This window comes from Mustela nivalis, assembly GCF_964662115.1.
Source record: "Mustela nivalis genome assembly, chromosome: 2".
In the NCBI taxonomy this organism is placed as follows: Eukaryota; Metazoa; Chordata; class Mammalia; order Carnivora; family Mustelidae; genus Mustela; species Mustela nivalis.
Genome location: NC_139021.1, coordinates 92924285 through 93067367, shown reverse-complemented (window position 1 = coordinate 93067367; position 143083 = coordinate 92924285). Strand labels below are relative to the sequence as shown.

General features: G+C 44.7%; 3 protein-coding genes across 7 annotated transcripts; 1 reads left to right on the top strand and 2 right to left on the bottom strand.

The window, feature by feature from the left end:
• The first annotated feature begins 42884 nt into the window (after positions 1-42884).
• RAB4A (RAB4A, member RAS oncogene family) lies at positions 42885-90211 on the top strand. Of its 3 annotated transcripts, none has more exons than XM_082718896.1 (8): positions 42885-43287; positions 70006-70086; positions 72252-72366; positions 77151-77213; positions 78786-78940; positions 80157-80252; positions 84249-84383; positions 88551-90211. In XM_082718896.1, the coding sequence occupies exons 1-7, from the start codon at positions 43257-43259 to the stop codon at positions 84362-84364; spliced, it is 657 nt and encodes a 218-aa protein (XP_082575022.1). In that variant the 5' UTR covers positions 42885-43256; the 3' UTR covers positions 84365-84383; positions 88551-90211. The 3 variants fall into 3 exon arrangements, with proteins under 3 accessions (XP_082575022.1, XP_082575023.1, XP_082575024.1); XM_082718897.1 differs by having other exon boundaries at positions 42921-43287; positions 78824-78940; XM_082718898.1 differs by lacking the exons at positions 70006-70086; positions 72252-72366 and having other exon boundaries at positions 43072-43287; positions 78824-78940.
• Positions 90212-103406: 13195 nt separating this feature from the next.
• On the bottom strand, positions 103407-117446 carry LOC309857712 (uncharacterized protein). The gene is made up of 5 exons (XM_082718899.1): positions 117201-117446; positions 116910-117017; positions 113860-114043; positions 113402-113533; positions 103407-112417 (listed from the first exon to the last, which is right to left on the bottom strand). The coding sequence occupies exons 2-5, from the start codon at positions 116997-116999 to the stop codon at positions 112266-112268; spliced, it is 558 nt and encodes a 185-aa protein (XP_082575025.1). The 5' UTR covers positions 117000-117017; positions 117201-117446; the 3' UTR covers positions 103407-112265.
• Positions 117447-117542: 96 nt separating this feature from the next.
• Positions 117543-137836, bottom strand: CCSAP (centriole, cilia and spindle associated protein). Of its 3 annotated transcripts, XM_082718893.1 has the most exons (4): positions 137614-137836; positions 136773-137197; positions 122820-123088; positions 117543-121547 (listed from the first exon to the last, which is right to left on the bottom strand). In XM_082718893.1, the coding sequence occupies exons 2-4, from the start codon at positions 137155-137157 to the stop codon at positions 121371-121373; spliced, it is 831 nt and encodes a 276-aa protein (XP_082575019.1). In that variant the 5' UTR covers positions 137158-137197; positions 137614-137836; the 3' UTR covers positions 117543-121370. The 3 variants fall into 3 exon arrangements, with proteins under 3 accessions (XP_082575019.1, XP_082575020.1, XP_082575021.1); XM_082718894.1 differs by lacking the exon at positions 137614-137836 and having other exon boundaries at positions 136773-137266; XM_082718895.1 differs by lacking the exons at positions 136773-137197; positions 137614-137836 and adding an exon at positions 123885-124803.
• Between the last annotated feature and the right edge of the window lie 5247 nt (positions 137837-143083).

Here is a 143083-nt window from a genome sequence, read left to right as displayed (position 1 = left end):
CCTTCAGGGAGCCTCTAAAGGGGGGAGACCTCACAGGGGATCACATATGCCTGCAGGCAGATTTCCAGGAAGCCAACGAAACTCAGGCTTCAGCCAGAACCTGGGAAGGGTTAGCACAGTTGTGTTTCTGGAAAATTCTACAAAGTAAGATTATTTATATATTTTCCTTGAAAAAGACCACGGAAATTTTATAAGCTACCACCCTACGAAACTGTGTGTTTGCAATAGATAGATACAGATAGGTACGTGGACACATAGATATGATATATAATAAACAAGTATACGCCAATGAGTTATTTTAAGGAGAATCAAAATTTAAATTAAAATTATTTACATTTAGGTCTTTTTTTTTTTTTTAAGTGAGGAGTAAGGAACTATGGAGCTGATGGAAACATGACTATTAAAAACTTGCCTTGGAAAAGAAAAAAAAAACTGAATTTTTTGAGCAAAACTGCAGACCAAAAAAAAGTTCCTGTCCTTTTCCTTTTCGTTTTGTTTTGTTTTGTTTTGTTTTGTTGCAACATGACTGGATTCTTCCTAGTTTTCTGATCCAAAAATCACTTCTCTGGCTTTCTCTTCACCTGAGAGTATAAACCCATACTCTCAACGTGGTACAGAAATCTGCCGTCTTTTGCTGAAGGAGGAGAGGACAGAGCCCTGTGTCTGTCTGAGAAATAGTGTATAGTCAGAGCATGTCTCCTACCTCTTTTGGAATGTTACCATCATGGAATGAATGCTACTCAAGTCAGCTGTCTTCCTTCCTAAAATCATGTTTGCTTTGTCCTTTTATCTGATATGCAGCCTTATTCTAGAAAATAAAGGTCATTTTTCATCTTGCAAGCTGTCCCATTTCAAATAATCTCTTTATTTTTTTAATTTTTTCATTTCAAATATTCTCTTACTGGATAAATGATCAAGTGTTAATAAGTTGTTTTCCAACATTTCCATAAGAATTCAAAAAAAAAAAAAACTTGGTGTTAATCACTGTATTTTTTCCCCAGAAGAGTCTGTGGGACATAACAAGATATTCTCAATGCTCCTCTGTCTACACAGAGCTTGGGTCTACTACACCAGGTTGTGAAACCAGCAAGGTGGTGGGAACCCAGGCAAGAAAAGATTCTAAGGGGTTACACAGAAAGAACTCTCCATCCTGGGGTATCCTTAAAGCCATGTTGTTCCTCTCAAGAATCTCAAAGCTTGACATGACCCCAAGCCAAACAGGGCCTTTCCAGACTAGAGTTGAATCAGTTATTCCTGTCCAAACACACACCCTTGGTGTTCCAGCGCCAATAATCTGAGACTTGACAAGAAGGCATTCTGGTGGCTTCTGAGAAAGTGACCACTTACTCTACTTCTACAGAAAGATCTAAAACCTGAGGTACCAAAGGCAGCTATCACTTGCTGAACTATGCTAGGTTCTTGTCATATGTTCTGTCGTCTAACCCCCAAAATAAAATCCTGGAGGGTTATTATTTTAAAAAAGCATTTTTAACAGAACGGAACAAGTGTTGGTGAGGACTTTGAGAAAGTGGAACGCTTACGTACTGCTGGTAGGAATGTGAAATGGTGCGGTCACTGTGGAAAACAGTATCAGGATTTCTCAAAAAAATTAAAAATAGAATTACCATAGGACCTAGGAATTCCATTCCTGGGTGGACACGCAAATGGACTGAAAGCAGGGACTTGTACAGATATTTGTACCCTCATGTTCGCAGCAGCACGACTGACTGTAACCAAAGGTGGAAAGAACCCAAGTGTCCACTGATTGATGAACAGACAAGCAACACATATACATACACGGCACATTGTCTGGGCTTGAACGGAAGGGAATTCTGACGCGGGCTACAAACATGGATGAACTTTGAGGACACTATGCTAAGTGAAACAAGTCAGTCACAAAAGCACAAATATTGTATGATTCCACTTGTATGAGGTGCCCAGGGCAGTCAAATCCACAGAGATAGAAAGTAGAATAGTGGTTTTCAGGGCCTGGGAGGGGAGAGGGGAATGGGGAGTCATTTTTTAATGGGGAAAGGGTGTCAGTCTTGAAAGATGAAAAGAGTTCTGGAGACGGATGCTGGTGATGGTCACCCAAAAATGTGAATGGATTTAACAGTACTCTTGAAAATAATTAATGTGGTAAAGTTTATGTTTATTTTACCACAATAAAAATGAAATCCTGAAGTGCTATAATTTATAGCAACTGAACCACAAGACCACGCTGCAAGTAAGAGGCAGAACCAGATTCTCAGTGTGTAGATAGACTCCAAGGTCTGGGACCTAACCACCAGCATCCACCACTGGCCATCGACTGCTGACCTTCTACCAGCTGCCGTCTGCCATAGATCATCCCCTTGGGGTTGCTGGGGCGGGGAGAGCCAGAAAATCAGAAGCAAAAATAATGAAACATCCACCCTTGCTCTGGGAATCCGGGATCCCACATGGCTAAAAGATTTGACCTGGCCTTCCAATCATAGCTAATCATAATCAGACTCACCCTCTATTCCAAACCAGTTGTAAAGTGGCCACAAATTAATCATTGTCTTGCTCTATAACTTGAAATGGAATTTGAACACACAACTTACAAAACCAGAGTAAATTCTAAGGATTCCCTGATTTCTCAGACTGTAGGGTCATCCCTGTCACTCCAGCCCAGCCCTTCCAACCTGCATGTCTGTGCCAGCCCCTCGAGGGCCATGACAGGTGTCCAGGAGCAAACAACCAGAGGAAACAGAATTGTCCAAAAGCAACAGAAACACGACTTTCCATCCCCAGTGAAACAGAACCGACCCCAGGTTATCTTCAACTTGGTCACTGGGTCCCTGGTGACTTACTCCATTTACCTGGACGGAGCGGCAGTCCACACACACGTCTTGGTGTCAGTGGTTGAGATCCCCGTGCTCGCCCCACCTACACAACAGTCCCGCTTCTGTCTCCCCAGGTTCAGGATACAAACTTCTGAAGAAGGCAGGGGCCCGGGAGCCACATGTCTGTCAAGACGACCCCCTCCCCAGGGTCACAGGCACAAAGATAGCTAATTTAAACCATGCTCTTTAAAACCGAATGAAAGAGAGAAGCAGTCAAGTAGAGAACGTGGGTTAAGTAAACATTACAAAGCCTTCAAAACCAGAAGCCCAGAGGCACATTTTCTTTGGGGATAGGCCCGCTATTTGTTCTTCCTTTCAAGGGTGTAATGTTTATTTAACTGGAAAAGACAGCTTGATTTAATTGAGTGTGTGTGAGTGTGTGTGAGCGTGTGTGTGTGTGTGTGTGTGTGTGTGCATGGAAGGGAGGAAGAAAGGCTTCTATAGCTAGGCAGAATATCTGCTCTCTCTTGCAGAAACCGGCTACACTCAAAGGTCAATGACAACATGGACACAATCAGGGTTTCTAGAAAAGAAACGAAGGAAGAGAAGGAAGGGTATAAATGACCATAGTTGAATGCCTATTCTGACTGGGCAGATCTAGACCAAACATTTAGGCTTTAAACATTTTATGCACCAACCCACAGTGAGAAGCACATTTTATGGGAACCCAGTGTTCACACGTGGCACAGACACACACACATTTATCCATACATTTCACAAAAACAAAGCATGCCCGTGCTACATGGGAGGGATCCAGACATTCTCTAGGCCATTTTTTTATATTTAATTTTTTTAAGATTATTTATTTATTTATTTATTTATTTATTTGACAGAGAGAGAGATCACAAGTAGGCAGAGAGGCAGGCAGAGAGAGAGGGGGAAGCAGGCTCCCTGCTGAGCAGAGAGCCCGATGGGGGTCCCGATCCCAGGACTCTGAGATCATGACCTGAGCTGAAGGCAGAGGCTTTAACCTACTGAGCCACACAGGTGCCCCGATATTTAATTTTTAATGGAGGTCTAACATGCTATAACAAAGTACACAAATATCATACAGCTTGATGGATTTCTTTAGGACTCCTAAGTTTTTTTTTTTTTTTTAATATTTTATTGAGAGGTTTATTGAGATCTGATTTACATACCACAAAATTCACCCATTTCAAGTGTATGGCTCAATAGTTCTCAGTATATTTCCAGAGCTGTGCAACCTTTGTCATAGTCCAATTTTGGAACTTTTGCATTTTCATCAGCCCAAAGAAAAATCAATGTCTATTTTATTTTGGGTGTTGTTGTTTTTTTTTTTTTTATGCCAGTCACAGCCCACTGGTGGGTGACAACTGCAGATGACAAAACATATGTCAGAGGTTTTACTAAAATCTTTCCCTTACTCATCCCAGGAGTCCTGAAAGACTGGCACAGCTCTGGCCACGCAGCTGAAGGAGCAAAAAGCCGAGTGTCCCAGTAATTCCAAGCTTGCAGCACTCAAGCGATTGAGGCTGGGCGGGAGAGCGAGCCAGCCCCACACAGAACCCCCCATTGTGGGGAGACGCTGAGCTTAGTGACTCGTTGCACAAAACACATTACAGTCAGGACTGTTGCCAGAAAAACTGAATTCAAACCTCATCAATGCAGAACTCAGCACTGACATTCATAACCTGGGTGGGGCTGGGCTGAGCACGGCCAGAGCGGGATTGAGCAGATGAGTCTGAGAAGCAAACTAAGAACATAAGAAAAGCTTCGGGGGTCCTGCTGCCGTCAATTCTTCTAACCTGGAGCAGATGACCCGTGCTTCAGAGGCTGCAAACCATAAAAACCGTGTATCTATTTTTATAGCATGAAACTATTGTTATCAGTAGAACGGAGAGCAATTTCAATCAGAGATACATCAAAAAAATCCTACCGAACTACGGTTATACAGAATGTTGTGATTAACAGCAGACAAAGGTTCCCTGTCTTCTCTCTTAGCCCAACTCCTCAACCGGGGGGGGGGGGGGGGGAGTTTGTAGATGTCTGTGTGTTTGTGTGTAGGAGTGTGTATGCACATTTGTGTGTGTGTGTGTGCTTGTGTGTGTGAATATGTGTGTGTTGGGGGAAGGGCCGGGCTCAATTCTCACCTCCACCCAAAATGGGCTAGACGATGTAGATGGGAAGCAATAGGCAGACATTCCAGCCCAACGTGTCCCAAATTCTGTTGTGGCGGGAGGGGCTCAGCCAAACACTGAAGGGGAAGAAAACCCAGAGGGCCCAGGCTCTGGGTCTTGGGCAAAGCGAGCCTCCTCAGGTGACTGGATCCTTGAGGATCCTTGAGGCCGAGGGCCGGGGGACAAAAGAAGGACTCAGGGAATGGAGCAGATGCTGGCCAGCCTTCCACTATAGAATCAGTGCCACTGAATACGCTGATCTTCTTTATCGACCAGCTGGTTTGATGGGCAATGAAAGCGTGAAGGTCATCAGGGGAGGAAAGCACATAAAAATTTTACCTTCCAGGCCAGCCCCATCCTGCTCATAAGCAGAGTTTCTGCATCCATTCGACAAGCATTTCTTGAGCACCTTGTAAGTGGTCCCAACTGGGATAAAGAGCACGGAGCTGTTTCGTTTTTCCCTAGAAGCTGTTGGGCTGAAGCCTAGGACAGTGTCTAAGACAGAGGGTCCCCAGGAAAGCGCAGAAGCATGAGGGGAGCAGAGCTGTGGAGGCGGCCTCTGCCCAGAGCGGGGCTGACCGACTCACCAACGTTGAGTGTGGCTTAATCACACGTTTGCTCTAGGATGGGCTTGACATGTTTCCTGACTGGCTCCATCGCAAGAGGGCTCCCCCAGCAAAATGGGGGGCAGGGTTAAAGAGCACAGTGTGATCCTGTAAAACACAACAGAGCTACCCTTGGTAAGTTAGGGCCCCCCTCCCCTGGAGCACAGGACACTGCCACTGACAAGCAGTACAGAGTGGGGGGCCACCCCAAGTCCCCAGTCCCCTCAGATCCAGGTGCCGGTGCTGCCAGATCTCCCTAGGATATGTAGGTTCCTTTGAACTTTTCAAAGGTATGGACGAAAGCCTGGCTTTTTATGAGTTCTGCCGCAGGCAGAGGAAATGGCTGTGTGAGGAGATGGAAGCCAATTAGAGGCAAAGGTCCGCAAGCTGCTCTCCCCAGAGCTTGCCACAGCCTGTCTCGGCCCCGTGGCCAAGGCTCCACTGCCCTCCCTGCTCCTGAGGGCTGAGAGGCACACAGGGGGCTCCTGGATGGAGGTGGGAGGCCGTTCCAAGGCGTCTTCCCCTGGACTGAGTCCACCTTGGACCCCTCTCACCGCTGAAATCTGGAAGACAGTGGCTTGGCCCGGATCCCCCATTCATGAGGTGTTGTGGGAAATGCCCGAGGAAGGCCAATGTCAATTCTGGCCGTGGGAGGAAATGGCAGTTCTTTTTTCCTGTCTTCCCTGGTGCCCCTAGGGCCACAGAGCCCCCCTGTAAAGAGACGGCCCCACCCCGCCTCAAATTAGTGCCTTACTTGTAAGTCCCAAGAAGAGGCTGACCCCTCCTGGGACTAAGGGGTTCGCAGGGACACAGGACTTTGAGGACTAAAACAAGTCTGTCATTCTGCCCACAGGACTTTCAGCCCTCCACTAAGAGACCCAGAGTTTCTGACAGAAACGAAAGAAATCGATCCCTGAGGACAGAGAGCATGGATACCAGCCCTCTAGCTGCAGAACACACCAGCGTCGTCTGAGATTCAGAGGACAAGATGCGTGGAGACTTCCACACGGGCCCCAAACCACCTGGGTCAACCCCCAATCCAAGCTGAGCTGTGACCCTTAGAAGCCTGACCTCTTCTGACCCAATTGGGGCTGTGTCCCTCATGGCCAATGCCACCACCAGCAGGCTCTCAGTCCCCTGGAACAGCTCAGGTACCCAGGGATGGTGGGCCATAAAGAATGGTCTTTTGGGGGGCACCTGGGTGGCTCAGTGGGTTAAAGCCTCTGCCTTCAGCTCAGGTCATGATCCCAGGGTCCTGGGTTTGAGCCCCACATCAGGTTCTCTGCTCATCAAGGAGCCTGCTTCCTCCTCTCTCTCTCTGCCTGCTGCTCTGCCTACTTGTGATCTCTGTCAAATAAATAAAATTAAAAAAAAAAAAAAAAAGAAAGAAAGAAAAAGAAAAAGAATGGTCTTCTGGGGCTTTGTTCTTGCCAACATCCCGCATCCCTGGCAGGGTACCTGGAGTATGCAGAGCAGCTTGTGGTTCATTTTACCTTCCAAAGTGAGTAGGACCCCAGCGAGGTTTGTGAACTGTACCTAAAAAGGGAAGGGAAATAGGGCAGGGTTTCCCTTGGCCTTCGGAACCCTCTGCTTGGTCCTCCTCTCCTCCAGGCCCCCTGGACCGGTGGGATGAGCCGTCCCAGGCCTCAGATACAGACCAGCCGAAGAAAATGCTGCTGAAGGGCGAGAACGAGGAGGTGGTGGAGCCAGGAGGAAGAAGGATCCTGCGAACAGTGTGTGTGTGGTGGGGGGACTGAAGCAGCCTCACCGTTCACTGGGTGAGGACACCTTGTCTCCCCTAGAGGCCTCCGTGGCTCACATCTCTGTTAGCCACACAGGGACTCCTGCAGCAGCCCCAGGACGGCCGGTTGGCTTCTCCCTGTTTACAGAGAAAGACACTGCAGTAGGGGAGGTCCGGCCGGGCACCTGGTAACACAGCTAAGCAAGGTCATCATCGGGGCACGTCTGACTGTGGAGCTCACCCCGCTACTACCGACCGCTGTCTGTCCCGCACGCGCCTGTTTGGATACGTGCGCCGCGCATCTCCGCGCCAAGGTCGGCTCCTGGCTTCCCAAGGTCAAGACCCACAGGTACCGGCCTGGGGACTCCTTGGGAGAGGCCGGTGCCTGCCACAGGGCCCCGCGTGGGGCTCGGACGCGGCTGCGGAGCGCCCCCTGCCGGCCGTTCCGGGAGATCGCGCGGGGCGTGCGGACGGCAGCGCGCGCGGCGGGGACACCGCACAAAGAGACCGAGCGCGGCGGCCATGCGGGAGGGTGCGGGGAGTGCGGGGGGAGGGGAGCTGGGCCTTCCGGGGCCCGCTGGGGGCAGCGCCCTGCGCCCCGCTTCCCCGAGGAATGCTGAGAACTGCCCCTAAGATGCACGCGACCGTTCAGCTTCAGCGACCTCAGAGGCCGGGAGCATGTCGCCCCCGGGCCTAAAGTCAAACCCTGAAGAAAACCCGAGAAGCGAGCGCTCGGCTGAGAGGAAGCACGGGGACAGAAGCCGGCAGAGGCCCGGCAGATGCGGACGCGCCGGAGCCCTTCCTGTGCCCAGCCCTACTCCAGGAGCTTCGTCTTCACAGCCTCATTACTGGGGTCGTACTATTTTTATTAATTAGTTTGTTAACCAATTTCGATTAAGTTGTTCGGTTTTATTAATTATTTCCACCAGCTGTGGGAAATGGGGCACAGAGACGTAAAGTCATTTGTATGACGTCACACAGCCAGCAAGCAACAGAGCCAGGGTCTGGAGACAGAAAGCAAGAGGGACACCGAGCTTCCTTAAGGAACACATAATTCTGCCCTCCCGCATGGTGCAATGATAGTATCTCCAGGTGCTCCGTCTGTCCATTGTTCCTTCTTATTGTATCCCGAGGAGCAAACAAGCCAACCAGCAACAAAACATTTGGGAGTCCCAAAGTTAAGGCACTTCACTTCTGGCCACGGGAAAGAGGGAGCCCCACACACTCCCCTCCCAGAAGCGGACATTCTGCCCCTAGACGGTGAAAATATTCCCTCGCTCCCCGGGCTGAGCAGCCCGCAGAGAGAAGGGCAAGCTCAGGAAGCCTAGACTCCGCCAGCTGCCATCTAGTAAATCACCTTTCATGGTTTGTAAAAGGAATTTGGCCTTCCAGGGGAGAGAAGAGAGCAAATTGGCCGAGGTGCGGAGAGACATCTGAATCTTACTCCTCAGTTCTGGGGACTGAGTACAGAGCAGACTTCCCACTGTGCTTTCTGCTACCAGACGAGGCAGATGATGAGATGACATTGTGCCTACTTGCTTAACAGGACAGGTGAGCGAGGTTGAGGGGCAAAGTTGACTGCAACTGACCTCAGAGTGACTCTTGGTTCTTCCCTAAAATAGAACTGAAGAGGTCAAAGAGAAATAATGAGGCAGCTGGTGTCCACCACTGGGTGTTCTCACTTTACAAAGGGGCGTAAGAGACACCCCGAACCCCAGGTCTCCACCCTAGATAAAGGGAAGTGTTGATGGACTGGTGTGGAGGTGGGTGGACGGCTGCGGGGAATGAGTTCAGACTTTAAAACTAAAAACATCCCGGGGATCTTGGCAGGATCTTCGCTCCTCCATCTGCCTTTAGCCGACTTTCTGACAGTGTCCCCCAGTCTTGTGCAAGGACAGAGCTAAGCTTTTGGCAGCACGCTGGAGCCCAGATGTGCCAGGACGTTCTGTTAACAAAGCACAAAGGATAGAAGGAAGGAACAAACCATTCTTGTTCAGCAGGAGCTCCATTGTGTTTATCCAACGGGACAGAAAGACTCCCTCCTCACCACCACCGTCAAAGCCATATCCCTCCCAAGACCAGAGTGGGAGCCTCACCCCCAGAGCAAGGATCCAGAGGTTTCACTGTCAGGGAACAGAGCCTGCAGCTCTAGCGAAACTCAAAGGGTTCAGATCTGGCAGCTCAAGGGCTCAGATCTGGCAGCTCGGGGGAGAGCAGGCGCATATCCTACCCTCTCCAGAATCACTTCTTTCCACTTGTCTGAGCAGAGTGGGAAGGAGGGCCTCCGGAAACCAGCTGGAAGGGAGTTGGCTGAGCTCCGCTGTCACTGATTTATGAAGGCCTTTCAGGGCCAGAATGACACTATCCACTCTCAACCTACCTCCTGCTAAATTATATTCTCAGAGCTTTAAATCACGGTGACAGCCCTGCAGGAACTTTAACCAGTCATGGGCTTCCGGGGCCCTGCGGGCTGGCACGCTGTTCCCCTGCCCCCATAGTGGGCCCTGCACCGCACTCAACACCCCAACCTGCTCCATACCATACTCCCAGCCCCTGCTGCTCCCAGCTCTCTGCGCAGACAATCAGCAGAGCAGTGACTTTCTTTTCACTGACAGAGAAGCTCCTTCAACTGAAAAGAAATTACCATAGTCAAAAAAAAATATATATATATATATTGACATTATGACTCAGCCTTACCTGGTCTTACTGCTAAGCTTCAAAGTAAACACCTGCTACCGTCAGCAAAATAAATGTTACATTACTAAGATACCCAAGTTCTTTTTCTAAACAGAATTTACCACACCGCTGAAATCACGCTGGGTTAAAAGAGTTTTCCAATTGCCCAAAGCATCTGAGTGCCCGTCAATTCCACCCCACTTTTACTTTTTGTTTAAGATTTTATTTATTTATTTGACAGACAAAGACCACAAGTAGGCAGAGGCAGGCAGAGAGAGAAAGAGAGAGAGAGAGAGAGTGAAGCAGGCTCCCCGCTGAGCAGGGAGCCCAATGCAGGGCTCAATTCCAGGACCATGAGATCATGACCTGAGCCCAAGGCAGCGGCTTAACCAACTGAGCCACCCAGGCACTCCTCCACCCCATTTTAGATGCTAGACCAAACCTTTGAAGTCCACTGCCTCTTGCAAAAGTAATAATAATAGTAGCAGTAGCAGTAATAATAATGATAAAAACTACAGCACACTAGAAAGCCTTATTATTCTTGAGGACACCATAGTAGTAGCTTGCTCCACCATATGGTAACTATAGTCAAACGCACAAAAAACAAAACAGGTAGAAGCAGAAAGTAGTCAGGAAATGAAAACCAGGCTAGCTAGAAATCGGAGAAAGGCTTTAGGAAGCACTATGACAAGGAAAGGAGAAAGTTCCGGATGGTTTTGTCTCTGGGGTCAGAGCTACATCCCACCGCTGAAGTTAAGGTGAGTCTTTCATTCAGTGGTTGGACAGCCAACAAGCATTATTACGCACCCACGACTCATTTGTCATTGTGTTGGAACCAGAAGTCATCTCTGAGTCTATCCAAGCTCTGCTAGAGAAACAAATCCACCCTCATAAAGCAGAGTCATGCAGATTGCCTATGTGGCTTTCCCTGGATGGCTTCTTAGGACCGAGGGATTCTGTTTCTGGCACGCGGGATAGACAGTCATCTGTTCATTCACCTCAAGGGCAAAGCTTGGGAGCCAGTGATCTGGGCTGGGTCACTCTCCTCCTTGCTTTATGTACAGTGGGCTTTCACATCACTGCTCTCCCCCAAACTCCAAACAGGAAGTGAGGGTTGTGATTTACTTCAAAGGGTACCAGGTGGGGTGGGGAGGGGTGAAGAAGACTGCCTGAAAGCCAAGATGTAAAACGTGCTGTGCAAGGAACCCCATCATAAATACTGTGGTTGCCCCAGTGGAGTTTAACTTTCACTTTTGTTCTAATATGATCAAAGCAGTAGTAGCGGGAGGTCACATGGTTAAAAAAAAAAAAAAGCAGGGGGATCGGATTAGCTCTATTTGAATGTATATTCTAGGTGGGGTAAAACACATCTGAATCATTGACAACCCCAAAATGCTAATTATTCTATGAACTAGTGGAATTAGTAGGAGACACAGCATACCAAGAATAATTAAATGGCCCATGGCCGGTGATGTGGGAACTTAAGACTACGCAGAGGTTAGAGTGAGCAGGCACGGGCTTGGCCTTCTCGCTGTGGGGTCTGGGTCAGTTTTGGAGAGGGAAAGTCACCACAGTCAGTAAGCCCTATGAGCAAAGACATGAAGAAAGAGAACTCACCAGTTTCTGACGACAGCATGAATAACCCAGTAGATGAGAAAAATTCACTTAAGAGACAGCAGATGAGGTCAGATGAAGTTATCAATAAAATAGGGATCATTCTCTAAAACCCCACGAGGGGAATCAAGATCCTGGAATAACTATTTTGCAAAGACTAATCTGATATTAAATGTAGAAAGGATAGGAGAATAGAAAGAAGAAAGTAGAGAGAGGTTCTAGGAAGCTGTAATGCCACCTGGACCCGAAGCCCTGAGGATCTGGAGACAAGAAGGAGAGGGTAATGCAAGAGACATTTGCAGTCAGAAGAGGCAAGATTCAGTGTGTGACAATCTGGGCTACTGTAGAAGACAAGAAGAGAAGTAAACATGATGTGGAGATATTGAGCTTCTGTATTTCCAACTAATATGGTAGGAGTGGTCATCACAACTCCTCTAGCTGCTGTTATTGTTGGCATCCAAATTCTGCCTTCAAATCAGAGCCCAATCTTACAAGCAGACTCAACTCCAAAGCAGAACTTGGGGGCCACTGGGCCTCTCAGGAGGCTGTTTTCATGGGAATAAATGTCAAGTGTTCTAACAGAGACCAAAAATAATTAGGAGTTAAAGTAGACATCGCTCTCTCGCTCCTGTAATAGTGCACACACGTGAGAACCCAAGGCTTATATGGCAGCCTCATGTGTCTATGGCAAGGTTCTTCCTTTCCAGTCACTCTGGCATTCTTATAGTGTTGCCCTTGTCGGTGTTCTCCCAGATGTGTTGCTCTGTTTCCTCCAGGGTCTTCACAGCAAGATGGAGAAAGGGGTAGATGGAATCACACTCCTTCCCTTTAAGAACATGACCTAGAAGTTGCACAGCCCTTTGGCCACACCCAGGGGAAAGGAATCAAAATGAAAATCTAAAAGAAATAGAGTCTTGATCCTGGACAACTCAGATGAAAATCCTAATACTGTGAAAGAAGAAACAAATGGATATTGGGAATTCATGGGCAGTTACTGATATGCAAGCACTTCACTTAAAGCAATATGTCACACCTTTTTTGAGCAGTGTGGAAAGAGTGGCCTGAGAAAACAATGGTACCATTAACAGAAACAAGAGGAACAAGGAGAAAAACCAGCAAGGGAAATAAGATGATTAATTCACTTTGGAAAGTTTAATGAACACCCCAAGAAGCATTGGCTTGGGGCCATTTAGAGACCTGGCCCTGTAGCTCAAAGGAAAGGGAAGGGTTAGAAACCCCGGTGACAGCCATGACACAGAGACCAAGAATGCCTTCCAAAGAGACTGAGAGGATATGCCTTATTCAGGCTGTTCAGTGGGCTTCATTCACAGTACTGGATGTTCCTAGACAGCCTCCAAAAAGAAAGTTAAGTCCTACTCTCCACTGAGATTCCTTGTTCCAAATGGCACTGTGCTTAATCTTGGGAAGAAAAAGTATTCCTTTTTCCCTGTTGAGTCTGTTTTTGAACACTTGATGGACAATGACTTCTCCTTATTAAGCGAGTCAGTACCTTGTTGATGCCAGTCCCTCTCAGCCTGTGTGTGCCCACTGGTGGGAGGGAGGTAGCGAAGACAAGAAGGAAGTGCTGAGGATTTTCAAGGCACCTACTGTAAGCACAAGCTGCCTTTTTTTTTTTTGTAATCATTAGGATTTTTGAGCATCCTGAATTTTTCATCCTCTGTTGTTTAGCCGTCCATTTTCAAAGTGTTTGCATCAATAAATAGGATCAGGATCAAGTGGACTGGATGCTAACACCTTCACCTGGTGGCAGAGATGGATTCCCATCCAGTTCGCATGAAGTTGGCTCCAGAATACAAAAGGGGTCCCCTCTTCCAAGCTACTTAGCAAAGTTCTAACAAAACTGGGGAGCCAGCAGGCCAGCCATCTAGAAAACAGAGGTAAATGTGAAGGTCTGAAGGAATGTGCACAACGTGTGGCAAAAAAGAAAAAGAGAGAGTGTGAAAGAGAGACAGAATTCTAACTGACAAATCTGCCTAAGTCTCTCAAAATCACAACCGCAAGACCACCATTTTGTCTGATGATGCTCTGAGCACCAGAGGATCACATTTTATATTGATTTATGTTATATTTCTGTCCTGCAGCAAGATCAGGAAGGTCATACAGGTTTTTTGTTTTTTATTTTTTTTTAAGATTTTATTTATTTATTTGACGGAGAGAGAGATCACAAGTAGACAGCGGGGCTGGGGGGAAAGCAGGCCTCCTGCTGAGCAGAGCCGACATGGGCCTTGATCCCTGGACCCTGAGATCATGACCTGAGCCGAAGGCAGAGGTTTAACATCCTATATGGGGGTTAAACACCCCCATACAGGGTGTTTAGATTCATCTGGTGCACAGGGCAAACCAATAGCAAAATGAAATCAAGGCAGTACTCAAATGGTTTGGGTTTCTTGCCAACCAGCTAGGTATAGTTAGCAGATAAGTAAGGCAATACCTATTTTTAATAGCTTTCTGAACGAATGAGGCAAAAACACTAAAGAGGCACCTGATATCTTTGCCTCCAGCACAGAAGGAAACTAGTATTTACTGAGTGTGTATTACATGCTAGACACTTTACCTATGCTCTCTCGTTTACCATCCCACCAATCCTAAGAGGTGGATTTTGTTATTCCTACTCAATAGGTGGGGAACCCAAAACTCAGAGGTAAGTAACGTGCCCAAGGGCACACAGCTAATAAGCTGTATGGCCAGGCTATGAGCCCAAGTCAGTCTTTGTTTATAGATAGTACATAGAAGGGAGCAAATTAATCGTAAAGGAAATATGCCCAGAATTTTTTTATTAGAAAGTTTTGCATAAAATCTTAGAAAGTAGGGTGTTTCTACAAAATGCAGTGTCTATAGATTAGAGCAATTAAAATATCTATGTTAAAACTAAACTAAGTGAAAATGGACAAAGTGAAAATACAAATTATATGTGGCACCACACTAGCTTATTAAAAGAAATATGAAGCCTTCCAGGATAACTTTAACGTTAGAAGTCTGAAAATATCAAAAGTCAGTGGAAACTTAAAATACCTGGAACTCTCATCCACTGCTTGGTTAGAGTATACATTGGGGATTTTTGGAAAACTGTTAAATCTTATCTACGCCTGCGCTCAGACCCACAGTTCCACTCCTAGATAAACACCCAAGACAAACCGGTGCCCATGCCCTCCAAATACCTCAGCATTTCTAGCAGGTTTATTTGCTATAGCCAACAGCTGGAAACAACGCAAATGTCTGCTCTTAACAGATGGATATTTCCTGGTTTTAAGGCCTTCCGGGAGTCCCAGTAGTCTTACTGATCCAATTTCAGTCTCCATTCCTATCACTGTAAAAGCTCACAGCTCCGAACAGGCAAGGAAACCTCACCGCACGGGGTCCCCACTGGGAGTGACAGGAAACCACACAAATGTGTTGGCGATTCTAGACTTGAGGGCAGCCTGGGTCAGAGGATGAGAGAGTGAAGACAAGACTTGGGAGGTAGAGACAGAATTAATTACCCTGGGAAGGTTTGTGTGTGTTTACATTTCAAAGGGTAATAACCCTGGATCCATTCACTTCTGTTCCAAAGGGCTGTGACAGTCCAAAGACACCAGTATTGTGATTTAAAGAAGAAAAGCAGTCGATTCACAAAAGGGCTTGTAAACATGTAACCATGTACAAGCTCACCAGTACTCAAAAAAAAAAAAAAGAAAGAAAGAAAGAAAGAAAAAGAAAAATGTGACCAAACCTACTACCATGTTCTGTTTATCATTTTAGCAAAGAGTCTCTAAATTTTTTTAAAGATTTTATTTATTTATTTGACAGATCACAAGTAGGCAGAGAGGCAGACAGAGAGAGAGAGGGAAACAGGCTCCCTGATGAGCAGAGAGCCTGATGCAGGACTCGATCCCAGAACCCTGAGATTATGACCTGAGCTGAAGGCAGAGGCTTTAACCCACTGAGCCACCAAGGCACCCCTCTAATTTTTTTTTTATTTTTTTATAAACATATAATGTATCTTTAGCCCCAGGGGTACAGGTCTGTGAATCATCAGGTTTACACACTTCACAGCACTCACCACAGCACACACCCTCTAAATTTTTTTAATATCAAGTGTTGGTAAGGTAGAGGTAAGTTTTCTCACAAACTAGGGACAGAAGGTACTTTGAAAATAAGTTATTAAATGTCTTAACTCACGCACATGCTTTGTCCCCTTTTAGAACTATCCAAAAGAAAAATTTGTAGATCTATATGCTGATCACAAGTCTGAGGGCTTCATCACAGGGTGATTTTTGATAGAAAAGCCTAATAGTCCAATAGTAGAAGGTTGGTTAAATACATTATGGTATATATCCAGGCATTTTGAAATGCTGTAGGAAAATATTTAATGATATAAAAAATGTTCACATTATTTTTTTTTAAATATTTTATTTATTTATCGGGGGTGGGGGAGAGAGCCAGCACAGGTAGACAGAATGGCAGGCAGAAGCAGAGGGAGAAGCAGGCTCCCTGCTGAGCAAGGAGCCCAATGTAGGACTCAGTCCCAGGACGCTGGGATCATGACCCGAGCCAAAGGCAGCTGCTTAACCAACTGAGCCACCCAGGTATCCCAAATGTTCACATTATTAAATGAAGAACAGGCTATAAATGTTATGTGAAGCATAAGAATATATACACATTTATAGAGAAACTCTTGAAGTCTGTCTACCAGATCAGTGACAATAGGAATATTTAAATGTCCTTCCTTCTGCTTACTTACTCGTTCTAAGTTTTCTAAAATGAATTCTAATTACTACTGTATTAAAAGAAACAACAAACATCATTGTATTTAGTAATGTAAAAGAGTCAGCTGGGACCTAGATGCGGGCCTCGTGGTTCCCAGGCAGGATCACTGTCTCATCTACAGCTGCCCCCAGCCGCTGCCCTGGGGCAAAGAGCCAGCCCTTCCTCCTCCTGCCCACTGGGCTTCTCAGGCCTTGAAACCCACAGCAAGTCTCTGTGAGGGTGGAGGGGTCGAGAAGGTAGGGAGCTTCTGGTGCTCCTGGCAGTTGTGGGGAGGCATGATCCCACCAATATCTGCTGTCCGCCCTGCCAGTGCTCTCTGTACCACATTGGTCAGGTTTTTCAGTATAAATAGACCAGTTCACTATAGGTTACACAGGTATAAGGAAGCATCCACCTGATGACGACACACGACATTGTTTCACGAGAGTACGTTCCAAGTTCCAAACAACTGACTTACTAGAAGCTTTTGGCTCCTAACATACACATAAATTGGGAACTGCAAATTTACTGCTTTCAGTAACTCAGAATTGCTCAATCACAGCCAGAAACGAGGAAGCCTCCAAGAAGAGCTGCTCTCAGAGGTCCTCCTGCCAATGGGTGTCTCTTGCTAAAGCCCTCAGCAGGGCCCCATGATAGAAACTCAGAGCCTATAAAGATCCATGGCTGTATTACAATGGAATCAATGAGTGCTCGCTGACCCTTCAGTCCTCTGAGACTGGTGGACATAAGGGCCCATTTACTCTGCCCTAATCACCACCTTGTCAGAGACACTGGATGCAACAATGAAACCAACAATGAGACTCCATTGCAGCCATTGTCTCAGGAGACCCGTGCATTGACTGGCAAAACCATCCTAAAGTCAGCACCATAACAAGGAGCAGAGGGAACCTAGTTTGAGCTAAACTATGCTGTCAACACCGCCTCATTCTTGCAGAGCGGCAATATTTACCTCCAATTACTGGATCTCTGAAACCACCCTCCCACCTCCCTTGAGTGGCTCTTGCAGGAGAACTCGCCCACATAAAAACAAAGAACTTTTTCTTTTTTCCCCAAAGGAGGTAAATATGGAAATGAGGTGGACAGCAGTAGGAAAGTCAAAAGGGTAAGTGAAAGGAGATCTGTGCAGTGGGGTTCTCTGCCCACTGCAAGTGTTTGGCATGGCCTTATAAACTAGTCACTTAGATTTAATTTTTCCCGGTAACTGTTAGTTGACGGGTCAATACTTAAGATCTTAATCTCCTTAATTGTCTGATCATGAATAAACCTACACTGATCTATCATCATCCTAAGAAAACTCCATTCTATCAAAAGAGGGAAGGGAAAGGAGTTGTTATTTAGCCCTCGAAGAAAGAATCCCTGAGACCTCCTTTAAGGGTTAACATGTCTCCTACACCTGGTTTAGAATGGCTTTTTGAGATGAGAGAGCCCAGGTTAAACCAGGACCCTCTAACAGTCCTCTAGAATACAGGACCAGCAAACTATGACCCAAGGGCCTTTTTATAAATAAAGCTTTATTGAAACACAAACACCCTCCCTTGTTTTCTATTATCTATGGTTGCTTTTGTACTACAGAGATGAGTAGTTGCAACAGAAGCCATGTGGCCTGCAAAGTCTAAAATAGTTACTCTCTGGCCCTTCTCAGAAAAATTTGCCAACCCCTAGTCTAGACAGTGGAGAGCCACTGGAGCCCATCCTGTTGTCCAAACATGGCCCCCCAATAGATACCCCAACACCCACATCACAAAGCCATCCACTGCTTTTTGAGGAGAGATTGGGAGAGATTGGGAGGTAGGGAGTTTAGGGAGGAAAAAGTGAGAGAGAGGTAAATTTAAGATCTTCATAAAAAGAGAAGGCATCTCAAAAAATATATAAATTCATAAGAATATATAATTAAATGTACAAAATTATGAACCCAGTGTAAAGTTTTAGCTAGTGCCTAAGTCAGAGGACATCTGTTACAGCCATTAGGTATAATAAAAATTATAATAAGAATATAAACCTTATTAGAGTGACTTTCTTCTAGCAAGTTCAAAACACTTCCTTTTCATCTTTCATCTGCCTTCATAACTTTTATGAGAATTGTTGTTAGACTCACTTAACAGATGAGAAAACAGATTAAGTTGTAGCAAAACTGGATTTAAGGTCTCTTAACTTCATATGACCATATACCTTTTCATCTAGTAAGACTTTCTGTGAGTGAATGGAGGTGGGATTAATAATTACATTCAGACAACACGTGTGAAACAGAACTGTCCTAGAGACACGTTAATCCTCACTTTATTTGTTAAGATTTTATTCATTTATTCTTGAGAGAAAGAGAGAGCACTCGTGGGTTCACAAACAGAGGGAAGGGACAGAGGGAGAAGCAGACCCCCCACTGAGCAGGGGGTCCCAGGACCCCGGGATCATGACCTGAGCTGAAGGAAGACGCTTAGCCAATTTACCCACCTCGGTGGCCTAATTGTGACTTCAAAAACTGTGTTCCATGAGGTAACCAGAGGGTATTAAGAAGGGCACATGTTATGATGAGCACTGGATGTTACCTGCAACTAATGAATCATTGAACATTACATCAAAAACTAATGGTGTACTATATGGTGACTAAAGGAACATATTGATAAATAAATAAGTAATTGGTTAATTTAAGGTTCTTGGCTAAAAAACAACAACAACAACAACAACAACAACAACTATTCCAGAGATAGACTAGAATGAGAAAACTTCAGTTTATATGATTTTAAGCAAGCCAAATACCACCAAACTTATTTCTTAGAATTTTGGAATGTAGAAGACAGAGGTACAAGCCTAGAATCCTAGGAAGTAGTGTAGCTGTCCAGTTCCAGGCCTGGGAACACAAAGTGATTCACCCATGAGCCTGTCATTGGGCCTTCCAAAGCAGGAAGAAGATGAAGAGGGAAGGAAGTAATGGCAGAAAGGCAACACCTGTAGCCAAAAGCACTCTGAAACCCACAGGTAATCTTGACCTCCACAGAAGCCCAGGCCCAAAGCTGAAAGCCTTTATTCACAGGTGAGTGCGAGGAGTGGTGGCAACTGATTCTTCCACTCTTCTTGTGTGTTGGCTGAGAGATCTCAAAATGGTGGGAGGGAGAAGAGTGAGAGATATGGTGACATGTGGGTTAATATTTAAAAATATCTTGTTCTTTGGTTCACCTGGGTAGCTTAGCCAATTGAGTGGCTGACTCTTGATATCTGCTCAGGTCATGATCTTGGGGTCCTGGGATCAAGCCCCATGTTGGGCTCCTTGCTTGGCAGGGAGTCTGCTTAAGGATTCTTTCTCCTCTCCTTTCTCCCTCTCCTTCTGCCCCTCCTTCTGCTCATATGCTCTCTCTCTCTCTCTCTCTCAAATAAATAAATCTTTTTTAAAAAGTCTTGTTTTTTAATATATAATTTTTTATTATTTAAAGCAGGGTTCACAAACTAGAGCTCACAGGTCAAATCCTGCCTGCTGCCTGTGTTGGTAAACAAAGCGTACTGAAATGGTCGTGTTCATCACTTATTTACTATTTGCATTGTTATTGTGTTACTATGGCAGGGGTAGGCAGTTGCAATAGAGACTGTATGGTCCTCAAAATCTAAAATATTTACATTCTGGCTCTTTACACAAGAAGTTTACCAACCCTTGATCTAAAGCAAAAAAACTCCAAGGTATTATGGAGTTTATAACATATGTAGACATTAAATGGATGGTAACAATAACATCTAGGATGGGAGACAGAAATGGAAGTATACTATTGTATGGTTCTCACACCATGTGTACCAGACTGTGACAAGTTAAAGATGTATATTTTATACCCTAGAGTAATCACTAAAGAATAATAATAAAACAGGAACACCTGGTTGGCACATTTGGTTAAGTATTTGACTCTTGGTATCAGCTCAGGTCATGATCTTAGGGTTGTGAGATTGAGTCCCACATCAAACTCTGTGCTCAGCACAGAGTCTGCTTGAGAGCCTCTCTCCCTCTCTCTCTCTCTCTATACCCCTCCCACATGTGCTCTCTCTCTCTAAAATAAATAAATTTTTCATAATAATCATAATAATAATAAAACAAAGAGGTATAGCTAAAAAGCCAAGAGCAGAGATAAAGAGAACTCTAAGAAGTACTGAATCAATCCAAAAGAAGGCAAAAAAAAAAAAAAAAAAAAAAAAAAAAAGGAAAGAAGAAAGGATAGATGGAAGAACGGAAGAAATAGGTAAAAATTCAAGACAATAAACTGAATCCAACTGCGTCAAGAATTATATGAAAAAAGTGGGAGCAGAGGAGTAAGATGGTGTAGGAGGAGACCTAAGTATCATTCAGGTCTCAGGAGTTCAGCTAGATAGTTCTCAAAGCGTTCCGAACACCTGCAAACTCAACAGGAGATCAAAGAGAAGAAGAGCAGCAATTCTAGGAACAGAAAATTGACCACTGGAATATAGGACGTGTGGAGAAGTGAATCCGAGGTGACATACAGGAAGAGAGACTCGGGGGTAGGGACAGCTCTCAGCAAGCTGTGGAGTAGCAGAGCACAAAACCAGAACCTTTAGAAGTCTGCTCCAATGGGGCACGTCGCTCCAGAGGCTAAGCGGGGTAGTGGGGGGGAGTCCCCATCTGGACAGTGAGGTCTCAGGTCCCTCAGAGTCACAGAAAGAGCGGGGGTGTCTGAGTGTGGCAGAGCTCGCAGGTATAGGGGCCGGGAAGCTGGCTACAGAGACTGAGAGAGCTGAGGAGTGAGCTCTCGGCTGGGGGTTACCTTAAACTGTGATCTGCAGCACAGCCAAGCCACTGTTCTTCGAGCAGAGACCCTACAAGCGGCAGAATCAGGGAGACTCACCTTCCTCCCCCACAGGGAGTGGTGAAGGAATGAATGGCAGGAACCTGCTGGGTTTGGAGACTCCCAACGGGGCCACACGTGAGAGACAGAAACACTTGGTCAGGGGCCGGGTGATCTCAGAGTGTGGCCGGAGACCAGGGAGATGGGAGGGATTGACCACTTTTCTCCGAGGGCACACTGAGGAGCGGGGCCCTGAGCTCTCAGCTCCTCCAGGCTGGAGACTGGGTGGCCGCCATCTTCATTCCCGTCCTCCAAAGCAGTACAGAAAGCGTTCAGGGATCAAAAGCTCCCAAGAGCAAACCCAAGCAGATGACTTAGCCCAGCCCCTGGCAAGGGCAGTGCAATTCCACCTTGGGCAAAGACATTTGAGAATCACTTCAACAAGTCACTCCCCCAGAAGATCAGCAAGAACATCCAGCCAAGACCAAGTTTACTGATCAACAAGATGCGGAACTCCAGAGCAGGGAAAAGCAACTCATAGAATTCATGGCTTTTTCCCATGATTCTTTAGTCTTGCAAAGTTAAATTTTTTTAATTTTATTTTTTCTTATTCTGTTTTTTAATTTTTCCTCTTTCTTATATTAACCTATTTTAACTATTTTATCTTATCAATACCCTTTAAAAAATATTTTTTAATTTTCACTGTTACAGTCACATTCTATCCCATCATTGTATTTAACCTTATTTTCTGTATACATATAAGTTTTTCTTCCTTTAAAATTTTGTGATACAGTTTCTTCTAACAGATCAAAATATCCCCTAAATCTAGCATATGGCTTTATTCTAGTCTCCAGCCTGATTACATTCTCTTCTTTTTTTTTCTTTTATCAACCAACTTCTTATCTTACCAATTGCCTTTTTAGAATCTTTTTAAATTTTCACCTTTATAGTCATATTCTATCCCTTCATCGTGTTTACCCCTATTTTTGTATATATATAAGATTTTCTTTCTTTAAAATTTTAGGATACAGTTTCTTCTAACAGACTAAAATACACCCAAAATCAAGTATGTGGCTCTGTTCTATTTACCAGTCTAACTATATATATATATATATATATAGATAGATAGATAGAGATATAGATACCTATATAGATATAGAGGGGATGTAATGTACATCACGGTAACTACAGTTAACACTGCTCTATGATATAAAGGAAAGTTGTTAGAGAGTATATTCTGAAAGTACTCATCACAAAGACATAGGTTTTTTTTTCCTTTCTTACTATTTTATCCATATGAGATAATGAATATTAACTAAACCTCTCATGGTAATCATTTTATAATATATGTACATTAAGTTTGACCACTCAAATCTATACAGTGATGTATGTTAAGTATTTATCAATAAAATGCAAAAAAAAAAAGAAAAACATTACTTTATTACAAGTAGGTCAATTCTTTGAGAAGATATAACAAGGCCAAAGATATAACAGAGCTTGAAACAAAGCCCCTAATAACAGAGCTTGAAAACATGGAAAGCAAAAGCTGATAGAAAGGAAAAATAGACAAATACATCAAGACAAATGTGGGAGAATTTAACATTTTTCTCTTAGTAATTGATAGAATAAGGCAATAGAAAGTCAGCAAAAGATACAGAAGATTTCAACAACATTATCAACCTACTGGACCTAATTGACACAAAACACTCTACCTAAAAATAGCAGAATACGCATTCTTTTCAAGTGTGCATGAGACACTGACCAAGACAGACAACATCCTGGCTTATAAAACAGACCTCAATAAATTTAAAAGGATTAAAGTAATAGAAAGTGTATTTTTCTGACACAATAGAATCAAACTAAAAATCAACAGAGGAAAAAAAAATGATGATAGTCAATGTTGTCTAGAGTATAGTAAAACAGCATTCTCATATATTGTTAACAAGAGCAGAAATTAGCATAACCCTTCTGAACATTAATTTGGCTCCATGTACCAAGAACTTACAGTGTGTATCCTTTTAATCCACTAGTTCTATTTTTAGGAATTATGCTAAGGAAATAACTATAGATGTGGATAAAGATTTAAATATGAGAAGGTTCAACACAGTATTATTGTTAACAGCAAAAAAAAAAAAAAAAATGTGTGTAGGGGAAGGCAGAGATATCTTAAATGTCCAAGAATAGTAAATTAAATAAATTTTAATTTTGATGTAGTGATATAGTAGACTACTATGTAGTAACTTAAAATATTTTTATAGAAAAATACTAGCATGGGAAAATGTCCACCATAAAATATTAATGAGAAAAACAGTAAGTAGAGGCGTGCCTGTGTGGCTCAGTCAGTTAAGCATCTGCCTTGGCTCAGGTCCTGATCTCAGGTCCTGGGACAGAGCCCCAGGGCTCCCTGCTCAGCAGGGAGTCTGCTTTTCCCTCTCCCCCCCTCCCCCGCCCCATCTCCCACTCATACATACACATAGTTCTCTCTCTCTCTCTAATAAAAATCTTAATAATTTTTTTTCAAATAGAAAAAAAACAAGAAAAAAGTAGATTGTGAAACAGTATGTACAGAATATCCCAATAGCGTGTGTGTGTTTATGTAAAAAACTAAAGGACATATATCATAATGCTAACCTCAGTTATCTCTGATCATAGAATAATTGACAGCTGTAATTTGCTTCTTTGTGCTTCTCCTTTGTAAAATCCAAATTCCTTAGAACTCCTATGTATTGCTTTCAGAATCAGGAAAACAAGTTTTATTTAAGAAGCATTTTCTGTTATACTCAATTTGAAATACAACTTCTTTAAACTAAAGTCTATGGCTTCATTATTCAGGGTGCTTCTTTCTTTTTTGGTTGAATGAAACGAGTAACTGTCCCCAAATCTGCTAATAATAATACCTGTGGTAGAAGTGGGTAGGCAGTTAGAGAGGGGAAAAGAGAAAAAGAGCTTCTAAAAACAGAAGAGGTGCCAACAGTGCAGAGTGAGGGGAGGAAGAGTTTGAAAGCCACTTTAAGCCACTGAGAAAAGATACACACACACACACACACACACACACACACACACACACACAGGGGTTGGTGGAGACAGAAAAGTAGAGAGATGGAGACAAAGAGACAGAGAAAAAAACAGAAAGAACAAAGAGAGCACTTTGGAGAGCAGGTCTCAGTAAGCCTTTCCTCTTATGTGTTCATACCTCCCTCCAGCAGAGTCACCTTGTGGCACTGTGGGACTAGCGCGGCTCTGCCTCAGACATCCACCACACTTAACACTACCAGCAGAGTCCCTCCTTTAGGTTAAAGATGTACTTTACAGAGTGAGGAGTCTCTTTGTCCCTTTTAAAAATGGGAAGCACATTTGGACCAGTGAATTGATGAGCCCTCTGTATTTTTATGCAATTAATACATTAATGCAATTAATAAGAGACATTCAGTTATGAAAAAAAAATTGAGCAAGGCGGGTATCAGGATTCCTGGGCCTGAGAGAATCTATAGGAAGCTTACAATTCCCATAGCATTAGTTAACTTATGAGAAAGTTAGCTTAGAGGTATGAGGATTAGCCGATTTACAAGAAAAAGGGCAAATGGGAGAGAAGCAGGAATACGGCCAGGAGGATGGAGACTCTGACTGAAGTCTGTGGTAGCTTCAAAATATTTCCACAAAATCTTTGGGACTCCTCCCTTCAAAAGGTGGGGCTCAACTGCCCCCCTCTGGGGTGTGGGCGGGATGTAGTTACTTACTTCCAAAGAATAGAGTCAGGCAAAAATTGCAGTGTAGGATTTCAGAGAGCAGGTGCCCTTCCTCCCCACTCCCCTGGGTCTTTCTCTTTCCCTCCTCCTCGTACTGTCCCCTCTCACTCACCTTCGCTTGCTGAGACCGCAGCCAGCTGCCATGCTGTAAGGATAGTCAAGCAGTCTCCAGAGAGGCCCACATGGCAAGTCAACAGTCTCATGAGTGAGAGTTTTTAGAAGCCGCACTCCCATCCAGTCGAGCCTTCAGATGACTGCAGCCCTGGCCAAAAAAACAGACCTTGTGGGAGAACGTGAGCCAGCACCACCCCATGGGCCAGATTTCCAACCGTTGGAAACTAGGTGAGATCATATTCGTTGTTTCAAATTGCTACCTTCTGGGGTAAATTTTTGCACTGCCACATAGCTAAATACAAGGGAAAAGAGGGAGAAAACGTAAAGAGTGTGTAGGGACAGGACTATATGCTTTTAGCTTAATTTCAGATTCACTTCCTCCCCCAACCTCTCCCCAACCCCTGCAATATCTTTGCCTAAGGCAGAAGCTGAAGGGAAAAAGACATACAGTGATCTGATATGGGAAGGCTTAGAGAATGTGTCTCATAACACAACCACTAGTCCACCTGTTGGAAATATGAGCCAGGGTCCTAACATTTAAACCTGGGGGTGGGGTCATTTATTTATTCAACAGATATGTACTGAGCACATAGTACCCGGCACTGGGCTACCTACTGGTGACACAGGAAGGGGGAATATAGACACAGAGCCTGCCTTCGTGGCACTTACAGAATAGCATGTGAAAATTCGAGTCTCCTCCTGTGTCTGGTCCCAAATGTACCATGTCCCAAAGATGAGATAATGTTACAGGTTTCAGGATGGACGTCTCAACTGCTAGTGTTGCTTCATTCAAATAGGGCCCCACAGCAGTGGAAAGGCAAGCATGTTTTATTTTCTAGGTCAGAAGCCGATCACAGTGCCCTTTTTGGAGACAGAGACCCTTCCAAGGACTTAGTAGGAGAAAACTCACAGAAAAAACCAGCCCCCGCCTGTGGGTTACCTCTCTTCCCACCAGAGCACCCAAAGCACACACAGCCCCACCCATTTACCCCTGGATCTGAGACTCTCCCCAGCTCTGCTCAGATCTACACACCTATCACTGTGCATTTCAGGTCAAGGCACTACTGAGGACTGAAGATGAAATTGTACCTGAATGCCAGAAGTGAATCCAGCCAGTGAATTCCTTCTGCCTATCGGCCCCAGGAGGAGCATCAAGACAAGGCTTCGGTCTTGGTGAACAAAACCTGAGCAGCCTCTTTTGAAAAGACCACTTTGGTTCTCCCCCACCACCTCCCCTCCCGTTTGGACTTTGGCTTCCTACCACTTCATGTGTTCACTGTGCTCAAGACTGGATTTGCAGTATCTCTACTTATGGTGGTTGGTGATTCCCCATCGGGAAGCCACATGCCCTAGAGGAAGAAGGGCGACCAGGATTCCAGAGAACAATCTCAAGATTTCCTGAGAGCCCCGGAGGTGAGCAGACTGGAATGGAAGGTAGACTGCCGGCACCTTTCACATCCGTGTCTGGTTTGAGACCAGTTAGCATTGTTGTAAAGTCTCCGTACTGCAAACAACTACCTCACGGCTGTTTTGTATGGTAACAAAAGAGGAGGAGAACCTTTACTGTTGCTCCAGTAGGAGAATTTCTCTTTCTTTCTTAGTAGTGACAGCCACTGAGAGATACAGGGAGGGAATTCTCTGGTACATCTGTGACTTCCTCAAAATCTTCAGCATTCTGGGGACAGCTCATCCCACTTGTGCACAACCAGAGGATATTATCCGTAAGCCCTAGAAGTAACTGCAGGACACATGCAGGGCCTTCTGCTATCCCCCATTATGCTACCACAGAGCTTCCGAAAAACAAGCTCACTTGTCCTAATGTTGAGGAAAAATCTGTGTCCTAAAGATGGCCGACTGAGCCAGCAAGGGAGTCCCAGTCTCTGCCCCAGGGCTCTTCTGGGTTCTCCCTGACCCACTTCCCGCATGCACCCTCAGTACCTAGTATGTGGAAGTAGAAGAGTTAAAATTACCCCCCTTGCTTGTTCTTGGGGCTCAGATCTTTGGAGATCACTCTCCTATGAGCTCCATGGCATTAGATAAACCTCCTGTCCTCCAAGATCTCTGAGTGTCACTTGGTTCTTCCATCAGGATCCAGTCCAGGTTCCAGAACACTAACAGCCGTGACACCTTCACAAATACTACAGTCCGCATCCTCTACCCTTGTTCTTCAAGTGTCAAAAACTGCTTTAGGACCAGCTTCCATAGTCAGTGCATTTAGGTAATCGATATGATTTGTGAAGCCCATTGATTCCTGACAGTTCAGAGTTTATGAAGGGGAGTCAACAGATACTGTGCTAGGGTAGCTCTGAACAAGAGCCAAACTCTGAAGTAAATTGGAAATGGTGAGAGTGTAAGGCTCCCTAACTTCCATTTGTGAAGTAGGCAGAAGCCAAGCCCCAGGGTTGGGGGATAATGCTGTCCTCCTGTCCAAGCCACGAGGCTTCCCTTATAAGCAAGAGACTTCTCCACAGTGAAAATACTTACCCAGGCAAGTCGAGAAGCCAGACCCAAGAAACGGGAGCAGAAACTAAATGCTTTCTTACACTAAAGAGCATTGTTAAAGTTTTAGTCTATCCATTCCAAAAACAGAAAAAAATGTGGTGATTATCGATGTGGTAATGTTGGTTGGGCCATCGGAGCTGATGGCCAAGAAAGAATTCTTGAAATGTCTTTGGTGCAAAAAACCCGTAGGCAGAAAGCCCCCCCCCCCCCCAAGACTGTGAGGAGCGACTTATTATATGGGATGAAAGGAGGGGAGGTAAAGACCAGGGAAGTTTCCAAAAGGACTTTCATATGCTAAAGAAGACTCCCAGGATCCTGGAGGTTTAGCTACTGTCAAGCTAAGGTTGTTTTTCCCTCTAGCAAAGCATTAACAGTAAGACTGTTCGAAGTTTCCCAGAAGATTGGCTCCCTCAAATATTTGCTGGTGGGCTGCAAGGTTTAAGGAAATTTAATTTTATCTACATTTCTTTCTGCCATCGTTCCCCCACATTAATGATCAGCTCTGTGCCCAGCATTACTGGGTGCTGGGGCTGCCAAAAAATCACCTAGGCTTTCTGCCCTTGAGAAACTGGCCATCTGCTCACGATAAACAATACAGGACTACAAAAGCACCCCAAAGGATGGCTGCAACCACCTGCTTTGTAGAACAGTTGACTTTGGGGATGAATAGTGATGAAGTCCCAGAACCTAAGTCAGGTTCGGTGGGGTGAGGTTCGGAGCTGACGACTAAAGAAAGAATTCTTAAGACATCTTTGGTGCAAAATGGTGGTTTATTAAAGCACGGGGACAGGACCCGTGGGCAGGAAGAGCTGCTGCCCCAGGTTGTGAGGGTAGGCATGTTATATACCCCGCAGTTTGGGGGAGGTGGTGAAGGGATGGGAGATTTCAACAGAGTTTTCACATGTTAGGGAGGGCCTACAAGGTGCTGGGGGGGAGGCCTTGCCCTTATGGCCTAATCAATGTCGTCTTTAGGTCAGGCATTAACATCAAGATAATTGGGAGATTCTTGGTGGGGTATTATAATCCTGCTATCATTCACATTCCCTTCTACCTCAGTCTCCTCCAGTTTATGGTGGGAGGGAGACATTAGGGCTTCAGGAACTGAAAGACCAAAAGAACCCCCCTGGCTAGAAGTGCATTTTTATCCTGCTAACCAGCTAGTTTCTCTTCTGTACGAATGCTTGCTTTTTCACACGCGCGGGCTAACCGGCCAGTTCTGCTTCTGTAAGACTGCTTTGCTTTTTCGCGCACGCGGGCCCCCTGAACCAATCCGCTGGCGCCAAGTATGCCTGTTCAAACTGTCAACCAATCAGCTCAGCCCCACCCGAAACTTGTTTGTATCTGTCTATAAAAACCCTGCACCAACCCAGCTCTAGACCTCTCGGCGTTATCGGCAACGAGTGGCGCAGAGGTCCAGGTTCGAGCCTGCAATAAATGACCCTTGCTGCTTGGCTTTGACTCACGTCTCTGGTGGTCTTTTAAGGTGGGAGTAATACTCAGTTGGCATTTCAGAACTGAGAGTTATTTGCCTCTGGAAATTTGTGCTATTGATAAGGTAACCTCCCTGTTTAGGTCTCTAGGACATCTGTAGAGCAAGGGAGATTCCTGTTCTGCAGGATTGCGATCCCTGCAAGTTAACTATTTATCGTTTTATGGCAGTCAGGGGTGCCTGAGGAATGCTACACATATGTAGGGGAGCGAGTGAAGAGGGGGTGCAAGGCGCCAGCTTTTGCTTTGTCCTCAGCCAGCCTCCTGCTCCCTCATCAAGTAGGAGTTCGCCAGGAATCAGAAAGGGGAGCAAACCCACGGAGGGGTCAACAGGTGTAGCGTGTTAGGGGATTTGAGAGTAGAGTGACCAGAATATAATGGACTGTAATAAGGTTGGAAAGGAAAGGGCCAGATTATGAAAGCTTGTCTGTGCCATACTCAGAAGTTTATGGTCTTCCCTTTTTCAACAGTCTGGCATTTAGCCTGATCCTAAAATAAAGATCTTACCTGAAGCCTTGGTTCTAAGAGTCATCAGATCTCTTAAGGATTAAAAGCGTCTTTCTGGTTTCTTTTCTTTCGTTTTCCTTTTTCTTTTCTTTTCTTTCCTTTTTTTTTTAACCTTTAGTGAATACTTTCACCACCATAATTTCTTGTTCCCTTTTACCCTGACATGAAGTTGCTTAACAATGGAATAATTCAGTTCTTTTATTTCTCAATATTGCCCTTTTGAAGGTTTTAGGTTTTTAAAAATCTGAATACTTTGGCTGTTGTTATTTAGGGAAATCCGGAGGGCCCTCTGAGCTCGGCAGAGAGGTCAGCTTCCTGAGGACAAAAGAGGCTTGTTAGCTCTGATCCTGGGCCCCCCCATCAAGAGCCCTGGGAGCAAGAGAAAAATGCGGAGTCAGAAGCTGAGCTGAATTCTACGTTCACAGGAGGAGCTCTACCACACAGTATCCACAAAGTTTCCACAAACTCTCTCCCACAAAGCTGAGTATACAACCCCTCAATAAATGCTTGATAACCCCCATCTCCCTCTTTCTACTTGTTCCAGATGTTTTGTGGGGTTTTTTGTTTTTTCTGTTGTTGTTAGATTTTATTTATCCATTTGACACAGAGAGAGAGAGAGCACAAGCAGGGGGAGCAGCAGGCAGAGGGAGAGAGAGAAGCAGGCTCCCAGCCGAGCAAGGAGTCAGATATGGGACTCAATCCCAGGACCCTGGAATCACGACCCAAGCCAAAGGCAGCAGCTTAACCAACTGAGCCACCCAGGCGTCCCATTCCAGATGGTTTTTAATACCAGCAATACCTAAAGCCTCCAAATCTTACTTCCTTGACCCTGAGCTCTCTGGACTTGAGCATCTGCCTACCTACTCAACATTTCTCCTCTCAACTGACTAATCTTGATCCTTCTGGTGGGCAGATTGTATTTATTGAAGATGGGAACCACAGTACCGCCCATCCCATGCACTCTTCGGCAATGGCATGTTGACATGGCCCATGGAAGGCGGAGACCCGTATCCCCTCCCCTTGAAACTAGACGGATCTTTGTGACTCCCTCAAGCATGAGAGAATGGCAGAAATGAGGCTATGAGACTTCCTAAGGGGCCTGAAACTGTCACGCGCTACCACCTTGTTTTTGGAAGACTGGCTCTTGGAGCCCGGCCGCCATGCTGTGAGGAAGCCACCAGTCGCATGCAGCGGTGAGGCCGACAGTCCCAGCCAAGGGCCCAGCCAATAGGCAGCATCAACTTCTGCGGAACTGAAGAACCTCAGAGAGTTCCAGCCAGCAGCTGGGTGCCCAGCTAATACCACATGCACCCACCGAGCCTCCACAGAGCTCTGTCCCTATTCGTGAGAATTCACAAATCCAGTGGGCAGGTGGGACACACGGCAGGACAGTGAGCCTGACAGGGGGACGCTGCCTTTAGAGTCACAAAAGCCAGCGGGGCCTTAGACCCACCACATCTCATCTCTGAGATATTCCTTAGCTCCAAAACATCAAGAATAAAACTCACTCTTTGTGGGGTTCTTCTAGGGACTAGAAAGAATGTGGAAAGTGCCTGCCGCACAGAAGACACTCAGTATGTTGTTGATGTTGCTGTAACTAAAGGCACGTTGCTGTCAGTTTATGATCTGCTAATGAGTTTTTTATCCCGCAGGCAACAGGGGTCGTGGAAAATTTTAAACAGGAAGTTACACAATTAGGTTTGTGTTTGACAGAGATCTCTGTGGACCAGTGGTACTTGACCTTAGAACCTCTTGAAATTCTATTTAGGATAGTCTGTGTAATTGTATATGTGTGCTTCACTGCAGGGAGGGTCCCTGGCTCTTTTTAGAGCTTAAGGTCTGTGGCCCTGTAAAGGTCAAGAACCACTGCCGACAGAAGCAGCAGGCAGGGGCGGTGGGAGGAGTGAGGTGCTGGCACATCATGCAAACACTCAAGGTGACCGATGGAGAGGACCCCGTGGTGAGTAAAGACTGAGGCCTCCCTAGCTGGGAAGTGGGTTCCCCAGCCCCAGCCAACGTCTTGACTGTATCCTCATAAGAAAGATGCAGAGACACCCAGTTAAATTGCTCCAGATTCTTGGCCCACAGAGACTGTGTATAATAAATGTTCATAGTTTTAAGACAGTGAGTTTTGGGGTAATTTGTACCAGAGCAAGAATTTACTTGATATCTCTAATGTCTTCCAACTCCTTCCCTGGGCATCCCTGCCTTTGGCTCCTTTGAGAACTGAGTTTTCCTCTCTCACATTTCCACCCACACATGGGTCCTGGCCAGCGAAGTTCCAGGCCTCACTGTGCCACCACACGCCACCACCCCTTGGCCCCATGATAATGTCACATTTGCGCAGTGCTCTACAATGAACAAAATGCGCTTATGTATAGGATCAACTGTCCTCATGGGAACCTTGGGGGTAGGGGAACTCTCCCTTTGGCATGTTTCCACAGTGTAGTTAATGACCCTGTGGCGCAGAGGCACTGAAATGTTTCGTCCAAGGTCACACAGGTTGTAAGTGGTAGCTGGGACTTTGACTCAGAGTCCCAGACCCCTTGTGCATTTGTTCGCTCAGCCCATCCTAACAAAGTAGCACAACCTGAATGCCTTCCAACGGCAGGCATTCACTCTCTCACAGCCCTAGAGGCTGTAAGTGCCATGGCGAGGTGTCTGTGCCATGGCCCCCACATGCGAGCTTCGGCTGAGCCTGGCGATCTTGCACGTTCCTGGGCTTAGAGCGGCATCACTGAGACCTCTGCCTCCATCGCCCCATGGCCGCCTCTCCCCCCATGTCGGTCTCCTCATCTTATAAGGACACCAGTCCTATTGGATGAAAAGCCAACTCGACTGGCCTCATCTTCACTCACACCTTAATTACATCCACAAAGATCTGATTTTCAAATAAGGTCACGTTCACAGGTACCGACATACCTTCTGGGCGGGTGGCAGGAGTCACAGATTAGCCCACACCACTCTCATAAGTTACATTCTCGCCCAGTAGACAATCCAGAGAACCATCAGCCAGGGCCCAAACTAGCAATTCTTGGGATCGTCCTTGCCGCTGTGGTCTTGCTTCTCCAGAGCCCAGAATCCTGGCGAGTATGTCGAAGTGCCCACAAGGGGGCACCACTTGACCAGGAAAGTCACAAAAACACCTGCAGTCTTGCTAAATTCCTTAGTGAATTTGTTTCTTCAATTTATTAAATTAAGATCTTCACATTGGATAGCCTAGAGAGACTCAAGGGTTTCCTGATTTTCCAACAATGATTTCTGAACAGCATTGTTCTCATCGTGTAGCCGTGGAGCCGGAGCGGCCCTGTGCTGGGAGATTCTTGCAGAAGAGAGAAGTCACTCCTCAGAGTCCTTACCACAGGGCACCCTCTAGAGAGTCCAGAAGAGTTCGGCTACAGGGGCCAGGATCTCCCACTGGACCCAAGATTCGAGGGAAATCATGCATCAAAAAATAAGTTGAAGAGCATGGCCATCTTTCCAGCACTGGATCAACCTTCTCTCTCTCTCTCTTTCTCTCTCTCTCTCTCTCTGGTAATTTTCAATTCTCTGCAGAGCTGCCCAAGAAAAGTCTTTGTTGTTGGCCCCATCTCTCCATCCCTTCTTACGTTCAACAAGCTTGCTCCACAAGCCCATTGCATATTGGTTCCCAAAGAGTCCCTCAGTTTCCAAAACCACCTCTCCCACAAACAGAATTTCCATTTACCTAAGATCAGTAGTAAGGAAAGACCCCTCTTTACTCACACACAACATGAAAACACTTAAGCTGAAAAAAAAAAAAAAAAAAAAGAGGTTAGAAGGAAAACCCATAGAAACAGCCTCCGTAAAACAATCCCTATCTCCTACCCCAAGTGACTCTCCTGCTCCTTGGTATCCTGGCACATAGTCTTTACACAGCCTTAACATGGACTCACCTGAAATGGTTTAAATGTTCCATAGAGTCTCCATGGTCTTCTTTACTGTTCACAGGTGGTACCAGCATCCATCCATCCATCCATCCATCCATCCATCCAGTTAATTCCACAAACATTTTGCAGCATCTAAAATGTGCCTGCCCCTAGCGCAGGTGCTAGAGAGAGCATGGGGAAAAGAGTGTGAACAATGAAGGTCAAGTCTCTGCCCTCAGAGAGCTTAATTTCTAGCATCAGAGGCAAATTGCCTCATGAATATGGAACTATTGCTGGATTATGGGGGCAAGCAGAGGAAAAGAAAGAAAGAAACCAAGCAGATTGTGCTTTAAGAAGGATATCAACCATCTCAATAGAGGACAGAGGGAAAGTCCTTGAGTTAAGATGCTCCTTTAAAAAAGGTCAGAGAAGGCAGGAGAGATGGTGAGACCAGGGAAGAGGGAGCTTTGCAAAGCCTTCCTTCTCCACCAGCTTTTGGAGGCAGCTCTTGCTTGCTGAATGTTGGGTGCTTCCCAAGGCTCTGGCTGATGGGAGGAATGACGGATGACCCCTGAACAGCAAGTGTGGCTCACAAATATATATATGTATATATATCTGAAAATTTAGCCCATAGTATATCTCTAGCCCATCCCTATTTCTAAGTGGGTTAGTGTCCGAGAGAGATCTCAAGCACATGTCTTCATTACTCAGATGTAAAGATCCTGCCACTCACTACGTTTAAGTTTCCATGCAGGCTCTACTCCTCTCTGTTGCATTTTCCACAAGCAGCTGGAGCCTGGGTCTTTCAGCAAGACGACCCCTTACAGCTCACATCAGGGCTTCTCCGAAGGTGGGGACCTGCTGCCTTAGAAATACCTGTGGTGCTTGTTAAACAAGATAGATTCCTGGGCGCTGGTCCAGACTCATGAATCAGACCCTCCAGAGAGGGGATCCAGAAATCTGTTTCGCAAAGGTCCCCAGGTGTTCACATATGCTCTACAGTTTAAGAATCCGCAGGAGTCATCTGAAGTTAATGATGTACTATATGTTGGCTAATTAAGTTACAAAAATAAATAAATGAAAGAATATGCAGGAGTCTGCACCTCGTTTCTGAGGAGACACCGAGGTCTCTACCAATGTGAGTGAGGCATGATTGCTGTATGTTTAGGATTTGGGGGTGGGGGGACATTTGGGTGGTGAAAAACGTTAAAGGTTGAATTGTGTTTCCCTCTCAAAATTCATCCGTTGAAGTCCTAAACCCCCAGGATCTCAGAAAATGATCTCATTTGGAACTAGGGTGTAATTAATTAAGAAGTCATTAGCCAATATGACTGGCGTTCTGACTGAAAAGGGGACATTTGAACACAGGCGCACACACAGGGAGAACGCCATCTGGAGATGAAGGCGGAGGTCAGGGGGATACTTGTAGGAAGGCCAGGGATGACGAGCAAACCAGAAAACCAGCTTCCAGCAGAAGCTGTGGGGAGGCCCAGCACCGATGCACCCAGCACACAGCCCTCGGAAATGAACCACATGTGCCGACCCTTCAGTGGTGGGCTTCTAGCCTGCGGGATGGGGAGGCCACAAGTCTCTGTTTTTCAAGCCCCAAAGTCTGGTGTTTGGCGAATCAAGGTGGCGTGGCACATGCCTGCCAGCCGAGCCTCCACCACTTTGGGGCGATGGAGGGGAAGATCTGAAACCGCTCAGACCTAAAGTCTGGCTGCTGCAGAGTCACAGAGAGCACCAGTAAGCCCAGGCAGCACCTCCTCTTAGGTCTCATCAGTCTTCCAGTAAGAGGCACAGCCCACCCAGCTGACAAATGGAAATGGTGTTGACTCCTGTTCAGGCCCAGAGGAAGGGCTTGTGGCTTACACAAACATAAACACGGGAGATTAAAATGGGGAGAAGGACAGGTTGTCAGAAGTCTGGATGGTGGCTGTTCTGTGCAGTGGGAAAATCCCCACCAATCTCAGAGGACATATTATATTTTCCCCTGTGACATCAGTAATCCTCTATAAAGGTTCTTAAAAGTCCACCCAGAGGATGGCGCCTGGGGTCTCAGTCCGTTAAAGTTGGACTCCTGGTTTCCAATCAGGTCATGATCTCAGGGTCCTGGGGTTGGGCCTGCGCCAGGCCCTACAGTCAGAGCAGAATCCTCTTGAGATTCTCTCTCTCTGCTCCTTCCCCGTTCACGCTTTCTCTCTCTCTCTCTCTCTCTCTAAAAAAATAAAAAGTAAAATAAATTTTTAAAAAATCTTTTAAAAAAGTCAGCCCAGAGGTCATTTCAAAAGCGCATGAAAGAAGTTTGGGGGTGACATAAAGGTTCTATATCATGATTGTGTTGTTGTTTGTTACATGACTGTGTAAAATTTGTTAAAAATAATTTGTGTGGAATTGTACACTCAAAATTATTGGATTTACATATATAAAATTATATATATACATATATATAACAGGCATATAAAATTATACCTCAAATAAAGCTGATTAAAATTTTTAAAAATCAGCCCATAACAGAAAATTCTGGCTTAATGTATTTGCTGATCAGGAGGAAAACCCAAAAACAAAACCCAAAACCCAGTCATTTTGCAAACTATCTTTTTTAACAAGAAATCAGACTGAAAATAGGCCATTTGATTTGATTGCAGTTTAGAAAAAATAGAAAAATAAAACAAAGATAATTCTATGGTACTTTTATCAGAAAGTAGGAAGAAAACACAGTTGGTTAATCTGATCTCTAAAATGGGGTTAAAAGAAAAGAGGAGCCAGTAAGTCCTCTTCACTGAAATGCAGAATAAAAATTGAAAGGACTCAAAAAAAAAAAAAAAAATCCCTGAGTATAAATGTTGTTAAATGCGGAAATAAGCAGAGAAGCATTCCCATTAGAACAAAGAACATTTGTAATTTTCAAGTTACAAGTTACAACTTTCAAGTTAAAAGATGAAGGTGAGGAATTATCACATCACTAACAAATGTCTACTGCTCTGACCTCCACACTGCATACTGTTTGGTGGAACATTTGCAGCACATGCTTTTTGGATAAACAAAGTCCCTTTGCATTTAGAAATAAGTTCAAAGAGTTATGTTCAGTATTGGAGAATTGGATGTTACCTTCAGGGTTGTGTTCTAGCTTAGAACTAGCCTGAACTTATGCTTAATTTACAGAGGCGTTCAGGGAACTTTTGCTCCAGGAAACACATGCCCACTCCCATCTCCAGACTTACTTAGCATCATAGTGAAGTACAGAACCCTGGCTTGGAGGGTTAGAAAGCCCACCTCATAAGGTGAGAGTCCAGAGAAGTTACAGAAAGCACCCAGAATAGAACATGACCCCAAGGGCACTACGGTCTGTAGGTTCCCTTACATTGAACGGTTTGCACACTTCCATCTCGGAGGTTTTCTTCCTGCATTTTTTCTTATTACACATTATAGATGAATAGCAGATATGTTTCACTTAGTGTGGTTAAGCAGAAAAATCAGAGCATGGATATACATTGGCCCTGAGAACTGGGGCAAAATACGTAATATGCTTGGACCTTTGCTTCCTCGTCTACAAAATGGGATGATACCTACCTCATGAGTCTGTGGTAAGGACTATGTTGGACAATATTATATCTAAAGCACTTAGTGCTCTACCTAGTATTAAGTACTCAGTAAGTTACACAAGTATTAGATGATGCTTTAAATAGTTTTATTATAGCCTTTCTACAATTACATGGTAGAATTTAGAAGATCAGCATTTAAATTCCTTGTAAATCAACAAGTTTAAAATTAATTTCATCACACTAAAATAAATCTGTATTAAATCAAGAGCTGCTGAGTTTTATTTCAGTCATTTGCTCATTCAACAACTATTTAATTATTTAGGGTTTGGTAACACAAATACTATGTTAGGCATGAGGACAGAGCAGAGAGTAAGAGAGATACAACCCCTTCTCTTATAGAACTTATCATCTAGAGGGGAAGCAGACACTACTCTAATAAATCATCTATGTGTTAGGTGGCGGTAAATGCTTTGAGGGGGCCCCCAAAGTAGGGAGTGTATGAAATGCTAGGGGGAAGGGGAGGAGAAGGATCACTAGGTTATACCTGAAAGGTATAGAATATAAACAGAGAACATAAAGGCCATAAGGGCACAAACCACATAGAGATCTGGGACAAGAGCATTCCAGCAGAGGAAAAAGCACACACAAAGGCTCTAAGGCCAACATCTTCTTGATGTGCTCAAAAACAACAAGAAGGCCTACGTGATGGGAGCCAAGAGAATGGCGGTGGGGTGTGGAAGGAGAGAAGTCAGAGGGGAAGCAGACCATAGTACCCAGGGCCGGGAGAAGAATCCCCTCGAATTTTTACATCAACCCCCAGCACACACACAAGGTCCAGAAGAATCCCTAAATCCTTATATATTACATATACAATTAAACAAAGAAAACTTCTCAATGTCTGGCATCCAATCAAAAGTTACCTTGCATGTGAAGTAGGAAAATACTGCTCCCAGGAAGGAAAAAAGCCAATCAATGGAAACTGCCTCAGAAATTCCTCAGTTGAGGGGTGCCTGGGTGACTCAGTGGGTTAAGCCTCTACCTTCAGCTCAGGTCATGATCCCAGGTCCTGGGATCAAGTCCCGCATCGGGCTCTCTGCTGAGCAGAGCACCTGTTTCCCCCTCTCTCTCTGCCTGCCTCTCTGCCTATTTGTGATCTCTCTCTGTCAAATAAATAAATAAAATCTTTTTAAAAAAATTCCTCAGATGATAAAATGAGCAGAAAATGACATTAAAACCATGATTACAACATATTCTGTATGTGCGTGAAACTAAAGGAGAGAATGAGAATAAGTAGGGAATATGATATATGTATCTGCAAATTGAACTTCTAGAAATGAAATTACAATGTCTGAAAGGGAAAATACAATGGATGGGATTAAGAGATTAAATATTGCAGAAAATATCAGTGAATTTTAAAATATGACAGTAGAAATTATCTAATATGACACACAGGAAGGAAAAAAGACTGGCAAAAATGAACAGAGCATCAGTTAGCTGTGGGACAAATTCAAATGGGCTGATACACACGTAATGGAGTCACCAGAGAAGAAGAGAGGGAGGGGCAGAAAATATGTTGAAGAAATAATGGCTGACGAAGCAATCCAAATCTGAAAACAACAATAACTTTACAGACCAAAGAAGTTTAATGGAACATGAGGACAGGAAACACAAAGAAAACCACACCGAGGCACCTCACATCATATCATAACCGAAATCCATAAACCAGTAATAAAGGTAAAATCTTTTAAAAAGACATATATTTTAAGAAAACCAAAAAACTGTGTACAAAGGAATGAGGAATAGCCATAGATTTCTCATCAGGAATAATATAAGCCAGAAAACTTTATGTTAGAAGAAAAAAAAAGCTGCTCACTTAGAATTCTAAAGTTAAGAAAAATACTATTCAAGAACAGAAATGAAATAAAGGCATCTTTAGGTACATGAAGGCAGGAAGAATTCATTCCCAGCATACTGCCCTTCGAGATCAGCTAAGGGAATTACTTCTGGCAAAAAGGAAAGGATACCACATGGAACTGGAATGTGTATAAGGGACGGAGGCATCTTAGACATGGTATGTATGGGGGTAAATATAAAATACTTGCTTAAATCTATTTAAAGAGAATTTTCTGGAAAATATGGTATGTGTATATATACAGGGGAATTTTATTCATCCTTGAAAAGGAAGGAAATCACAAAAGAACAGATACGGTATGAGTCCATTCATATTAAGGTGCCTGGAACATCAAAATCATAGGGAGAGAAAGTAGGGTGGTGGTTGCAAGAGCTGGGAGGAAGGGGATTAGGGATTTGGTGTTTCATGGAGACAGCTGTAGGTTGCAAGAGGAAAAGATTCTGGAGATGGATGGTCGCACAACAATGAGAGCATGCTTAATGCCAATGAACTGTACACGCAAAGATGGTTGAGATGGTGAATTTCATGTGATACATATTTTACCACAATTGGCTGTTTAAAACAAAAATAACAACAGAGTAAGTATGTGGGGTGTACAAGACTTGCAGAAGTAGGACCTCCACTGCACGGTTCATGGGGAGGACAGAAGTAAAATGTTGTGAGGTTCTTACACTCTACATAAAATAGCACAGCACATACAGGTGGACCATGTGATAATTTAAAAACCTATACCATAAATCCTAAAGCAACCACTAAAATAACCCTACAAGAATTTTATTCCTAATCAGCAACAAAGAAAATACAACGGAATCGTAGAAAATGTCTGTCCCTAAAAAGGCCAAAAGTAGTGACACACCAGCAGAGGTGCACACCTACACCAAAAACTGTTTGTCTCCTTCAAATATGTACAACTATGTCAATTACACTTCAATGCAGTTATTTAAACTCAAACCTGAATAAGCTGTTTGGACAGATACAGAGTTCTCTGGTAGTCATCACATCTTTCCAAATATATCCTCTTCTCTTTTCCCTCTGGGATGTAACAATATAGCACTCTCTGTTCTCTTTGAAATCAGGTGTAGGCACATGACTTGCTTTGGCCCTTGAAACATAAACGGAAGTGATTCTACCCACTCCTGATGGGATTATCCTGGGCTAATGCATCATTGGTGCTGGTTTCTTCTCCTGCCCAAGTGAAGTTAGGAGCATGCGTTTCCATGAGACTTAGGTCAGCCTGGGTCTGTAGGTGCTTCCATGGAGCCCAGCACAAGTGGGGCAGGTGGTCTGAGAGGTGAACTTCATTGTGTTAGTCACGGGCATGTTGGGAGATCTTTGTTACTGCAGCTAATTTAGCCCATCCTCAACAAATATCCCCTAACAACAGACATGTCCAATCACAGAGGTGGTAGTTTCAGATGGCCTTGGAAAGCAAACTGGTCCAGTGGCCTCTGAGGTCTCTGCCAACCTGAAGAGCTGTATGTCACAGGTGTTACCAGCTTGGTGTTTAAAAAGATATCGCCACTCGGGGCACCTGGGTGCTCAATGGGTTAAGCCTCTGCCTTCAGCTCAGGTCAGAAACTCCCGGTCCTGGGATCGAGCCCCACATTGGGCTCTCTGCTCGGTGGGGATCCTGCTTCCCACCTCTCTCTGCCTGCTGCTCTGCCTACTTATGATCTCTCTGTGTCAAATAAATAAATTAAATCTTTTTTAAAAAATAAAAGGGTATTACCTTTTCAAGCCCCTACCTACCTGGGAAGAACTTAGCTCCTTCGCAAAGTAACACCTAGATATTTCTGAGTCCTCAAGGACTCAGACACAGTTGGCTTATGTTCTTCAACTCCAGCCACCAAGTAAAGTCACCATACCTCACAGACTGTGACCAGTGCTCTCCACCAAGTCTCACTCTCCCAAGGATGCCATGTCCTGTCATTCCCAATGCCACTGCTTTCTGGAACATCAAGGTCGTGCTGGATTCTCATCCCTAGGCATTTTTAAGCCTCCATCCACCCCCAGGGGACTGGACCACTGTTCGGGGTCCAACCCTATGCCTAGGAGTCTAGAAGTCTCCTCAGTCATTGTCCATTTGTGCCCATCTGTGTCCTGTCCCATGTGGTCCTCTACCAGTCCTGAGGAACAGGAATCTTTGGGAGGCTGGAAGCCCTCTGAGGTTCCTAGTGGGAATGTGCAGCACTGCCAGAGAAAAAAGGGGAAAGGACGAGAGACTTGCAGGACCTGCCATCCCAAGGACTGGGTAGGAGTGGATCTATTTTGGAAGAAATCCTTCTCCCTTCAACTCCTGTAGACAAATCTCCAAGGTGCTTATTAGGCTTTCGGAAACCTACTTTTACTCGGTCACAGAATTCCCCTAAAGAGAATGAAGACAATAACTGGAGAAAACACGAATTTTGCAACAAGTTTTCCTTTCACACAATCAATAGCACCTCAGCATCAAAGCGATCTCTGAGAATTTTTAGGATAAATTTATTTTCTCTCAAAGATCCCAGGTGACTAGGAGGCAAAGGCTCTTCCACCTTATTATTCAAAAAACTTAGCTCCTTCAAATCTCAGCTCAAGTATTTCCTTTTCCAGTTGTGATATCTGGCTTTTTCTTTGTAAACTAAATGATTTCTTTGGGCAGTTTTTCCAAAACAAAGAGTTTTCCAGAAAGGTCTCCGTAAGTCTTCATGGTCCACAGAATAGGAAACTGTTCTCAGCTTTGAATTAGCAGCTTAATTTTTATTTCTATCACTCTGTCCAGGTTTCAGAGATCTTGAGTCCGGTTTCAGTCAATAATCTGGTGATTTCCTTTCTTACCCACGGAAGCTTCAGGAAGGAAGAAAACGTAGATCTAAAGAATGGGATCCCTGTCTTTCTTTGGAAATAGTTTCAATCAGATTAGACTGCTGCACTCAGTAGTGTCAATTAAAACTAACAGGCAGAAACCCAAATAAAAAAGCAACAAAGTATCTGAGCCCGTTGAGCAAGAAACATACAAAATAATTCCGGGAAATTACAGTTCTCACAATATTTCAACATGGGGCCTTATCTGTTGTTTAGAAGCAAGGATATATTTATTTGCTATTTGGATCAGAAAGAATAAAATATAGAGGCAAATGGCCATTGGGGAAGAAGGGAAGACCTCAGTGAAGTGTGATGTCAATTTACGTGGAGGACGGAGCCAAATGGACAGGAAAAAAATGTATTTACTAGCACTTCACCACAGTCCAAGTTACTTAGGAGCTTAGCCAAGGCCTATTTTTAGTATTCTACTATATCTTTTGAATAAAGTTGGGTCTTAGGTGATACGATGTGGCCCTGACCAGGCTCAGGCCAAGCAAACTCCCAACCAAAATTCTCTTCCTAATGTTTCTCGCTGCATTTTCAGCAGAAGAGGATTCTGAAGACAGTTGTGCGCCTTAAATCAGAATCCCCAGCCATCGACTCCTAACCTTAGTTGAGGACCAAGGGATGCTTCCTGCTTATAAGCCAGATTCCCCTACACTGGGCCGCGGAGGGGCCAATATCTATGGGCTTTGGGGGACTCCCAGCACCTGCGCACCGTAAGCTTCCGACAGTTTTCTCCAGACACCAGCCCGGCCCTACAGGAGAGGGCCTGGCAGGTTGGGCTGAAAGCTCAGTTTCCCCGCAGGTCCGCCAGCCTCTCCAGCTGGGCACCTGGGGCTACTGCGTCCTAGTTACACGTTAACACGCTCTCTGATCACAAAGTAGTCCGTGGGAGGAAGTCTTTTCCTGCCCGGGAGCAGCCAAGGACGACGACCAAGTCTTTGCCGAAGAGGGCCGCTCCCGCAGGACTCCGTTCCCACTGCCCGCACTCTGCCACCTCCGCCCGAGAGCTAGACCCCGCAGTCCAAAGCTCGGTCACCCGCAAGCCTGCACGTCGCGGGCCCCTCCCCACCCCGGCCACCCGACCCTGGCCAGCCACGCCCCTCCGTCCGCGCCCCGAGTCCAGCCCCCGCCTCCCCGCGCGCCCCCCGCCCCGGGTCCCGCCTCCCCGCGCCTCGCACCGCTTGGGGCCGCGTGCGCACGCGCGACCACGGCGGGGGCCGGGCCTCGCGCCCCCTCTCCTCCTCCTCCGCCTCCCCCGTCATCCCCCCTCCTCCCCCCTCCTTCCCCCGTCCTCGTCCCGGCCCGGCGGGGGGGTGGAGGCCGTGCGCCTGCGCGGAGCCGGCAGTCCGGCAGGGCCGCAGCCGCGGGGTGGCCGGCCGTTGCCGTGGGGACCGCGGGCCCGTCCCTTCTCCGGTCCCCTGCCCCGCGCCGCCTCCTCCGAGACGCGGAGCACGACCCGGACCCTCCTCTCCCGCCAGCCCGAGCTGCCGCTGGCGACTGGGCGAGAGGCGGTGCCGCTCCCAAGATGTCGCAGACGGCCATGTCGGAGACCTACGGTAGGAGGCCGGCAGGGCGCGGCGGGCTGGGGCGCGCGGGGGCGCGCCGGTGCGCGCGGGCTCGGGGGGCTGGGGGCGCGGGGGCTGGGGACGCGGGCCGGGCTGAGTGTGGCACTGACGTGACCTGCTTTTTCAAGTTTCCTCCCGCCTTCCCTCTGCGCTCGCACCCGTGGGGTTTCCCCTTTCCTCGCCCTGTTTCCGTGGCTCGGGGTTTGGGAAGCCAGCTCCAGACTTTCCTCGGCGAGGTTGTGCCCGGCCAGAATGGGAAGGACTTAGGGCGACGCCTGCATTTCAGTGTGTTCCCCCAGTCTTCCAGCGTGACCTTTCCTGGTTTGGAATTCCTTTCTTTGCCCTGGGATTACAAGGAGAAGTGATCGATAGAAGTGATCGACCAATCCACGCCTTCCTTCGGAGACCTCTCGCCTCATTCACTGCTGTTTCTCAGTCGCTCCAGCTTTTAAGTCCTTTCTGGGTTGCATTACGGCTATTTATAAATGTGCCTTTTTGAAACCATAAACACCCTGGAAGCAGAGCCCTATCTGTTTAATCTTTTCTTCCCCTAAAACAGCCACCCCTGGAGGGGTCTCCACAAATAATTTTTGAGTAGTCGAAAGCCTTCCCAATTCATACACTGTGTTTTTGTTTTGTGGTGGTTTAGCCCTGCGTGGTAAGAACAAATACTACCCTACACGTCTCGTTTGCGTCAGGCTTGAGGACTCTCTAATCACTTGTTCAGATGTGTGCATTCTCAGATTAAGTCTTTGATTGGGAGCTTTACAATCCCAGGGAGAGGTTCGAGTTCAAAAGCGTGTACCTGATCTCGGATCACTTGTGCTGGCCTTGCTGTGCTCCTTTCACAAATAGGCGAGGAATGGCGTGATGGAGCTGGCAGGTGCTGGGAGGCGCTGTCCACACTGCGGGCCGCACAACAGGCGTGGTTCTCCTCTTGGAGCATGCAGTCTAGTGGGGGATACAGAGTTAAGGGCATCATGAACCTAAGAATGAGTAGTTAAAACTTCAGGCAGGAAGGAGTTCTGAAGGAGCGTGATTTGGGAAAGAATGTTAGAAGGAAATCTGACCCAGACTGGGGAGGTAGGAAGCAATTCTCATGGCTGAACAGCAGATACCCAGGCCCAGACAGCCACGGAAAGAAATGGAGTTCCAATAAGGGGAGCCGAAACAGTGGGACAAAGGTGAGGGTGTGGCAGAGAGGGCCTTTGGAACATTTCCATTTTTCTTCTAAGAGGGGTGAGGTCTCATTTGCTTCACCTTCAGCCCCTCCTGTGACTGTGCTTGCCCTGTTCTTGGTGCCATTGGGCATTACATCTGTTCCTAGAAGGCTTAGGAAACCCTCCAGGAAGTCGATGGCAGTTTTTCATGTTGTCATTGCTATACATGGAACTGTACATCTATGTTGTCTGGTTCTTCCTATAGAGAACCACAGTCAGAGAATTTGTAAAGAAAATACATTTCTCTAGCAATTTTCAGCTGTACTTTTGCTTTTCTTTATTTTCAAGTGCTCCTTACCCCACATTTTTTTTTTTTCTTTAACCTGGAGCCTTGGGAGGGGGGATGGAAAGTCTAAATAAGAAAACCAAGTGGGGATTATAAATTAGTAAGAAAGGACTGGAAGACTTTGGGAGATAAAGATTTTTCATTTATCTTATATGAAATAACCTTGATAAAATATCACACATCTCGGGGCGCCTGGGTGGCTCAGTGGATTAAGCCGCTGCCCTCGGCTCAGGTCATGATCTCAGGGTCCTGGGATCGAGTCCCACATCGGGCTCTCTGCTCAGCAGGGAGCCTGCTTCCTCCTCTCTCTGCCTGCCTCTCTGCCTACTTGTGATCTCTCTCTCTGTCAAATAAAATAAAATCTTTAAAAAAAAAATAAATATCACGCATCTCTACTTGACTTTAGACACAGTTAACTGAACTCTTGAACATCATGGATTGACTGATTAAATGATGATCCAAAGGCTTTTTTTTTTTTTTAAAGATTTTTATTTATTTATTTGACAAAGATCACAAGTAAGCAGAGAGGCAGGCAGAGGGGGGGGGGAACAGACTCCCCACTGAGCAGAGAGCCCTATGTGGGGCTCGATCCCAGGACCCTGAAATCATAACCTGAGCTGAAGGTGGAGGCTTTAACCCACTGAGCCACACATGTGCCCTGATCCAAAGGCTTCAATCAACAGTATTCCTTTTTTTTTTTTTAAGATTTTATTTATTCATTTGAGAGAGAGACAGTGAGAGAGAGAGCATGAGCGAGGAGAAGGTCAGAGGAAGAAGCAGACTCCCCATGGAGCTGGGAGCCCGATGCGGGACTCAATCCCGGGACTCCAGGATCATGACCTGTGCCGAAGGCAGTCATCCAACCAACTGAGCCACCCAGGCGTCCCCAATCAACAGTATTCTTATGTCATGATTCCTCCCAAGTACATTTTTACTTTTTTACTTGCAATTTTATCTTCTCCTCTAATAGAGGTAATTTAGAGGAAACTAATGGAATAGAGAATTAGTTTTAGAAACAGCAAATGTGGTAGTTGAAATTGCGGACCTAAAATAAAAATTTAAGAACCAACCAAAAGTCCTAAGGTGTCACCTTCACTTATCACTGACCATATTTGCACAGCATTGTTCCCCCAAAAGTAAAACAATCATTTGACTCTTAGATAGCTGGCAAACGAATGTGTGCCTAACCTTTAAACTCCTTTGTGCTCTAGGGTTATTTTTTTCTTCCAGAAAAGGAGGCTCTGTGTAGCTCAACAGGGATAGGATGAAAATTAAAGAGCCAGTGCTTACAGAGTACCATTTATGAGCTATATCTACCTGTTTTTTAGCATGTTAAGGCAATATTTCACCTTCCATAGACTGAGTAGCAGTCAACATTTTGTTGCCTTGAAACTATATAACCATATAATATTGAATATTGTATATAATATTGTAATACAAAATTGAAATCTTAGATAGGTTTCAGATTGAAATCCTGGATCTGAATATCTCTAAACTGAAACAGTGTTTCCCAAATATTGTTAGATTCACTGCACTCTTAAAGCCTTGCCAGTTAGTGTGGCTTAGAACTTCCTGAGGAACTCCAGCCATCTAAGACTTGGGAGGTCAGAAATTGGCCCTAAATAATTCCTGACACCAAGACTTTGAGACAGAATTAACAAGTTGAATAGGTAGTACCAAGCAATGATGGTCAGAAAGGTGCTAAAAAAATATAAGTGGTGCCACAAATGCTAGGGAAGAAGAAAGTAAGGGCTAAAGCGGTCTACCATTAGGAAAAATCTCTGCACTTTGGAGTTTATGCTTCCTATAGTGAATACAATTTGTGAAATAGGAACACAAATGGTGAGTCTTGGGCTGATTTTTATTACAATATAGTCTTAATATTTTTATTTTGTGCTTTATTTTGAAAGCACTATATTACAGTACTTACCACGTAATTTGGAGAAATAGCAAGAGATTTTCTTTTAGGAATACTTCATTGTTGATGGTTGTGGGTTGAATTGTATCCCCCCAAAAATATGTTCAGGTCCGAACGCCAGGTACCTGTGAATGTGATGTTATTTGGAAATAGGTGTAATGTAATCATGTTGAGATGAGGTCCTGTTGGGTTAGGGTAGGCCCTAATCCAAAGACTGGTATTCTTGTAAAATGAGAGAAATTTGGGCATAGACACATGCAGAGAGAATGTGATACAGAGATGCAGGCAGAGATCGGAGTAAATGCTATAAGCCAGAGATCACCAAGGATGGCTCGCCACCACCAGAAGCTAGGAAGAGGCAAGGAGGGATCCTTTCCTGGAGAAAGGATCTGGGAAAGCATGGACCTCCTGACATCTGATTTCAGACTTCCAGCCTCAGAACTGTTAGACAATAGGTTTCTCTCATTTTAAGCCTTCCGGTCTGTGGTATTTTGCTATAATGGCCCTAAGAAGCTAGTACATAGGCTTTGGTAGTTAGAATATGACTCATGGAGAATTTGGGGCTTAATAGGTGAGGCAGAGGAAGGAAGATATTTTGGGCAAAGGAAGTAACATCTCTAAAGTTACGTGGAACCAATAAAGTATTAAGTAACTTACTGTTAGAGAAATCGCCAAGATGGCCGTTACCTTAATTTCAGAAAAGACAGGGCGTGTAAACAAGATCAACAAAGAAAGCGTATAACATCAGGATAAAGAACATTTCTCTAAATTGAATGCATTTATTATGTTTAATGTTTGTGTTTTTCTTTGTCTCATTTGCTGAAAATGGATGAACATTTTAAGAACCAGAGTTTGGGGAACACTACAGCAGTGGTCTCAAACTGATGGGCCCCTGAGTCCTCTGGTATGTGAAGACACAGGTTCTGATTCAGTAGGTGTGGGGTGGATGAGGTCCTGCACCTGATCAGCTCCCAAGCCAGGCAGGTGCCGGATTGAGTATCAAGACCCTGTGCTATATAATGGCTCCAAGGCCATAGACGTTTGAAAATACTGTTCTTTAGAAAAGCAGAAGTTGCTGATATTTTTCATGGTCATTTGAACTATAAAGCCTATCAGTCCTTGCCTGTGAATGTCTTATTCCTAAATCTTTATTTCCAGTCATATCATTTACTCAAGCTTACTATCTTATATTCAGCTTCCTACCTAACTATTCCATTTGTATGGCCTGTGGTATCCTAACACAATGTGTCCCAACCCCAATTAATTACCCACCCCTATTCCCTTCTGTCTGTCCCATGTACCCATTTGCCTAAGAGAATTCTTCAGCATTCTGTGTCCTGAGTCCACTTGGTTTCTGTCTTTTAAACTGACCCCTTAACATAGAAGAGGCAAGGGAAGGTGAAGTTGGGGCCAGCTTAGTGGATTATAAGGCAAGAAGACCCATCATCCCAAGGTTCTTCACCACGGGGACTAGAGCAGTTGTCCTAGAGGTTTGCCTCTTGCGGCTGGAGGCCACGTAACTGTTGATAAACAGCATCTCCTGCCTGTGGGCAGGTACAGAGACAGACTCCTTGGGCAGGGATGAGTTCAGTGGGTTCTGGCAGGGGCATGTTGGAAGGGGCTAGGTAAAATTTATTTGGGGACCCAGACTGCTAACATATGCCATAGCTTCATAGGAATAACATAGTGATTTAAGTAAATGGTATTTCCAAAGCTTTTTGTGCTCCTTGGAAAATGGTTCTGTGTGAGCATCAAAGTGAACTTTACTTCTAAAAATAATAATGGTAACATCTTTACTGTGAGGGACCATGTCACCCACATTTTGGGGAAAGTATCTTGCGCTTTAGGCCCTTTGTATGGGATTAGCCATAATGGGATTCTCATGCAAGGTTCAGTACTGTACTGGTTGCTTTTATCATATGTAACCAGGCTGGTGTGTTGATGGTCTGTGCTCTGAATATTTCTTTGGAATGAGAAGAAAGCTGATGTTTCTTGAATTATTTCTTATAACCCATCCCCTAGAGACTGGTTAGGCTATTGGAATGGATTTTTTTCCCCCATTCCTGAGAACTCCATTAGGATACATGCCAGTGGAAACAGTTTGGGGAAAACACTCTGTCACTGCTTTCTCCGTCAGTATGATCTCGATAATGGATATGTTCTGTATATTTGAAGAATACTTTTTTGCTTCTCTGTAGCTGCGAATATAATTTAAAAGCTAAAATGACATGCAAGGTACTGTTATTTAAAGGATAGATAGAGTAAGGCAAAAGTAGAGAATAACCTACGGTGGCACTATAACACATAAATCAAATAAACACTGTGTAACTGCAAATTTCTTCCTTTGTAATCCCCCCATAAGCTTCCCAAACTACAATAAATTTACGTGGAGAGATTTGACCGATAGCAATACATCCCTGATAGCGAGGACTTTGACACCCGGAGAAAGAATGCTTTGTGGAGCAGCCATAGCCAAGAGCAACTCCTCCACTCAGAATGGTCAACCCTTGTGTGACAGTACTCAGTTTTGTCCGTCTTTGGATTCTTTCTATTTCTCTTGTGTGCTGCATCTTTGGCATTTAAGTCTTAAAAAGCAGCGAATGATATTTAGCTATGGGGGGAAGGGTAGAGTATTCATGAAGTCCTAATACATTATGAACGAGAAGATGTGTTTTAAGAAGGCGGTTTGTAATGTTTCAAATATGAATTTTTAATCATGTAGAAAAACATTGGGAACTTTAAAGCAAGGCCTCTCTCTCCCGTGTTATAATTTAAAATATTATTATATGTAATGTGCTCCCTTAGTTACTGTCCTGTTTCTCTTGTTCATTTGCTTATGCCTGTTATTAAAGGAGTCCTCAGAAAATAAATACTACATATTGGCACTGCCTGTGGGAACTTTGCATATCTTTTTATTTATTTATTTATTTATTTTTAACTAATCTCTACACTCAGTATGGGCCTTGAACCCACAACCCCAAGATCAAGAGTCACACGCTGTACTGACTGAATCAGTCAGGCATCCCGGGGACTTTGAATATCTGTTTTATAATTTGGTTAAATCTCAATTGTGACAAAGAAAATTTTTCTCTCAAAATGAGACCATAAGTTCTTTAAAGGCAGGGGACTGCTGAGGTGACTTTCTGTCCCTGGTGTGGTGAATGGCTCCCAGACACAGCCTTCAGAGACTGCTGAAAGCACCTTTGACTGGATTCCATTCGAGAGCAGCCTTTTTCCTCTACGGTACAGAATATGAAACAAAGACCATGTTAATAGAAAACCCAACTTTAAGACATAGTCTTCCTTTCATTATGGTAGAAGTCAAACAGTTTTTACATTGTGTATAATATAAATGCAACTAATTAAAACCCCTTCCACTGCCTTTTGCTTAGGTCATGTTCTTGGGGTGCTGAGGTAGAGCCCAGCAAGTGTCTGCTTCTCCTTCTCCTTCTGGCCTCTCTCTCTGCCTCTCACCTGGCTCGCTCTTTCTCTCTTTCTCTCTCAAACAAATAAATAAAATTTAAAAAGAAAAAAAAAGCCTTTTTCCATAGACCACTTTTGCTTGAATTGAAGAGGTCACACAATGCATCCTTTAAGAAACAGATTTCCCTTCTGAGGCTTGAACTCTGGAAGCAGTTCCCAGGGTGTGGGAGCAGAGAGCTGGAGGTCCTTCCCGGGCTTTCTGGAGTCACAGGGCTTGCGTGCTGCTGCCCCGTTGAGCGAACCCAAGGAGGGAACATGTTGATCAGTGGGGGGAGTTGGTCAACGGTGGAGGTGAACGAGCCAGGGAGGCAGGATTTGGTGTGTCCATCAGGCACATTGTGGAGAGACTGGCTTCTTGCTCAGTAGCCAGGGGGCTCTTAGGGGCAGACAGACCCCTCCTGTGGTGGTAGATGATTCAGGATCTGAATCCGTGGCCACTGAACACTCAAATGGCCGGTATTTGGTGGTACCCGAGTAACTAGCGGGGGATGAACTCCCCTCGCTCTAAATCCTTGCTTACCTAACAACCTTCTGATTGTAAATTGATTCTCTGTGACCAAAAAATAGAAGAATTTTTATAAAATTATGCTTAACAAGATTTCTGTTTACTAGATAATAGGTGATTAGCTTTTTTGATCATTTTATCAAGTGGAATGCTTTCCACTGCAGGGGGTAGAGAACCCAACTCAGTATGCCGTAAGTAATATGAAAAAGTTTTGTTTTGTTTTGTTTTGTTTTTCGAATAACTATAGATGAGGAGGTTTCAGGATTGGCTGATTCAGAAGCTCAGCTGTGTCAGCAAAAACCTAAGTGCTTCCCATGTCTGTCCTCTAGCTCTATTGGTGTCATTCCCCTTGGTGACAAAATAGCTGTTCCTTGTAATCTGTGTGTGCCTTCCCGTAGCCATGGACAAAAGGAGTTCTTTGCTGCATTTATGGAGTAATAGTCCTTCCTGTTCATCTAGTTGGGCCTCATGGGGTCAGGTGCCTACCCCTAGGCCAATTATGTGGCCAGGGTAACAAGTCGCACTGTTTAGCCTAAGCCTGTATGTATTTCTAACCAAGTCTCTGGCTCCAAATGACCGTAATTGGCTTAAAATAACCAAAGCCTGTCTCCAGTTTTGGGGTCACGTTCCCCTGTTACTTTGGCTCCTTGCGGGAGTAGCCATTAGGCAGATAACCTCTACTACAGCAGCATCTACCACAGTCTCCAAAAAATGCACAGTTTCAGCTGTTTGTTCTGGGTAGTGATCTTCCTGAAAATGATGGACCTAAGTGTTCCTTCACGCCCCTCTTCCTCCAGTGAGGAAGTAGGCAGAGAAAGCAGCCCAGCAGTTGAGAGAGCGTGGGCCTCCATCCGCCTTGGCTACGTGCACACACATCAGAGTCCCTTGTCTTAGAAAAACTGAAATTTCTCTTGTCATTTTATAGACACAATATACCTACAGGTGTTCTTAGTTCTTATTGTCTTTGTGAATGGACTAAAAACACGTGGTGTTTTGAAGACTGACAACCCTCTTCAGAGTCACTGTGACCATGATAATACTTTGGGGGCAAACAGAAGTTGGCTATTTGGCGACTGTCATTTTTCCGCTTTTCATATATTAGCACCTTAAGTAACTCGTCATAAATACGTATGTAATGTAGGATACTCTACCTTTTTGAGAATGAAGTCCATATTCTTTATATTCAGTTCTGTAGAGACATTCGTAAGTTGAGACATTGCTAAGGCTTTATTAGTAAAATTGATATTAAATTGTCTTTTGTTATTATGCACACAAGTTCCTTTCAATGTTTACACCTATAAAAGTTTGGTGAGTTAGAGTATTTTCTCTGGCATGTAGCATACAATAAAAAAATAAGAATTTTCCCTATTACATTGTCCCAAGAACAGCATTATTTCTGGCTGTTGCATGACTAAACAAGCTTTTAGAGTGTGGGCTGGTTGAAGAGTCTTCTGGTGTTAACCTCTGGCTCTGTTTCCCTGGTTATACCAGAAGTTGTTCCTCATTGAAAAGCTGTTGGTGTACAGAGGCTGAATTCTCTTACCTCTAGATGAAGGGTGACATTAGAGCAGTGTGTACACAGAGTGCTCTGTGGCGGTGTCTCTGATCCTTGCAACTGTGTGAGGTGGACACGGGCCCACTGATGGGTGAGGAACCTGAGAGGTCCAGTCCTGGAGCTGGGAGAGGTGGAACCAGAATCTGGACTCAGATCTGCCCTGCCTCGTGTGCCTGAGGGCAGTCGGGCTGTTACTCGGCTTCTCTGTCTTGTATAGAAATCTCCATAGAATCTAGGGTCAGTGGTGACCCAGAATAAACATTCCCATTGGATGTCATTGCTTTAGTGCATGCTCTGGACAAGCGTTGAACATTTAATATGAGTCAGACTTCTCTGAATTCAGCATGAAACTGGGACACAGGGAATAGCAGGGACTGAAGTGTGGCCCTCCAGACCAACGCGGAAAAACTTCACCGTCGATGAGGGACACTTTCCCAGATCCGTGTGATCTCTGTGTAATTGCAGATATTGTTGTAGAACTTGAGGCTTGCTTCATAGTCACAGTTCAGAAAGACAGCATTCTGTGTATGTATCCTCAAATAAAAAACTAACTGTTCAACTTGTCTCTTTTAATTACACTAGTTGGAGTGTTCTCTGAAACATTTCACAAACCACTTTTCCCTTTTTTTTTTTTTTAAGATTTTATTTATTTATTTGACAGAGAGAGAGACAGCGAGAGAGGGAACCCAAGCCAGGGGAGAGGGATCATGATCTTGATCATGGCTGAGCGGAAGGCGGACCCTTAACAATTGGGCTACCCAGGCACCCCACCACTTACCCTTCTTAATACAGTTTTATCCTCATGTATCAGAATCAAATGAAACATTGTACTCTTCAAAGTATCTAAACTTGTTTCTTGATGAAGGGTAATTGTTTTTATTAGGTTTCTTTGTTTCTCTGTACTGACCTGGCTACTGACTTCCTTTTTGGGACAGTTTTCCACTTCGGGAGCATTATTTCTTTTTTTATATGTTGTTATATCATGTGGAAAACAACTCCGAACTTGCAGTTGCCGTGCTCGGTGGCTCACCAGGCTCAGTCACCTGCTACCTCACCTGCATGCACACACCTGGCCCACAGCAGGTTTGATCCCGATGAGGCCTTCAGCAAAATTGCAGATGGTGTCCCTGACCTTGAGCAACGATCAGAGTCTTTGCTGCAAATGTGAAATCCACGGATGTCACCATTCCTCTCCTCTGGCATTTAATTCAGGCTCAAGCAGACCAGCAGAGGGCCAGAGTTAGGCTTTGCTGTTACTCCTGCCTACCTTTCCTTATTTTGCCTGACACCCTCCACAGGTCACGTGTTCCGCTGCTGCCCAACCCTTCTCCCTTCCCCAAGCCAGCACTTGGCCAAGTTTCACAGTGCAGCTCCTCTCTGACCAGTGTGCCAGAACATTTTTTTCTCTGAAGGGCCATCTTCTGTTGCTCTACTGGCTCCTTCTCTTTGCTGTTGCTTGATGACCTTGGGGTCATTCCGTATTCTGCAGCGTCACCTGGCGTAGGGCCTCACTCTCCACTCCCACTCCTCACTGCTCCTGGGTGACTGCCGTGTCCCTGCAGAGCAGTCAGAGCGCGGCTCAGTGCCCGGTTCCTAACTTCCTCCCTGCTGCCCGCGCTGGAGTTACTTCCCTGGCAGCTCACATGTCCCATTCCGCTCATTTCCACCCAGTCTTTCCTGGAGCTCCGGCCTCCTGGGCACCCCTATCCCCTCTGCCAGGTGATGAGCTGTCCCCTCTCCAAATAGGACACCATCGACCTTTCCTCCCACCCCTTCCTTCTCCATCCTTCAGCTGTACATGCTGCTTCCCAGCCTGCCTTGCCTGCTGCTGTATGGTCAGAGCTCTCTTTCAATTCAGTTCTGTGGATTAACCGTCTGCTTCCGAGGGACTCTCAGTAGTACTTAGCGATCCTCTTCCTTCCCTGGCCGTCCTGCCCTTTCTCTCCACCTGCTGTTTTAAACCTTCACTAATCTGTTCAAGCCCCTTTTCTCATGTCTGGTAGATGAGAGGGAGGGGGAACAGGCCCTGCTGGGGAACCACATCTCCTCACCTTCGCCTTCCCTGCTTCAACCCGGAAAGTGACTTAACCTCATGCTCTCCCTTGACCCTTCTCTTGTAGTAGCAGAGGCAAGGACGTCTCTCTTTGTGTCTGGGACCAGTCCCTGCCTCCTGCTTTGGCCCTCATCCCTCAAGTTTTCAGACTTATACCACCAACCATCCTTTCTTTTGCTCCTGGTAACTTCCAGTTTGCTTGCCTCACGCTCTGCAAGCCCCCTGAACACCCGTCTCTTTATCCCATCACAGCCAAGCTTCTGGGAAGGGCTGTCGTGCTTCTCAACTGCAGCACCATCTTCAGTCGCAGCCGACTGATTTTGCCTCTGCCTTAGGTGAGGCTGAGCTCGTGTGGGGTCCTGGGACTCGGACCTAGCGGACACTTGGCACCTCCGCCTTAGGACTGCTTCCCCACATCCCTACCGTGTTGGCTCACGGGCATTTTAAGTTCAATCTCTCTGAATCTGCAGTCATTATTTTGCCGTAAAATGGATTCCTCCTTCAGTGTTATCTCCCTTGCTGGTGTCACACACCAGCTGGAAACCACAGAGTCCTCTCAGATGACCCCACTGTCCCCGCGTGACACATTTCTTCTGCCAGGAAATGGAACGTGGACCGAATCCTGTGGTCAAGGCCACCCACCTCTGCCTCCTTTCCGACCTTTGGAAATCTGAAAAGCCAAACTGTTGTTTGTGGGAGAAACTAGGAAGGCAAAGGCCATCTTGTCTACTCGCTATGACGTCATTTTCTGGAAGATTCAAGGTCGTCATTGGCAATCAATTGCTGAACAAGTGTGCTGTGCTGTTAGAGTCACTTCCTGGCTCGTTTCCTGGTCAGTGGTTGCCTTTGCTCTCAGGACCTGGTTGTCATTGTGCCTGTGGCTCACTGTCCTCCTTGGTATATGCTTCTAATCGGCTGCAGTCTGGGAAGTTAGTGCTTCCTTAATGAATATAAAGACAAGTCAGTAATGAATGAGTTTTCTCCCAAAGACTGAAGCCTTTGGCTTTGTGTTTAGCTGTTTTGGTTGGCTTGGAGGCCGTTTGTTCCTGATCTGTATTTTGTCTGTGTTCCTGAATGGTCTGACCTTTTTTTTTCTCCTTTTGCTTCCATTTATTGTACCTTATTTAAGAAATCCTTCCCTTCCCCTTCAGATGATGAATGAACTTTCAAAATTTTGCCTTTTACACTTGCATTAATTTACCTGAAAACAATATTTGTGCATGTTTTCAGGTTGGGGTTCAACTTCATATTTATGCCCCACGTGGATACCCAAATGTCCAGCTGTTACTTACCAAATTCTCTGTTCTCTTCTCCCAGGCATTTGTGATACCTGATCAGTCATAAATAAGTAGGCTTGTTTCTGGGATCTCTACTCCATGGTCAGTGTCCATCTTTGCCTGAATGGTTGACTTAAATAGAAACCCATTTCTATATATTTGATAGCTTTCCCTATTAGCTCATTTAAATTTCTCATGGAAAATTAAAAGCACATTAATAGCATATATTCATTTCATTTTTTCTATTTTGGAATATGGTCATTCCCCCACCTTCTAGCTTAATTCATGCTGAGGAAACCCTCATCAGGTGACTGTAATTATCACAGATTGGAGTCAAATAACCTTTTTGTGATTTAGAGCCTTAAAGTTAATACCCATTATAATAAAACCACATCAAATTTGATGTAGGTAGACATAAGTATTTAACTAGTTTACATTAGGTTATCTTCTTGTATAATCTTTCTGTAATATGGCTGTTCACCTGCTCCTGTTAAACCCTTTTGTAGCTGTGAAGCCCTGCACACTTAACATATGAGACACATACTCTATATTTGATGTATGTGTCATTCAACTTCAAGCAAGGAAAGAGAAAAAGAAAGTCAAACTAAACAGATTATCAAAACAAAATAAATCAGTAAAATCAATGCACATTCTACTGTACCCACAGAGACGGGGGCATGAGGCCAGCAGACCTCAAATACCTGCTCTCTGAAGAGAGAGCATCAGGCTGTACCCCTGACCTCCAGCTTGAAGGCGAGTGCATGAGGCCCCCATCTCCTGGTGCTCAGCTACAAGGAGGTCTGTGAATTCCAGACCCCCTCGGAAAGAGGAGGGGTATCAGCTGCAAGTCTCATACAGTTGGCTTCTTCTCACTACAAGGAGGAATTCATTACCCATCGTGGTGCTTGGTTTTATCTGCATTAGCCAAACACAGATCTCTCCGCACAAAAAATAGCACACCGGACAGCTTGGCTGCTAACGCGTCCTTTTTCCTTCTTCTCCATTTCCTGCCTGGAGCCCACCCTGTGGTGCTTCCTCCAGGTTAGGACTGTCCGTAGTAGACTTATAGTCAGTGTTGGAGACTGTCTCCTCTTCTTTTATTTCTTATAAAGCTATTGATTTTGAGATAATTATAGACCCACATACAGGTTTAAGAAAAAAATACAGAGCTCTCCTGTGCCTGTTCCCTGATTCCCCCAGTGGTAACATCACACAAAACTCTCCTAAGAGACCACCACTGGGTATCCAGAGGGGGATACCACCGCCTCCGAAGATAACACCATATTGGTGTGGCCACAGCTGCAGAAACACACATTTCCGTCCCCACAGAGAGCTCTCCTGTAGCCCCAGGGTAGGCACATACTCCTCCTTCCTGGCAGCCATTACTGTGTTCTATATGTCTGTGATCTCGTCATTTCAGCAGTGTCCGTAAATGGAGTCATGCGTGGCATCATCTTTTGGGACTGACTGTTTCTCTGGGGATCCCTCCAGGTTACAGCATGTACCGTCAGTTCATGCCTTTTTCCTGCTCAGCAGGATTCCTTGGTTGGATTGAACGAGACTTTGTTCACCTGTTGAAGAGCATCTGGGTTGATTCCAGTTTGGGGCTCTTGTGACTAACACTACTATAAATGTTGGTGTACAGGGTTCTGTGTGAATATAAATCTTACTTTTTGTGGGCTAAATGCCTAGGAGGACAATTGCTGAGTCATATGGTAGTTGCGTGTTAAGTTTTTTAAGAAACTGAACTAATTTCCAAAAGTGTGTTCCACCGGCCGTGTGTGGGTGGTAGGATTTCTGAGCATCCTCGCCCTCATTTGCTGTTGCCACTGTTTTTGATTTGAGCCATTCTGGGAATTGTATAGTGATGCCTCATTATGGTTTTGATCTGCATTTGCCTGATTATTGGTTAATGGTGTTAGAAATACTTTCACATGCTTACTTGCCATTTGCCTATGTTTTTCAGCGAATCTCCTTCCATGTAGAAACCATTTTCCAGTTGGATTGTTTGAGTTTATCCTGTGGAGTTTTGAGAGGTTTTTTTTTTTGTTTATTTGTTTCTGTTTTTGTTTTAAGTATACAATCTAAATGCTAGTCCTTTGTTGGATATATTTTTTTTATTTATTTTTTATTTATTTTAAGCATAACAGTATTCATTATTTTTGCACCACACCCAGTGCTCCATGCAATCCGTACACTCTATAATACCCACCACCTGGTACCCCAACCTCCCACCCCCCCGCCACTTCAAACCCCTCAGATTGTTTTTCAGACTATGGACTCTGGATATATATATTTTTGGTCTTTCCTTCCTCTCTGTAGCTTATCTTTTCATTCTCCTAACAAAATTTTCTTAAAAAAAGATTTATTTGAGAGAGCGCGCGCGGGCGTGTGTGTGTGTGTGTGTGTACACAAGCAGGAGGTACAGAGGGAGAGGGAGAGAGAATCTCAGACAGACCTTACGCCCAGCACAGAGCCTGACATGGGGCTTGATCCAGTGACCCCAAGATCATGGCCTGAGCCAAAACTAAGAGTCAGATGCTGAGTTGACACTGCCACCAGATACCCCCAAAATTTTCTACAAAGCAAAAGTTTTCAATTTTGACAAAGTCCAATTTATACATTTTTCTTTCTCTGGCTTGTCTTTTGGAGTCAAGCCTAAGAACTCTTTGCTTTTCCATAGATACTAAAGATTTCCCCCAAAATTTTATAGTATAATGTTTTGCCTTTAAGTCTGTGACCTCTATTGATTTAATTTTGCATAAGGTATGAGACTCAAGTCATAGTGTCATTTTTTTCCCTTTATGGATATCCGGTTGCTTCCTCTTCATTTGTTGAGAAGGCTAAGTTTCTGGCATGGAATAGTTTTTGCAGTTTTTTTGTTTGTTTGTTTTTGTTTTGTTTTGTTTTGTTTTTTTAAGATCTCATTTATTTATTTGAGAGAGATCACAAACAGCGGGGAAGAGTAGAGTAAAACACAGGGCACCCAGCACAGGCCTTGATCCAAGGACCCTGGGATCATGACCTGAGCCAAAGGCAGACACTTAACCAACTGAACCAGCCAGGCATCCCTGGTTTTGCAGTTTTAAATTCTGTTGATGACTTAGTGTAGGTCTGCTTCTGGGTTCTCTGTTCTGCTCCATCGGTCTGTGTGTCTCCAAGTGTTGATACCATACAGACATCATTATTGCAGCTGCATAATGAGGTTCATTCAGATCAGGTGAAGTGATTCCTTAGCTATTCGGAGTTCTTTTGTCTTTCCATATAAACTGTAGGATAAGCTTGTCTATGCCACAGCCTTACCATAATGGTGATAAAAACTTCATAAACATGTCAGTTTGGGGAGAATTGACATCTTTACTGTGTCTAGTCTTCTAATCCTGGAACACAGTATATCTCTCCTTTATTTAGACTGTTTTTGTTGTTTTTTCCGCTCAGCATTGTATACTTACTAACATTGAAGTCCTTCATGTGTTTTGTTAGACTGACACCTAAGTAAATGTTTTTTTAAGATTTTATTTAAGGGAGAGAGAGCAGGCATGCTCCCACAAGCAGGGGGTGGGAGCAAAAGGAGAGGGAGAAGCAGGCTCCCAGCTGAGTAGAGAGCTCCACACAGGACTAGATCCTCGGATCCCAGGACCATGATCCAAGCCTAAGGCAGAGGCTTCACTTAGGTGCCACCTAAGTGTATTTTCTGAGTGATTGTGAGTGGCATTATATTTTTAATTTTGATGCCCACATGTATGTTGTTAGTATTAGAAATACAGTTGATTTTTATATTCTGTAATCTTGACCTTGAATTCATTTATGGGTTGTAGGAAATTTTTGGTTTGGTTTTGTTTTTTTGAGATTCCTTGAATTTTCTTGTATACAATCATATTACCTACTAATATAAACAGTTTTATTTCTTCCTTTTTGATCTGTGTGCTTTTGTTTCCTTTTCATGTCTTATTGCACTACCTGGAACTTACTGTGTGGTATTGAAAAATAGTGGTAAGAGCTGACATTCTTACTGTGTTCCTGATCTTAGGGGGAAGTAGTCTCATCATTAAGGATAAGGTTAGCTGTAGGAATTTTTAAATGCTCTTTATCAAGTTGAGGAAGTTGCCCTCTGTTCCCCCCCCCCCCCGCCCCCGGGAGTTTTATCACAAGCACGTGTTGACTTTTGTGAAATGCTTTTTCTGCACCAATCTGACTTCCCTTTTTTAGCCTATTAATACTGATTTTGAAATATTGAACTGGCCTTTCACCTCTGAAATAAAGCCCACTTGGTCATAGTGTATAATTGTATTTATAAATATAAATAATAGTGAATTCTATTTGTTAGTATTTTATTAAGTACTCAGAAATATTGTTCTATAGTCTATTTTGTTTCAATACTGTCATCTGGTTTTTGGTGTCAGTGTAATAATAAATATAAATATATATAAATAAAATTTTCAATATTTTTATGCTATGTAATATGCATATATGTAATATTTTACATAACTTAATATCTACTTAACACATACTTATATTAACATATTACTTGTATATAGTATGTGAAACATCTTTAATATGTCAAATATATAATGTTAAAATTTTTAAATAAACAAAAACATATAGTAAATTAGGTAATAATAAATACCAGCTTCTTAAAATGACTTGGGAAGGGTTCCCCCTTCTGTTTTCTCAAAGAGGTTGTATAGGATTGTGTTCTTTTTAAAATATTTGATATAATTCTCTAGTGAAACCATCTCAGCCTGAATATTTTTTGCGAGTTTTAAAACTAACAATTCAATTTTATTAATCACTGTAGGGCTCTTTAAATTTTGTCTGTTTTATGTTGAGTGAGCTGTGGTACTTTGTGTTTTCAAAGAATTGACCTGTCCCATCTAAGTTGTTAAACTAATGTATGTGGAATTGTTCATGTTAACCCCTTGGTTATTTTTTTGATGTCTGCAGGGTCTGCAATGATTGCTGTTTACTTCCTGAAATCAACTGTTTGTGTCTTCTTTCCTTTACTTTGTCAGTCTTATTGTATAAATGGATTAAAGGTAGCCTTCTATATTAGCCTCTATTTTGTTTTCTTCTTCACAGCAAGCTAGGACATTAGTTCAAAGTCTACCAGCACTACACTAAAATTCTTACACCCTAGGTTGCTTAAAATACAGCCCAAATAAGTAATATTTTTAGCAATTTTGGGACTTCCTGCTTTGCATACCCTGTGAAATTAACACTCACCATCTGCTAACCTTTGATAAACAAACTCAGGGGCTATTAAAGACCTCAAGCCGCTGGCTGTCCCCCAGGCTGCTGGGTGACATCGTGTGGACACATAAAGCCTCTCTCCAGACCCTTCTCCCTCAGAAGTCCCCTGCTGTTGTCCCCTTCTGGAAGCTCTCCTGCCATGAGGGATGTCCCCTCCAGTGCAGCCTGTCAGAGTGCTGCCCAAGGAAGTGGTGTGTGCCGTCTCCCAGCCATGTCTTTTTCCTGGCTCGGCCCCTAATTCCTTGAACTCGTAACAGTTTTACCAGAAGTTTATCAGTTTTATTGATCTTCTCAAGGAGCCAGCTTCTGTCTCATGGATTTTCTCTCTTGTTCTTCTATTTTCAGTTTCATTGATTTCTGTCCCTTTTTATTTCCTTCCTTCTGCTTGCTTTAAGTTTATCGTACTCTTCTTTTTCTAGGTTCTTGAGGTAGGAATGTAGATAATTGACTGACACTTTTTTCCTAATGTATGCATTTAGTGTTCTAAAAAGTTTCCGCTTAGCAGTGCTTTAGTTGTATCCCACAAATTTTGATGGGTTGTAATTTATTTTCTATTCAGCACAATATATTTGTTTGCTTTCCCAGGAGACTTCCTTAAATCATAGATTATTTAGGGGCTCCTGGGTGGCTCTGTCAGTTAAACCTCTGCCTTTGGCTCTGGTCGAAATCCCTGGATCGAGCCCCACATTGGTCTCCCTGCTCAGCGAGGAGTCTGCTTCTCCCTCCCCAACAGCCCCCCACCAACTCATGCTCTCTATCTTGCTCTGCTCTCCCTTGCTCTCAAATAAATAAAATCTTTTAAAAAAAAAAAGAGAGAGAGAGAGAAATCATAGATTATTTAGAAATATGTTGGTTAGTAGCCAAGTATTTGGAGATTTTCCTGTTGTCTTCATATTACTGATTTCTACTTTGATTACATTGTAGTTAAGAGAACACATTCTTGTGAGATTTCCATTCTTTTAAATTTGTTGGAGTTTGTTTTGTGGCCCAAGATATTGTCTAACTTGATAATGTGTCTCATGGGTCCTGGGAAAGAGTGTGTTCTGCTCTTGTTGGTGAAGTATTCTGTAAAACTCAGCTAGATCGCTTTGGTTTGCTATGATTTTTTCCTTCTGTATCCTGCTGATTTTTTCTCTAGTTCTCTCAGTTGTAGAGAGAAGGGTGTTGAGGTCTCCAACCATAATTGTGGATTCACCTGTTTCTCCTTTTAGTTCTGCCAGTTTTTGCTTGACATACACTTTATAGCTCTATTTTATTAATTTCAGGTGTGGATTCCTGTCTTGCTGGTGGATTTATTCCTTTATCATTATGTAATAATCCTTTTGGTCTCAGGCAATCTTCCTTGCTGTGAAGTCTGTTTTATCTGATAATAATAATGCTTTCCTTTGACTAATGTTTGCATGATACAGCTTTTTCCATCCTTTCACTTTCAGCCTGCCTGTGTCATTCTGATCGAAGGGAGTTTCTTGTTGACAGCATATAGTCATGTCATGATTTTTCATCTAATCTGCCAGTTTTCGTCTTTTAATTGGGATATTTATAGTTTCCATTTATTGTAATTATTGGTATATTAGGACTTATTTTTACCAGTTTTTAACCTGCCCTGTTTTTCATTTCTTTTTCCAGTGTTCCTGCAGTTTATGTGAACATTTTTAAGAATTCTGTTCACTTTATTTATATTTTTGAGAATATCTCTTTGTATAGGTTTTTTAAGGGTTGTTCTGTGTGTTACATTATAAATACATTTCACAGTCTATTGCTGTCATCATTTTCTCCATTTGAGGGACATATAAAAACCTTGCCTTCTTTTACATCTCTTTACTGTGTCCCACCTTTGATATAATTGTCTTAAATGTTTCCTCTCCTCATATTTAGAATCACATAACTGTTAATTCTTTTTGTTTAAACAGCCAAATCTAATTTAGAAAGCACAATAGGGGAAGAAGAAAAGTCTATTGTATTTATGCTTTTTTTTTTTAAGTTTTTATTTAAGTAATCCCTACACCCAACATGGGACTCAAACTCATGACCCAGAGATCAAGAGTTGCCTGCTCTTCTGACGGAGCCAGTTAGGCGCCCTTACTTAGATGTGTTTTTGTTTGCCGTGTTCTTCCTTCCTTCCTGACATTCTAGGTTCCTTTTATCATTCACTTTCTGTTCAGAGAACTTCTTTACCTCTTTTAAACATGCGTTTAGGATTGGTCTGTTATGGACAAATTCTGTTAGAGTCCCCCCAACCCCACCCTGCCCCCAAGAATGTCTTGATTCTCCCTCCATTCCAGACCATCATTTTTACTAGATACAAGGTTCTGGACAGAGAGTTCTCTGTCAGCCCTTGAAAAATGTGCCGCTTTCTTCTGGCCTCTGGTTTTTTGATGAAAAATCTGCTGTCACTTGAATTACTTTTTTTTTTCTCTGTAGGCAAGCCATCATTTTCTCTGGCCTGTCATTTTCTCTGGCTGCTTTCAAGGACTTTTCTTTGTCTTTAATTTTCAGAAGTTGAGTTATGATGTATGTTGGCATAGATTTATTTGGATTTGTCCTCAGCTTTTTGAATCTGGATTCCTGTCTGTTGCCAGATTTGGAAAGTTTTCAGCCATTGTTTCTTTGAGTATTTTTGCAACCTTATTCTCTTTTTCCTCTTCTTTCCTGACTCCAGTGATACAAATATTAGAGCTTTTTTTTTTTTTAATAGGATCAAGGGTTCCTGAGGCTCTATGTATACATATTCAGTCTGTTTTCTCTTAGTTGTTTAGATTGGATATTTTCTATCATTTTGTCATCCAGTTCACAGATTGTTTCCACTGTCCCTTCCATTTTGCTATATTTTTCAATTCTAAAAACACCATTTGGTTCTTTATATCTGTTATTTCTTTGATAAGATTTTCTCTTTGCCAAAGGTTTGTTTTTCATTTGTTTCAAGCATGTTTGTATTGTTGAAATATTTTTATATTTAAAACTCTTTTAAAAGATTTTAAGTTGCTTTAAAATTTTTGTCATCCATTTCTTTTTTCTTTAAGATTTTAAAGATTTTAAAGCTAGATGTGGGACTCAATCCCAGGACTCTGGGATCATGACCTGAGGTGAAGGCAGACACTTAACCGACTGTGCCACCCAAGTGTCCCTTGTCATGCATTTTTGATATTTGGGCATTGGAATCTATTATCTTTTTTTCTTTCAGTTTGAGACCTTGCTGGTTCTCAGTATGTTGAGTGATTTTTCCTTGAAGCCTGGACATTTTTTATATTATGTTATGAGACTTGAGATCTTTATTTAAATTTTTTATTTAACTGGTTTCCATTCTTGGGCACAACCTCGTTACTGCCAGGTGAAGGTAGAAGTGCATAGTCCGGGCTGGGCTTCTGTTGACCTGTGGGTGGAGGGAGTGCTCCTTGTTACTGCTCGGTGGGGCCCAGAGTGCCCATGTTCCACGTCTCCCACACCACCACCACCACCACCACAGGGGCTTGGGGTCTCTGCTGACACTGTGGGGAGGGCTGGGGGCGGCTCATGACCAGCTACTGGAAATGAAAGTCTTGGCTCTGTCCTGCTACACCACCCTGCCGTAATGAGGTCCTCCGGCTTCCCTGGGGGATGTCTAGGCTCCCCACTCAGCCTTTGCTGGTGTGGGTCAGGGTGGGGTCCCAGATTTTCCTGTGCTGCTTGGCTGCAGTAGAGCCGTTGATGTGTAAAAGTTTTTTCCTTGCTAGGCTGCCCTCACCTGGCTCTACGGCTACACACAACAGCTTTGGGGAGGGAGGTGGGTGGGGTGGGGCTTTTTAAGATCTTCACCCATTGCCATTTGCAGATTGCCAGCTTGTTCAGCTCCAGGTCTAGGGTATGTAAGGCGAAAGGAAAACCTGAAGAACTCACCCGTGTCCTTTCTCAGGCCCCAAGGTCCCTGGCCAGTCTGCCTTCTTTGCTACACTTTCAAAGTCTCCTTATGTTGCCTTTATATATATTGTCTAGTGTCTTAGGTTATACTGAGCGGGAAGAAGTATTTCTGTCTCAGCTTCTGGAAGCAGAGGTATACCTTGGCCTTGAGTATAATTTTTGTCCATTGCATTCTACATTAGAGAGTTTTTGGTTTTGTGCTCCTCCTCTCAACACTGTGATTATCTCACTGCCTTATTAGGATAAGGAACCTAATTTCCTTTGGGATAAGGAACCTAATTTCCTTAACAGGGAATTTTTCCGTTCTTCCTGATTGCCTTTATAGTCTTAGTTCTTCCATTTCACTATGATGATAATGTGTTTAGATGTGGAGTTATTCTTATTTATCCTTCTCATGGGTCACAGTTATTTTGGATCTGATAGTCCCTTTAATTTTAATTCTGTTGAAATTCTGAGGCATGATTTCTTTTAATGTTGGCTCTATACCGCATTCCCTATTTTCCTGTTCCCAAATACCAATTAGAACTGTATTGGACCTTTTCCTTTAATCCTCCATGTTGCTTAAACCCACACAGTTTCCTCTCCTCTCAACTCTTTGTTCGCCTTCTAGTAATTTTCTTCAGTCCCTATTCCAGTTAAATTTCTCATTTTTGCTGATTTCTTTTTTTTTTAAACCCATCCATTCACTATTTAATTTTAAAGACTGCAATTTTTATCTCTGGACACATTCTAGAAATCTACCTATTTTTTCATATTACTTTATTCTTATAAATTCGGTTCCTTTTTTATGGTATTTGTAATCTTGGGTAGACATTTGACCCATGAATGACACAGGCTTGAACTGTACATGTCCACTTCACATGAATTTTTTTTACAATATAGCAATGTAAATGTGTTTTCTCTTCATTATGATTTTCTTAGTAACATTGTTTATTAGCTTATTTATTGTGAGAATACAGTATATAATATATAACATAGCAAATAAGTATTACTCTACTTACGTTATCAGTCTAGAGTGGACTAGTAGTCAAGAGTGGACTGTTAGTAGTGAAGTACTTGGGGAGTCAAAGTTGTATGTGGGTTTTTCAGCTGCACAACATAGGATAGGGGGAGGGGAGTAGTGTCAGTGCCCCTAACCCCTATGTTGTTCAAGGATCACCTGTACTATTTTGGGTTCTTTTTTTTTTTTTTAAATCAAACTCTTGGAAGTGTAATCCGTCTGCAGGTGGTGGACTTGTGATGGATTGTTTCCTTGAGTGTCTTGTAATTTTATATTGTGAGCTCATCTTCAAGGAGCTGTAAATGTGAGAATTCCAATTCTTGGGTGGAGCACATGTCCTTCCAAAGTAATTCTTCCAGGCATCCTAGTCATGTCACTTTCATTCTTACTGTTGCTCAGTTCTTGGTTTGGAGGTTCATTGTGCACATGTTTATGTAAATTTGAATTTCAAACCCACCTGTCTTACCAGCGCCCATGATTAGTTTTCAAAGGGAAATGTTTTTCCCATTCATTAAAGAGGCCAGACAGAGTGAAAGAAATCTCCTCATCTCCCTGAGCTAGTGAATAGATGTTTTTCCTCCAGCCTACCCTTTCACTTCAGACCTAGTCTTGAGAAGAACTCAGAGTTAGCTCTCTACTCCCTCCTTCGCATGGGCACAAGCTCTTATGCTCTGTCCCATACACATTTTACACTCAATACTGACACATCTGGGCTCCTATTGCTTTTTTTCTGTTTCTTCTCTTTCCCAAGTATCTAGAATTTTCCTTTCTTTCCTAAAAGCTCAGCTATGCTTTTTTTATGTGTATTTTATCCAGCATTTCTAGATGTTTGACCCAAAAGGGTTTTGAAACAAAAAGATTTTCTACTAAAGTACGAATACTTACCTGTTTGAGCTACAAGATGTAGTGTATGAAGAATTTCATACACTATGAAAGGAGGGGCCCCTGGGTAGCTCAGTTGGTTAAGCATCTGACTCTTGGCTTCAGCTCAGGTCATGATCTCAGGGTTATGAGATCAACCCCCACATCAGGCTCTACACTAAGCAGCTGAGTCTGCTTAAGATTCTCCCCTCTCTGCCCCTCCCCCTGCTCTCTCAGATAAATAAATAAATCTTTTAAATATTGTTGGAGGAATTTTTAACATATGGAAACTACACGTCTTCCTTGTCTTTTGCCCAGCAAGGTGTAGTTCAGTGGATATGTTACTCTTTTGTCTGATAGAGCTTTGGTACAATCTAGATAACAGTTACCATAATAAAGTGTATTCAAGCCAAACTTCCAAAGCAGAAAATAACGGTGGAACAAGAACCAAGCCAAAGTCCATGTCTAGATATGTGAGTTTTGTTCCAAGATCACATAGATTTGTGACACTCATCTTTCTGTATACATACAAAACATAAGAAATATTTCCATTTGCATATAGAAATTCTTTTCATTCTTAGTATTTGCTGTTCACTACATATTGGCAGCATCTCTATTTGGCTCTCACCTTTTTCTGTTGACTCTTGAGCAACAAAGGGGTTAAGGGCACCAAACCTCTGCATAGTTGAAAACCTGCATATAAATTCTAACTCCCCAAAAACTTAACTCTTAATATTCTACTGTTGTCTGGAGCCTTACTGATAACAAAAACAATCACTTAACACATATTTCCGATGTATTATGTAACATATTTTTACAATAAAACATGCTAGAGAAAAGAAAATGCTATTAAGAAAATCACAAGGAGGTAGGCGCCTGGGTGGCTCAGTCGGTTAAGCGTCCCACTCTTGGTTAGCAGCTCAGGACATGATCTTATGGTTGTGGCACTGAGCCCTGAGTAGGGCTCTACCCCAATGTGGAGTCTGCTTCACCTTCTTTCTCCCTCCCCGTCTGTTCCTCCCTGCTTTTGCTTGCTTTCTCTCTCTCTCAAATAAATAAATAAAATCCTTAAAGATAGTCACAAGGCAGGAGAATGTGGGAGGCCCAGTCGGTAAAGTGTACAACTCTTGGTTTTGGCTCAGGTGTGAGCTCAGGGTCATGAGATCGAGCCCCCCATTGAGCTCCACACTCAGCACAGATTCTGCTTGAAATTCTGTCTTTCGCTCTCCCTCTGCCCCTTCCTGTGAGCACGCGCTTTCTCTCTCACACACAAATAAATAAATAAATCTTTTTTAAAAAAGAAAGAAAATTACAAGGAAGAGAAAATACAGGTGCAGTTCTGTCCTGTAAAAAATTCTCATGTATATGGAACCACGTAGTCATTCGAGGGCAACTTTACGATGTATTGGGCTTTATATTTTAAATAGAAAAAGATGTTGAACAAGACTGAGAAATTCCAGGGGCGCCTGGGTGGCTCAGTGGGTTAAGCCGCTGCCTTCGGCTCAGGTCATGATCTCAGGGTCCTGGGATCGAGTCCCGCGTCGGGCTCTCTGCTCAGCGGGGAGCCTGCTTCCCTCTCTCTCTCTCTCTCTCTGCCTGCCTCTCCATCTACTTGTGATTTCTCTCTGTCAAATGAATAAATAAAATCTTTAAAAAAAAAAAAAAAGACTGAGAAATTCCAGGACTTCCATTTTAACCTGGCAATCTTAACCTTTGATTTCTTAGGTTATAAAAGCTGTTCAGTGAACATGATTGATTTGCCATGTTTTGTTTCATGTGCCTGTGTAGTAAAATTACATGATTTGCCACTTGCCCCATTTTTAAGTCTACAGTTAATTTGTATTAAGGACATGCACGTTGTTGACAACCATTCTCCAGAACTTTTCCATCTTTCCACACTGACACTCATGTCCATTAAACAATACCTCCTCATTCCCCGCCTTCCCCCGGCACTGGCGGCCGCGATTCTACTTTCTGTCCCCGAATCTGACTAATCTAGGTACATTATATAAATGGAATCATACAGTGTTTCTCCTTTTGTGACTGGAATGTTTCCCTTAGCTAATGTCTTTGAGGGTCAACCTTGTTGTGACATGTGTCAGAATTTCCTCATTTTCAAGGCTGAGTAACATTCTAGTGTATGTTTATGCCATATTTTTTTTATCCATTTATCTATAAATGGGTTGCTTCTTTTTGGCTCCTGTGATCATGAATGTGGCATGCTTTAAAATCATGCGGTAAGAAGCGTAAAACCTGATATGGTTAAATGCTGACAATTCTGATATCATTGTCCTGTAGGTTTATTGCCTGTAACCATGGGAAAATCATGAGAGGCTAAATAGGCTCTGTCTCTGAGTGATACTGAATATAGTTCTGAAGAAACAGGGCTAGACTGAATGTCAGCAAAGAAATAGGTCATTTGAACTTACGTCAGGGAGAGAGGAGCCAGGGCCAGGAGAGCTTGGTCTGGGTTTGGAAAAGGTGTGTGGAGGTAACACTTTCACAGGTGCAAACCAGGGAACCGGGACAGACCAGGGCCTTCAGGGCCACAGAATGAGTCCAGCAGCGGGGTGTGGAGGGGATGGGGGGATTCGTGATGGTAGGATTCTGATCAAGGTGTGAGGGGTGGGGGAGGGCGTGGGTCCTCTGCAGCTCCTGGTCTCAGCAGAACTAAAGTTCTTTGCTAACAGAAGAAGCAAAATTAATCATTTAGGCCACGTGGGGCTACTGATGCTACATCATGCTAATTTAATTAAAATTTTACTGGAGAGTCTTCGTTTCCATTATATGGAAAATAATATTCCAAATTTTATATATTACTCTGTAAAGAAGAAAGGAAGAATTCTTTCCTCACTGAATGAGACAAATTTCCCACTTCAAATACGAACCCAAACTTGGCTTAAGCTGTCCTTCCCACAAGTTACAGATAAGGGAATAGAAGCAAGACCACAAAAAATCTTCAGGGGTGGGGGAAACATACCTGTTTTTAAAAAGAAGAAGGGAGTGGATTTCTCAAAGCCTAGAAGTTTCCCAGGGTTTTTCTTTTATACAGAAAACTCTTGAAATTTCTAGACTATTTTTATCACTGCTTATACATATTTCTTTGAATAGTGACTAGCAAAGGGACAGATTTTATTCACTACAAGAATAGTCTTCAAACTTCCGATATCAAAGGAAATTTTCCCAAGAGCGGAGTTCAGAAAACCACTGAGAGTTGGCATATGTGCCCAATACCAAAAAGGTGAAAAGATGAGTTGACATGTTTTTTGTTATGTTCACAGAACAGTTGCCTTTTTTCTGTTATATTAACAAGTAAGGTTTTGCTAACTTTTTTTGATCATAGTCTAAGGATACATTTGTAGCACATGTTTTAAAGTTATTTTTCATGATCTCTTTTTGTTTTTCAGATTTTTTGTTTAAGTTCTTGGTTATTGGAAATGCAGGAACTGGCAAGTCTTGCTTGCTTCATCAGTTTATAGAAAAAAAATGTAAGTGACAACAAATGGTCCGTGTTTCATGCATGTCTTCCCCTGAGAGTGCTCTCTTGCTCAAATTTGTTTATAGCCAAACTTCTGAACATTATTTCAAGAAAAAAGTTATAGTTTAAAAGTATATTAAAATCATATTAAAAGCTTATATTAAGCTTCTAGCAGTATGACTAAGTTTTTTATTAAGTTATTTCTGTTTTATGGTGGTTCATTGTTCAATATATTATCATACTGTACACTTTCCAGATACTCTAATACATTCCAGATATCAAAATACAACATGGTGAGGTGGAAGGCCACAGAGGACTTTCCTGCCCTGACAGGGAGCCGCCTAGGAAGCCCGAGTAGTACATTGTAGATAAGAGTCCTCTTGGGTCCTCGATGGCCTTGTACTATAGTGGAGGTGGTTATTGTCATCAGTTCTGTTTTGTAGGTTTAGGAAACAGGTTTAGAGCAGTTGGGTGTGTGCCCTTGGGAATGGACGCTAGAGTTGGTTAGACTCAAGTCTAGGTCTTTTGACCACAGACCCATCTTTTTGCCATTGACTTACACTGTTTTGGTAAGGGAAGCTGAATATTTTATTCCAAGGTAGTATCAAAGACTTGTAAGTTGAAAGACCCTTAAAATGAACAGTGCTTTTACAATCATGGGAAGAATTGTGGAGGATGACCTATTTCACAGCAGTCAGGTTGAAGACACAAAAAATAATTAATTTCACAGACTGCATGTGCACCTAAGTGGTGGTGGGTCACATGGGGAAACAGCAAAGGGAGCTTTGAAAAATACTATAGGAACATATTCTGCTACTTCGGTGTTCGTTGTCCAAGAGCTTGTTGGGACTTCTGTTTCGTGACACGGAGCCCGCACGGGCTAGTCACAGAGCCAATCCTCAGTGAATGTAACAAGTATTTCCTCATTGGGTGGTCCAGGTCTCTTCACGAGGTGCCAAGACTGCACTGTAGCATCTCAGAAAAAAGTGCCCCGAGGATGTTGGGCGCAGAACCCACCTGCCTGTCTTTGTGTCCCCTCCCTGTGGCGAGCTCTCCCTTGACAGTCCTCCCCAACTCCTCACCATGGCGACATGTGTGTTGGGTTAGTCTGCGTGGTCTATGCATGATGGGAAGGCCTCCACTTGATTGGTCCTGTGGCCGTACTGTAATCAGGACGCCCTTGGACTTCAGCCATCACCTTCTGATGCTTTTACTCTGAGGTTTCTCGATAGCTTGAATTCTAGAATGTCCACACTAGTTCCCCATCTTCTGGGACAGGCTGGTGTGGTCGGTATTAACTGGTCAGTCCCCCACCCCAGCCCCAGGAAACACTCAGCGCACCTCAAGTGGCATTGGTGATTTCTAACACACTTAGATTCTGCCCTGCGGTTAAGAAGTGTAGGTCAGTCATAGGCTGTATAGCTGTGTTATTAGTGATAACTTGGCTCTTCATCCCCCACAAGGACTTTTTTCACAGACAGTTCATCCTGGGCAGGTTTAGTGAGCTGCTCTGTTTGCCTGCCTCTCAGTAGAGACAGTATCGGCTTCTCCAACAAATTCATCCCAAATTACTGTCACACAACCTGCAAATTCATGGAAAGTCCATAGCTACGATGTGTTCAGAATTTTTGTTATTCGGCTTTGTTTTATTTTGTCTATCTTTTCCTCCTTTTCCTTTAATCTTTGGTGTTCATCAAGTTCCTTTTGGGGGCTACAGTCCTTTTCCTTCCCTTTTATTTCTTTGGAATAGTTATCCATTTAGGTAGTGGAGACAGTCACCACCTCAGTACTGACAGAGTCACACCTCAGTGACAGACCTGTCACTGGGCTGTCAGCCCTTCAGACTGGCCCCCGGTACTTTATGCCGTCTCCACGTGTGAGTGCCCTCGCAGCGGACAGGTGACTGTGACTGTCTGTGGCATGGCCACCTCCAGGCCTAGGCTTTACGATGGATGGTTCGCTCTAGGGGTTTTGTGAAAGAGCCTTATCATCTCCTCCAGAGTAGGAACTGTATGTGTATTCTGTGTGCTTCTTATCAGCTGACTACTAGAAAAACGAAAGGCTACAGTAAATTACATTTCCATTGACTTTAGCCCTTGATTTTGCTTGTTTAAATCTGTTAGTCTGTTTCTTTAATGTTCTCAAATTAAATATCTTGTTCTTTTTCTTTTTCAGTCAAAGATGACTCAAATCATACAATAGGAGTGGAATTTGGTTCAAAGATAATAAATGTTGGTGGTAAATATGTAAAGTTACAGATATGGGATACTGCAGGCCAAGAACGATTCAGGTAGCTTTCTCTCTAATGTAATAAAAATACTTGAAAATTGGATTTGAAATAACCAATTATAGTCTCTTTATGTATACATATATATAGTCTCCTCCTTCCCTGCACAGATTTCAGAAACTTCACCTCCAGAAGCTTTAAGACAAGCCAAAAGTCAAGTTTTCCCCATGCAGCATTGATTTACTAAAGAATGCATTAGAGTGTCTCGAGTGAATGCACTCTCCCGTAGAGGCTGATTTATTCTTTGGGACTAGTGAGTACATTAGAGGGTGTGGTATTGTGTACTCTACAGTATACTTTAGATTGAGATGAAGACAAAGTAATAGCACAGCAGTTTTTCTCTTCACTTTTACAGGAGAATTTTTAAAAACCTCTTTTGGCATTTTTGTTTTGTTTTATATTAAGTAGAGCATGTTCTGTTGGTTGATATGCATCCCACCAAATATTCTGTCTTGCACATTTACATTTTTGTTACACTACAGTCATAACCCAGATCGCTGCAGATGAGATTACATGTTTAATATTCTGTAACTACTGCAGCAGGGAAGTGGGTTAGTATTTTAGTTGTGGTTTTTGAACAGATACTCAAAGTCAAAACAGAACAGATAAGCAGTTTTAAAACTTAGTTAAGTAAAACTCACTCTTACTGGTAGCATTAAAGTCAGGTGTATATTGTATTTGAAATGGTCAATAATTGCTTCAAAAAATTTTAATCACAGTTATTCTTCTGGAACCACTGATTAAACACTGTGGATTCAAGCCAGACTTGATGTGTTTTCCCCCCAAACCCTTACTAAAATGACTATAAAACAATTGAAATGGCATTTACTTACAAAGACCTAGAAAGGGAGAGTACATAATGATGATGAAGCGATTTCCCCAAAAAAGAACCCAAATGTCAGTGATCCCGAATGGATGCTAAGTGCCTGAAAGCAGAGGGAGCTGCGTCTTCAGGGCCTGTCGTGGGGGAAGGGCGGCAAGCGGGGGCCACGTCCTCCTGCTGAGTCCCAGAAAAGGTCAGAATGTGGAAGCCTGGGGCGCTGCAGGAGGGAGGGTTAAAGTGCTTACATCTGCCTGTGTACGCACCCACAGGAGGAGAAGTTCAGTGTGAGTTGAAATAGGGTCAGGACTCGGAATTTCTAATGCCAGCAGAGGGCAGGGTTGAGGGAAGGACGAGAAAAAGGAAATTTGTGCAAGTTTGCGACCCCAAGCCTCTCCCCACTTCTTCCCAGTTGCTGGCATCCAGGTGTGTATGTGTTCTCAGGCAAGGTAAACGGTTTTTCTCTCCAGAGAAATGAATAGCTCCAGAGGAAAGGCCAAATATACAAACGTGTTGCCCCCCCCCAATAAAACAGCCTGCTCCCTGTAATTCTCCACCAAAGAAACGAGATCCCCGATGTACCAGGCCCACCTCACACCAAATACCTGAGTGGAGGGACAGTCCCAACCAGTATGTATCATGTGAAATTGTGGAGGACTCGGACGAACTGAAGATGCAAACAGATCCCAAGAGAAAAAGAAACAGTCCCACCGAAGGACTAGCAAGAGGAATGGCGTTACACTGTTCCACAGCAACTTGCCTAAACTCGAAGGCACGGAAGCCATGCCCTCCTAATTCCGCGTGGAAAACTCCTCTCCAGCAGAAACACCAAGCTTGGTCAGACTGTCCATTAAGGGTGAGAATTAGGGCAGAAGAGCTGTAGATACTCAAGAATAGGGGAAACAAAGGCCATCTTTTCACGTATTCTTAGAAATTACAGGAGGAGATACTTTGTCAACACAAGGAAGTAAACGCTGAAAGAGGAAGGTGAAGTCCAGCCAACCGGGGACCTGGCTGGGGAGGCGAGCGGGGACGGGGCCAGCGCAGCCGTCGGGCAAGGGTGCTGCCGACAGGAGGAGGAGGAGATGCAGGGAAGGGGCTGGGAGCATACGGGTAAGCTAGAGTCTCGTCAAAGCAGGAAGGCAGTAAGTCCTGAAGCTCATAAGTCAAATGTTTTCACAAGCGTCTTATAGAAAGATGGAAGCAAATACCAAGAAGACAAAACTAAGATCCATGAAAGTAGGGACATTTGTATTTTGTTGTTGTTGCTTCTGCAAAGCCCAGGGTAGAATGTAGCACATGGACGTTCACCATGTATTCCATTAATGACTGCATTTAGGAAATCAGTCAGATCTGAAGACGGTCTTGGGGAGTGGGGCTTCCGGGAAGAGTGCGGCAGGAGACTGCAGACTGCAACGTTGGGCCCGTTAGCAGTCTTTGCTTTTCAAACTTGGTGGCAGTATTACTTCTGGTTTAAACTACTTTGAGAAAATTAAATACCTCAGAAAAGTACTTTTCTTAAGCATTTAGCTTGTATACCTGAATAATTTGTCAGATGGCACGTGTCAAGGTGAGATAAATGATGGTGAAGTCAACGACTCAGCATGGGTGTAACTTAGTTTCTCTTGAGGAGAACTCTTACATACCTCTTTCTCTAGAAACCTGCTAGTTTCTAGAAACTAAGATAGAAAAAACGTTGCCTCTTCACCTATGTGGAAAAGAAGCCTCCCTCCAACTTGGAGAGGAAACCCCAGGAAGAACTCGCAATCCGGTCTTCCTCAATAGGCGCCTGTCTGCCATTTCTTAAAGCATATGCCCATCTGCAGAGCGGTCTAGAGGTGGAAAGGGGAAGCTTCAGGCTACCAGATAGGTAGCCTTTGGAGTTTAGGAGCTAAAAATACATTTAAAAATAGCTGCCGTTTTCAAAGTGTCGAAGCCGTAATGAGTCCTTCTGTTTATTTTTGATAAGGTCCCCAGTTCTCTTTTTACCCTGAAGGGAAGCATCACTCTGTGGTGCCCATTTTCTGACACCAGATGAGGGGGGCGGGGTTTCCCCTACCAGTTCTTCAGTTCTCTAGCGTCAAGTCTGTGGCCAACAATTCAGCTAGTTCTGACTCTCTGGAGTTAGCAGCAGGCCGCAGAGGCTAAGGGCGCCATCCCTCAGACCCGCTCCCACTTCATACACCAGTCACAGGCCCCATGACCCATCTCCCAGGCCCAGCAGTTTGTTAGAGTGACTCACAGAACTTAGGAAAGCGCCGTATTTACTGCTGCCGGATCATCATAAAGGGCAGAACCCAGGAGCAGCCAAATGGTAGAGCTGCACTGGGTGCTGCTGTGGGAGCTGAGTGCTGAGCTCCCAGGCCCTCTGTGGGCGCACTACCTTCCCTCCAAGTGTTCACGAAGCAGAAGCTTTCTGACCTCAATCATTTAGGGTTTCTTATGGAGGCTTCAGGAGGTAAACAGGACTGATTAAATCATTGCCCCTTGGAGACTGAACTCAGTCTCCAGCCCCTGAGCACCGGGAGCATTGTAGGTCTTGAGGAATTGGCTTGCTCAGGAGAGTGGACCGAGGGACACAAGTGGCAGTGGGGACATGCATGGTAGTGGGGCCACCAGGCACAGGTGACCGCAGGAGTCCAGCCGGAGACTCGGTGATTTGGATTATGATGGCACCAGTGAGGATGAAGTTGTTCGTGTGACAGAACCGACTCGTGGTTCCAGCATGGAGATGGGCAAAAAGAGGAGGCGAGGATAAAGGTGGAGCATTCTGGTGGTATAAACAGAAGGTTGGTGGTGCCCTCCTCCGCCCCAAACCAGGATGGACCTGCAGCCTGGGAACCAAAGGGTTCTGTCTTACAAATGTGACATGGGACATGTTCAGGAGGCAGTCATGGAGACAGTGGGGCAATGGCCAGATCTTTCAGAAGTAGTCTGGGCTGAAGAGGACATTGGAGTCAAGGTGTGAGGACGAAAGAGAATGCGGGACTGAGCCCCAGCACTGAGGAGCTCCGGTACAAACAAGGCAGGCCTGGAAGAGTGACCCAGAGCTTGAGGAGGAGAGCTGGCCGGTGAGAGAGGAGGCCGTTGTGGCTGCAGAGGTGGAGCGAGGAAGGTGTTCAGGGAAGGGTGAGGACCAAGAAATGCCGCTGGGCTCAGAGCTGCGGAGTAAGGGAGGCAGACACCAGAGAGGAGGGGAAGAGAGGGAAACAGTGGGCAAAAATGACTCTTCGGAGGACTTTGGATCCAGAGAAGAGCTCTGGAAGGACGGGGCTGCATATCTTCTTGTATTTTAAGATGGGAGGTATACCAGAGCACATTTTATGTTGCTAATGGGGGAAATATCTAATGAAGAGGGAGAGACTGATAATGCAGAGAAAGTGTTAGTGACACTAACCCGCAGGACCGGAGAACAGCTAAGATGCTCGGAGGCACTCTGTGGGGATAGGTAAGCTAGGTAAAGCCCTGTTTCCTTGGTAGTAAGCAGGGAGGGGCTGGAGGGAAGTACTGAGGGGCGGGGGTGGCTGTGGGTTCCTGGTTGGAAGATGAGCGTATTCCCATCGGAGGACTTCCCCTGGGAAAGAGTAGGGAGCAGCTGTGCAGGGGTCTGGGGGAGACTGGAACCCCAGAGGGAGCAGAGTAGGATGGCTGAGCGCTTAGTGGCCACCTAGCTCTCCAGAGTGCTTCTCCTCTCCCGCTAAGTTCAAAGATAACCTCAAGTTCTGTGGGAGAGCTTCATCTCCCTGTTCGAAAATGTCCTATTTGTCTCAGCCTAACGTCCCCACCTCCCCAGCATTTCTGTGACATGATTTCAGACAGAAGAGCCCCCTTACACTCAGATGTCTGAACCGTTTCTGTTTGAAGCAACATCCATCCCTATGTCGAGGTTTACCCAGAAACATGGGTGGTGGTGCTCAGTAGGAAGGGTCTCGATTGGCCAGAAGTCAAAGCAGTGTGATTCTTTCAGGTCTGTGACGAGAAGTTACTACAGAGGCGCCGCAGGAGCTCTCCTCGTCTATGACATCACCAGGTAATGCTCACTCCCCCGCGGGAGACACAGCTAGGGACTCTGCTCCCCGAGTCTCGTCTTCCCAAGGTGCACCTGCGTGTCGTATGTGTGCTGTGTGGCTGGGAATCTGGAATCCCCTCAGCCCTTTCGTTTGGGGTCTTAGAGGCGATGGAGGCAAGCCCTCCCCCTGCTCAGATTTCCCCCGTCAGGAAATCTGCGGGTGAGGTTCGAGATACATAAAGCATCCCTGGGGTGTGTGTATTTTAGCACAGTGCTTTGACATACTCCTCCAGGCTCGCAGGGGGGAAGCTCACACGTGGTCAGTTAGTAGAAGTAATGGACACTCATGAGCGTTGAGGACACAGGCTCTGCCCTGCGGCTGCCTGGGTTCAAGTCTCAGTTCCAGGTCAGTAGCTGTGTGATGTCCTCGGGCAAAGTTCTCTTGCTGTCTGGACTTCAGTTTTCCTGTTATATGCAGTCATGCTGATTGTGTTATACTCACGAGATTTTCTGGTTGTTAAATTGGTTAATGTGAAGCTCTCGGCACATGCTAAGAATCTGAGTGCGCTGTCCTATGTGTAGCTGCTACTCACATATCATGAATTAAATTAAAAATTCAGTTCCTTGGTCTCACTTGCCCCATCTCAGGTGCTCAGTGCCCACATGTGGCTGGTGGTGGCTGTATTGGATGGTACAGGTCATAGAACATTCTCATCCTTGCAGAAGTCCCAGCAGACAGCACCAGTCTCAGTGTTTGCTGACACCACCTGAAAAACAGCATCTCTGCCCTATTGTCTGGTGGCTGTCTGGGTAGGATCTTGCACAGCTAAGAGGGTCATCCTTGTGCTGTGACACACCCCCCGTCTGCATGTTCAGGATGAGGCACGCTGGCCGGGAGGTGGGCAGCTGCTGGCCCAGTCCCCCGGCACTTGCTCAGGTGGTGAAAGGCTCAGCCTGCTCACCAGTGAGGTCTTGAGGCTGTCTAGGGCGCCAGCAGGGCGCACGTATCCCTGGGTGTGTCTGAGCTGAAAACAGATCTCCTGGAGCTCGACAGACCTGGGCAAGCCCTGCCTCTGCCGCTGGCTGCCGTTGTGCCTTTGGGCAACTTAACTAAACTCTCTGGGTTCAGGTTTCTCCTGGAAAAGCGAGTTACAGTGTATGTCACAGAGCCCTTAGAAAGAATGTGATAAATCCTACAAAACAAAGTACCACCGCACTGCACAGAGCTGGTGACCAGCAGCGGTTGGCTCTCACGTCTTGCTTACCCATGTTGCACATAATGGCGCTTAGAGTTAAGAGCTCAGTAAATATTTGTACAATGAGTAAATGAATATCTTTTTCCTTTTGCACCTTGACTGGGCAAAAACAAACAGCAAAACCTCTGACTTGCGGTTTCATTTTTCTGGAAACAGAACAGTCCAGCCCCACTAGGTATGGTGTGTGGTTGGGCCTTCAGGCTTCCTGCGTTAAATTCAAGCTAGTTGGCGATACCCTGACATGTGCAAAAGTGGCGTGTGAGTAGTGTGAATGACTGGAAAGAGTTGCTGGTCTTATAAAATACATGTACTGTTTTCACAATCTTATATTACGCAGCCGAGAAACCTACAATGCGCTTACTAATTGGTTAACAGATGCCAGAATGCTAGCGAGTCAGAACATTGTGATCATCCTGTGTGGGAACAAGAAGGACCTGGATGCCGACCGTGAAGTTACTTTCTTAGAAGCTTCCAGATTCGCTCAAGAAAATGGCAAGTGACCCTTTACCTATACGACTGCTTTTCAAATGGGCAAATTTGGGGGTAATAACATTGCTTTGAATTTACATTATTGGAATTTTAAGATTAAATGGCACTCAAGAAAAGCGAAATTTCCTGGTGTTTTTAAGTGAAGTTAGGTGTCTTTAGCCTATTTTCACTGTATTGCATTCTGCCTACAGAAGTCATGATGTTGATAAAGACCAGTGTGCTAATACTCTGTAATGACTTTTTGGTCTGAGCACAGGCCTTGGTCAGAAGTGAAGTTTGTAATGATTTTTAAAGGCCCTAATCGCATGATGTCCTGTCCTATTTTCTAATATAATTTAGAGCTAAGTTGGTGGAATATTAGCTCTAAATAGAAGGGGAAAGCAGTGGCAGAAATACTGGGCTTTTGGGTTTTATTTTACTTCGATTAAATATAAGTCATTTGGTTATATGCCTTCAAAAATTCTCTGAATTTCCATGTAGAAAACCAGAGAATGACACATAAAATTAATGGTTGCTTATAGGTAACAGAATGATCAGAGTTCAGACATTTTAAAGAACTTTAATTTTTAGAACCAGTCAAGAATTAAAATACCCTAGTATTGACTTTCAGTTGGCCTCTAGGACTACCAAATTCTATTCTTACAAACTGACCGGTTTTACGCTAAGAAAATAAGCATGTGAGACGAACATGAGCTATCGTGAGTTTGTAAAGAAGCCATTTAGACGTCCAGAAGCCAGGAGAGCCCGCCTTGACACTGGGCTGGTGACCGCTCTGGTGGGTAAAAGAAGTATGAGTCCAGAGAGGACCTCTTCACCGTCAGGAGGACAAGCTGCAGTGTAGCCCCCCTCCACCCCCCACCCCCCCGTGTCAGTTGTATCTGTGGTGACATGAAGAGTTTTTGGAGACTCTGGTCTCCTGTCGACAACTGGGTGTCTCCAGGCAGCCTGCTTCCTCAGCGGGCCTCGGGCCGGCCCGGCATCCTCCACCGACGAGCGCCAGCACAAGACACCTGTCACTGCTGAGAGGGGCTTAGAATTCTGCTAACATTTAAAAAAATGTATTGACATTTACTGATGTTGTATTTACAGAATTACGTGGTTTTGAAGTAACAGAGTCCATTTGCCTGCTGTGGGAAGAGAATGCCCAGCAGGCCGTCGGGACTTGAGCTGTGGTCACCTTCTAAACGTAGCTTCACATTTTGTTTGCTGTCACTTCTAGAGCTGATGTTCTTGGAAACCAGTGCACTAACGGGGGAGAATGTGGAAGAGGCCTTTGTACAATGTGCAAGAAAAATACTTAACAAAATTGAATCAGGTAAAAGGCTTTCCATTAATAAACTTTTCTTCAGCATATTTTCCTCTTTAGCTCAACAGTACCACTTTTTAATTTTCCAGGAGTGATTTGGTCAAAGAGCACCCTCTCTACACCTGCCAACCTAAAATTGCCACTTACGGTCTTGAAGGTCTCGTCCACGTGGCTGAGGCAAAGACCCACCCCTTTTTCCCAGGGGCTTCCTTGCACCATTGGTGAAAGAGAATGGACAGGGTTTCCGCATGTGTTTGCTTTCAGAACCACGGCCTTTTGTGGGTCCATTGCTTAGAGGAGGAAGGTGGGGTTGTGGTCCACTCTCTGTCAACAGCTTGCTGGCCCTGCTGGGCAGTGGTCCCATGGTGTGATGGGGGACCACCTGGGTCAGATTGAGCGAGTTCTAGGTACACGCATGATGTGCATACTTCCAGCTTGGGCATCATGAATTTATTTCTCCAGCTAACTGAGTGCATGCCTCGGTTGTAACCTGTCTCATTATTGTTGTAATTGTTGCTTCGGTAAAAATAAATTTAAAATAACCCAAATTTAGACCATTACTATATAATTGTCATTTATTAAAGTTGAATTTTATTTAAATATTACTGAAATTATATGTGGACATTTACTTTTTAAGTGATTCCATCAAATATCTGAATGTCTGTTCTTTGTCAGGTGCTGGGATACAAAAATGATTTAATCATAATCCTTGTCCTCAAGAAACTGTCTTTCATGGGAGACATCAAAAAATAATTAAAATACAGTGTAGTGTGATGGATACAATAACTGAGGGGTACGTAGGATCCTGGGATACGTAGGATCCTGCCTAGCTAGGTCAGGGAGGTAGTGTCTGGGAGGGCTCCAGGAGGAGGGACAGCTGAGCTGAGCCTTTCACAATGTGAGGAAGGGTGAGCTGGCTAACGGAGTGGGGTACTCCCGCCGAGGGTACAGCATGATTTGAAAGTAACCGGAAAGAAAAGTCACTGGACCAGAGAGACTCCCATGGGAATGGCAGGTGAGAAGGTTGGAGAGAGGTGGCAGCCACACTAGTGATTCTCATCAAGGATCTGGAACTTCATCTTGTGGGTTACTGAGTCGTACCCTGGCTGTACACTAGAGTCTCCTGGGATGCTTGAAAATTCAGATCCCAGGCGCCATCTCTCAAGATCCCGAATAATTGGGCTGAAGTGTGGTCTAGGCATCAGCATTTCTAAAAGCCCTCTTATATGATTGATTCTAATGCTCATCCAGGATTAGGAACTGCTGCTGTAGAGGCCGGGAAGCTATTCAAGGATGTTAAGCAGCGAGCAGTGTGGTCAGGCTGAGACTTGAGGTAAATAAATCATGTATGTAGGTGGCCATGTTGAGGAAGGATTGAAAGGGCAGCACAATTAAGGCATTTTTGAGTAATCCATGTAAAAGGTGACTGATTAAAGCTTTGAGGAGGATGTGGAAGTAGAGACGAAGAAATATAGATGAATCAGAATTATTTTGGTAGTAGCATCATATGACTCGTGCTGAGTAGTAGGACAGGGCGGTCGATTTGGGGGTGAGGAGTGGTGAGGAGGTGGGTTAGGAAGGCATAAGGAGCCGGGGGTAACTAAATGTCACACGTGGGTGACTCGGTAAAGAGATGTCATTAAACCAGAGGGTAAGCAGGGTCAAGGGCATGTAGATGATTCTGTTCTGGACGTCTTCCCTTTGCAGTACCACTGGCACAAGCCCATGGAATGATCTCATAAGCTCTGGGGAGAAGTCTGGGCCAGCAGTATGCATTTGTCAACCATCAGTACATAGAGTAGTTGAAACTATGGAAGGAACAGGATCATCTGAGAGCAGTTGAGAGTGAGAAAAGCACTGATCAAAAGCAAGACCTTGGAGACCGAGAAATGGAGAAGAGGAGGAACCTACAAAAGAGGAGTAGGAAGTGGTCAGAGAGATGTTTGGAAAGAACCAGGGGAAAGTGTCTGTCATTTCAGCCAAAACAATGAGTCAAATACTTGTTCACTATCAAATGCAGTAGAGAACAGTCTCCTAAGCCAAGAACTAAGCTAGAAAAATACCTGCTGGGGTGGGCAATAGGAAGTCGTTGGGCTTCTTTATCAAGATCAATGCCAGTAGAATTAAGAAAATAGAAGACAGCAATTGAGGAACAAAGAGGAGGTGAGAAGGCAGAGTGAGTGTTGACTCTTCTCTGGAAGGAAAGTAGTGGTAGCGTAGGGTACCAAGGGTTAACTTAAAGAGGTTTTGGTAATGGAAGAATGTTAGTGTGTGTGAATGCCGAGAGAGAGAGAGAGAGAGAGAGAGAGAGAGAGAGACAGACAGACACAGAGAGAGAGAGACAGAGAGAGAAAGAAACAGGTGGAAGGAAAGGAGAGGAGATGACAGACAGCAGGATGCGGGGTGAGCTGCAGGGAGGGTGCGGGGGAGCTGCAGGGAAAGAGCGTCAAGGGCCCAGATGGAAAAGAGGGACCCTTCATCCTTCTGGATTTTCTTGGTCTGAAAATAAAGGATTTTTTTTTTACTAAATTTGGCAGAAAAACTGTTACTTTTAAAGACTCCATAACATTGTTATTAAAATTGGCTTGGCGTTGAGTATTATTAAGCTTAGCACCTGGTTTGATGTAATTACTTTGCTTCCTTAATACTGCATATGCAATCATCAAGGTAAAAAGATCATCAAAATCATAATTACATCTAGGTGAGAAAATATACAATGTAAGTTAAAATTTTTCAGCAGTACTTTAAATTTTCTGAATAGGCAGTACATTCACATGGTTCAAAAACCACTGTTTCCTCTTTTTTTTAAGACTTTATTGGTTAGAGAGAGCACACATGCACAGGAGGCACAGGAGGGGTGGGGGAGGAGAAAAGAGGGCGCCTTGCTGAGGGTGGAGCCCGACGTGGGGCTCAGTCTCACCACCCTGGAGTTGGGACGTGAGCCGAAATCACTTAACCAAAGGAGCTACTGAGACACCCCTCCTCCTCCTCTTTTTTTTTTTTTTTTACACAAAAGTTAGTGTACTATAAATTCTACGCCTTGCTGCTTCTGCTTACTGGACCTACGGATCATTACAAATGAACACATAGAGACTTCCGTACATGTACATGCGTATGCTGACGCACATATACACACGAGTGTGTGTAATGTTGGTTGTCTGTATTGCCATCATTTAACCAGTTTACTTTGGACGTTGGAGTATTGCCAACATTTTGCTGTCACAAATACTGCAGTAAATAATCTTTTACATATAATTTCCCCTGTGTGAAGGGTATGTAGAGGATGAGTTCCTGAAGTGGAATTGCCAGGTCAAAGAACGTGCATCTGGAACTTGGGTAGAGACTGTCAGATTCCCCCTAGCATGGGTTGTAGCAATTTATGAACCCACTACAACGAATGAAAGTGCTTCTTTCACCGAAGCCATGCCCACAGGGTGGTGCATTAACATACTTGGGTTCTTACCAGTCTGATAAGTAGGAAATGGTCTCTTTGTGGTTTAATTTTTAATTAATTTATCTTTGTATACATAATATATTCATATATTTCCAAATTCAAAAAATACAAAAGTGGATACAGTGGAAGTCTCCCTCCATTATAGCCCCTCTCTTGTCCCCGAGCCATCTAAAACCCCTTCTTGAAGTCAACTGTTATTCTCACTTTTTTTTTTTAAGATTTTATGTATTTATTTATTTATTTGAGAGAAATAGCAAGAGAGAGCAGGGAGCCTAGCAGAGGGCTCCATTCCCCAACCGCTGGGATCATGACATGAGCCAAAGGCTGACGTTTAACCAGCTGAACCACCCAGGCACCCCCCATTCTCATTCCTTCCAAAGATATTTTTGTGCCCATATAAGAAAACATATGTGTATATTTTTTGCTCATTATTCAGAACAACTGTTTATACACAGCATTCTGCACTTTTTTTTTTTTTTTTCACTTAACATATTCTTGGGGATCATGGAAACATGAAAGCTTTTTTTAAAGAAAACTTGTTTGGTACTCAGGTGAGCTGGACCCGGAAAGAATGGGCTCTGGTATTCAGTACGGGGATGCCGCCTTGAGACAGCTGCGGTCACCGCGTCGTGCACAGGCCCCAAGCGCTCAGGAATGTGGTTGTTAGAGAAGCACAGCGTATCCAGGTAGGTGCTCTTGTCACATCACCTCTGCTGGCCCTCTTACCGTAGACTCTGTCCACCGCTCTGGAGTCCTGCGCATGCTTAACTGTGAAGCTTCTCATTCCTCTTTGCAGCGTCGTTATGAACCTGAGAGGTGAGTGGGTAATTAAAAGTTAGATATTTCAGCAACAGTGGAATACACATGCTTCTCAAGCTCATGTGGAATGTGCAGCAAGATAGACCACATTCTGAGCTATAAAACCACAGTTTAACAAATTTAAAAGAACAGAAATTGTACAATGTCTTCTCCTGGACTACAGTGGCATGAAAGTAGAAGTCAGTAACAGAAAGATAACTGGAAAACCAAAAATATGTGGAGGTTAAACAACACACTTTTAAGTAACTCTTGGGTCGAAGGAGAAGTCTCAAGAAGAAATTAAAAACATTTTGAACTAAATGAAATTCAACTTATGAAAATGTGGGTGGAGGCTGTGTAAGCAGTGCCTAGAGAGAAATATAAAGCATTGAATGCATACTTAGAAAAGAAGAAAGATCTAAAATCAGTCATCTAAGTGTCTGCCATAGAAAACTAGAAAAACAAGAGCAAATTAAATCCAAAGTAGGCAGAAGAAATAAGAATTACAACAGAAATTAATGAAATTAATACCAGAAAGTCAATAGAGAAAAATCAGTAAAATCAAAGCTAATTCTTTGAAAAGATCAGTAAAATCAATAAGCCTATAACCAGACTAATTAAGAAAAGGGGGTTCATAAATTACTAATATCAAAAATGGGAGAGGGGACATCACTGCAGGTTTTATGGACATTAAAAGGACAATAAAGGAACACTATGAATTATTCTATACCCACAAACTGGATAACGTAGATGAACTAGACCAATTAATTAAAAGACATAATTTGCCAAAATTCAAGAAAAAATAGGCCACTTGAATAGGTCTACATCTATTAAAGAAGTTGAACCTGTGATTAATAATTTTCCAAAACAGAAAGTACCAGACCCAGATGGGTTCACTGGTGAATCCTACCAAACATTTAAGGAAGAAATTATACCATTTCTCTATAGTCTCTTTCACAAGAGAGAAACAGATGGAATGCTGCCTACCTCATTCTATGAGGCCAGTATTACCCTAATTTTGAAACCAAAGACATTAGAAGACAACTACAGACCAATATCTCTCATGAATATAAATGCAAAAATCCTCAATAAGATATTAGTAAATTAAATCAGCAATGTACAAAAAAAATTATAAACCACTTCCAAGTGAGATTTATTTTGGGTATGCAAGGCTGGCTCACCATTCCAAAACCCATCACATGAATGGGTTAAAGAAGAAAAATCATGATCCTGTGAAGAGAAACATCATTTGACAAAATCCAATACACATTCATGATGAAAATTCTCAGTAAACTAGGAATAGAGGGGAATTTCCTCAGCTTGGTAAAGGATATCGACAGAAAACTACCACTAACATCATTAAACCTGAAGCTTTCCCGTTATTGAAAGGAACAAGGCAAGGATGTTACCTCACTAGTCCTTTTCAACATTGTACTGGAAGTTCTAGCTAATGCAGAAGATGAGAAGAGGAAATGAAAGGAACACAGATAGGGAAGGAAGAAACTGTCTTTGTTCAGAGGTGACTTGGTTATCTATAATGTAGAAAATCTGAAAGAATCCATAGACTCCTGCCTAAGCAGTTACACAGCAAGGTCAGATTGCAGGATACAAAGTTAGTGTACAAAGCCAGTCACTTTCCTGTGTACCACTGATAAACAAGTACAGTTTGAAATCAATACTGTTTATATTAGCATTCAAAAAAGCGAATACTTAGGTATGATTCCTACAAAATATGTACAAGATCTATATGAGGAAGACCAAACTGATTCTATAGTTTATGGAGTAGCAAGAGACCCAAAGAGCCAAGACAGGATGGAAGAACAACGAAGTTGGAGGACTGTGGCTAATGGACTTCAAGACACTGTCCAGCTGTGGTCGTCAAGACCGTTTGGTATCGATGAAAATAAAAATAAGCAGATCAGTGGGACAGAATAGGGAGCGCAGAAATACATCCACATAAGTATAGTCACTTGATGAAGGAACACAGATAAGGCAATGGAGTGAAGATAGTCTTTTCCATAAAAGGCATTGGAACAACTGGCCATCTGCATTAAAAAAAAAAAATCTAGACACCTACCTTACACCCTTCACACAAATTAACTCAACATGGATCATAGACCCAAATGTAAAACATAAAACTCTTCAACTCCTATAAGATAACATAGGAAAGAAACCTAGAGGACCTTGAGTATGACAGTGACTTTTTCGAACCAACACCAAAGGCACTATCCATGGGAGACGTAATTGATAAGCTGATACAAGATTTCTGCTTTAAGAAAGACGAGGAGAGATAGAGAAGACAGGCCACAGACTGGGAAAAAATATTCCCAAGAGACATCTAATAAAGGATTATTATCCAAATAGACAAAGAACCCTTCCAACTTAATAAGAAAAATGACCAAACACTATAGCGGACGCCTCACCAAAGGAGGCATACACTGTAGACAGCGGCGAGTATATGAAGATACTGCAGGCATCGTCGTCGGGGACATGCAGATGAAAGCAACAGTGAGATACCACTACAATACACTGGAATGGCCAAAATACTAGACACGGACACCACCAGATGCTGGCAAGCATGTGGAGTGGTCGGAATGGTCACTCGTTGCTGGCGGGAGGGCGGAATGGTGCGGCCACCTTGGAAGACCATGGATCAGCTTCTCACAAAGTAAACACACTCTGTAAACATGACCCAGCAGGCTCACTGCTTCCATATTTACTGAAAGGAGGCGCAAACACCAAAATCTGGGGTGCCTGGCTGGCTCAGCTGGTAGAGCTGGTGACTCTAACTCTCAAGGTCATGAGTTCAAGCCCCATGTTGAGGATGGAGCCTGCTTAAAAAGAGAAAAGAAAACAAAACAAAAATCTGCACGTGGATGTTTATAGCAGCTTTATTCGTAATTACCAAAACTTAAAAACATCTCAGATGGTCTTCAGCAAATGGATAGACTAACCTGTGTACATCCAAGCAGTGCAGTTATTCGGTGCTAAGACGAAATGAGCTATCAAGCCATGAGAGAGTGGAGGACTGTGAGAGCACGTTACTAAGTGAATGACGCCATCTGGAGAAAAGGCTCCATCCTGCGTGGTCCCCACACTGACATTCTGGAAAAGATGAAACTGTGGCAGTAACAACTAGGTCAGTGGTTGTCAGGTTGAGGATGGGAGGAGTGAATAGGCAGAGCATGGACGATATTTGGGGCAGTGAAAATACCCTGCATAATACCGCGATGATAGACACTTGTCACTGTATATTTGTCCAGCATCTGGAGGAAACCACGGTGTAAATAATGGACTTCGGGTGACGATGACGACTGTGTGTTAGTGGAGCTCCATCAGTCCTAACAGACGGACCTCCCTGGTCTGGGATGTCGATAACGGGGGAGGCTCTGCACGTGTGTGGGCAGAGGCGTATGGGAAAATATAAAAATAAAAAATCTTCATAAGAAAAACACAAAATCATAAGAAAAAAATCCTAAAGCAACCACTAAAATAACAGGACAAAAAAAGTTTTGGCTAATGAGCGAACATAGGAATTTACATGGAGTAAACACAAAATTAAGCTAACTAATCAAAAAGAAGGCAGAAGAAGAAAATGAGTAAAGAACAGATCAAACAGGAAATGGTCGATTAAACTCTACCAATTAGAAAAGATGTTCTGCTTGAAAGAATTTAAGCTTTATAGGAAATCTTTAGGTTCTTGGTCAGAACGAAAGGATGAGTGTTAAGTGGAGGGAGTAATTGGGATAGAGATTTTTCTGCCTTTGTATCCATAAGGAGACTTTTGGGTAAGTTGAAGTCTAAATGTGTCTGTTGCTAAAATAGAAGGCTTATTTATTAAAACTTGCAGATGGAGATTTTACCTTTCTAAAGCTTTCTTTTTCCCATTTACCGCAGTGGACTTTTTTAATGTACCTACCACATTATCTAACAGGTTTAGGTAGGTTTAAGTGAAGTTGGAAGATACATTCACTGAGTCCCAATGGGACTTCAAGCTATGTTTGTCTGTACATTTTAGTTATGCATATTTCTAAATTGTTATTAATATATTTTAGGTGTTCATACAGTGGTACTTGGGACACAGTTGTTGGACCTTGAAGAAGTTTTTTTACCACCATCTTTTTCTACTTTATACAGAAGTAGATGTCTGTGCGAAGAAAAATGATCCGGGGTGTTACGCAAGCTTATAGATGTGGCACAGCAAATCAGATAGTAATAAATCTCATTAAATGGACGGTCCTGTGAGGTGTATACATGTATGTAAAGATTTTCTGCTCCATATTTCCCTTTCACTTTTGGTTGCAATCCTGTGTGCCGTATATATGCTCCAGCGAATCACGTCTCCACGGCATGGTATCTGACGTCGGGCATGGTAGAATGTTGCCCTAAGTGCAGTCAAAGATGTTGTTGTTCTTAATCATATGTTAGTGGTGAGGTGTCCTTGGGTCATCACGTCGGGTGTTGCGCACAGCTGGTTACATTTACGACCTGACACTCACAGACTCTGGCCTCGGTGGCCAGTGCAGCACTGACGTCACTCCGCCTGCCACCGTCCTCCAAGTGTTTCTGTCATCCGCCCTTGAAATGCTAGACCAGTAGTTACCCCCACACGGAGGTAAAATGAAACGTGGAGTGTTTCCATGAACTTTACACTGTCCAGTACTCTGCCGACTTTAAAGTATCTTCATCCAGACCAGTTCGGGAAGCATAGCCTGAGGGCCCGCTGTGTTTTAGGTGCCAGACTGGGAGATCCGTTCTGCTTTTGGCTGTTCGTAAGCGTGACGGATGGTGTAATCTGGGGCTGCTTCTGTGTTTCTGGTTTACTGCTCTTGATGGTCCCCTGCTGGAAGACATTGTTTGTTAACTGTGCTTTTCCTGGGATTCAGTGTATGATGTCACTGCCTCTTTTTTAAGTCTTTTATTGTTTCGTGTTTGTTTTAAGGAAATCCACTAAATCAAGTCAATATTAAAGGAATACCACTCATTAAGAAATTTCTGTATAGCTTTCGCTGAATACTTAAATGCCTTACTACGGTTATCAAGTTGACATGTTTTTAATTCACCTACGGTGTATTGAAGTATTATATATATTGTATTACAAAGACTTGTTCTGATATTTTAAAATGTCAATGCAAAAAGCATATAATAGAACTTTTCTTTAAAGTTGGAATACAGTGTTATTTAAGGCTAAAAGGTTAAAAAGCATTCTTCACCTTCAGTGTGTTCTTTCACTGTGACTTTTAGCTGCAGACTGGGAGATTTCATTGCCTTTCAGTTAGAAGCTGCCCACCGCTTTTGTTGTTTGACGGAGTCAACAGAGCACAGTGGCGCCACAGACTCTGGAAGGTGGATTTGGAGGAAAATAGTACGTATCTGTTTTAGGTACTTCCATTTTGCTTTTTTTTTTCCAATGCCATGGATATTTTCTTTTGAAAAGTCAGAATATGACGCAGACTCTGAGACTGAGCTACTCCGTGGACCGGGCTGGGAGAACATTGGATGCAGTGTCGCATTTATGACAGTTCCGTGGGCCGCTCGCGTCTGAGCCGCATTTTGCCTGGGACAGGAGCATGTCTGTTCTACACATCATTTATTCAAAAGCAGGAATTTTTTAAATGAATGTGAAGTTGGTTTATAAATGAGCCTATTCATGAAACCACAGGTACTGCATATAATTCCACATCCTCTGACCAATAAAAGTTGCTGGAGAACCAAACCATGGTGGTTCTTAATAAAGGCCTTCGGGAGAAATGGAGGAGGAGGAGAACTGAGTGTTGGCCGGTGGAGTGTCCTCCGCCAGTTCTCCGTTCTGCACAGATCCCAGCCCCTGGGTCCCAGGTTATCCACCCGGAGATAACGCAGCCGGCACAGGTCCGGGCATGGTCTGCCCTGCCCCTCCACACACGCACACTTCAGGCACAACGAGTGAGCAGGTACCTGTGCTTCCGACCATCTAGAAATCTGAGGTGCCCACGACCCCTTGCTTGGGTTTGATTCATCTGCTAGAATAGCTCATAGAACTGAGAAAAACCATTTACTTGCTAGAATGCTGATTCATCGCAAAGGTTACCAGCGAACCACCAGATGGAAAGATACATGGGGCCGGGGCTGGAAGGGTCCCGAGCCCAGGAGCCCCTGTGCCCCTGGAGTTTGGGGTGCACCAGCCTCCTAGTCAAGGATGTGTTCTTGTTCATCAGCCTGGAAACTCATCAAGCCCTGTTCCAGCCTGCCCCCCGTCCTTCCCAAGTTGAGGTCGTGGAGCTGAAAGTTCCAGGCCCTCCAATGATTTGGGCTTTCTCTGGTCACCAGTTTCCGCCTGAGGCTCAGGGGGCCACATCCTCAGTCGCCTCATTAGCATAAGCCCCAGCATGCTCAGCGGAACGCTTTGTGACTAACAGAACACAGCCCATCACAGGAAGTGTCAGGGGTTTTAGGAGCGCCGTGCCAGGAATCGGGAACAAAAAACAAATATAAAACATAATAAAAACAAACAAAAAAACAAATATATGTTATTATATTCTAGTCTAGTAAATGTTATGTATACATTTTCCACAACTTACGGCTTTCCAGGATACTCTTAATTCACATTTCTAGAAAAGTATTTTTTCAGTCTTTGTAGAAAAATATTCTGAACTCCATTTAGACTTGGAATTGTTTGTTCTTTTACAAGTCCAGCATTTAGTGAAAATAAGAATGTCACAGTTTGGAAATCTAATGGTTTTATTAAAAACCTGTTTTATTGTGACTAATGAAATCTTAAGGATTTCATAGCAGATCAGTATTATTCAGAGTGATGGAAAATCTGATGTTATAATTAGAAATTCGGGGCACCTGGGTAGTTCAGTCGGTTAAGTGTCTGCCTTTGGCTCCCGTCCTGATCCCAGGGTCCTGGGACTGAGCCCCACGTTGGGCTCCCCGCTCAGGGGAAGTCTGCTTCTCAGTCTGCCTCGCCTGTCGCTCTCCCTGCTTGTGCTCTCTCACTCTCTCTCTCTCTCTCTCTGTCAAATAAATAAAATCTTTAAAGAAAAAAAAATTAGAAATTTAAATCATTAGCAAATCATACTGTAACACCATTGGTGGTTCTTCATTTTCTGTCAAATTTATCCTTTTTTTTTTTTTTTTTTTTTGAGGGGAGATTTAGAGGGACTTCAAAACACCTATGAATTTTTAATCTTTTTTAATGTGCCAGTTGTAAAGTGACTCTCTTTCCTAATCATTCCACCTGTTCATATACGTATAATCAGAGTTTATCCCAGTTGTGGCTTAGTTACTTGCCAATTGTATTAAATTCTTGGAGGAGTTGTTTAAGACTTTTAGAGGGATTTCTCTGAGAACACCCAGCAGATTCAGGAAGACCCATGGCTAAGTGTCGGCCATCACCCTCCCAGGTTAGAAAATACTGCGTACTATGAGAAGACAATGGTGTGATTCTGTGTGTGTCTCTGTCTGCTCTACCTCTGACCCATTTTTCATGCTGTAACGTTGCAAACATCCAAGGCATCTGCCACTGCACCCACACTAGTTCAGTATGCATCTCCAAAAAGAATGTTTTTAATTTTACATAATCACCGTGCCATTAAGAACTTCTTTGGTTTTTTTCCTCTTTTTTTTTAAGATCTTATTTATTTATTTTACAGATAGAGATCACAAGTAGGCAGAGAGAGGAGGAAGCAGGCTCCCTGCTGAGCAGAGAGCCCGATGCGGGGCTTGATCCAAGGACCCTGGGATCATTACCTGATCTGAAGGCAGAGGCTTTAACCCACTGAGCCACCCAGGCGCCCTGCCATTAAGAACTTCTTAAAAGATACTGATACAAAGCCAAGAATGGTTGTTTTTTCTTGTCTTGCAATTATATAAAGTTTTCTGGCATTTATGGAAAAAGCAAGATGCAAATCTTTTGTACAGTGTTTTCAGAGCATGTGGCTAACTCACAGCAGTGCAGTCCCTGGCCCCGGGGGCCCTTGTTCCTGCAGCAGGAGCACTGGGGTGGCCAGCACAGCATCAGTAAAATACTGATTTCTCTGTGTTTGGGGGGCGGCCCTCAAGTCATTTTATATGGAATTTCTTTTTTGTAATATGAGTAATTCAGAGTAAATCTCCCCCATTATTCCCTTTTCCAGAACAGTCATTGTATTCGTTTCCATGGCCATAAATATACATCACATACCCACAGTACATATTATGCCCGTTTCCAGGGGATACTGGTGCTTTTATAGGACACGCACATTTCTCTGAATGCCCCTCTGCTTTCCCATTGTGCCTTTGCATGGACCGTGTGTTTTCTTCACTTGAAATGCACCCCCACTAGCTCTGCAAGTCTGTCGGGCTTAGCCTGTTGTCCTGGAGGGGATGCTGTGGAACTGCTTTGCTGGGAGCCTCCTCTAAGCCCCTTCCTGCCCCGGACAGCAGCACACTCTGCTCTTGTCATTTTCTATCCTAACCTTTCTTTTGATATTGATCGCTTTTATCTATATGTTATTCTTACTTGTCTTCTCTCCTGGGCTAAGACCTCCCCAGAATGGGGCTGCCTTTTGTGTGCCCCATGCAGGACACATAGGAGTGCTTGTGGGAAGGACAGATGATCGTCAATTCTGTCCCCACGGCTTTCTAAAGTACTCGGATGTCCCATCTATCCACGGCAAGATCCCTCTTTTGCAAAATCCCCGAAAGGTGCTCATATGATCCTGCTAAATCCCTTTCTGTCCAGGAGGGAGTTTCATAACTCATAGAGCCCCTTTGCAGATGACATCACCGAGATGGTGAAGTAGAGGAGCCCAGCCTCTCCCCCCGCAAAGATCAACCTGGACAACATTGGACACATTTCCATGAAATCAGCTCCAGGAGAGCTCAGGAATCCACTTAACTTCAACACAGTGGGACAAAAATCCTGAGAATAACCACAAAAAGGGGGAAAAAGAAAAGCTTCATTTTGCCTGTGTTCTTGCATCCTGAGGCCGGCACGGCTCAGCACCGTGAGAACAGCCCCTCGGAAGAGTTCTCCCCACCAGGCAAGGGAGAGTGGAGGGAATGACCAATCTCCCGAGCCTCTTGGGGCACCACACAGAGGACCCACTTCAGTTTTACCCCAGCCAGCGTCCTGCAACACTGAGACCTATAGAGATGGCCAAGAGCAAGGAAGAGGGCCAAGGGCTCTCGGTCGCAGCCACTCTGCAGGAGCAGCCGTGATTGCCAGTGACCTCTGCAGAGGACCCCGCAGCTTTTACCCCTGCAGATTTCATTCTTTTTGTTTGTTTGTTTGTTTGTTTTGCCCCTGTGCCAGGTGCCCAAGTCCCTCCTTGCTCCCTCCCAGTGCCCCTGCCAGAGCCCGGGGTCTGCAGTTACATGAGTGCAAGGTGCCAGCCTGGACTTCCCCTCCGCCATGCCAGGGCTGACCCCCCAGTGTCACGTGCACATTTACCCCAGCCCCTACAGCTGGGTACTCGCAGGCCACCAGCCTGACTCCAACCGCTGGTCAATACTGCAGCCGGAGAAGTGCACACCCACAGCCAGGGTGCCCCAGGTGCTTGCTTCTGGGCCTGCAGTTGGCCCAAATCCTTGTTGCTGGCTCTGGCCTCTGCCACTACTCCGACACCTGTGGCTGGCTTCCACAGCCAAGTATGCGCACACCACCAGCCTGGCCACCACTGCTGCCTGCCCTGGTCCCAAGCTACTGGACAGAAAACATCACCGAGGATCCCAACAGCCCTTGAAGCCGCCGCAGATCCTCGCGCACCAGTGCTTGCCAAGGTTCACCCAGTTGATGCCGTGGACCTCACTGGCCTGAACTAATGCAGCATCTGACCTGGAGCCACCACACCCTCCGGCACTCGGCACCCTGCGTGACAAGTCCTGGTGACACAGCACGCCCCAGCAGCCTCCGTTCGCAGCAGCAGGCTTTCCTCCCTGAAGCCAGTCCATGCAGTCAAGGAGATGACTGCTTCTCCAAATGCACATACACCTTCGCAAGGAGGTGACAGATCACAAAGAACTGGGGAACACAAGAGCAGCGCCAGAAATGTCCAGAAGCTGACCCCCAAAGGAATGGAGAGACATGAATTGCCTAATGAAGAATTCAAAATAGTTGTTCTGGAAGGTGCTCAGAGAATTACAAGAAAACACAAACAGTTTAACAAACTCAGAAAAACCACAAGAACAAAATGAGTTCAACAAAGAGAGACCGAAAACATAAAAAAGAACCAAACACATTTTGGAGCTGAAGAATACAACTATTAAATGCAGGATTCAGTGGAGAGCTTCAGCAGCAGACTTGACGAAGAACCCATGAGCTTAAGGGCAGATGGTATGAAATCACCCAGAGAAGCAAAGAAAGAATGAAAAGGAATGAAGAAAGCCTACAGGACTTACAGAGCACCATTAAGCAGCAACCCACCTGGGACACCTGCGTGGCTCAGTCAGTTAAGTGGCTGCCTTCGGCTCAGGTCATGATTCCATGGTCCAGGGATTGAGTCCCTCATCTGGCTCCCTGCTCGGTGGGGAATCTGCTTCTCCCTCTGCGTCTGCTTGTGCTCTCCCTCATGCTCTCTCTCTCTCTCTCTCTGAAAAATTAATAAAATCTTTAAAAAAAATTTTTTTTTATTTTAAAAATTAAAAACAACAACAACAAAAAGCCTACCCATGGCTTTGGAGTCCCTGAAAGAGAAGGGAGAAAACACTTTTGGCGGGGGCACCTAGTGGCTCAGTCAGTTAAGTGGCTGGTTTGGGTTCAGGTAGTGACCTTGGGGTCCTGGGATCAAGCTCCCTGCTCAGTGGGGAGCCTGCTTCTCCCTCTGCCCCCACCTCATGCTTATGCTCTGTGTGTGTCTCTCTCTCTCTGAAATAAAATGTTTAAAAAAAAAATTTTTTTTAAGTAGAGGCTGAGAACTCCCCAAATCAGGGGATTCATTTGGACATCCAAGTTATTGAAGTTGAAGAGTCAACCAAAATTTCAGTCCAAAACTATCTTCTCCAGGACACATAATAAAAGTGTCTAAAATCATATGTCCTATTCCCTTTCCGAAATTTGGGTAACAGAGTTATCCAATTACTTTACATTCTAGGGGTAAGAGCTTTGACATTTAGGCAGCGGGGGTTTTTCTTTTTTTTTTAAGATTTTTTTTATTTATCTGACAGAGATCACAAGTAGGCAGAGAGGCAAGCAGAGAGAGAGGAGGAAGCAGGCTCCCTGCAGAGCAGAGAGCCCGATGTGGGGCTCGATCCCAGGACCCTGGGATCATGACCTGAGCCGAAGGCAGAGGCTTAACCCACTGAGCCACCCAGGTTCCCCAGCGGGGGTTTTTCTTTGGATGAGTATATCTTGGGAATTCTGTCTGTACTCTTGGTTGACCTCCTGTACCTCACGGTGCAGCCTGTGGGAAAGCAGGTACTCAGCCTGTCCTCTCCATTTTCATGACCAAGCTTTAGGCTTGAGAGCTGTGAGAAGCAGTTGAGGATATGATTATTGATGTCTCTGTTTTAGACCTAGGCATGCTCAGCTTGCTAAATATTGTATGACGGGTCATAAATGCTTGGGGGCAGAATGTCAAATCTCTCCGTTTTGTTCATTACATACTTTGTTACACTTGACAAGTCCCCATGTTGGAGAAGCCAGAGCCCTAATCAGATCTTGAAAACTTGGACCCTGCTGCCTTTTCAAAGGGGGAGAGGAATGGCAAATAGTTTTCCTACTCTAATCTTAAGATTAAATGATTTCACCTGAAACTTGAACTTTGTATCTATTTAAGTTGATTAGACCAGTTTTTACCTGATTTTTCAAACTTTCACCCTCTCTGAGCTATGAGAACTATAGTTCAGCACTTAGAGAAATCCATTTGCTGAGTGGCTCAGCAAATGGGTGGCTCCCTGGGTCTCTGATCCAAGTACAGCCCGGGGTACCCATTCCAAGACCCCAGCAGATGCCTGAAACTGTAGATCCTACTGACCACTATACACACACACACACACACACACCATGTTCTTTTCATATATATATATATAGCTATGATAGGTTTAATTTGTAGATCAGGCACAGTAAGAGAACATCCAAATTGTTAGTATCACCAGCTTTGTGCTTTGGGACCCTTAGACAGTAAAATCGGGGTTCCCTGAACACTACCGCAATACCACCACAGCCACACTGAGAGCTAAGTGGGCCCCGTGACTCCTCGTGGGGGGACGGGGGGAGTTCGCACAACATGGATATGTCAGAGAAGGGGAGGCTTAACCTCTTGGGTGGGACATTGCAGCTGAGAAGAGCATGCAATTTAAAATTGGCAAATCATTTATTTCTGAAATTTTACATTTAATAATTATGGACCAGAGTTGACCACAGGTGACTCAAACCAGAGATAGCTGCCAGCTGGAGAGTGGGGTGGGGTGGGGGGAAACCAATGATTTCTTAAAAAACAAAAACCAAAAAAGTTTATTAGTGAAATTACTAAAAACTTTTTGTTTAACAAGCTCATTTCTAATACTATCAGTTAAAATTTCTATAATAATAAAACCTTTTTTCCAAGGGTTTTGCATATTTTGCAGCTTAAAAGTATTCTTACATTTAACACCTGATTCAACTTTCAGAACAGCCCTTTGCAGTAGTATGGAGCAGATCTTCCCCCATCTCACAACTGAGGGCCCAAAATACGGGGCGTAGCCGCAGACCGCCCCTAGGAAGTGAGCAAAAGGCACTGGGTGCCCGCTATGGACCCCACCGCTCGGCAGCCAGACAAGGCACTGGGATTTCTAGTGGCTGGAATCCTTTCTTGCCTTAAAATCTACTATGAAAATTTCAAACATCCATTTGTTGGAATTCTTAAAACTCTATAAACAGTTCTTAGTTTAACTAGTGAGAGTGGTATTTACTTTAAAAATAATCTTTGGTGCTAAATTATTGGAGGGGAATATGTTGATTTCATCACTGTAAAATCAGCTTTTGATTTAAAAAAAAAATTGGGGCACTTGGGTGACTCAGTGGGTTAAGCGTCTGCCTTTAGCTCAGGTCATGATCTCGGGGTCCTGGGATGGAGCCCCACATCAGGCTCTCTGCTCAGCGGGAAGCCTGCTTCCCCCCTCTCTCTCTGCCTGCCTCTCTGCCTACTTGTGATCTCTCTCTCTCTGTCAAAAAAATCTTTAAAAAAAAATTTTTTTTTTAATTAAAAAAAAAAAAAACCACCTTGCAATTTGGGTAACTTGACTTTTGTGCCTGCCTTCAGTTAGTTGAAAATACTACAAGTTAAAAGTGCATGGCTGAAAAGGCACGCTTACTGGTTTTCAGAATGCTTGCCACCATCTTCTCGTCGGTGGCTTTTAAAGCTGTCTAGAACTGAAGTTGTAGGTGAGTTAAATAGTAAGGGAAAGGTAAGAATGTGCCGGGGGGAGCCTGTACTGAGATTATCCTCCCCTTACATGGTGAGGTTTGCAGCCCCCACCGCAACATTGCATGTAATTTGCCAAGACCACATTCCTGTTGACCCAGGCTACCCTGGCCTGTGCTGCTTCTCATCTCCATTTCTTTAAGTTAGTCCTTGAGCAAGAGTAAAAGAAAAATTGCTTTATTTACTCGGGATTTTTCTTAACTTAATCTCTAACTATCAGATTATTCTACTGTGGCATTCTTTTCTCCTATTCATTTCCAGCAATAATTTTGGCTTTGTGCTAATAAAATGCTAACCTGTTGCTTCTGACTTTTACCAAATAGAGTTTACCTTTTGGGCCCTGTGTAGTGACCTGAACTTTAGGCCAAGTCAGGTGTTTGTTCATAGGGTTGACATCATGTTTTCCCTGCAGGTCAGATCTGTTCTGTTACTGGGTGACGCCACACAGCACGGGACTCCGCTGGGGGCAAAGTAGAAGTTCAATGGATGTTGTAGAAAGTACAGAAAGCAAACAGGAGGGCTGAGTGTTGGGGGTCATCCCCAAGTGAGCACGGGACAAAGGACCTGGAGCTAAGCCAGGGTGCAGAGCCCTGCCCGAGACAGAGGTGACCAGCTGAGCCAGGTGAGCCATTCGAGGGGGCTCTGGGCAGGAAGCAAGCATTTGGCTGAAAGCAGCATGGAGATGAAGGAACTCAAAGTTCTGAAATCCTAAAGCCGTAAGAACGTGAAAAGAGAAAACCGGTGTCATCACAGCTGTTAGTCAACACCTAGGCCATAAAAACAATGACAGATAAAGGAACAGTAAAGCCAGTGCACACACGTAGTTACTCTTACCTAGATCAGAGGATGGTTCAGTTCAGGTCATGATCTCAGGGTCCTGGGATGGAGCCCTGCGTCGTGCTCTCTGCTTGGTGGGGAGCCTGCTTACCCCTCTATGCCTGTCTCTCTGCCTACTTGTGATCTCTCTCTCTCTTTGTCAAATAAAATCTTTAAAAAAAATTTTTTTTAAAAACTCCAAACCATAAGTTTTATACTTTCTCTTTATTAGCCTAGAAAAGGTTAGTCTTTTTAGTGAAAATTCGGGATTTATATCTTACTGTTCACAAAGCTCAGCGTATACCTCATAGCAGTAGCCGGAGACTGCTCTTAGCGGAGTAAAACTACTTTCTTCATGACTACTACAGTATTTATGGAAAAGCTAGAATTGAATAAAGACAAAAGAATCTTCAGGGGGCAGACAAACCTTTGAAGAGGGATATTTAGGGGACGCCTGGGTGGCTCAGTTGGTTGAAGAGGGATATTTAGTTTGTGTTTTCTCTAGGATTTTTTTCTTGAATATCTAATACACTCTTTGTCAAAAATCAAAGCAGAATGAAAGACACACTGTGGAGTGTCCCCACCCCCCATTCTTCCCTCAACTCTGTACGAAACCTCTTGTCCTTTGTGTACTCCCCTCCAGCTTCTTGATTTGGACACAGATAGTTTTTATTACTCTTCCCCTAAACAAAAGGTAACATCTTACATACTATCCACTTTCCATCTCTACTGTATCTTGGAGCTCTTGCATCTCAGTACACCGAGAGCTTAATCTTCTCACTGAAGGCTACATAGTGTTGCTTCTGACCATGTTTTCTCTAACCAGCTCCTGACTGGTAAACAATTGGGTCATTTCCAATTTTCTGGTTCTTTTGAAATTTTTCCAAAATATTTACTAAATGAGAGCACTTCTCAGTCTTTACCTACATTCTCCTTCCCTCATTTCTTGGAAAAAGTAATAGCATTACTTCTAGTTTAACCCCTTTTTTATATAGGCAAGAATAATTTAGAAAATTCAGTATCTGGTATGGCCAGTATGCTCTTCTCTAGATCAACCTGTCTTTACCTCACAGACCTACAAGAGCGACCTCTAGAAACTTACTCTTCAATCTATGGCAATTCACGAAAACATATGATGTGACATCTTATATCTAAGGGCTCTTCACTGGATAGTGTTAAGTTTATTGACTGCTCATTTAATTGGGAGGAAAAAAGTTCAATTTCTACTTCATATTCACCAAAAAATTAATTCCAGTTGGAATAAAAAACTGAAAACAATAGGCAAGGGTTTGTTTTTTCTTTAAGGCATTGGGAGAACATACAGAATTTTTTTAATGATCAAAGGGCGAATCTTTCTAAAAGTGACACAAAATCCCCCATCTGTAGAGTAAAGGTTTAAGGTTTAACTCTGCATATTAATATTTCCTATAAGACAATGGAACACATGAAGTTTGGCATCGGCTAGGACAACACATTTGCAACACAGTAACAGAAGATTGACACCAATGTATAGAGATCCTAACAAGCTAGACAGATAGGAATGTACTTTAAAAAAATGTGTTTTTCTAATTTTTCCAAAATATTTTTAAAAGATTGGCAAAGCACACAAAGAAGAAAGCACACAAAGAAATAGATGATTAACAGACATGAAAAAGATGTGAACCTCCATTACCAAGTAAAATGTAAATTGAGATAACCACATTTTATTCCTGATATTGGTAATATATGACTTTTTCTTTTTTTTCTGTCTTGCTACACATTTATCGGTTTTGTTCTTTTTGAAGAACGAGCTATTTGTTTCATTTTTGTTTTCAAATTCATTGATTCCTATCCTTTTACTTTCTTTTCTTCTACTAGATGTGGGTTTATTTTCCTCATTCTTCTCCAGTTTCTTAAGACGGGAGCTTGGGTTATTGATCAAGAACTTCTTTCCTAATATTAACACTCAAAGCTATAAATTTCCTTCTAAGCACTGTTAGCTGTGCCCACAAATTCTAATAGGTTGTAATTTCATTTCTCTTCCATTTAAAATATTTTTAATTGTTCTTGAGGCTTCCTTGGGAGATTCTTATGAGTATATTGTTTGATTTCCAACTGATTTGAGATTTTCCTGTTATCTTTCTTGTTACTGATTTCCAGTTTAATTCCATTATAATCAGAAATATACTTTGTATAATTTCAATTATTTTGCATTTGTTAATGTTTATTTTATAAACAGAATATGGTCTACCTTGATGGGTATTCCATGTGCACTTGACAAATATGTTTTTCTGTTGTTGGGTAAAGTGTTCTATAAATGCCAGTTCTTCAATTAATAATATTGCACCTATATGCACCTTTATGTTTATTGTGGCATTCCTTAGCTCTTCTATATCTTCATTGATTTTCTGTCTCCTAGTTTTATTACTGATAGTGTCTCCAACTGTAATTGTAAATTTGTCTAATTTTCCTTCCAATCGTCAGATTTTCCTGCATATATTTTGCCTAAGCATGATTTTCTTTGCAATTTTAGCCTTTTCTGACAGGACAACTTAGTCTGCCCACCCGAGCTCCTCTGTTTTCTGTCACAGCCCTGCATTCCCTGGGCATACAGAGAATCCTTGCTCTTCTTGCATGTTGTGATTCTGTAGGGATGATCCTTGCCATGCTTCTAGAAGTTCACCAAGCTTTAGGAACACTCACCATGTTCATGACAGCATTATTAGGACAGAAGCTCATATATCCTATAGCACTGTTGTTAGGATCTAAGGGAAAACTCACTTCTCCTCTGTGTCTCCTCTGCTCTCAATACTAGAGCACTACTCCACTTCTGACACCAGATTTGTGGGTTTTTCACACATCAAGCAATTCTGTGACACAAACAGGTATCCTACAATTTAATTCAATTCTGACAGTATCTACCTGGATATAGTATGAGACCCCACAGGTTGAAAACTCAATCCTACAAGACTGCCCTCCTTCCCCACATCAGATGCCAATCACAAGCCCAGATTATTACCCGTACTTCTGTCTGACCAGTTATAAACTGGAGGTTCCATGACCCTCCTTGGGTCTATTAGATTCCTAGAGGGTCAACAACACTATCATCACAGAAATATAACTCAAAACCACAATGAGATATCATCTTACACCTGCTGGAATGGCCATATCAAAAATACAAGAAATAACAAGTGTTGGTGAGGATGTGGAGAAAAAGAAACACTCATACACTGTAGGTGGACATGTAAATTGGTGTAACCACTGTGGAAAACAAACAGTATGGAGGTTCCTTATGATCCAGTAATTCCAGTTCTGGGTATTTATACAAAAGACATGAGAACACTAATTCAAAAACCTATATGCACCTTTATGTTTATTGTGGCATTCCTTACAATAGCCAAGATGTGGAAGCAACCCAAGTTTCCCTCAATAGCTGAACAAATAAAGATGTGGTGTATATACACAATGGAATAGTATTCAGCCATAAAAAAGAGATCTTGCCATTGAACCCATTGGGTATTTCACTAAGTGAAATAAGTCAGAGAAAGACAAATACCATATTATTTTACTTATAGGTATAATTTAACACCCAACAAAACAAACAAAAAGCAGAACAGTCCCATAAATACAGAGAACAGGCTGGTGATTGTCAGAGGAGAAAGGGGGGGAGGGTGAGCAACCCGGGTGAAGGGGATGGGAGGACACAGCCTTCCAGCTGCGGGATGAGTAAGTCACAGGAATTAAAGGTGCAACACAGGGAACAGAGTCAATGATATGTAATGGTCGTGTATGGTGACAGATGGTAGCTACACGTGTGAGCACCACATAACGTGCAGACTTGTTGAATAACTATGTTGCACACCTGAAACTAATGTTATGTGCATCAACTGTACTTTGGGTTAGAAGAAAAAAGACTTCCAGGGAAGATGGCAGAGTAGGGGGACTCCAGGCCCACCTCATCCCATGGATACAACTCGATAACACTCACCTCAGGGTAAACAACCCAGAAAAACAGTCTGAAGGCTGAAACTCTACAACTAAAGGTAGAGAAAAGGCCAGTCAAGGAGGGTAGGAAGTGCAGAGACTCAGGAGCTGTTTGTGGGAGGGAAGGATGCCATGGTCACGCAGAGGGGAGAGAAACAGACCCTCACACCACAGAGCCCGCACAGGGAAGATGAATCCCCATGACATTTGGCTTTGAAAACCCGAGGGGCCAAAGAAATCAGCAGGCTCAGGTCTAGAGAGCATGTGGGCGAAAGGAAACTGAGTTCCTGCCCTTAAAAAAAAAAAAACAACCACAAACAGCCCACGTGGATACTGCAGCAGCTTGAAAAATGCCTGGGGCATATGGGAGGGAGAGTTATTTACTAATCTCAGAGCACAGTCCCTGTCAGGAGAGACAGAAATCACTGGGGAACTCCTGCAGGAACAAAGGACCTGGCAGGCACCATTCCCCTCCTCCCATGCAGTATAAACACACAGCTACCCCGGGGGACTCACTAAGTTGCTAGCTCCACCTCCTCCATATCCTATAAACAGACCCCCCCCCCCCCGCCCGAGCAAAAACACACTATTCTGCTCATTCACCCCTCTGGAGAGCCCACCTCAATCCAGGCACAGCAAGAAGTCAAAGCTTGCTAACCTCACACCCGTACCCAACACCCCCATGCTATATGCTGGTGGCTCTGCCCTCTTAACTTAAGGCAGTGCACAGACCTGGAAAAGAGCAAGCAGCCCATACATTGGCCAGCACAGCTCCACAATAATTCCTGCCCCAGAAAAAGGGAAAGATAATCACGCAAACTAGTCTGGCTCCTGCAGTGGATTGGAAGCAGGTAACTGGTCTGACTTCAAGCCCTGCTCACCAACCAAAACTACACAGGGAAAGTGCCCCACAGTTTGGTGCTACTGCATCTCTGGCAAATGCTTGGTCTGACTCAACTCAAGCCCAGGGTGTCCCCAGACTAGTCCATGACCACCACAGGGACCAAACACTGCCCACAACAGGCAAAGAGAGCCATTGCAGATTACTGGACTGACGGAAAAAGTGGTTCAGCCACAACAGCAGGGTGCACCCAACATCCATAGAAGACACCCCTGAAGCAACAGGTTCTGGTGAGTAGGGGACACTGCATGGCAGGACACTACAGGACCTCTTCATAAGGCTGTTACTTTCAAGTGCAGGGCATGCAGCTATCTTCCCTAAACACACAGAAACAGACACAGGGAATTAGATAAAATGAGGAGACAGAGAATATGTCCAAAATGTGAAAAACAACAACAACAACAGGACAAAATCATCACAAGAGACTTTAGCAAAATGGAGATAATGTCTGATAGAGAATTTATTTTTTTTTAATTATTTATTTATTTGACAAAGAGAGAGATCTCTCTCACACAAGAGAGAGACTCACAAGGCAGAGAGTCAGGCAGAGAGAGAGGGGGAAGCAGGCTTCCCACTGAGCAGAGAGCTCAATGTGCGGCTCGATCCCAGGACCCTGAGATCATGACCTGAGCTGAGGGCAGTGGCTTAATCCACTGAGCCACCCAGGCATCCCATCTGATAAAGAATTTAAAGTAATGATCATAAAGATACTCACTGGACTTGAGAAAAGAGTGGAGGACCTCAGTGAGACCCTTAGCAATGAGATAAAAAAAGAACAAATCAGAGACAACACAATAAATGAAATTAAATATACACTAGATGGAATACATAGCTTACTAGATGGTAGAAGTGACCTGAAGGACAGAGTAATGGAAAGTAGTAAAGCTGATCAGGTGAGAGAGAAAAAATTATGCAAAATGAGAACAGACAGGGAATTCAAGCATAATGACATTCCCATTATAGGGATCCCAGGAGAAGAGAAAGAAAAGTGGGCAGAAAACTTTTTTAAAGAATAGCTGAAAACTTCTCAAATCTGGGGGAAAAAAATAGAAACTTAGATCCAGGAGGCACAGAGATCTTCCAACAAAATCAACCCAAAGAGGTCCACACAAAGACATAGAAATTAAGATGGCAAAAGGAAGTTATAAAGATGGAATTCTAAAAGCAGCAAGAGAAAAAAGCACCTGGGTGGCTCAGTTGGTTAAGTGTCCGACTCTTGATTTCAGCTCAGGTCATGATCTCAGGGCCATGGGACTGAGCCCTGTGTTGGGCTCTGCACTCAGCACAGAGTCTGCTTGAGATTCTGCCCTTCTCCCACTGCCCCTCCTCCTGTTCTTGCTCTCTCTCTCTCTCTCTCCCTCTAAAATAAATAAGTAAATAAAATCTTTTAAAGTAGCAAAAGAAGAAAAAAAATATAAAGTAGCAAAAGAAGACAGTTACATGCAAGGGAAACCCCACAAGGCTATTGGCTGATTTTTCAGCAGAAACTTTGCAGAGCAGGAGAGAGTGGCATGATATATTCAAAGTGCTGAAAAGAAAAAAATGTGCAGCTAAGAATAATCTACCCAGCAAGGCCATCATTCAGAATACAAGGCGAGATAAAGGGCTTCCCAGACAGACAAAAGTTAAAGGAATTCATGACCACCAACCCAGCCCTAAGAGAAACATTAAAGGGAACTCTTTGAGTGGAAAGGAAAAACCATAAGCAAGAGTAAGGAAAGTAGGAAGCACAAAAGCAGTAAAAATAAGTATATCTGTAAAAATCAGTCAAGGAACTCACAAAATAAAAGGATCTAAAGTATGATACCATATTCCCAAAATGTAGGGATGAGAGGAGTAAAGAATGGGTCATCAATTTAATATAAACTCTATATACTGAAGATATTACATACAAACCTAGAGGTAACCACCAAACAAAAAAAAGTCATAGATATGCAAAAAATAAAGAGAAAGGAATCCAAGGACCACTAAAGAAAGCAACCAAGCACAAGAAAAGAGAGCAAGAGAAGAAAGGAACACTGGTAGTCACCAGAGGGGAGGTGGGTAGTAGTACACTTACCTTGTAGTATACTTACCTTGATGAGCACTGAGTCACGGAATAGTACAGAATTGTTAAATCACTGCCTTACATACCTGAAACTAATATAATATTGTTAACTGCACTGGAATTGAAATTTTAAAAAGCTTAAGAAAGGAAGAACGGCAAATACAGTGTCTGCTAAGCACCAGGCACTATCTAGACCATGGAAGACAGAGGTGGCAGCTGAGCAGGGAAAGGAGGACTTGTGCCCTCTCAGAGCTGGGCCTGGTGTTTGAGAACAGGGGGTTCCATTTTACAATGGAGGCTGTGTCCAGGCAAGTCACTGTCCTCTCTGAGCTCACTGTACTCTTTTTAAATGAGGAGGTTGGATAATATATATCTCTAATATGATATGCTATTAGGACCATATATTATTATCATATTATGGTCAATATGATATGATAGTGTGATCTCTAAGCCCTAACATTCTGATTCTAACACCGTAAGAATGAAGTTCACTTCAAAATCAGCAAAAGAGTTGCAGCAACATACAGACTTCAGGATGTAAACACTGTTATCCAGAGGGAAAATAAAGATGACATGTTTTTAAAAAATGTTTTAAGGGGAGCCTGGGTGGCTCAGTCGTTAAGCGTCTGCCTTCAGCTCAGTGCATGATCCCAGAGTCTTGGGATCAAGCCCTGCATCAGGCTCCCTTCTCAGCGGGGAGCCTGCTTCTCCCACCCTCACTTCCTCTGCTTGTGTTCCTTCTCTCTCACTGTGTCTCTCTCTGTCAAATAAACAAATAAAATCTTTTAAAAAATGTTTTAAATAGTAAAATAAGTTCCTTGGGTGGCTCCCAGAGATCAGGAAAGCAGTTTACCTACTAGAGTACTGGTTTATTATAAGAGGAAGAGCCAGATGGAAGAGAGGCATAGGGCAAGGTATGTGGGAGTTCCCATGCTCTCTAGGGACAGCATTTCCCCCACATCGCCATGTGTTTACCAACCCAGAAGTGCACCAAACCCTGTCCTTTTGAGTTATGAACGCTTCCTTACACAGGCACCGTTGGTTCGATCTTGGTTCTTGATCTCTAGCACTGTCCCCTCCCCAGAGGTCAGGGTGGGGACTGGAAGTTCCTAACCCTGCAATCGCAGCAGTCCTTCCGCACCACCCCCATCCTTGGGGACTTTCCCAAAGTCACTTCATTAACACCCAGTCAGGTGTGGCTGGAAGGGCTTTGTCTAGAAGAACAGGGCACACCTTTCACCTTTAAGGCTCTGAGCTGTTTCAGGAACCAAGGACAGAAGACCAAGTATTATCACTGTTGCTTGCTTTGCCCCCAACGTTCCAAGTTCCCTCTTGGGTCTGAAGTATACCTTTTGACTCTTCCTTTAAAGCCGGTCTGCCAGCTCTCAGTTCGCTTGGCTTTCCTTCATGAGAGAATGTCGTTATTTTCCCTTCATTCCTGAGAGAGATTGCACTGGAGACAGAATTCTGAGCTGACAATTGTTTTCAAGCACTTTAAGGAACATGTCACTTTTTCTGGCCTCCACAGTTTCTGCCAAGGAAATGGACGGCAATTTGAATTATCCCCTCTAGGGAATGTTTCATTTTCTCTGGCTGCTTTCAAGATGTCTTTAAGTTTTCAACAGTTTATGTTGTATCTGGGCTTGGATTTCTTTGGGTTGAGGCTCAGCTTCCCTGGGCAATTGTCAGCTATCATTTCTGCAATGTTTTGCAGCATCATGCTTTCTCTTCTCATTCCGGGACTCCTGGGACGTGACCCTGGAATTTTTCTTTGTTGTTCAAATTGGATGATTTGTATTGATTTAGGTCTTTCTCTTGTCCTCTCTTGTCATCTACCATGCCTATTCAATGAGCTTTTAAAAATTTTAGTTACGTACTTTTCAGTTCCAATATTTCCATTTGGTTCTTCTACCACCTATTTCTTTACTGATAATTTCTACTTTACTTTCTTATCTATGTTTTTTAAACATTTTACTTATTTACTTGAGTGGGTAAGAGAGAGAATGCACCTGAGCCAGGGGAGGGGAAGAGAAGCAGATTCCCTGCTGAACACGGAGCCTGATGTGGGACTCAATCCCAGCACCCCAGGATCATGACCTGAGCCGAAGGCAGACGCTTAACCAACTGAGCCACCCAGGGGCCCAATAATTTCTACTTTGAATGTTTATTTCAAGTATGTTTTGTTGTGCCCTAGTTTTTGTGTTTGAGAGACCACCAAGGAGCCAACACCGATGCAATCACACAAGGGTTTATTCAACAAGCCCAAGTATACCCGTCACAGCAGAATCGGGACTTGGACCCCGAACTGGATTACAGTCAGAGTTTTTAAAGGCAGAGTAGGGGTGGACTTGGCAGTAGGTAATTGGGCTACGACTGCTGGCCCTATCTATGTTCCTGTTTCTTCTGACACAATTTATTACAACGTTAAGCTATCCTATTCCCAATTGGTCTTTGGTATAGCGTGTTGTTTTCAAAACCTTCGGTCAGCCTTCCTGGAGGCAGGGGTAACTGAGTTGGGTAGGTGAGGACAAAGGGGACGTTCAGAAGGGCTGTCACGGTAAAGAAGACTGTCAGGATATTGGAGGCCTGGTAGGTGTCAAGCCAAGGCTGTTTTTCCCTCTAATGAGACACTAACATGAAGGCAATTGGGAGTTTCCTGGTGGAGTGTCACATATCAAACATCCTTGTCCGTGAGTTTTAGGTTTAGAAGAAATTTAACTTTATTTACATTTCCTTCTGCCTCAGTCTCCTTCCTGAGAGAGATTGCACTGGAGGGGAGGGCAACATTAGGAACTGAGTAACTTGTCTCTGGAAGTTGGGCTATTGATAAGACAGCTTCTTCGTTGTAAATCACTAGGACATTTGTAGACCGAAGGAGACTCCTGTCTTGCAAGGATTGTGATCTCTGCAAGTTAACTATTTGTTTTCCTTTCAGGGCAGCCAGGAGTGGATGAATGTCACACATATTACTGAGGGGGGCAGGTGGAGAGGAGGTGCAAGGTGCCAGCTTTTGCTTTGTCCTCAGCCAGCCTCCTGCTCCCTCATCATTCCCCCTTGAACAATTTTGACTCTTAAATCTTTAAGGTAGTTGGCGGTGGAAGGCCTCATCTTCTGTAACTTCTTCGTGCTGAGCAGGGGCTGAAGAAGGGAGGATCTTGTGGGAAGGAGGCCGGGACCGGAGTGATTGTGTCTGCATCAGGGGTGTTATTGGATGCAGATAACATGGTAGGTACAGGCGAAGGGGGTGGAGAAATAGGGGTTGTCTGAGGTTTGGGCAGAGGAGGTGCTAGTGCAGGATTTGGGCCTAGGTTAACCTGATTATTCTGGGCCAAGAGTCTCAAGGTGAATAGTGTACCTGGGTCCTGGTAGCCGAGTCTAACTATGTCATAGATTCTTAAGCCCCAAGTAAGTCCTACCTGCCATCGTGTATCTAGTTTGCCGGCCTCTGTGAATTTCAGGGTGATCACATTACTAGTTTCAGATCTCTGTGATGTGTGATTTCTTTTAAGAGTAATTAAATCATCTTTGTAGGGGGCTGTCCACCAAATTTCGCCAGTGGAGACACAGCTCCAGCTGGCACAGTAAAAGTGGGAGGGGCCCCCACACTGTCTTGTGCGTTTTCCTATAAGGTGTCCTGGGCAAACATAAAAATGTCATTTGTATAGTTGGATTCTTAATCCATGGAGATGGGTGTCCCCATGTAGTTTTGTTAGATCAAGAGTAAGGTCAGGGGGGCGCCTGGATGGCTCAGTGTGTTGAGCCTCTGCCTTCCGCTCAGGTCATGATCCCAGGGTCCTGGGATCGAGCCCCGTGTCGGGCTCTCTGCTGGGCAGGGAGCCTGCTTCCCCCTCTCTCTCTGCCGGCCTCTCTGCCTACCTGTGATCTCTGTTTGTTAAATAAATTAAAAAAAAAAAAAAAAAAAGTAAGGTCAGGGAACCAAGCACATTGTGGGGCAATTTTTGAGAGGGAATATACAACCTCTGTAGTAGAAACACTTATTACCTGCCATGTTAGGTTAATTGATTGGTGGGGATTGGCCCTGGCATGAGGGGGACATAGTATAAGCAACACTAGTGGGGTAAGTGAGAACAGTGCAGTCTTAGCTTTAAGGGATTGTCCTTGTCGGGCTGACATTTCCATTCTGGAACAAAGTCCTTGAGAACAGCGTGTGGGTCAGCTGGCCGGACGTGGGTGTAGTGGACCCAGGGAGTAATCCCGTCGACCCTGAGAGTGGTGGGAGTGGTCAGGATCACGATGCAGGGTCCCTTCCAGTGCGGTTGGAGTGTCTGGTGTTGGTGTCTCCGGATGTACACCCAGTCACCTGGTTGATATCGAGGGGGGTACGGGGTTGGCCCAGTCTCATAGAGGGCCTTCAGCTTAGGCCACACCTGTTCATGGGTTCATTGTAACATTTGGAGGGAGAAAAGGAGTCGGTGATCATCAAACTCAGCAAGCACCTCAGGTTTTAAATTGGGAATAATAGGTGGGGGACTACCGAACATGATCTCGTAGGGGTTAGGTCCCATCTTATATGGGGAGTTTCGTACCCTATATAGGGCGAAGGGGAGGAGAGTCACCCAATCCCCGCCAGTCTCTAGGGCTAATTTAGTTAAGGTCTCCTTTAATGTTCTGTTCATCCTCTCTACCTGTCCTGAGCTTTGGGGCCTATATGCACAACGTAATTTCCAATCTGCCCCAAGTACTAGTGCTGTGTTACCTTAGAGACAAATCCTGGTCCATTGTCTGATCCAATCTTAATAGGAAAACCATACCTCGGTAAGATGCCTTCCAGCAGTTTCTTGGTCATGGTCTGTGCTGTTTCATGTTTGGTGGGAAATGCGTCTGTCCATCTTAGAAAAGTATCTACAAACACTAGTAAATATCTGTACCCATATTTTCCAGATTTTACCTCAGTGAAGTCTACTTCCCAATAGGCTCCTGGGTGGTCCCCCCGGAGCTGGGTGCCTGGGTTAGATCCATGGGTGATGGCATTACTTAATTGGCATGCATGGCAGCTTGCCACAATTTGTTCAATCTTTGATTGGGAGTCTTTGATGGTAATCTTTGCATGTTGCACCAAGTCTTCCATTTTTTTTGTTCCCATATGGATACTCCTGTGCATTTTGGATAGGAGTTGTCGTCCCAGTTCCTCTGGTAGGATTATGCTGCAATCTGAAGCTCTTCACAGCCATGTAAGCATTGTGGCCCAGGCAGATGGCTAATCCATTGTAAGTCTGTGTCAGTGTCATTGGGGTTGTCTGGCAAGTTTGGTGCTCCCGGATCAGGCAGTGTGATCACTAAGACATGGTTCACCGAAAGAGCTGCTTCTTTTGCCTTTAAGTCCGCCAGCCTGTTTCCCCTGGCCACTGGCGTGTCTGGTTTTTGGTGTCCCGGACAATGGATAATGGCCAGTGCCTTAGTTAGCCAGAGGGCCCTTAGGAGCTCGAGGATTTCTGCCTTGTTTTTAATAGTCTTTCCTTCTGCTGTTAAGAGCTTTCTTTCTCTATAAACGGCTCCGTGGATGTGGGACATGGCAAAGGCGTACCTGCTATTAGTATAGATGTTTATCCACTTGCCTGCTCCCATGGTTAGCGCCTTGGTTAGCACAATCAGTTCTGCACACTGGGCAGATGTCCCAGCCGATAAAGGTTCCACCCAGACAGTTTCTGTCTCTGTGGTCACAGCTGCCCCTGCATACCTGACTCCTTCCCGGACAAAGCTGCTGCCATCCGTTTACCAGGAGTCATCTGCATTCAGCAGTGGTCGGTCCTGGAGATCGGCTCTGACTCCGTGCACCTGAGCCAGGATTTCTTGACAGTCATGTAGGGAGGGTTCCCAGTCAGGGTTAGGGAGTAGTGTTGCTGAGTTTAGGGCTGTTGGCTCCTGGAACAAAATTCTGGTAGGATTCAAAAGCAAGCCCTGGTGATGGGTCAAGTGGGCATTGCTGATCCATCGGTCTGGGGGTTGTCTGAGCACCCCTTCAATGGCATATGGGGTAGTGACGTATAGCTCCTGCCCCACAGCCAGCTTATCTGCATCTTTAACCATGGTGGCCACTGGAGCAATAATTTTTAAGCATGGAGGCCATCCATGCTTCTAATTTCTTTGAGAGGTAGGCCACCGGCCTCTTCCAGGGGTCTATATACTGCATTAGGACTCCCTTCGCCAACCCTTCCTTTTCATCCACGTATAGGTGGAAGGGCCTAGTCAGATTACTTCTGCAGCCCGAGTGCCGGGGCTGAAAGCAAGGCTTGCTTAAGGTCATTGAAGGTTTTGTTCATGGCCTCAGTCCACACAAAGTCCTGTCTTTGCTTTGTGGCCTCGTAGAGGGGCCTGGCTATGTCAGCGAAACCAGGAATCCACAATCGGCAGAACCCAGCTGACCCCAAGAATTCACGCACCTGCCAGATGTTTCGAGGCTGCAGAATCCTCATGATGGTCTCCTTCAGTGCATCCACTAACCACCTTTGTCCATCTCTCAGTTTGTACCCCAGGAAGCTCACCTCTGTTCTGCAGATCTGGGCCTTCTTAGCTGAAGCCCCGTATCCCAGAATTGCTAGCGTTTGGAGCAAATCCTTGGTGCCTTGTAGGCATGTTTCTTGGTCTTCTGCTGCCAACAGGATATCATCTACTTATTGTAATAGAGTCAGATTAGGGTGCTTGGAACAGAATTCACCTAAGTACTCATGTAGTGCCTTGTCGAAGATGGTGGGAAAATTCTTGAATCCTTGCGGAAGCGGAGTCCAGGTGAGTTGGCCATTGATGCCCTTCTCCGGGTCCGCCCATTCAAAAGCGAAGAGGTCTTGGCTCTTTGGGGCCAAGGGCAAGCTGAAAAAGCCATCCTTTAGGTCTAGCACTGTGTACCAAGTCTTGTCTGAGGGCAAGGTGTAGAGGAGAGTGTAGGGGTTTGGGACCGTAGGGTGCATGTCCATCACCCGTCAGTTAACTTCCCTCAAGTCCTGGACTGGTCTACAGTCATTGGAGTGTGGCTTTCGCATCGGCAACAGGGGAGTGTTCCATGCTGACTGACAAGGCCACAGTATGCCCGAGTCTAGCAGTCGCCGGATGTGTGGGGTGATCCCTGTCCATGCTGTGAGAGGCATGGGGTATTGGCGGACCCTGACTGGATCTGCTCTGCTCCTGGCTTTAGTTCAATGTATTTCGCTGGCCAATGTTGGGCCAGTCCCATTCCCCCAGTTTCTGCCCATGCTTAGGGAAACTCCTGCAACCAGTGGTCAATGTTGGTCATTGGTGCTGGGGGCATCTGGTGAAGACAATATTCATCCTCAAGGTTCATGACAAGCACCTGGATCGGGTGCCCCTCTTTATCCAGAACCTTTGCCCCTTTAGGGTGGAAACTAATTTGGGCTCCCATCTTGGTGAGTAGGTCCCGGCCTAACAAGGGGTAGGGGCACTCAGGGATGACCATGAAGGAGTGGGGTACCCGGCCCACGCCGAGATCCACTGTTCTTTGGGTAGTCCATGAATACGGTTGAGTGCCTTTGTCCCCTGTACCCATGGGGTCCTATTTGTCAACTTCCCTTGAGGTTGTAGCAAGACAGAGTGCTGTGCCCCGGTGTCTACTAGGAATTTAATCAGTTGCCCCTCCACTTTAAAGGTTACCCTGGGCTCGGGGAGGGGTGCCGAACCCCAACCCCCCATTCATTTAAATCTTCAACCTCCAGTATAGTAGCGGAGGCCTCTGTTTTTTTTTCTTGGGGTAATCTTTTACCCAGTGGTCTTCTTCCTTGCAATACACCCACTGGTTTTTATTCATTTTGGGGCGTTCTTGATGGGGGCTGTCCTCCTTACCTGCTCCTGAAGCCAACTTCTTGAGACGTCTCTGTTTTTCACGTGGGTCATCCGTGGTCGTGGCCAGTAGGATCTTAGCCAGGTTCCGGGTCTGACAGTCACTTATCTTAGCCTGTTGTTCCTCCAGGCTCTCTGTTATTGTAGACTCATTCTGCCACCAGTATCAGATCCTGTAGGTTCTTTTCTCCTAGGCTTTCTACGCTCTGAAATTTCCTTTTAATGTCCAGAGCAGCTTGGTTAACAAAAGCCATAACAATGGCATCTCTGGTTTCTGGGGCCTCTGGATTCATAGGGGTGTACTGTCTGAACGCCTGTATGATCCTTTCTAGGAATGCTGCCGGACTCTTCATCTTTACCCTGTCTTGCATCATATACCTTGGCCAGACTGGTGGGCTTGCGTGCTGCAGCCTTGAGACCTGCCATTAGAGTCTGGCAGTACACCCAGACCCTCTCCTTACCTTCTGCCAAGTTGTAGTCCCAGGCTGGGTGAGACAAGGGGAAGGCTGCATTTATGAGGCTGGGGTTCTGGGTTGGCTGTCTGTCTTCAACCAAGATGGACTTCCGGGCTTTCACCTGGATTCGCTCTCTTTCCTCAGTGGTAAAGAGAACCTGTAAGAGCTGCTGACCGTCATCCCAGGTGGGCTGATGGGTGAAAAGAACAGTATCCAAAAGACCAATCCGATCTTTGGGGTTATTGGAGAACTTTGCATGTTGGGTTCTCCAAGTGTATAAATCACTAGTAGAGAATGGCCAATATAATATCGGTTGTCCTCCCCCGTTTCATTGGGGGGTCCCATGGCGCGGAGGGGAAGGACAGTGGAATCGGCCGCTCCCCAGTTTGGGGCTGGGGCTGCCCAATGGGTCCATCCACGTGTCCCTGCCACCGGCCCATGCACGGGGGCCCCTCCATCTGGGAGGGGGAGCGGCACTCCCTCGGCAGCCCCTGATGCTTCTGCTGGAGGGGCAGATGCGGGGGGGACCTGGTAGGGTGCTGGAAAAATCAGGTCCTCTGTGGGAGTGCCCTGAAGGACGGGGTAAAGCGAAGTCTTTGGTTCAGACTCCGTTTTCTTGTCAGACTTAGGAGTTGGGTTCTGCAGGGCTAGGATCTTGGATGTAGCTCCTGCTTTGGGAGGAAGAAAAGATTTAAGCCAGGAGGGAGGATTCTCGATCATGTCCTGCCAGACCAGGATATAAGGTACTTGGTCAGGGGTTTTTCTCTGAAGATGACGGCCTCAACCTGTAAGATAATAGGTAGTTGAAAATTTCCCTCCCGGGGCCATCCAACATTAAAGGATAGCCACTCAGACATGCAGAAAGTCCGAAACTTTCCCTTTCATACATCTGTGCTCGGGTTATGCGCTCTCTCCCTGACGTCCGAGAAGTGGTCAGTCATCAGAGACAGAGGGGTTGTCTGTTTCTGTCCCATCACGCCCTCAGTCCACACCAAGACCAAGACACTAATGACAATTAACAAGAACACACTCACACAGACAAAAGATCTGGCGCGGCAGTGAAGACAAAACTGAAAGGAAGTTGAGGGGCGGTCCGACCGCAACGGCAGCCAGCGCTCCTCACAGATGAGGATGTCGTCCTCCAGGCAGAGACAAGGGACGTCTCCCAAGACCCCCGGTCGACAGCCCGCCAGTGCGCCCGCTTAAGCCAATGTCGACCTAGATACAGCTTGGAATTCCTACAGGTAAAAATGCAGATTGGAGCTCCCAGAAAGTAGGTGCACAAACAGGAAAACGAGTGCACTCACCAGCCGGCACAGGACCCTCCGGGTCGGCATCCTGGGGGTCTCCTAGATCTCAATGGGACCTCCAAATGTTGTGCCCTAGTTTTCGTGTTCAAGATACCAAGAAGCCAACCCCGATGCAATCACAGGAGGGTTTATTCAACAAGCTTAAGCTTGGGCCCAAGTATACCCATCACAGCGGAATAGGGACTTGGACCCCGAACTGGATTACAGTCAGAGTTTTTAAAGGCAGAGTAGGGGTGGACTCGGCAGTAGGTGATTGGGCCATGACTGCTTGGCCCTATGTTCCTGTTTTTTCTGACATGATTTATTACAAGGTTAAACTATCCTATTCCTGATTGGTCTTTGGTATGGCGTGTTGTTTTCGAAAACTTTGCTCAGCCTTCCCGGAGGCAGGGGTAACTGAGGACAAAGGGGACGTTCAGAAGGGCTGTCACGGTAAAGAAGACTGTCAGGATATTGGAGGCCTGGTAGGTGTCAAGCCAAGGCTGTTTTTCCCTCTAATGAGACACTAACATGAAGGCAATTGGGAGTTTCCTGGTGGAGTGTCACATACCAAACATCCTTGTCCGTGAGTTTTAGGTTTAGAAGAAATTTAACTTTATTTATATTTCCTTCTGCCTCAGTCTCCTTCAGTTTTATGGAGGGGAGGGCGACATTAGGGCTTGAGGAACTGAGTTACTTGTCTCTGGAAGTTGGGCTATCGGTAAGACAGCTTCTTCGTTGTAAATCACTAGGACATTTGTAGACCAAAGGAGACTCCTGTCCTGCAGGATTGTGATCTCTGCAAGTTAACTATTTGTTTTTCTTTCAGGGCAGCCAGGGGTGCCTGAGGAATGTCACACACATTGCCGAGGGGGGTAGCAGGTGGAGAGGGGGTGCGAGGTGCCAGCTTTTGCTTTGTCCTCAGCCGGCCTTCTGCTCCCTCATCAGTCTGTGATTAGTTATTGGAATATTTTAATCATAGCTTCCTGAAAGTCTATGATTGTATATATTAACTTTTTTTTTTTTCTATTAGAGTTATTTTCATGGCTTTTTACAGGCTGGGTGATTTGGGGTTGCAGCCTATGCATTTTGAATGCTACGTGAGGAGATGCAAGCAAATCCTATGGAGAACGTTGACATCTTTGGTTTAGCAAGTTGTCCATCTGGCTAGGTCCAGGCCACAAGTCCTTTGAGTGTTCATTCTAACCTCAGTTCAGCTTTCAAAGCCTTTACAATACTGTTTGGATCTGCCACCATCTTGTGACCACGGTTCTATCAGCAGAGGTCTCAAATATGTCTGGTATGCTAATTTGAGTCTGTTTTACAGGTGAATAGTGTGGACCAGGTGAGCAGGTCAGGGGTGAGCCCAAGCTCATAAAAACTTTGTGGAGTCCCTACTCTCTCTCCCATACTTCCTGGGTGCTCTAGCCCAGCCCTCCCAGCCCACTCCAGTAACTAAGCCTCAGCCCCACCCCCTTGATGCCACAGCTCTACCAAATGGAAAAGAAATTCCCTTCCCTCAGACTCTTGGCTCCCACAGGCTCCTATTGGCAGCCAAGGTATTAGCTGGGGCTTCAGCATGAAAAATGGAGGAGGAGGAGAGCAAAGAAAGGGCGTGGTCCCCACCCTGAGCTCTAGCCCTTCTGTTTTTGTTCTGCAAGCCTGGCCTCTCCAGGGCCTCTGCACCACTGTGCTCACTTGTGCAACTGGGGCTGTGCTGCCTTCTGGCTGGGAAACACCCGAGGAATACAAACATGGTAAACTCACCACTTCAGCTGGACTTAGAATCCCGGCGTTCTCCCCGACCTGCTTGGTGCTATTTACTTCTTCGAGTCTTCCAGTAGCTGTGACGCGCATGCTGTCCGGGTTTCCTTGCTGTGTTCAGTGAGAACAAAAGGAAGGTGTGTGTTAACTCCACTTCCATCTGGAACACAAACCTTCCCTATGATACTAAAAGCTAGAGAACGTGTAAAACATTATTACGTACTTGTACACCCCCCAAAGAGCGTGTAACTCTGTAGATAAGTGTTTGGAGAAAAGGTCTGCAAGTTCACGTACCCAACTTAACACTCTTTTCCTCCTCGAAGAGGGGCAGAACTTTGGTGAAGCGGTGGCGGGGGGTGGTGTCTGGAAGAGCCTTCACTTTTGAGACTCTGCTGCTTTTTAAATTATGTTAACAATGCACTATTGCTTTGGTAATTTTCAAAATAGGAAGGTGTGAGGGAAACGACAAGGAAAAATTTATAGCTCAATTTAAAGGGTATATACAGAAAGTATTTTTGCTGGGTATGATACATCTTGTGAAACATCGGTCTGATGAAAAATCCATTTAGGAGCCAACATGATCATACATTTTCTTCAACCACTGATGTCCTAATCAGATTTCCCACAAAACAGAAATTTTAGCCTGCAGGATGAATTAACTTTATTCACATTTTCCAAGTAATTGCAATATTAAATATAAGCTAAAAGCAAAATGTAGTTCTTAGAAAATACAACCCCAAATTCTCATCGCCTGAGCTTTGTGATTACAGGTGCCCAGCCTTTGCTCCTTCAGAATGTTAAAGTGAAGTCCATACTCAAAATAAACATAATGACATGGGGAGACTATTCTTAAGTACAGTTTTGCTAATTATAAAAGAAATCCAAAAAGAGGCTTCCAGTGTCTTCATGCAGGTGTCCTTTCATCAAAATGGAAATAAGTACTACAGAAGTAACTTATCTCCATCTCACACTAGTAGGCTTGTCTGGGCCAATAATCTAGACATGGTTCCTTGCATAGAATTTGGTATTATGCAGATACTTATACTGAATAACTCCCTATTCATTCTGTTGTATGAAACTCCATTTCAAATGCAAACATTTTGAAATGATCAGGTCACATCTTTAGCATCCCTCTTTAAATATTAAAGTAACTTATCACCAGACTATAGTAAGGACCTTATGAGTCAGGCATTAGCATTTTACTATCAAACCAAATACAGAATCCAGATAAATAAACATTAGCACCATTTTTAATTTAGTCCAGGGTAAAACCATCCACGAAACTATTTTTTTACTGAAGCAGTCGACAAGAAAAGTTGTTTTCACATCTAACATATGCTTTGCCTCTCTCCCTCTTTGCCAATGATACTTTTAAACATTTTAAATGCCAAATACTACAGCATTCCATTTTTAAAGTTTACGCTCAGTCCAGCATTTCAAGTTAAAAGGAGGAGGGGAATCACTACAGAATTTTTTAAACCCCGCCAATAGCACAGATTTGTTTTGGAAGGTGACCTCTAACAATGCACAGACGCCCTTCATGCAATGTAGCTGCAATTCAGTTGGAGTGACCTTGCATACACACCTTTCAAGTTATTAGCAATTTTTATTGAATGAAACATTGACAAAGCGATTACATATATGAAGTGCCATTAATATGTGCCCACTACCTCAGGAGCAACTAAGACAACCTACACCCTATTATATGTTTAGTAAACTTTAAAAAATGTATATGTGTGCTTAGAAATGTTATGGCAGTGGAGGAGTCCATATATATACAGATATATATAGATACATATATAAAACCAGAAGTACCCAGGCTTCGGATACTCCTGCATAAGAGCAGCCTTCTAGGTTTTAAGAGAAAGAACTGGTTCCTATTTACTTCTCATCCACCTTGGTCCAGGAGACTGCTAGCTGTTTTTCAGGATTCTATTACTGTTTTTAATAAAAGTAACATAGCAAACATGTATATGGTCAACAGTTTTCAATTTAAAGCCAAAATACAAAAGCGTCTATGTAGCAGTTACTTTATTCTATCTTTCTAAGTGTCACTGGAATCTCCAACAGTTTAAAACTTTTCAACATGAAAGGTAATTTTAAAAAACTATCTTCCTGCCTTCCAATGTGTCCCATGAACTAGGAACGTGGTTACAAATACATTAGTTTCTAGAGTGAGAAGGAAAAAGTAAGACCATTGAATTGTTACCACCCAAAAAACATCCTGGGCTCAAAGGGTAATTCTCACCCCTAAAAAGAAGACACCTTAACCAACTAATGGCTTGGGTGTGGGAAGGGCACTCACAATTAATTCAGATTGACTTTTTTCATGCACATTAAAAAGGTTGTTCATTTGTCCTCTACTTAAAAAGGGGGACAATTGGTCACTATTGCCTTCTAGGTTTTATTTCTATCTGGAGTTTTCAGTAGTAAGCACATTAAATCCGAATCTGTCTCTGAAGGAGAGAGTCTGGCTTGGTCAAAGCCTAGAGGAAGTTGGGTTTCTAAGGCAGCCCATCGGTGGGGGGCCTGAGCCACCCCCAAGGGTAGCTTCCCTAAGATTGTCAGGTGCAACAGGAACGTTTGAGCTTCATGGCTAAAACCAAACATGCAGGAAGTGGTCAGAAAGGAACAGTTTCTACAGGCAGCGACACCATCACTACGTCACAGTAATCTCACCTTCAGGTACTTGCAGTGGTTAAGGACTTTAATATATTACAGCAGTGTTCACCAGAATTATTAACAAGGTCGTTTGGACCAGCATACAGAACCTCCTGTTAAATAGACATCTCAATTATTAGAAGAGCTCTCTATGTGAAAGAATTCACTGCGAAACAATGCAGATGTTTAAAAAGTATTTTTTTTAAAGCTCATGATTAAGTGAGTTCTCCAAGCTCAATACAGTTGTAAGAGGACACTGTGTGAAGACTTTATGTGGAGTAAAACGTATTTGTGTTCTAAAACTTGACAGCAGGGGTGCCTGACTGGCTCACTCGGCAGAGCATGCGACCCCTGCTCAGAGGGTCATGAGTTCAAGTCCCACGCTGGGTGTGAAGCCTACTTAAAAACAAAAGTAAAAACTGACCATAATACTTCAAAAATACAGAGTAAAAATATCAAGAAAATACTCAACCTCACGTCTAATGGCAAAGTTTATTCACCTGTCTTCAGCTGCACACCCGGCCTAGGCAGAGGCCTCTTTTCTCTCTTATAGAGAGTTTAGCACTCATCCTTCCTGTAGATTCCTGTATCTGCTGGGTAGAAACCAGCGTTTCTCAAAACCACCTTCTACCCCAAGAGTAAATGTGCTGGGGAAGGAGAACCTCGTTTACACACTCACATCTGTGCCTTGACACACGCTACTATTCTTCCACTGGCTGTTCTCTGTAAGGCCTACTGGCTAGGAATCCAGGAGTAACACGTTTTGGCTAAAAGTCTGAGTAATGTACAGCATCAAAGCTTTGTTATGAATGAGTCTGTAGAGAAGAAAGTGCAGAAAGGAGGGGTAAGCCACATTTCTAATTGGTATCTTAATATCTGCCCCCTGTCCCCAGTGAGCAGGACAATCTCAACATAATTACATAAATTTCACATTGTAAGTTCTAAATGTCACTGCCATTATAGATGAGGTGAAAGTCCACAGTAAGTTATGTGCCGAAACACCACAATGCAGTGAGGAACTGATTCCCCGTTATGTGCTCCAAAAAAAAAAGTTGCAATAATAATAGAAAAAGTTTCCAAAGAAACTTCAGTACTACCCTAAAGACATAGCAGTGGCACTTCATTCATTGGAATGCATTCGATCTACTGAGCTATGAAATAAGTGACTCGATGTCAATTTAAAGAGAAAAGAGGACCCTCACCCAACCCAGAGAATTCTTAAATATCACAGTCTACGTGACGTGGGGCCAAAACCAAAACACAAGTAAGTTCTGGTTTCACTGCGCAAGGAGTCAGTATTAGTGCTGAAACTCACTTGAAGAGCTGCTCTTCCACAAGAAAACTCCACATAAGGAAAATGGGTCTCAAGCTGCAAGTTGGGATGATCTTACTGGCTACGGGGTCTGGGAAGGGGTGAGAACAGAAAGGAAATGGGCTCCAGCTAAGCTGGCGGAAATACCGAGTGCGAAGCATCTGTAGCCACTTAAAGGCATTTGGTGTCGGTGTCGAAAAGATTAAGATGCTTTAAAACAAAACTCTTATAAGAATATCAAATATTTAGGGAATTAGCTTCAGAAATACCCAAATGTCTATGGCTTCAACTGTCGCCCTACTGCTGAGGTAGGTGACCAGGATCCAGCGAAACAGAGCAGTCTTCGGGAAATTCCCTGCAGAAAACGCCGGGTCATCGCTGGTTTCTTAAACCTGTGTCTGTTTTCCTCTGGTGGTTTTTCTTTTGTTCTGCTTCTTCTTTCTTCCGCTGACGCTTTTTCGAAGAGGCTGTCCCGGCAGCCGTTCCTGCCTTCAGGCCCGTGCTGAGTAGCATCTCATGTACTCCGTCACCCACGGGTTCTCCGAGGGCGGAGGCTTTATCCTCCGGTTCTTCTCCACCTCCACGGAGTGGGCGCGCTGCCTCTGAGTGACCAGTTTCCGCTTTTCCACCTGTCTTCTGTTCTTGGCGCGCAATGCTGACTCATGAATCTAAGTTATTCAAAAATAAACGCTGATTATTTCCACAATAAATGCATAATAACTTACATGGCTTTTGTAACAATTTTCAAGAGTATCTATAATGAAGCTAGGCACAGGTCACCTGAAGCCCGGCAGAGGCAAGCCCGGCCCTGAGTGTGATAGTTTCTCCAGAACGGCCGTCCCCACACCCACTGTCAGCAACCAAGACACTAAGCCACCAAAAACAGCCACAGGACTGAATTTTAGTTAGAAATGCAAGCAACCAATTTGCAAAGTGCCTCTAGAGAATGGCTCTGGAAAATTATTGAAAAAGCTTATTAGCATTAAGCCTGGATAAGTATTCCATTAAAGGACTTTAAATGTTTTATGACAACATACTACACAAAAAAAAGCAAAAAGTCTCCAGGGATTTTTACCACTTAAAACAATTCATACTACAGAAAAACTCTCTTAAACTTAATCCCAGAGTCTTTTGTTAAAGCACAGCTTCATTGTCTAAAATATCACTCCAGAAAACACCATCTGCTAGGGCTCGTGCAGAAGTCCGTTCAGTGTAAATCTGATGATGGTATTTCATCAGAATTCAAACCGTTCGTACTTTCTGCTTCTTTTCATTCATTCCTTGCTTTAGGCTGTAGTGGTGGTGTTGACACTAATGTCCATAACTGCTCTAGGGCTCCACGCACCGAGACCTCTTATGAGACAGGTTCTCAGGACCAAGAGGACAATGAAGGCTCCAAGCAGCAGTGGGCACCCGGTACAGACAAGCAGGGGAAACATGAGCATCCACACCGAATGCAAAGGGCAAAAGGGAGTCTACAGTAGATGCCAAGAACTACAGGAGATGCCAACCAACAAAAGAAAACAAAGGAGTCAAGGAACACCAGTTATCAAAGCCAAAGGAACTGGAAACCTCTCAAGGGTCCCATGGCAAATCTAGGGGCTGCCACCAGCCAGGTCATGCTCCTCCTCCCTTGACCTACTGGCCCCCCAGGAGCCTGAAAACCCTGACCCCAGCCACTTCTTCCCCTGCCGCCATATTGGTAAACCTTCCAGATCCCAGCTAACCCCCAGCAAATCCCCTCTATCCCCAGGAAGCTCACACCCAGACTTCTGTTTGCCAATCAGATGCCCGGGTCTGGACTCTCCTTGGCCCCCCGCCATCCCTGAAGACCTACCGTGACCCCAAAGCATCGCAGTAAACAAAGGACATGCTCACGGCACAGACCCCACCTCCCACCTTCCCAGGAAAGTCAGGGAGGCCGGGTTCATGGGACCCACCTCATGGACCGGAGCGGACGCGCAGACATTGTGAGTTTTCTGGCTTCCTGTATCCGTCTGCTTTTCTCCCCACCCGTAAAGGGCAAACGGATGCTTGTTCTCTTTTATTCTACTCAATGATCTTTGAGGACTTTTGACTGCTTTCCTATTTCCTCTGGCAAATAAGGCACTTGGTTGCTGTCGAGGTTCAGTACTGTTAGGTAACTTCTCAGTCTCTTTTGTTCTGATCTCTTGTTCAGGTTTTTCTTTGATATCTTTCACTGGCGGGGCTTTTGGAAAAAAGGAGATAAAACAAAATGAGAATGCTTTCAAACCATGGTTCTACGTAATTAAACATTTGGGTTGTAAAGTTCAGAATGCTTAATTCAGTAACTTGTTCACTTATAGCTCAATTCATAATTTCCTGGAAACAGAAATATGGAAACAAGTTAGTATCATACTTTTCAGTCTATCCTGTTTTATTTTATTTTTTTTTTTAAAGATTTTATTTATTCATTTGACAGAGAGAAATCACAAGTAGATGGAGAGGCAGGCAGAGAGAGAGAGGGAAGCAGGCTCCCTGCTGAGCAGAGAGCCCGATGCGGGACTCGATCCCAGGACCCTGAGATCATGACCTGAGCCGAAGGCAGCGGCTTAACCCACTGAGCCACCCAGGCGCCCAAGTCTATCCTGTTTTAAAATCAACAACAAATACATCACTATTGAACCAAGCCTATTCAAAAGCCACAACTGTTATGTGTATTCTTTTTTTAAAAAAATATTTATCTATTTATTTTAGAGGGAGGGGGACAGGTGAGGGGAGAGGGAGAATCCCAAGCAGGCAGAGCCCGAAAGAGGGCTGGAACTCTGAGCCAAAATCAGGAGTTGGGCGCTCAACCCACTGAGCCACCCAGGAGCCCCTATGACTCATATTCTGAGGTTAAGCATCTTAATTAAATATTAACAGCTAGAAAGCACCACAGTCTAACAGCTTTCTCCAGTCGTCAATGTCTTGCTTCAGAGAAAGATCTGGATTTGTGGTAATCACCCAGAGGCTGCAAAAGGTTCGTTTTTAAATTACTCAACTAGAGTTCCAGGATCCCATTTCTTCCTGAGGCACCACGATTATGGAAAGCTCCTGATTGCATTTACACACTCAATTTCAAGTCTTTCTGCTGTTCCATGACTCTGGAAAGCTCCCTAGGACTCTTACCTGCTCCTTGTAAGAGCCAGCTGGTGACCTCAGTCACAGTAGGGAGTGGTTTCCATAGTTACTGGTGCTCAGCTCCACATTCCCAGTGTGAAGAGCTGGACAGAAGGGCTCCCCCAACGCTTGTGACAGAAATGACCACATGAATCAGAACCCACGGTCTCACTGTCCTAAATTCTGTCAGAGGAGCTGGAGGAACTCTGAAGGAAAATCGGGCTGTCCTGCTTGAGGTCAACACCAGACATTAAGGATACGCTCTAAAACATACGCACTTCCCTAACATGAGTTTCATTATTTTTTTTATAAACCTTTTATCTTTTATAAAAGTTACACGGCTTTGTTTAAACCCTTTGCAAGCGCATGTTTCATTTCAGCCCGGATTTATATTATTTGTTTTTATGGACATAAAACTTGTCTATAGCATATAAAGTTTGGGTGTACAACATCATAAGTTGGTATTTGTATTACACTGCAAAGTGATCACCACTGTAAGCCTAGTTACTGTCCATCACTGAGCGACTGACCTCCTTCACCCATTCTGCCCTCCCCCAGCTCCCTCTGGGAAGCGCCCATTTGTTCTCTGTATCTTTGAGTCTATTTTTGTTCTGTTTGTTGATTTGTCTTGCTTTTTAGATTGTACATATAGCTGAGATCATATGGTATTTGTCTCTCTTAGTCTGACTTATTTCACTGAGTATGAAACCCTTTAGAGACACCCTTGTTGTTGCAAATAGGAAACTTCCTACTTCCTTGTGGCTACTCTGAGCAGTAGTCCGTCGTGTGTATTTATACGCCTTCCATCCTTTATCCATTCATCCATCAGTGGCCACCTAGGTTGTCTCTGTATCTTGGCTACAGTAAGTCATGCTGTGATAAACACGGGGTGCCTCTGTCTTTTCCAATGAGTGTTTTTGTAGTCTTCAGATAAAACCCCAGAAGCGGAATTGCTGGATCATGGTTAATTCTAGTCCTACTTTTGGGAGGAATCTCCATATTGTTTTCCACAGTGGCTGAACCAACTTATATTCCTACCAAGTGTGAGAAGGCTTCTTTTCTCATCCTTGCAATCCCTTTTATTTCTGATCTTTTTGGTAACAGCAATTCTAGCAGGTGTGAGGTGTTATCTACAATTAGATATCACAATCACATCCCTATCATAACACCCTATCACCATATCATAACCACAAATGGTTTTGACTTGCATTTCCCTGATAATTACTGATGTTTAACATCTTTTCATTTGCCTTTTGGCCATCTGTATATCTTCTTTGGAAGAATGTCTATTCTTATCCTCTGCACATTTTTTAAATTTGGGTCATTTTGGTTTCTTTTGTTCTTGTTGAGTTGTGGGAGTTCTGTAATATTTTGGATATTTAACTCCTCATGGGATATGTCATTTGCAAATATCTTCTCCCATTCAATAGGTTGCCTTTTTATTTCGTTGACGGTTTCCCTCGCTGTGCAGAAGCTTTTCAGCTTGATGTAGTCCCATTTGTTTATTTTTGCTTTTGTTTCCCTTGCCTTTGGAATCAGGACCAAAAAACACATTGTGAAGACTGATGTCAAGGAGCTTACCGCCTGTGTTTTGTTCTAGGAATTTTATGGATTCAGGTCTTTAATCCGCCTGAGTTAATGTTAATGTCTGCTGTAAGACTGTGATCTAATTTCATTCTTTTGAATAGGCGCTCCTTATGCATCTGGGGCATCATTTCACTTACCCTGGCTGTTTAAAGATCTCTAAGGTCTTAAGGATACCCCTCGCTTTATATGTCCCAGAGTTTGTCTCCAGGTGATGAGTTTATAGGTTGCTATGTCAAACCCTCGCCATTGCTTTAGGACATACTCTTGTCCCTTAATATTTTTAGCTGTGATTCTTTTCTTGCTTCTGTCCATGGTCCCTTTAGAGTAAGCTCCTGAATAGGAAGTCCAGATCCTGTGGCACAAGTGTAAGAAGCCTCGATAGATCACTGCCATTTCGGTCTTCAGCAATGACAATGACCTTGACTCTACCAGACTGTTTCATTTATTACTATACATTTTAAGAAACAGATCATGCACGGACCCTGGAGTTTACTGCTTTGTACCACTGTGCCACATCTTTAAACACAGGCATAAGCTGTTTGCGGATAAGGTGGGACACCCGTCTTCCATCTTACCATGAGAACCTAAATCCATTCATCGCTCAAACATTCCTGAGTCATGTGTCCTCACCTTGTTCTCTTCTCTTTTCTGGAAGAGGGGAGAGGAGACCATCAAGACCAAGACAAAGGAAAACAGAAAGGGGGAGACGAAGGTTTGTGCAATCACAGGACTGAGAGAGGGAAAACAACCCGAATCATCATTGTTCAATTCCCTTCCTTCTCTTCCTGTCCCACTCTGTGTGTGTCCAACCCAGGTCTGCCGGAGCAGCCAACCCCGAGAAGGTCATAATGATGTAGTTGAAAGAATAAGCCAGCCTGGAAGAAAACAGAAAAGAGAATCTCAGCAAGGGGGAATGTCTTGTTCAAAGGCCTGGGAAAGAAGAGGAAGTCTAAATAGTTCAAAATGACAGGCACACAGAATGCCTGTGGAGCAGATAGCACAGAGTTTCTATGCCAAACTCAGGAGTAAGGCCTCTACCGTCGTGCAGGATGAGCTAGAGGGGAAGGGGAAGACCAGTAGTCATGGTGGAGGTGGGGAGGCAAAGAAGGACCAGAGGGACCCACCGAGCTCAGCAGGTGCAGACTCTCGGACACTTGGGAACTACACACGGGTCCGAACAGCAGGGAGGTGGGGCCAAAGCCATTCCAGAGTGGCCAGCCCAGCAGCACCGGGTAAGACCAATCGGTGGATCCGGACGCAGCACAGCACTGGGGACAAGGAGGAGGCTACAGCTCCCACAGGTGTTTGGAGTGGAGGGTCAGGCTAACGAACCTCCGATAAAAGGCCGAGGAAAGGATACTCGCCTCATACGTGAAAGGCTTCTGGAACGAGGAAGCAGGCAGCAGCTGGCCACTGACTCTGGGGCCCGGGAGAGAAGGCAGTGAGTGGGCAGGTGGGAGCTGGGGTTTGCGCGTGGAACAGGTCACCCCGGAAGCAACGCAGGCAGAGAAGGGGAGAGTGGAGTCAGGCCCATGGGACCATTATGTAAGCAGCAGCCAGGCAGAGGAGGGAGCCGCCGAAGGGCAAGAAAGGACTGTTAGAAAAGAAGAAAAACTAACCAGGTGAGCAAAGAAGGGAAGCGCTTTGGTAAAGGAGGTAGCAGTTAACGGAGCCAAATGTGACCGGGCGTGGGGGCCAGTAGGATGAGGAGGAAGAGACTTGGCATCTGGCAACCAAGCTGTCCCACAGCTCACGGGGGGAACATGGGGTCAGGGAACCAGACCACAGCAAGTGAAGAGAGTAGACACCTCAGCTCCGGCAACCGTGGACCCCGGGACGGACTCTCCGACGCAGAGCGTCCACAGGCATCCAGCACCAGGAACTCCACTGTCCTCGGAGACCTGAGGCCCCACGTTATCCCTGCGAGTGATCTGTCAAGCATAAGTATGAGCGACCAGCAAACAGAGAGCAGGCACACAAGGAGTTATTACTGGCAGACAATAAAATAACAGCATTCACCCTCCGCAGAACTTCCAGAAAAAGACAAACTACAGGCCCTCCTCAGCAGCAGGAGACAGAGACGGAAACTGCAGAAGCCACGGGGCTGACCACTAGAATATTAATATTTACAAAACTCCAAGCAGTGTCTGGCCGAAGAGAACCGTGTGTGAATCTGGGATTCAGAATCCTATTCAAAGGAAGGAGGCTCGGAATAAAGCCTCCAGACCAAAAACAAACAAACACACACACAAAAACAGTGTTCTGGACATTATATCACAGCACAGCCCCGTTTCTCAGTAACCAACAGAAGATTCAAACAAAAGTAAACTCAGTCTTGTTTTAGGACTGTGCTCTCCAATACCTAACCACATGTGGCTATTAAGTATAAGTTTAAATGAATTAAAATGAAGGTAACCATTCAGTTCCCCAGATCCGCTAGTCTGAGTTCAAGTGCTCAGTAAGCTCATGTGGCCAGTGACGACCGTGCTGGGTGATAAAAAGAATATGTCCACCGTCGTAGTAACTTTTATTCAACACTCTGATTTTTTTTAAGTATTTGAACAACAGAATTAATACATTCAACCTAATGAATACATGTACAACACTGCAGCCAATAACTACAGGATATAGAATCTGTAATAATATAAATGCTTGATGTTTACAAGAATGGACATATCTAAGGCTAGAAACCAAATTTTTAATTAATTAATTAATTAGTTAATTAATTTGAGGGAGAGAGCAAGAGCATGAGCAGGGGGAAGCGCAGAGGGAGAAGCAGACGCCACGGGGAGCAGGGAGCCCAACCTGAGGCTCAATCCCAGGACCCCGGGACTATGTCCTGAGCTGAAAGCAGATACTTAACCAAATGAGCCACCAGGAGTCCCTATAAGCCAACTCTTAATATATTTACAAAACTGAAACCACATAGAATGTATCCTCCAACTATAGTGTAATTAAACTTGATAAGATAAAAAGAAAAAACTTTAAAAATCTCTAGTTTTGATATTTAAAAACATTTCTAAATAGTGCACAGATCAAAACAAATCATATAGCCACACAAAAATGGGAATATACTCAATGTCACATTTAAAAATGGCTAAAATTGGAAATTGTGTTAGGTATATTTTATTACAATTTTTAACAATTAAAAAAAAAAGTAGTGGTGACAGAAGTCCTGCCTTCCTTAATCCTGATCTTATCAGAAATGCTTCTAGGGGCCCTGGGATGGCTTCACTCGAGGAAGCATCCACCTCTTGATTTCGGCTCAGGTCATGATCTCAGGGTGGGGAGATGGAGCCCCACGTCAGACTCTGAGCTCAGTGTGGAGTCTGTTTGAGATTCTCTCTCTCTCCCTCTGTCCCTCTGCCTGTGGTGCACATGCGCATGTGCTCGCTCTGTCAATCAATCAATTAAAAGTCTTAAAAAAGAAAGAAAAAGAGAAATGCTTCTAAAGTTTCTTCACCAAGCATAATGTTTGTAGATTTTTGGTATATGGGTTTTCTTTCTTTTCTTTAAAGACATATATATACATATTTTTTTCATTCATTCATTATTTATTTGGTGTGAGCAGGGGTGGGGGGTAAGGGGAGAAAGAGAATCCCAGCAGAGTCTGTGCTGAGTGAGGGGTCCCACATGGGGCTCGATCTCACCACCCTGAGATCATGACTTGAGCTGAAATCAAGATACAGATGCCGTATCTTGACTGAACCACACAGGTGCCCCTAGTTTACTTTTATTTTAAAGATAAATATGTTTTCTTATATTTGTCTTATACATAAATGTTAATTTTTATTAATTTTTGGTGTATTTTAAAAATCATAATATTTTGCTTAAGGAATAAAAAACAAAACTTGTGCCTTTCTCCTGCAGGGAGTTAATATTTATCATACTCAACTGATGATGTAGTTAAAGCAGTAATCAGATGGAAATTTAAAGCCTTTAATCAATATAGCCAAAGAGAAAGGCATGGGGGAAAACAATGTCAATGATAAGCACCCATCTTAAAAAGTTAGAAAAATAGGGATGCCTGAGTGGCTCAGATGGTTGAGTGGCTGCCTTCAGCTCGGGTCATGATCCCGGGGTCCTGGGATCGAATCCCACATTGGGCTCCTTTCTCAGCAGGGATCCTGCTTCTTTCTCTGCCTCTGCCTGCCTCTCTGTCTACTTGTGATCTCTCTTTCTCTGGCAAATAAATAAATAAATAAATCTTAAAAAAAAAAAAGTTAGAAAAATAAACAAAGAAAATTAGAGGCGGCACCTGGGTGGCTCAGTGGGTTAAGCATTTGACTCTTGGTTTCGGCTCCAGTCATGGAGGGTTCTGGGATCCAACCCTGTGTCAGTCTCTGAGCTCAGTGCAAAGTCTGCTTGTCCCTCTCCCTCCCCCACTTGCATATGCATTCTCTCTCTCTCTCTCAAATAAATAAAATCTTCAAAAAAAAAAGAAAATTAGAGTAAGGGAAAAAAGATCATAGATTACTAAAAACATATAATAAAGAAAATCCACATAGCCAAGAGTTAGTTTAGGAAAAAAACTAACGGGATTCACAAGTTTCAGGCAAGACTGATCAAGAAAGAGAGAAAAAAGTAAATAATAAACATAAGTAAAAATATAGCAAATGGAAAAAAAATACAGCAAATAGAGTTTAGGTTAAATATGCACCAATGACATGTGCGCAGAGTCCCTTCATCCCAAAAGCCTACTAGAGTGAAGGAAAAAAGGCATAACTCACAGCACAAAAAGCAAGGGAAGCGATGACATCAGGTGTTGATAAAATTTTGGAAGCTGGAAAGTAGAGGAAGATGTAAAAGGGACCTCGCAGGGTTGAGTAGGATGAATCCTAGCTCCCTGCAGAAGCAAGCCCCACAGGACACAAACTGAACCCCAAAAGGAACTGGAAAATGAAGCAGAAGGTCCAGCATTAATCAGTGCCCTAGCCCATGTGCTCTTCTCACAACATAATATGAATGTACCTGTGGAGAACTGGACTGGGAGATGCTTCTAGAACCCCCATGAATCTGGGCAGACTTTGGTAAGCAAAGAATGCGGTGAAGAGGTGCTACGTGGCTCCAGGTGGTAAGGCATAAAGGGCAATCCAGCATCTGCCCCGCTCTCTCTCAGAAACACATGCTGTTGGAGGCCCGCCAGCACATTAGGAGGAAGGCCGGGCACACGAAGATGTCACATGTGAGGGTCCCAGCAGGCAGCCCGCAGCCCTGGCACCTTCCAGCCGAGGCTGCAGGCAGCACAGAGTGGAAACAAGGCACATCCCTATGCCCAGGCCAAACTCCACCCACAGAAACCACGAGCAATAACCAATGAGTACTGGAATCTTAAGCAACTAGTTTTCAGGCTAATTCTGTGATGTAGGTGTACATACCTCCTGCATAGACTTTCTTCGAGTCCATTAGCCAGGTGATGGCCCCTCTCCCAGCCCAGAAGGCATATGGGTTACTCTCCAGAGGGAGAAAGAGAGGGCACAGGAAAAGTAAGGGGTGACACCTGCCTGAAAATAGGTTCATGTAGTAAAGAACAAGGCCCCTGATCCCTTTCCCCAACTCTGTTCCCAGAATGCTGACAGCCAGGCTTGTACCCCTCCAGGCAGGAGACTGGAGGCCTGCTGTTTGGGAAGTGAACACAAGAAAAATGGGTGTATACTATGCTTGAAGTCCTCAGAGAAACAGCTGGTCCTCATCCAATTAGTCAACAAGCACCCCCACATAGAGAGCTCCTGAAAAGCTCTCCAAACCTCAAACCTACATGCGAGCGGGCAGGCTGGGAACAAACATGTGAGTCCGTCCTCTAAAAAGAAAAAGATCAAAATATACAGAAAAGACTGGGAAATACAAGGAAGCTCTCAAAGGATATTTATGGCTTTTTCTTTTTTGAGTGAAAAGAAATCCAAGAAAAATAGAATGCCATTTTTTAATTTTTAATTTTTAAAAAATAACACTTGGGACAAAAAAAACATGTAATCTCTTCAAAATTGAAGACTAGAAAGGGAGATTTAAAAATTTCAGTATAAAGTTTGGAAGATAAAATTGATGAGTTCTCCAAGGAAACAGAATCCAAAATTCCAGTGTCAGAGAAGTTTTAAATAAAAATGTTAGAGATTTGATTCAGGAGTTACACCATCCAACTAAAAATAATCATGGAAAGAAAAAATGAATAGACCACAGGAAATTATTTTAAGTGGTACTAGAAAATATTACTGAACTATAAGAAATATTCCAGACTAAAGAGACCCACCAAGTTGTCAGCGCAATGAATGATAAAAGACACACACATATGGGGCGTCCGGCTGGCCGAGTTGGCAGAGCATGCGACTCTTGACCTCGGGGTCATGAGTTCAAGCCCCACATCTGGTGTAGAGCTAACATTTAAAAAAAAAAAGGACATACACATAGAATTTTAGAACATGTAGGATATAGGATAAGGAGAATCTCTTAGAAACACCCTCCTAATCCCCTCCCCCCACAAAAAGAGGTCGCATACACAGGGTGTCAGAGAGGCATGGTACTTCTAAAAAGCAAGACCAAAAACTAGGATTCAATATAAAAATGCCTTAAAGTACTGAAATTTGTAATCTAGAGTTCTCTCTTTTGCAAAATATCAATCCAGCTTTTGGATATAGTAAAGGCATTTTCAGTCATGCAAGGTCACAAAAGTATTCTCAGGATTTACAGAGGATGTGTTACACCAAAAGGAAGGGATTGGCCACACAAAGGAACTCTTGAGATTTATAAGACCGGGCTCAGATAAAGGAGGTAAACAAAAGGAAGACTCAGGCAAACAGTGAAGAAAAGCCCCAGATCGTTAGCTGTGTCAGATCTGGGCAGCATCAATAAGAACAGGAGGATAAGGGTTCAAAAAACGGTCTCCAAGGAAAAAATTGAATGAATTGAACACCTCATGTGTCTAGCATAGGACAAGTTTTAAAGTATAACCAGACTATTTCAAGCTGAATTAATGATGGGAATATAAAATATATATAAACAAAAAAAAAAAAATGAAGCAATGATTAACTTCAGGAAAAACATAAACGAAAAGAAAATGTAGTCAGAATATACTACACGCTCACCAGTAAATACCATTTTACCCAGCCACAATAATTCAAACACAGAATTGTGCTTAAACAGTCATACAGTCATATAGTGCTTAAATAGTGCTTAAATAGTCGTATAGTTAATACTGTGGGACAAGTGGGTGCTGCTATATATATATCGGGAGGTGGGGGGGCAGAGCAAAGATCTTAAGCTAAATCATCTCCCATGATGGGAAGTCATTATACAACATTTAAAATAAAAAAGCCAACAGGTAAATCTAGATGAGAAGAAGGTGGCCAAAGCTGAAAAGAGTTGGAACGTGCACCCTAGCAAGCAAGGGATATGGGGAATCAGTCAGAATTATTTTTTTCATTTTAAGTGTATATTTAAAAATTATGCATATGTATAACTTTGCTAAAAAGCAAATTTAATTTAAGAAGAAATAGGACTATGAAAAAAGAAATTAGAGACAGTCCAGGCCACTCTTCAAGGCATGCTTCAAAGCATTCCATAGTAAACACTACCACTGCCACCTACCCCGCACAAAGAACATCCTGACAGCTTTTTAGCACCCTCTCTTAAATCAGGACGAGAAGCCAAGGGTCATTAGACATTTGAGAAAACTAACATGAAATACAGGTTTTTAAACAAAAAGAATCAAAAATGGGGAGAAGTGGGGAACCAGAGACTATGCTATAGAAATACAAGAAGAAAACAAAAAACTTCTAGTGATATCCTCACCAAGATAATAGAAGACACTATATGCAGTGTCTTCTATTTAAGAAATAGAATACTATTTCTTAAAAAGGAATAAAAAGAGAAAGGGGGGTAGGAGAGGGAAAGAGAGGGGGAAGAAGGTAAGTCCAGAAATCAAAATTAATTAAATTTAAAAATAAATAGGATGCCAGTAATTAAAAAGAAATGTAATAGCAGAGCTGGGAAGATACAATTGAGACTATCACCCAGAAGAATAGAAGAAAAAGACATATGAAAATAGGGGGTAGGGTGCATATTAGAAAAGGAAGGAATAAATTCATGAAGTCTAACATCCAGCTAAGACGTTTAGAAGGAAAGGAACAGCAACAGAATAGAAATGAAAAAACAACTCAAGAAAACTTACCAAAATTACAAAGCAGGAGTTTCACTGTGAGGACTCACCCAGAACACTGGAGGAAAACAGACATAGACCAAGGAAAAAATTCCAAATAAAAGGACAAAGAGAAGACCCTAAACACTTCCTGACGGTGGGGACAGGTAATCAAGAATCAGGAAGACACAGGATTGTAACAGCAGTATCACGAGTTACAACACAACAGAGCGATGTCTCCAGATTTTTTAGAGACAATATTTCCAACCTGAATTCCAAGCTCAGCCACAAACCCACCAAATCATGAGGGCAGAATAAAGCTATCTTTCGACATGCAAGGTCTTAGGAAATTCATGTCTCACATACCCTTTTTCACGAAGCTACTAGAAGACAAACTCCAACAGGAGGGGTAAACCAAGAAGGAAAATGATGTGAGGGCCACACAAGGGCTCCTACCCGAGAGGGAAACCAAGGAGTCTGTGGGGTGGTGGCCAAAAGGGCCCTCCCAACATGGGACCGGGCAGGGCAGCAGGTAGCAAGAGCAGCAACCAGGCCAGATGGAAGTAGGTCAGAGGCTCTGGCAGGGATGTCTTAAGATGTCGAGAGTGACAGCAAACCCGATGTGCTGGTTGTATTGTAAGAGATAAAGGAGTCATGGCAAACAATACAGGACAGCTTTGAACAACATTTTCCAGGCACCACATTGTAGATACTGACTGTAACCTAACCAACTCCGGGCTGACTATATTTCAGAAGTTATGGGGAGGGGCCTTGTGTATGGGTTAGGAGAGGGGCGAAAAGAACGAAAGCCAGATAGATAATGCGAAAAACTGGGGAAGAAAATTAAGAAGTGTCAATACCATCAATAACAAACAACAATTGCTTATTTATTGTTATTTACAAGGAACACTCTCCATGTTACTTGGAGAAATAGATACCAGCACCAAAAGAAAAACCAAAGGAGTTGGAAGTGGAGCCCTAAGGAATGGGCAACTGGTCTGTGTGTGGCTGGGGAGCTGCTGCATCTCTGTAATAAGCCATACAGAACTGTAGGATTCCTGTGTACATCTGGCTTCAATAAAAACAAGAACCAAATGTTTATGTTCTATAGGAATTCAAGAATGCTCATCCTTGTAGTATGTAAAATCATCCACTGGAAAACAAGGATTTTGCAGTCGGGAGTCTGGACTCAGCAAACATCCTTCCTTCTGCCCAACACCTGAACCAGAAATATTAGCAGGGAAGAAATGACTGACCTTAGCCACTGGTTGGAGTCAGTGTCTCTAGGGAAACCAAAATAATCCTGAATTCAGGCAAACACGGAACCATCTCTACCACAATGCCATCTGAAAGCTGCATTTCTATACCCACAGAAATAACTGACACCTCTTTTAGAAACAATGAAAGGGAATGGCCAGAAGGAGAAAAGCACATTGTCTGATTCAGTACATCTCACAACTTGGTCTGTGGATCAGTGCCACAGGAATCAATCAGAAGGTCTGTTCCCCTACCCTTCCCCCACTCCCCCCCCCCCACCCCGCCACCTTCTGTTATTCAAATTTCCACCAGCGATCGCTGTAACTAGGACTCCAGCTTCCAGGTATTCATAAATCTCTGGTAATCGACAAGGAACACGAAGAGGGAGAGGCCGCTCTGCAGCAGATGTTGCTGAGAATAACTTAAGATGACGGAAGGAGAGCTCGGTGGCCTGGCTCTCCGACTCAAAGATGACATCTCCTCTCCTCCTGAGCCTCTTGCAGAGAGACCACTACAAACTGCAGAGTTGGTTAATTACCACTTACCATGCCATAAGCAAACAAAAATAAAGTCACTGATCATTTGGCCTGCGTTTCCATTTCTTCATCTATAAAACGTAAAAATTATGCTCCCATCAGTTAGAACTATTTTGAACGTCAAAGGAGACCATACATATTCTAAGATTAGTGACTGGAGGCTTAAGAAGCTCTCGGTTATTCTAATTGCAGGAGCCTCTTTAAAATCGAGTGGGGGGGGGGGCACCTGGGTGGCTCAGTGGGTTGGGCCTCTGCTTTTGGCTCAGGTATGATCTCAGGGTCCTGGGATGAGCCCCACATTGGGCTCTGATCAGCGGGGACCCTGCTCCCCGCCCCCCCCCCTTTCTCTGCCTGCCTGTCTCTGCCTACTTGTGATCTCTGTCAAACAAAATCTTTTAAATCGAGGGACCCAGGATGGGGGTGGAGAGGGAGAGGCATCTGGCCAACGTTAGAAGGCAGAAGGAAGGAACCACTCGTCGCTCCAGGCTGTATCCCGCCTGAGGCATTTAATTCGGTGCTGGGCACCAGCGACCATCCTCCGGGCCTCTCATGCTGAGACCGCAGCTCGGCGACCGTCTGGCCAGGAGACAAGGTGCAGGGCCCTGGCTGAAGCAAGACACCCAGCACCCAAGAGCCTTGCTCCAGCGGCTGCTCCAGCCCTCCACCGCGGCAGCCTTCGGAGAAGGATGCGCGCTTGGGCTCCGTGCGCGGGCAAGGAGCAGAGAGCACCTAGCCCTCACGAGGAATTTTCTCCCACCAACCAGGAGTTACGCAACAGCCTGCGTAAACAAATTCAAAATATTCTTTAGAGACAACGCAGCGGGTCAGGGAGTTAACACAGCAAACAGCGGCCCCATTCATAAGACTGAAAGCCTGGCTCCGTGATTCTTAACCTCTCCCGGGGTAGGTCCTCTTTGAGAATCCGGTGAAAGCTGGGCTCCTCTGCGAAAAAAAAATGGGCGCTTAGATATAAATAGATGGGATTTCAGAGCGCAGTGAAGCAACCACGGCCCTCGACACGGAGTTCAGCAGCGCTTCAGCTGAATTCCTATAACTGGCTCAACCCAGAGCCATCCTATTATGGAAATAAAGGGTGGGAAGGCAAGGGCGGGGCTGACAGCATCCTTATTTTGTCAAGGGACGTGGATTCATCATCTACCAGGAAAAAAAGGGGGGGGGGGGGGTTGCCCGGAGCGCAGCGAGACCCGGAGCGGGGCAGCCCTACGCAGGCCCCTCGCAGCCCCGTCCCGGCCCGGTACCTGGCAGAGCCGCCGCCGCCGCCTCGTCCCCGCCCTCCGCGTCCCGGGCCTCCTCGGCCTCCGCCGCCTCCACGCCCAGCTCCTCCGCCGGCCCGCGCGCCCGCCGTTCCCGCCTCTCCCGCGCCGCGGGCTCCGCGGGCGGCGAGGCGGGGGCGCCCTGGGGCGCGGGGTCCCCGGCTCCCGACGACGACGCGGACGACGCCGAGTCGTCCGAGGCTCCGGCCGGGCCCCAGTCGTCCCAGAGCCAAGGCGCGTGCGCCTGCTCCAGCAGCCGGCGGCCCAGGCGGTAGTGCAGCAGCTCGCGGTAGCACGGCCCGTACTCGTCCCAGCGCGGCTCCCGGTAGCGCTTCATGTACTCGCTCTTCACCCCGCTCCCCGGGGCCATGGTGCCAGTCGCCGGCTGGAGTGCGCGCCGCCGCCGCCGCCTACGGAACCGGGGACACAACACAGAGGCCCGCCCCTCCTGTCTCGCCCGCCCGGCCCGCCGCGACGTTTAAACCAGAGCCCCGCCCGCACGGGGCGGGACGCGGGCGGGGGCGGCGGTGAGGGGGCGGAGGGAGCGGGCGGCCGGCCCCGGGAAGGGGCGGGCCCCGGGAGGACCCGGCAGGACCCGGCAGGTGGCGTCGCATCCTGTGACCCAGTCCGGAGAGCCCCGGCAGGGCACGGGGCGGGAGAAGCGGGTGGGGAATAGGGGCCACCTCGGGGGACGGCTCGGGAGGTGGGACGCCAGAGGCTGCGGGCTAGGGGGACAGGGCCGCGGGAGGCCGGGGCCCGGCGGGCGCAGGAGCGAGGCCAAGCAGGGGCGGGACTAGGGGGTCCCCGAGGCGCCCTCCCATCTTACCTCCGGGGTGCCGCGCCGGGCTGGCCTGCGTCTCCCTTCCCGTCCTCCGCGCGCAGCAGCTCCCAGCCACCCGGTCTCCCCGGCGCTTTCCTCCCGAGCAAGATGTCGCCGACGGCGCCGCCTCAGTCCCCGGGAGCAGACACCTCCCCCGCGCGCTCCCGGTCCCGGCCCCCGCCCCGCTGCTTGGGGGCGGCTGCTTCAGTGCCTAGCGCGAGGCGCGGGGACGCAGCGCCTCCGGCAGCCCCGGGCTGCATGACCCACGGCCCCCGCCCACCTGTCCGAGGCGCCCGCGCGCCCTGGTCCCCAGACGCTGCGGTCTCAGGCGCCTGCGGCCGCAGGAGGCCTCGGTTAGGGGGTGGAGTTGCTGCCCTGTCGCGGGAGCGGTGCGTCCCCTCCCAAGACCCGCGACCCGCTGCGCTCCCTCCTGACGCACCTGCACCCCTCGCCTTTCCCAGAATCGAGCCCACGCGTTGGCTCTCGGCTTCCCTCCTGTGTTCACAGCACCTGTTGCTCTGGCTTTCACCTCTTTTTACGTTTTAGTACAATTCCTTTCTGGCCGATACCCCAAACATTTTTTTAACTTCATGTAAACCGCCAACCCACCCTCTCAGAGACCTTTGTACAAAAAAAAAAAAAAAAGTCTTGACAGATTCAGTTGCCTTGTGCGAACGTATACAATGTTGCTGTAGTCGTCACAGTTTCAAGAGTGGCCCCACGCAGATTCTTACCCTCCATTGAGAGGAGCTCTGATACATTCTTTACGAAAAGATTTGAAAGAAGCTTTGAAAAATCAAAGTAATTAGCAGTTGAAAAGCAGGCCTCGGCCAGGTGTGAGTACCATACAGGGATTCCCGCCCCGCCCCCCACCTCTTCACCTAACATGTGGGTTGTTGTTGTTTAAGTTTTGCTTCTGCTTTTGTGTTCCGTCCCAGCCCCTCATCATAGCTGAAGGGTCTAGAGGTAGATACTGCTTAAGTGGGATCTGTCAGACTGTCCTGAGAACTTGAAGTTAGCAGTACCGGAGTCACTACCACTGGATGGTTAATGGCACTTTTCCCGGAGGGACACTCCATGACCCCCACCGTTGACGTCCCCACAGTGGCCCTGACTTCTCCCTTCCCCAACTTTACCTTTTGTTCCTTGAGTTACCTCCAGAAACTTTCTAATGCATTTCACTTTTGTTTAAGCTGTCCCAGTTAGTTTTAGATGGGTTGCAACCAAAAAGAATTTTAACAAATACATTAGTAATCTGGAGAGAATGACGAGCTGCAGTTACGTGAAACATACAGAACACAATGTGTTTCAGCTGGCCTTGGCCTCATAATTAACCACCCCAAATCTTGGTGGCTTAAAACAATTAAGACTTATTATTTCTCCTAATTCTGTGGGGTCACCAGGCAATTCCTCTGCTGGTTTCACTTGGCTGGTTTAGAGTCACTTACACAATAGCATTCAGCTAGAGGGAGAGCCATCTTGGAAGGCTCCAGAGGGCCTCACATGCCTTCCTGGTCATGGACTGCCTTGGTGGCCCCACTATGGCCTCATCCTCCAAGGGGCTAGACTGGCTTTTTCACCTGGTCTTCTTTTGAGAGGGTAATGACAGAAGCTGGAGGGCCTGGGAAGGTCATAAGCATCTTTTGTGGTGCATACTAAGATTCAAACCACAAGGCCAGCCTGATTCAGAGAGGGAGATGAACTCCACCGCACATGAGAGGAACTGCTGCACTTACCTTGCAAAGAGGCGTGAGTTCTGGAGGGAGAAATTTGTGATCAAACCTTACAGTCACACATCTACACACACACACACACACACACACACAAAATGTATAACGTAGTATACCATTTTTTGTATAACTAAAAATAGAATGAAGAACAATTTATTTGTTTACTGTTTTGCCCAATTAAGGGTATTGCTTTCATTCTAATTCTTTAAAGTGTTATTATTCATCAGGGCTCATCTACTTGGAGATAACAAAAACCAATTCAACTAGCTTAAACAGAAAGGATATTTAGGGGTGACAGGGTGGCTCAGTAGGTGAACCATCTGCCTTCAGCTGTGTCTGCCTCCAGCTCGGGTCATGATCCTGGGGTCCTGGGATCAAGAGCTTTTCCCTCGGCCTCTGCCACTCCCCCTGCTTGTGCTCCCTCTCCCTCCTGCCATCAAATAAATAAGTCTTTAAAAGAAAGAAAGAGAGAGAGAGAAAGAGAAGGGAAGGATATTTAGTGACTCTAGCAGAGCTAAATCCAGTGACCCAGTCAATGTCATTGGAATTCTATTTCTTTCTGTCTTTGAACTCTGCTTTCCTCGTGGGGCTGGCTCCCGTGTCTCCCCCTGTAAATGGACGTCTCCTACATAGCTGAGGAAGTACCCTTGTGGCCCCAAGCTTATGATGTCTTAGCAGAGGACCAGCAGCAAGAGAGAACTTCTTGGTATTCCAATTAGAGAAAGATTCTTTGTCACAGGCTGAGCTGTTGCTAGGTGTAGGAAGTGATATGATTGGCCAAGCCTGAGTTACCGAGCCCAGCCCTGTAGATGGCGATAGGGTGGTAGGCTGAGAGTGACAGCCCCGCGATAAGCACAGGAGGAGAGGTAGGCAGACAAAAACTGCCTGTGCTCCTGGGTGTGTTTGTTTTTGTATCTAAGAATAGGACGAGGGGCACCCGGGTGGCTCAGTTGGTTAAGCGGCTGCCTTCCGCTCGGGTCATGATTCCAGGGTCCTGGGATGGAGCCCCACATCAGGCTCTCAGCAGAGAGCCTGCTTCTCTCTCTCCCCATCTCCCTGCCACTCTGCTTACTTGTGCTCTCTCTCTAGCTGTCAAATAAACAAATAAAATATTAAAAAAAAAAAAAAAGAAGAAGAAGAAGAACAGGACGAGAGCTTTCTAATTTGACAGCACCTGTGAGGGGAGGGGGCTGGGAGGTAGTTGATCATAAGTAAGGTACAGCTGTTAGGAAATTGACTACAATCATAAGCAGTATCTATCTGATTGTATTTCTCCATCGGGAAGGCTAACATTCCCTCTAAAGAACCCTCTGTTCATATAGCACTGAGGGTTGCTGGGGGGGGGGCGGGGGCGGGCAGAGTGTCCATTAGTTCTGCAGGTGGAATTGGGACCACGGAGCAGAGATGACAAGATATAACTGTGGCAAACGTCGTGGACTTGGAGCTGGTTTCTTATGCAAGAGGGAAATCTTAGAAACGGTCTGAGAAACTCACAGAAGAAACAGGGGAGTGAAATGTGAGCGGCATCGAGGAGAAACCCCAAGGCAGGCTGCAGGCTCCTGGACAGACAGGAGAGGGAAGATCTGCCCCCTCGACTTTGGGAGAGGGGAAGCTTCTCTGAAAGGCAGCCCTGGGAGAGCCTCTCCTCCCCGGGAACTGGGGAGCCAATAGAAAGGGATACGGGGGGCGCCTGGGTGGCTCAGTGGATTAAGCCGCTGCCTTCGGCTCAGGTCATGATCTCAGGGTCCTGGGATCGAGTCCCGCATCGGGCTCTCTGCTCAGCAGGGAGCTTGCTTCCCTCTCTCTCTCTCTCTGGCTGCCTCTCTGTCTACTTGTGATTTCTCTCTGTCAAATAGATGAAAAAAAAAAAAAAAAAAAAGAAAGGGATACGGAACTCCTGGAAGATTATACCGATTATAATCGGTATTTGCCATATCGGCATACAGATTCCATATAAGACCTGCAGCTGACTGTCCGGCATCCATGAAGCGGGATCCTCACACAAGGGGAGGGCTTCAGGCTGTCCACCACCTTCAGTGGAGCACCCCAAATTCTCTGAGCTCCCTGCTTCCCAGAGCCCTACCACCCAAAGCCTCAGGCGTTATGACCCTCAGCGTGCAACCCACTCCTGTGTCAATAACCTTGTCCTGAGCCAGGGGAGGCTGTCTTCCTAAGGCTTCCTCCATCTCACTCTTTCTTTCTTCTGGAATGTTCTTCCCATGTTGTATGCTCTCCTCTCAACTCTCCTGATCTCCCCGTCTGCCCCCTCTCCAAACACAAGTGTAAGTACTCAGATGTCCCCCATCCGCTCTGCCATCTTTCTAACTCCATCTCCCAGGGGAGAAGCTACGTGTGCTCGAGATTTTCCCCAACCTCCCTTGCAGCCAGAGTGCAACTGTGAGGCCCCAAACTCTGATCATCAGACCCTGCTGGCCCCAGGCTCGGCATCAAGGTTTACTGTTGCAAAGAAGCAAGGACCAGGAGGCTCTCTCTTTGGCCGAAATGCTGAGTTCAAGTCTGAGTTCCTGGGGCAGGCAGTGGCCGTGGTTCTCAGAGAGATGCTGGCATCCAGAGCTCAAGGTGTCTGAGACACCAGCCACATACCTCGCTCTCCTGGGCAGAGTGGCAGTCTCTGTGGTGGTTCCTCCTCACAGACCTCCAAGTCTGTTTTTACAGCCCTTCTACAGATTCTGGAAGCCACCCAGGCAAGTTTTAAATAGGTGCGTTTTCTTCTAAAATTAGCAGAGCTGATTTCTCTGATGAACAGTTAAGCACTTTGTTTAATAACACTGGACAGTCAGGACTCCTTCCTCTTTTCTGTGAGGGTTCCCAGATGCCTCGGCAGCTTCCAATTCCTCCTTGTCCTTGTTCAAACTAAGGATTCCCCATTCTTCCCTCGCCTCTCTCATCCAGCTGTCTCTGAACAAGGGATCCCATAGCAGTGATGACCACTCTCGGGCATTGACGCCCCCACGTCCTGCCCCTCTCTTCAGGGCCAGACCACCTTATCACCCACTCTCTCCCTGTGCATAGCTCCACTGTGTGCTTTGTGTTCAGATCTGCCATCTTGCTCCCCCCCCCCCACCAAGGCCTCCTAAATTCCCAGTTCCTGCTGACAGCATTTTCATTCTTCCACTCGCAGAGTCAAAAAGTCAGAGTCATCTTCGAGACTACAAATCACCTGCTGGGGTGACCTGTCGATCACACAGTGGCTCCTCTCATCATCGTATCATCCCAGTTGGGGGCACACTCACAAGCACACTCACAAGCCAAAGCCCCCTTCGGGGCCCCGCAGAGAGCAAGGACCTGAGCAAATAAGGAGCTACACACCGGGGAGGCCTAGCTGAGTTTCTCTACCCACAGGGTCTGCTCCAGTCCTCAGCTGAAGGGGAAGCCAGGCCTGTCCCCTGGGAAGGAGCTGTCAGAGCTGCAGACTAATCTAGATTCTAAATGAGAGCACAGAAAAATAACATGTAAACAAAATCATCAAGCAGAGCTCAGGACTGTTGAACCGCCTTCTCTCCCTCCTTGTTTGCAATGAACATAGTCAGGAATTATCATCTACAAAGCTATGGGCAGATAGTTCCTTCCATAGGAACAAGATCTAGACCAAGACTTTGTTGGACTGAATTATTCCTGGAAGTCATAACCTTATTTCTCAAGGCTCTACCAGCCATAGGCAAAACGTAAGTATGCAAAAAAAAAAAAAAAAAAAAAAAATTGAGCTTGAATGCTTTCCTACCAAG

Bases quoted from the DNA above. Each gene is read 5' to 3' on its own strand.
- RAB4A (XM_082718896.1), top strand. From the start codon at position 43,257: ATGTCGCAGACGGCCATGTCGGAGACCTACG. The intron at 72,367-77,150 runs GTAGCTTTCTCT...TGATTCTTTCAG, and splicing joins GCAGGCCAAGAACGATTCAG to GTCTGTGACGAGAAGTTACT. The intron at 80,253-84,248 runs GTAAAAGGCTTT...TTTGGTACTCAG, and splicing joins ACTTAACAAAATTGAATCAG to GTGAGCTGGACCCGGAAAGA.
- LOC309857712 (XM_082718899.1), bottom strand. From the start codon at position 116,999: ATGCGCGTCACAGCTACTGGAAGACTCGAAGAAGTAAATAGCACCAAG. The intron at 114,044-116,909 runs GTGAGTTTACCA...TTCACCCATCAG, and splicing joins TTCTAAGTCCAGCTGAAGTG to CCCACCTGGGATGACGGTCA. The intron at 113,534-113,859 runs GTAAGGAGAGGG...CTACAATAACAG, and splicing joins GGACTACAACTTGGCAGAAG to AGAGCCTGGAGGAACAACAG.
- CCSAP (XM_082718893.1), bottom strand. From the start codon at position 137,157: ATGGCCCCGGGGAGCGGGGTGAAGAGCGAGTACATGAAGCGCTACCGG. The intron at 123,089-136,772 runs GTACCGGGCCGG...TTTTTCCAAAAG, and splicing joins GGCGGCGGCGGCTCTGCCAG to CCCCGCCAGTGAAAGATATC. The intron at 121,548-122,819 runs GTGGGTCCCATG...TGAATAACTTAG, and splicing joins CGTCCGCTCCGGTCCATGAG to ATTCATGAGTCAGCATTGCG.